Source organism: Bombus huntii, chromosome 8 (assembly GCF_024542735.1).
Source record: "Bombus huntii isolate Logan2020A chromosome 8, iyBomHunt1.1, whole genome shotgun sequence".
Lineage (NCBI taxonomy): Eukaryota > Metazoa > Arthropoda > Insecta > Hymenoptera > Apidae > Bombus > Bombus huntii.
The window spans coordinates 3126077-3270255 of NC_066245.1; the positions used below are offsets into that span (position 1 = coordinate 3126077).

The window sequence follows — 144179 nt, forward strand, 5'->3', positions numbered from 1 at the left end:
ACGCGTCTGCCTTTCCTAGCAGTCGTCCCTGAAATGCGGAACACACGCGTACAAACAGACAGGCCGAGCAAGAGTTTGAACGCGAGGCGCTTCAACTATGTTAAAGCATCTCGTGATTCGTTGCAGACCCTTTTACGATCTTCGCGAATTTCCACGAGTACCAAAGAGGCGAGGTCGACGCAATGGCGTCAAGGTTAAACGTTCTCGCACAAATATATTACTAATTTCGCGGAGAACACTGTTTGCGTGTTCTGCCACACGCGTATTTCCAACTATTTTCGTCTCCAGAAGACTTTACTCGCGCGGAAGCTCGTTTAAGAGTTGGCTCGACGACCGATTTCGAGTCAAAGTGGAGGCAACGTGGCGCGTTTGAATTTCACGAGAAAATCGCGTACTTCGAATCGGTTACTTTCGCGCTTGCATTTTCCAGTGGATCTTGGCCGGGTTAATGGTGCTCGGCGCTGAAGGAAAACAACTCGCCGAGACAAGGGAGAAGGAGCGCAGAAGAGATCGTTACTCTTACACTTATACCCTCTTACTCTTTACACGAGATTCGCCATGGTTTTGTATTAGAACTCGATTCACGAGCGAAATCGTTGACCCGGTGCCAAGTAGTTTCTTCGGCGAGAGATTAAGTTTTGCAGCGGTGTCCTGCGCGTCGTATCTTGGACGTTTTTCTTGCCTCGCGAAGCATCGTAAAACCGCGCGCCGTTTCGCTTCGCAGTGAAACAAGCGGCTAAAAGTCGGACAGCATTTCCTGGGATATTATTCTTGGTCGAAGCAATGGGAAATTCGATTGTTCGCCGTGAAGCGGCTCTTCGAACCGACTTCTCCCTTCGACCTTACGCCCTTCGTTCAATGTCCACAACGATACAGAGAAAGCTTCTAGAGATCCTCGCACCAAAGATAATTCGCGCCATCGAAAACGACCGACGTGTACGAATTGTCTCGTCAGATCGTGTTTTCTGCAGCTACAGAAAAACGCAAAAAGCGGAGCGAAGCGCCAGATCCGTCTTCTAATCGCACGCGCTTCGCCACGCTTCGTCTAGCGAGATTTCTGCTGAAACGAACAGATCCGACTGCTTCTTCGACTGCGTGCGAAGACGCGAGCGCAGCAAAGCAAATGTAAATTCACTTATGCATTTATTCATCTCGCTACTCGAGTATTTTCTAAGCCATTTAGAGCCTCCTTCTGCGTTTCGCTGCTCAAGGAGGATATATACGTTTCGAAGGGACACTCGTGCACGGCATGTTGACGTCAAAATTATTCATCGACTGCTTTTTCCGGCCGTTCCTCGTGTCGGCTTAACAACGAGTCGCTTCGAGAAGAACGTCTCGGACCTAGCGCAGCTCCGCTAATTTCACGAACAATTTGCTCCAATTTCGCCCTGTACTTTCCATTCATTCATACACCGAATGGGTACACTGGAACGTCGATTAAAACTGGCTTCGAGATAAATCCAGAGCTACAGTTAATCACGCAACGTTAGCTGAAACTTGTAACTCGTTGCTGTCTGGTGTACATTCTGCGTGCAGGAGAAGTCGCGTCTTTTGTTTCTCGTGTTCGACGAGGGCGATTTTAGAATCCAAAATTGCCTTTTAGTTCGAGACACAGTTCGGTCGCCTTGAAAGATTTTTACAGGAAATGAATTTTGAAAATCTTAGCTCACCGTAGAAGAACCAAAGATATAAATGCTAGAAAAAAGGACGTTTTAATACCTTCGATATTTCTACACGTATATGTGGTAAAACAAGCAACGTATTTAAAATTACGAGGAGGATGGACAAGCACATGCTTGGCTTGGAAATCAAAGAGGAAAACAATGTTGATAACACGCAGTTGATTGGCAATATATTGAACTTTAAAGTTATTCCTTTGTAAAATATGGAAATACCGACGTATTTAACCTTAAAAAGCGAACAATTTTGTTAACGCGAAACTGTTCAACGTAATGGATTTTGAAATTTCCCCTATAAAACATGGAAAATGCGACTTATCCGGTTCTTTGTCCGTACTCTGTCGTACGTTCAAAAACTATCGCCAACGCTTCAGGAACTAACCAGGTGACTCAAAAGAGGATTGTATCGCGTATGGCATCTACGTCGGACGATCAAAGATCCGGATAACCGAGATCGGTGGAAACCGCGGATAATCGAACTTCGGTTGATCGAAGCCACGAACTGTACTTGGACACTTTCAGCCGAAAGGAACGCCGTAACGTTAATCTGTTGTAAGAACCGGCAAGAGAAATACGAGGTGGATACGATCGTTTCCGATGAAGTCTGTGTATCAGAGAAGAAAGAGAGGGAAAGGGTGCGGTTCACGCGGCAAGTTTGTACGGCAGCTCGGAAAATGCTTTATTACTTCACTTATTGCACGGTTCACAAAGCAATCTTTCTCGTAATTTTGTTCCGAAGCATCGGCGAGGCAAGTTGTACGCGTCTCGACTGTTTCTTCGCTGGGGCGAAAGAATTGCACGGGATATCCACGAACGGAATAATTGGCAGCAAAGAAGAAGGAGAAGATAGAAACTCGGCGAGAAATTCGAGAAACGGAGAGGGGAGACTCGCAGGAGCGTTAAAAGAGAAACGTCGACGCGAACGAGTTTTTCTGGAAAGTTCGACGAATCCGGGCCACAGGGAGCCTGCAAGAATATCCCTAGCTCCTTTCAAGAGCCAGTACTCGAGCCCAATTTGCGAAACAAGCGTCGTTCCTCCGTCCGTAGCCGAGTTAAGTGGAGTCGGTCTACGTCCCATTGGGACGCGATCGCGAGATCCCGGTGACGTCGCATGACCCTCTGACAAGGGGAGTTCGTTTGCAATCTAATTCAGTCGTCTTGAAAGGAGTCTGGCATTGGCCAGGTAACGCCCAACAATTCCTACGAGTTGCAAAGTTCCGGTACCTACAGTCAACCCGTGGCCTCGTCACCGACCCGAATCCCATTTCTCCCGTAACGAACCGTGCCTCGCGAGTTTTCATCCCTCTTTGGTCTTTGCGGGTTAGTTTGTCGGTTTTAGTACACTAACGCGTGACACAGTATCTCCGAGCAACATAGAAACTTTATGATTTAATCCATTTGACCCTGCAGAACATATATGTCCCAGCAAACATTTCTGATTTCTCTGTTTGCTTAATCCTTCCGAGTAGTTTTTATTATTTTTATGGCCAGCACACGCATCGACGCTTCAATCGATTACAGTAACTGCGCGTGGATGTTAATAAAATACGTGTAAATTAAGGAGAAACTAATGTCTTAAATCATCGAGTGACGGATGTGAATCGTTTCTTTAAAAATTGGCGATTTCGTCGACCTGTATATTTGGTGGTTTTTTATTTAAAAATGTTAGGACCATTTTTGCCTGACCTGTGTCTTAGACACTGACGCAGAACGACTTATCTCACTTTTGCAGATGCCAATATCTTCAGTTAATGAATATTTCATACGTAGAGTAGTCTCCTTAAAATCAATGACGCGTATGTTCGTGTAACTGTAACGTTTGCGTAATGTTTTACTTTTACCAGCATAACCGAACGTATAACCAACGAAATAGATTCTGGGTAGAAATTTGTTTCGTCCGTTACATGCTATCGCGATAAATGTTGCACGATTCATTAGACAAGATGTAATAAAATTACACGACACGGAGCGCTCGCATCAAACATTCCATCCACGCTGCATTTACATTTCTTTCGACCGAATAAATTCCATCGTTCGAGTAGGAATCTGGTGCACTTGTTGAACTCGTTTGTTGTCAACCCATCCACACGGTTCGTTACATCTCGTAATCACGTTGCCCGGGAACAGCATTTTCCTCCCACGCGTAACGTCGCCGCTAAACAATTTCGTGCAAAATCTGTAATTCGCCAATTTCGGAGCTCATCGGTATGCTAATGCACCGCTGGCACACGTATCCCCCGGCTTTTGGCTTTCGGTCCAGCCAAGACTCTCAATTGAAAATACTTGCTTGAGAATTCAGCATCGACTGCAGCAACCATCTTCCCTCGTCCAGATTAATCTTCCAAAGGAAGAGATCGGTTTTATTCGCAAATTTTCATCGAGCAAATTTACGTGTTCCGTTTACTATGCATCTCAAGGCTGCAGGAGTATTACCGCTACGAACTATGTACGAGGAATAACGTTAAACGAAAGCAAATTGCCGCTGTTTTTCGCTAGACAATTTGACAGACACGTGGAAGGCTGCCGGTGAGAGACGAAAGCTCGCGCGTGTCGAATAAAGAAAGCAACGAACAGAAAACTGTCAAACTTCGAATAAATAAAAATGACTTGGAAAAGTGGACTTGTCGCGTTTATCTCTAGCGAGTTTTATTCGCTAAGCGTTTCACGGTAAGAATTATTATTATCTAACACCGATGAATGCGGTTTTGACGAAGCTTTCTCGCCAGAGAATCGTCCGACTCGTGTCAGTTCGTCGAAATTTATATCGACTGGCATATAATTGCATCGCACTTCGTTATACCGGCAGAATCAACAGCTAATGAAGAGAATTAGCGAACCGTTTACCGTAGAAGGGACGGGCCGAGGTTAACGAGGTTCGACGGGAAGTCTTGAATTTCGCGTTTCCAAGTTTCGTCGTTTCGTTTGGCGCGCCCGAGTCGGAAAGCGGAAAGTTGCTCGCTATTTAACAGCGACGTAATATCGAGAAAGTTTCGGTCGCGTTACACGTGTAATCCCCGCCTCCATCCGTATCCGCGTTTATCGTATTTGTTCAAAAGGGCAAATAACGTAATAATTTAATCGCTATCGCAACTTTGCCAAAGCGATCGTTGCCAACACGCTGTATTTGCCTGGTACGTTCGATTTATCCAACTGTTTTTCAACATCATACGATGGACAAACACTCGGAACGCGCGCGTAAATCGGATCAAACGCGTGTCTCCAAATAAACGTAAACGCGATTAAACGAATATTCAAAGAATAAGATCGTTTAATTACATTGATCCTAAACGTTCGATGTACCCGGCTACTATTTGCACCACACGAAGCCCAGTCGGTCGCGACGAACAATCGAAAACTGTTCGCGTCGAAAACTGTCACAACTTTTTAGTAGACCATCTGATGGACAAGTCGAGGACCGTTAATGCGCGACGAAAGCTCGCGTGTCTAACTCGAGAACACCACAGAGCAGCGAAGAGAAAAGTTGCGAACCTACTACGGTTTCTTTGGATCTTTGTTTTCCGAGCAACGTCTTCGCATCCCCGGAGACATTAATATGGCTTGTCGCTAGCGATAGAGTTCCCAAGCAAGTTGGACGGGTAGTTCGACGTGTCGCGTGCTGCAGGTTTCGCAGCTCGAAATTGTCAAAGCTACGCGGCAATTTAATGCCCCCACGATCGACAGAATGATTTTCGTTTCCTAACTTCCACCGGTTACGTCTTCTGAGCCGTTCGGCGTACTTTCTCGTACGTGAAAACACGCGACTAATCCTTCTCTGATGTATTTGTGATTGTTCGGCTTACCGATCAGGTTTCGAGGTATTCGTAGAGCGACGATATCGCGCGAAAGCAAGACACGAGACTCGAAAGCTACGTCCCTCGCGCGTGTCTGAGATTCGCTCATTTCTTGGCTATTCGTATCTTTTACGTTATCAACCGATTCACAAGCAGACTTTCTTCGGTAAAATGATTGGAATTAAAAAAACAACACGCGAAAATTAAAAATGCGAAAAGTCATTTCCGCAGCGGCTCGTAACGAGGATTACGCGTTGAGATTTCAACGTTAAAGGTGAATATCTTCACCACGGTAAGACTAGGCTTGTCAAACATTGAATGGCGTAAAGATAACACAGCAAACAACGTATCGTGAAAATAGTAAACAAACTGTGAGAAAGTCAACCTACGCTACGAGTACTTCAACGGTACGTTGCAGTGTTCGCGAGAAGAAAGCGCAACGTACTATCGAAAACAGGATGAAGAGAAGCCGAAGAACCACAAATATGTCATCCAACGTCCGGCATCGTGGAACATTAAAATCTAACGTTCTCTTTCTCTGTTCGTTGAGACGCGTTCGTTGAGACGCGTTCGTCGTTGAACAAAAACGACGTTGTACGCTTTCGTGACTATGTAGCAAAGCTAACGGTCCGATGAAAGCTCGATAGTATCAAAGAACATCGGCAAACGTCGACGTCTTTTTAACGACTTCTTTCACCAGAGACAGAAAGCTCGTATCCTCCGCCCAGGTGCTTTAAATAGGCGTTCTTCTTCTTTTTTCCAGGCGGCGTTCTTCGCACACCGCCTGCTACCAACCGACAGAGAGAAAAAACGAGCAAGACGACAGGATGCGGCGGACGTCCTTCCTGCAACTGTTTTCGACGATCAACCGTGAGGAACGATAACAATAATAAATATAAACGCGATGTTTACAAGTAGGTACATATTTATTTACCGTCACCCGTTAGAGTCTCGGTGATGGAATTCGACGAGGGTTTTATTCTAAGTCGTCTACGTGTACGATGTTTAACAAGTACTTATTCGTCAAGAGTTGTCACCTTCCGGATCATGGAATTCGATGTAACGCTGGAGAAATTTCTATCAAGATTTATTCTATGTCGATAACGAGGCAGAGTGTCGCGGTTCTTACTATAAAATATCGGGGCAAGTGATTCATTCGCGTCTCCAATAAATAGTTACAATCGCGTTGCGTCGTATCACGACGAACCGACACCTAACGAAACCGTGGGTCGTCGAAAACCCAAGTTTATCAACATCGGATTATAGAGATGCGTGTGAAAACGAAGCTGGTTGCTCGATAACTGGCGACGCAACGTTATGAATCGGAATTACGCTCGTTTCACTTTGCGCTCGGCGGGACAATCTACCGGGCCGGTATTTATTAATTCAACGACGATGTTTAATTTACGAAACCCGTTGTCAGCGATACGAATCGATCGATGTCGAACGCAACTGATATCTCGCCGACTCGATAACCTATCAGAGACAAAATCATAACCGATCCTCTGGTCGTTCTTTCGCTCGACGCTGCAATTACGTGTTTATTTGCTTCGGACGATCGCGACGACGTTCAATCGACGATCGCGTAAATCTCGCAACGGCTGAGAAAGAAGAATTTGGAACGTTGACTTGCAGCATTGACGGACACTGTTCGGCTCTTAGCTGGTGAGTTACGAGGCGACGAAACGATTCCGTGGACTCGGTTCGTTCCGAGAGGCGATAAATTTGCGAAAATGATCGATCCGTCATCGCGTTACGAGTCGTTGGCCACCTCGTAGCCGGTCTGTCGCCGTAGCGAGCAGTAAGACGCGAATCGCGAGGGAATGGAACCGCGAGAAGCCTATTTGGAATATTAATTTGTAAAAATATCCGCGATCCAACCGTCGCAGAGCTGGAAGAAAGGAGATTATCGTCGACTCTTTTCAGTGCTACGACACGGAACAAAGAGCTAAAAGTGGATCTTTCTGTAAGCGTAAGTCCGAACAAACGTATAGATTTGCTGTCGTTGTGAGACGCTTACGTTATAATACATGGAACGAGCATACGCGTAAACGATCTTCAACTAGCGCATTTGCATCAGACGTACTTACGCGTCTGACGCTTATAGGAAATTCTACATTAACGGCTCTGCGAATTTATAACTGCGACGAAAAAGACATTCGTCCTTTGTAGGATCGTAAAAACGAGCAAACGTCCAAAGCATACATCGCGACATCTCGTAAATAAAATGAACAGCTATGTGCATTAGGTAAGAAATAAACGACTGTTCGTTTCTAATTAATCAGAGGCATGCTTTCTTTCGTTTCTACGATTATTTATCATCTGTCCATCGACAATTTGTTATTCTCTTCTCGATAAAAGTCTCATCGTTACGACTTTAAACTCAACTGTCAGACAAACCGCGTTACGTATGGAACGACTCGACATATTTCACGAGATTTTACGAAACTAATTTCAAACTTGAACTAACTTCAGTTCGTAAATTGACATGAACAAACATTTCGCAAGTTATAACGTTGTAATTCTTTGCGTTGACACGCGTTCGTCTATCACGCGAACTATATGAACAGAGAACTATATGAATCTCGTTAAGCGAGATTGGCGATTGAAACACAGTTAGGTTTTTCCTCGCGACTCGTGGAAAACTCTCAAAGACGGAGGTGGAAAAGGCGTCGACTCACCTGAATCCAGTAAGGCAGGTAAAATCCGGAGCAGGCGAGAATCGATGCCACGGTGGACAGAGTCGCCCACAACACGCACAGCACTGTCATCTCATCAGTTTAAAAGCGTCTCTCCTCTGTCTTCGCCGCTGGTTCCTCGCTGTCTCTCTCCGTCTCTCGGCCGCTCTCTTCTCCTCTATCCTACTCGCGCATCGCCAACGAAACTGCTATTCGAAACGTGGCAGCCGTCGCGATCCGGGAGAGGATTCCGCTTCACACACCGACGTCTTCGAAGCTCGTTCTTTCTCGACACTCGCGAAATCCACTTGTCACGGTTGTTCGAAACCTCGCCAGTTCTTCCAGCTGCGCTCTTTCCTGGCGTACACTGGCAACGGAATTGTCGAGCCTGATCGCAGAAAGGCTGGGCGAAGATCTTCCCGATGCCGCGCGAACTCACTTTTTACACTGAGAGACGCGAACGCGGAGAAACGTCGCGTTTGGAAGGCGGTCGCGCGTCGAGTACGCCGCCAGAGATGAGAATAGATCGGTTAATAGGTCGGTCGTTCCACGGAAAGACCTGAACAGAGACTCACGGTCAAGGTTCGCGGTGGCCGTGTTTGCTCGCGTTCGCGTGCCCTGGACACAGTCTCGCCTCTCTTCCCAGCTTCTAACGACGATCCATCTGTTCGGCTACTGTCTCTCACCACCTACGATACACTGTTGATCGATTTGTCGTCGAATCGGTGGAAAGTAAAAACGATTAAAGCACAGGTTCGTCGGGAGGCGGCATGATCGCGAGCGTCAGCACGTTACAAGGGAACAGTTTCTCTCGGCAGTACGAGAGCGGTTTTGTTAATTATAGCCGGAGCGAGGCGCGGCGAAGCGCATGCAGCCACGCCGTGCGTTCGTCGGCTCTCGAGAGAAATTCATCGCGTCGTTAGGTCGCGCGCGCGCGCGCGAGATCCGCCTTCGGGTATCAGGATGAAAGAAGAACGGGACGTGACGAGAGAAAAATAGGAAAAAGAGGATCGACGGAGAGGTAAAAAGGGAGTAACGTTTCTTGCGGACACTTTGGTCGATGCAATCGTTTAATTATAAACACGCGACAGGCTCTTGGTGTTTTTTTTTTCCTCCACGTTGGAGAAATTATCGAGGGAAGCCGACACGAAACAGAGAGAAAGAGAGACAGGAAAGAGGCGGATAGCGAGGGACGACTGGCCAACCGAGTGGAGGTGCTCGGCGCCGCTTCGTGACTGCGACTGAGCCTCGACTCGCTTCAGCCGAGCTCCGCTTTCCACCGCTTCTGTCGGTCTGTCGCGGTGCGCGCCGCCTCGCCGAGTGCCAAGGCGCGCGCTCCGCTCTCCCACTCGTCCACCCTCTGCCCCCATGCCGACTGGCGAACATGTGTGCGCGTGCTGTGACCGCAGCGGCTCCTCCGACCCCCGCCAAACCCTACCGATACCCGTTCTTCGCCGTACTTTCGTCTTCCTTTCGGCTTTCGCCTTTCCTTAACACTTTCCAAAGTAGAAAAAAAAAAAAAAAAAAAGAAGAAATTTGTAATTAAGGTGGCCAACTAGTTCCATCTAGCCTTCTGCTTCTGGCTACCTGTTGATGGCTTTCTTGCATTATCACCGCGACAAACTTTTCGTTTGTTATCCATCGGTTCATTTGCACCAGCCTGAAATCCCGTGAGACCACCGGCGGATTTTGTTCGTTCGACTTCCTCAGGGCAGTGTCGCTCGGTGCTTGCGAACGTCGATCTTCGCTCTAATTACGTTGTTAGGAAAGTTTAATTTATTTGTGAGGTTGGAGGGTTCAGTTTCTCGCGATCCATACGTCGTAGGTCTAAATTCGTACGAGTAAAGTCAGGGAGAGCGTGTGGTTCGAAACAGGGGGAGAATGAAAAATAAGGAAATTGAGTCGGAGATTTCATTTCTGAGAAAAAGTTAGCCAGTGTGTTTAAGTTTAATTGCGAACTTGACGAAAGAAAAGGATCGATAGCGAGTTATTCTCGTCCGCGTTTCTTTTTAGAAAAGAACTATTTATAATCAATGATGTGTACGCGTTATTTTGTTCTATTCTTCTGTGGAAACGAATCAAGCAATTTTTACGTCGTTCCAAAGGCTGTGATCATCTTGTCAGAAAATTTCAATTTGTGTACTTGACTTTCTCTCATATTCTTTGCACGATGTTTAGTAACCGATGTTTCGATATCGATGGTGCAGATAATATTCCAATAATCTTCAATGTCGTAAACTCGAATGAAATTGCAATAATTTCTGGCCTGTTACGAAAGAAATCTGCAAGTTAATTTATTGGGTACCGAAGGACGATTCTTTTATGAAATACTCGCGATATTCGCTCCGCTTGTCGTCAAATTATTCAATTGCAAACGATATTTTCCGTAACAGAATATTTCTATAATACTTTCAGAACGTAACGCCGAGATGAACGAACTTATTACACGACGCAGTGGATTCGAAAGCAAGTCCAAAACGTATAATAAAATCTTGCAGTTTAAAACTTCATTTTGAAGAAACTAGAGGTTAAATATGTTTAATCGAGAATTAGGTCGGTGATACACGTATACATGACGAACTTTGAAAGTGGATTTTCTGAAAAAACGGGACTCGAAAGGAGAAAATGTTATATTACGTTTCACGACTTATTTTCACGTGTGAAGTTCACAGGAAGATGACAAAAGCGCGTCTTTGTTGAATCTTTTATTTTAATCGTACTTTATGACTAAAAGGGAATATTTAAACACAAAGAATATAAAACTGCTAAAAGTAGCAAAGACATAGCCAACCAAGCTTAACCCGACATTTTAATATTTTTTAATACTTTCGTGTTACGAGAAGCAACGTTATGTTTTTCACGTTTCGCAGAATTTTTCCCCAAAATCGAATAAACGGACATGGGATTAATTAACAACGTGCTGAATTTTAAATATATTTTCTTGTAAAAAGGAAACACGAAATGCGAGTTATCATGTTTTTCCTTTATATATTCGTACATAATAACGTATCGATTGTCCGTTATTCAATGGAGAATTAATCAAATCCACGGCCATATATTCCATCACTGTACAAATTTTTAGACTGCGTTTCCTTAAAAAACGAGAAACCTTCGATGTAGTTTCGTTATACTTTATTTTCGACTTGCATCGAACCGTAGAATCTCGCCGATTTTACTCGCACGATAAATTTAGATGAATTTACAACGGTGTATGGTCAAAAGGCTAGCAACGGCTATTAACAAAATTCGGTGAAACAACTCGTTAACGTTGATTCGCAGTCGTTCGTTCGCTACATAATTTGCAATCGTTCATGCGAGAGGGGTGCAGAGTGCAGCGGTGTAATCTAAACAGCCACTCGGAGCGTACTTTCGGCACATTCGTTGCACCAGGTTGGATGAAAAAGCCGAAATTGTGGCGAATAATTAGCGTCAACGTTACAGTTGCTAATGACTGTATTGTTTAACGATGGTGGGATGCGCTACGTTAAACGCGACACGTCACGCCCTCGCTATTTCCGACCAGGCGAATGTCACGCATCGTTCAGATTCAGAAATAATACGGTTAACTGAATTTCCCGCGTCTGTGCGTGATGTGCTAAAAATGTAATAGATGCGTTTACGGCTGAAACATTGACGAACTAACTTCTTTACTGGGAAAAACGTGCAAATTTTATCAGCGATACAGGAAATAAGTTACAAGTGGCAGAATAATTTATCCCAGTTTTTAGTATTCGGTTGTCCGTAAAGTGTCTTTCTTTCACAAACGTGTTTTTTACAACAGTGCAACAAACGTGAAACCAAGTCTGTGAAAAGTCGCGGTATTTATCTCAACAGAACAAAATGGATCGTACACGTAATTCGACGAAATAATATAAAACAAAGAACGTTGCGCGTTTATTATTTCTTCATAAAACGAAAGACTCTTTTCGGGCAACCTAATACTATTGCGGTATAGAGCTGTGATCGTAAGATAAATATCAACTTAACTGTGGTTCAAGAAGATTTTTTTTTTTTATTTAGTTGTTTACATTCATAATTTGTCCGATTTGGACATTTGGTAGAATTTTTCAAGAAGAAACTATAACGTGTAAACGTTAAGCTGAAACATACGAAACGGTAGCGTCGTTCTTTTCCGGATGAATTTTTAACTGCGCGTAGTTTGTTGGAAAGGTATATTTGATAAAATACGTTTCGCGCGGTGTATGTAATTTTACAATTATCAAACAACTTTGTTGTTCCAGACTCGTAACGATTATTTCGTTTTAATTCGTGTAGATTTTAGAATTAAAAAATTCTTGGAGCTAAGTTAGTACAGTCGTGTTTCATTTGCAGACTCTTTTGAAATAGCTTGCGCATTGAGAAATTACCTAAGGCGACAGAGAATATGTTAATCTCCTGCAAACGTTAAATATTCGCAACAATTTTCACGACACTTCTCCGATATTCGTCAATAGACTAATTGTCGGTGACGATCAGTAACGAAATGTCGATACCTTCGTCATGAATCTCCTTAAAAATGTAGACGCGACGAATGCAATGTACAGCTTCATTCCTCTTCAGTGTAATTGATAATCGAGTGACAGGATTTTAACAGTTGGCAACGTCCCGTAAAATCAAACCTTCCGAGAAATATTTCATACGTATAAACCGATTAATTCGGCACGTTTCTATCGGTTTGTCCGAATCTGTTGTCAAGCTGTTAAGACTTAAATTGCACAAAGGTGACAAAATTAAATTACACAAAAGAGACGCATTTGCTTTGACAATTCACAACAACAATTTCGTAACAGAAGTTCGGTTAAAAAGCTGAAATACGTTAACGCGAGTCTAAAATACGTTAAGTTTCCACAAACGTCTCGATCCCATATAGCATTCGTATTTGTATTTGTTGGCTGTATACGTATAACGTCTGAACTTCTAAACTGTTTGCGTAGAAGTAAAGGGCACGAGGATGGAACAAATGGAGCAGCATCTTATTTTCCTACTATCCCCTGGCAATATCCTTGTTCCCAACACTCGGAGACTACGATAATATTTATCAACAAGCAGACGTGCATTTTTCTCTCCCGCTGTGTTCGCCTCGAGTCATCTGGAAGGCACGTGCGCCAAAAACTTTCTTTTTAACGACAAAGACCGAACGCGTTGGTTTCACGATCAGAAATCGGCTTCCAACAAACGCTCCGTCGTCCTCTGTCGGAGTTAAAAATTTCGTACGATGTCGACCTGCTTGCTGCACGCGCAACGTGTCCTTGAAGATGTGTAAAATGAAGCGGTGGCCCAACGGAGAAGTATATTCGTCGAGCATACAGGGAAGATGAAATTGAATTTTCTCGGTGTACGTCGTCGGTGCGATGCAGCGAGACGACACACGCTCCACTAGACCGGGTCATGTGAAACGTTGCGACGTGGCTCGAGGAATTGAGAGCAATTCGGAGCAATCACGCTATACGCCGGAATGAATAAGAAATAAGTAAATAAACAGGGCAAACGCAAACAGTCTCGTATTCGCGAGATGGAGAATCGCGTAACTAGCATCGTGAATGAACATTTTTTATAAACAAATACTTCATCTCTGTGTAACGTGACACGTGAAACGTTTTACCTAACATTCGTAAACGTTTTTGTGAACAAACATCTCTTCTGTTCTATCGTGTAAAAAGTAAAGTGGCGTTCTTTCTACGCTCGTTGAAATTCGCCAAAATTCATTTACGGTTCGCATTGGTAAATATTATCGCTCGCGTAAAGTGTTACGAATTTTGCGCAAACTTCTTTGTTCCGCGACGAAATTCCACGCGACTAGCGACCAAAGGCAAAGTAACGAGGAAAATATTCCGTGCAATTCGATCCGCTAGAATCGGAAAATCACAAGGCACGTGGACGATGGTTCGTGTAGACAAAACAGAAATACGAAGTGCCCCTACGCCCCTTGACGATGAACTGAAGTTTTCGTGGAACACCGATTCCTACCAGAGGCGCAACCTATTCTGCGAGTCCAAGTTGGTCGGCTGTGTATTTTTTTTCTTCTCTTTTACGCGGGATTTTCGAAACACAGGGGGTTCGAGTTCCACGCGCGGCCAACAGCGTCACAGCTTTTTCGCCTCGCGATTGGAGTGTCGAAATTCGGCGTGGAAACGGTGTCGACGTAATTGGTAGAGAACTGGCTGCTGTGCAGGTGCTGATGAAAAACCAAACAAGAAAGCGCGAAACGAAACGTTTTCAGAGAGCAAGTGAAAAAAGAGGAGGGGAAGAGAGTAGACGAAAGCAGAAAGAGAGAGAGAGAGAAAGAAAGAAAAAAGCGAAACGTTTAACGATACATGTGTGCGAGATACGTTAGCGATAATGGTCAACAAAGTTCGATAGTTGAGATCGATTAATCAGAGAATTTTTACAGTTTATACTTTTTGGTGACAAATTTCGATAAAAGGGAGAGAGAGAGAGAGACAAATTTCACGAGACTTGCGAGGGATTATTTACGAGCGACGCGGTAGCTGGCTGGTTCGCGGTGAGCTAAATGTTTCCGAAACAAAAGGAAACGTGAGTTACGATCCAACGAACGACGCATTATTTTCAGAGTCGCGGCACGCCACCGATGTTTCGACAAAGCGACTTGTCCGAAACAATATTTTGACGTTGTAACGCGCCAGCGAACAACGTGACCGATTGAAAAGCTGACAAGCTCCGAATTTTTTTCCGCCAAATCCGTAGACGTATATTTTCCGTTTCTCTCTCTCTCTCTCTCTCTCTCTCTCTCCTCCCTCGCACCGACCGCTCTCCGTTTTTTTCCTATTTTCCCTTTCTCTTTTTTCGACACCGTTGCCCGGTACATCTAACTCGCTGAAAGGGACATAGTCACCGTTATCGCCGTCCGGTGCACACTTTCCACGCAACGGTTTCCGCCTTTATACCGTATACTTCTCCATTACTGCAAATTAAATCTCGTTCCAGATGAAGCATCCGGCGGGTTTTGAGCTCGCTACCGCGGAAACTTTTACTCGGTGAACAGGAAATAATGCTTTCGCCGGCGAAATATCCCGAACTAATACGATACGATGTAAATTCTTTTTCTCCAGGAAAAAGACCTGCATAACCTATACTAGACGCTATACTAAACTATATGAATAATATTCCTAGGTTCTTTGTTTTGTTTTTCATTACGTACACAGCTGGTCCTCGAACAGCGCACGATTTTACTCACTATACGTATTCTATTCTATGTACGTATTATTATTAACGTATTATTACATAATACTCTGTTGGCAATTAGTTTCGTATTATTAATCAACTATTACGATTAATTATTGCATCAATTTTTTTTTTACGCAAAAAGAACGTTGTACGTTGTTCGATTAGCTACTCGATATTTTATTTTTTTAGGAAGAACATGCATTTAACATTGTATCTGGAAACAAACATCTGATACATGTTGTTTTATATCGATAGAGAAGGAAATGAACAAAATTCTCGATATTTCACCGTTACACGAACCATGAGAATTGAGGGTTTAAATTCGCATTGTTCAACAGCCAACAGCGTACGTGTACGGTGCATATCCAAAACGTATTATCCAGTAGAAGAACCGTGGTCCGTCGACGATACGTTATCGCGCTATGCAACGTAGAGAAAGTATGTACGTCATGATAGCGCTATCGCGTCGAAGCGATAACGTTACTCGAATCCAGTTCTCAGTGGGAAGTTTTCGCGCGGACGTGAAGATGGGATGAGGTGGACGCAGAAGAAGATCAAAGCTCGAAGGAGAGGGAAGAGAAGGCCGAGAAGAGATTAAAATTGAAAGAGGAGAAAAAGAGAAGCTGGATCAAAGCGTGGAAAAGCGTGGAACCGGCAGAACTCGACAAACGGGAAGGGAGCATAGGAAGAGGAAAGTTTGGAGACCGCGAGAGAAGGTCAGGAAGCGGACGTAGGCGGAAGAAAATAGGCCCGGGGGTGGTCCAGTGGGAGAACCGGATGAGAAGAGAGACGACGAAGAAGCGACGCGACGTTACGTTCCATTTCTTAGCACCGAATAAAACTTTCCATTCTGTCGGCTGGTTTACGAATGCGAGAACCGTGAGCGCTCTTTTCTCCTGCACCTTTTCCTCTCTTTTCCGAGCTGTCGTAGGCGAGGTTTGACCGCGACGCTGTACGAGCGTCGGGCTACTGGTCCAACCAAAGGAAACACTCTCGTTTCTCTCTGTAAATTCCATCGTGTTTTATTGTCTCTGGATACAGTGCAGGAGTGGCCACCGTTGGGTCAGAACCTCGTTTTTCGTAAGCGCATTTTTACGCGAACGCGACTCTACGTCCGATGCATAAATTAGTCCAGGGACATAAAGAAAGACACTAACTGTGACGCGGCGTGTATTATTATACTTCGACCCATCGGCGGTGGCGATTAACCTTGACAGACTGCGAGAGATCTTCTTACAAATGCGTTTAAACAGGCAGATGATAAGGTTTGAAAAAGATGAGTAAAGAACGTAGAAATTATCGACCAAATCGTAATATTACGCGTCTTTCGCGTTATTCGCGTTCGTCTAGTTTGTATCTAAAAATTCGCGTACGAGATAAAATACTAGCTTCTCTGTTCTTACGATTTCCTGTATTTCTGGGAAAGATACGTGCTTTCTACTTTTCGTAAAAAATAAAAATTGACGATAACATTTAAGATGCAAAATATATATAAAACATTGCATTTTACCTACGTTTTCTCTCTCTCTCTCTCTCTCTCTTTTCAAGCTACAGAATATCGAACTACGAGACAAAGATCTCATCCAACATATCCGGAGAAAATATAAAAATGGGAAATATAAAAATGGAAAATTTTTGAAATAGCCTGTTCTTGTTAACTCGTTGTGGAAAATTTGCAACGGTCGATACTCTCCTCGCTCGTCGGTGAGAAACGCGAGTGTACCTTTCCTCCCTTCGTTCCTTTTTCCTGTCCCGGCCGACTGAAATAGACTCCCGCAAAGTCGGCTGCTTTATCGCGTGCCAAGGTGCCGCCAGGAATCGCCATCTTCCGAAACAGATTACAGCCGGCGGATTTACTTTTACGACCGGTCGAATATCTAGGGTTGGCTCGCGACCGCTTTCTCCGCGGGAGGTGAACCGATAACGTTCTTCCATCGTTCGTTCGATAGCCGCGATTATCTCGACAAAGAAACACTTTATTGCACGCGATTCCTCGCCGTGAGCATCGAGGATAAGAATAACCATCTCGTATCCAACAGGCAATTGCAAATGGCAGAGTTACAGCGATTTCAAGACGTCGGATTGTAAAGACGTATTTTTTTTTTCTTCTAGAAAGGATGACTTGTTCGTAACGCGTTCGACAATTTCTTTCGCTCGATACAACAACGAGGTTATCGGATAAGTAGAAATTATATGTTGAGGTTATTAGATGTATGAACAGAGGAACGCGTGGATAAATTGTAAAGCAGAAAATATATTTTAATACAGAAGTGTAAGTACAAGTAGGAATATAATTTGAACTGGTCCAGATCCACACGCTAGCAGTGTTACCCTATAACCGAAAACCCCAAAGCCATCGTCGCCTGTCTACTGTCTATGGTCTGCCATCGTCGCCTGTCTACTGTCTATGGTCTGCCTTCGTCCCAGTCTATGGCTTCGGTGCTTGAGAAAACTAAAAAGACCAGATGTAGAGTTTTCTTAGAAGCGGTGCCCATTTCAACGTTATACAACCAAACTTATTTATTTACAACACGATGTACAGGAAATGCGATCGACGCCATTCCTTTCCTTACGTTTAATGTTCGTTTCATCGAAAATCGATACATCTTTGACAAATTTTAAGTAATATTTACTTATTTATAATACTTACGTACAAATTATACTTATCTATAATAAGTAATAACTTATTATAAATAATTAGCCATGTTACTGCGCCGCGCCAGAAAAATTACTGAAAATTCTCAACGCGAGAATTGATTGTAATTTTAATAAATATTAAAAAAAGAAAATCTTTGACATATTGGCATCTTGAAATCGCTATCATTTCCTCACTTTATCCAATTCAGATATACAAATTTAGAAACATATTTCCAACATATAATTAATAATTAACCAACGTGAAAAATACGACAGAAATGAAAAATCGATATTACTAATGTCATATACGATAACAATGCAATGAGAATACTTAAAGATCGAGTGACCACGATATCAGAACATCCATCGGAAGGATCCGGGTCACGAAAGTTGCCAGTACTAAAAGAAGAACCTGGTCGAGATAAGGGACGACTCGGTTTCGACTCCGACAAGGAGTTGGGCAGAGGATCGCGTCGACTCTGTTGGCCATCCATTATTCATAATTCGGAGGGTTGGAGAAAGGCGACGTCAACAAGTAGCGGTCGTTCCTCTTCCGGTTAAATGAGCCAGATCGAAGCTCGCGATCGGCAACATCTGCTCGACTGCCTGTAAACGTCGGTACTCGTTATCCTCGGGATGAAACGCGTCGACCTAGAATATCAGTTTTTCGATCGGTTGGCCGAACGAGTCGACCGGCCGCTACCCAGCCGAATAAAAAGAAATTTTATTGCTCGTAGGTCCAACTACCGGCCAGTCTGGCCATCGATGGACTCAACATCGACTGGTAATCGATTAGAAAGCACGGTTAATGCCTTTGAAATTCGTGTTTCGTCCATTCCATGGCGGGACTAGATGGTCTTATCGACTACTTTGGATTTCTTTTACGTGTTACTTTTCTCGCCAACTCGAGCGCGGCTCTCTGACCTGAGAAACGATCTCAGCTCACGTTTGCTCTTCGACTGTATCTATCGGGGTGTCTTGAAAAGGCTATGCCTCGAAACAGACAAAAGAATACGCCAGCTCTTTATCGATAAAGCGTTGAATGCAGTTGAAGGCAAACTTTCTTTTGATTAAAAGTTTCAGAACGTTAGGGACAGCGAATATATAAATATACTTGTTCGGAATTTTTACCGTGTTACGAACTCGGTACCTTCGAACGATAATTTAGAACTTGCACGTAGGACGCGATGCAGATTATTAGAAAAACGACCGGTCGGTGGAAATCTTGTATTCGCGTAAGATGGAAAAGTGCAGGTCAAGTAAGAATTGTACGAAAGGAAAACGATAGAAATAGAATGTACGATGATGTTGATCTACACGCGGAAGAAATTCGCGATGAATTAAATTAAAAGATGCGAGAAACTCGTCTAACGAAATAACAGATACAAGAGAAAATGTAAATGATCAGGTGGTGACGACAATATACGTGAAAGGTGGTTTTGCTTGCACGCGTTTTATGGCCAGCGTATAAATTGAAAAGCCGGCTTGGCGTATGTATATGCGAATTTTCTCTATGGAAATGCGTATTTCGTTGAAAAACGCGTTTCCTCTTTATTCCGTTGAATCGTTTTGTCCGTCGTAGGGCGAAAAATAGAAGCTCGACAGAGTGTCGCTTTCGGACATTCGTCGCATCCCGTTTGTGGTTAGACGTCGCATGGTCGGAAATGACAAGCTGGCAACGGTTTCCCCCGTGTTTCCGGATATTTGCGAAGCTTTTAGCTTTACCGTGACGAAACGATTCCGCCGAGCAAAAGCAAGGGGATACGAGGGCTAACTTTCAGCGGATGCGTTTTTGTAAACTGTGCAAACTGAAAGCGATCAAGAATCAAGAGTTCGATTGCGAGTAGATGGCAAACTATTCCAGTTACCTCTGTAATTCTTTCGGTGGATACGGACCAACCATGTGTTTATTTTTCAGGATTCCAGTATTTCATTTATTTTAAACTAGCTCGGTACCTTTATACTATTTTTTTATACCACTAGTAAATGGTAGTTTCGTCCTATCCCGGTTATAAATTTCCTTGCTCTATCGTGCATGGACAGTTAACAGAATTTTTTAATCGGTTATCTACGCTATACGATACCAAACGTTATTGCAAGAAAAGACGAACGTTCTATAGCGGCATATGCGTCTTAGGACGTTTCGATACGAAGATGCCTCACATAGTTGTTTTGCCACGGAGGATTAACACTGTACGACGCACATAATGTAATAAACAAACTCTGGATAAAGCAATTTCGCTGCTACGTGCAACCTACAACCGGAGAGACAATTTCAAACCTTTTGGTACCCCCCTCGACCAGTATCGATAGACGATCATGTCCTCCAGACACAGTCAGTCGCACGAATCAATATCAGTCAGTCAGTCAATCGAGCGAATAAGTATAACGAATCTGTTTAACGATTCAGCATAATAATTAGTGTAGTATCTTGGACAAAAGGCCTAAGAGATATCGAGTAAACTATAGACAATGTCGTGAGAGAATGGCAAAAATGGTCCATCAACGTGTCGTCGCTCCTTCAATTGAATAATTGCGTAGAAAAGGCCTGGCCACATATCTATACTGAATATCTATTACTGAATTTGGATATTTCTTCTTTAATTGTAGGTATCTTAAGATCGCGATGTATTGTTTCGTTGGTAACATTCCAAGGTGCATCTATCAAGGATCTTAGAGTTTTTGATTGGAATCGTTGAAGAATTTCTATGTTGGAATTATTCGCAGTTCCCCATAGTTGGATCCCATAGGTCCAAACAGGTTTTAATATGACTTTATATGGCATTATTTTACTCTGCACGCTTAAGTTGGAAGCTGGAAAGACGACGTTAAGTTGTCAAGGACAGGTGGAAAAATCATCGAATCTCAGACGTTCGACTCCCCAAGACAGAAAGACAGACCATCGCTTCCGATTCATAGAATCCAAATGTATGTCGATTAATCTATACGTCAGGTATCAGAGTCTGTTTTTCCCTTAATGTCGTCGACTTAACCCACATTTCCACTAGCTATTTCGGATCCTAAGCAGCGTGGCATTGTCGAGGCGAAGAATGGCCAGGAAAGTCTAGTTTTATTGCCGGTTTCTCGGGACCTCGAGACGGAACTAGCGGGCCGAACCGCTCCAGATAAGAAGGAGTTTATTAGAAGAGAGAAAACGGACTAAGGATACAGCCAGCTCTCGTCTGCCAACCGGTGCGCTCGGTGAACCAGCAAAAGACCCTTATCACGGGACGAAAAGCCGGTGAATAAATACAGTCTCACCGAGTTCCTGGCACCGTTGAACTTTCCGATTCTCCGGAGCATCGGGAGAAGCATCATCAGGAGGAAAAGCGGCTTTCTCGGAAGGAGAAGCAAGGAAAGAACGTTTAACTCGACTGTAACGTGCAGTTTCACCTTTTTCTTCTCCCTCGATGTTGGTCTTTTTTCTCTCAACTCGCAACCTTCCGTACAGGTTTTCAACTTCTGCGAACGACTGGCCCGATTCAACGATTTGGTAAATCGAACCTCTTTTTCACCTTTACCTTGGCTGGATTTCGATACCCGGCCGCGGTGTTGGTAACGCGAGCAAAAGGAACCAAGATACTATCGTTGCTGGCAATACAGGATGTCTGAGACAGTTGGTAGCAAAGTTGAGAAGCACGTAGTACTTGTTAAACTGAGTGAAAATGTCTTGGTAAACACGCGGACATGTAAATATTATTAGTTTTGCAATTACGAGATGTTAACGAAGTTTTGAACGATAAGATGCTCAGCAGTGACACACGCCTAACGACACACGAGACTTTGTTGCGTCAACTGTCTATAAGTTATCGACCGCTGTGTACACGACACCTGTAAACGTGAACGTATCACGCGAAGCAATTTGCAATTTCATTAGCGCTGCTGTTACGATTATATTGCCAAAGTTCAATTCGATTCGATAAATTCGCGAAAGCTGCAAGAAGATCTTCTGCGAGTATCCGGAAAGATCGGGACAAAACTTATACCACGCGTTAGTGAGGTCGAGTAAAGTAAAAAGAACGGTCGTACAAACTCGTGTCTGAAAATGCTCTATTGAAAAGTTATAAGCGTTCAAAGATTTCCGGTAGAGTTGTCCTTAAGACTCGTACAGAATCGCAGACAGATGCAAATGCACTCGATACTATGCATTTCTACGACAGCAGGAATATTCGAAAGAGTTCGACAATCGTTAGTTGGACGAATAGAAGCCTGGATTTTCGCAGAAGGAAGGAATTTCGAACGTTTATTACGATCGCCAAACCGATACAAGTTTTTCAACGATTTTACAACTTGTCGATACAACGTTTTCGGATGTAAGCTTGTGCGAACTTCCCTCTACCTACTTGACCTCGTTAACACGCAGTACAACTTTTGTCGCGACCTTTTCTGACACCCTGTATATTCGGCAATACAGCTAGCACAGTAACTTGTACATACATTTTCGGATCAGTTACAAATTTTGCAAATATCGTAAATAACGCGTTCATAGAAGCTTGACAAGCTTTTCGGTGTTTTTAATTTTCCAATTATAAGACGGACGAAGAAGCGTCTTCTAAATTGCTAGATACTTAAATAGTAGACAGTAAAGTGTATTGTTGTAGTATCGGCGGAAAACCCCGAGTAATTAACGCTAGAATTACCGATAGTTAACACGAAACTATTTCTACCAAAACCAGTGAAAATGACGGGTCTTTAAAAAATACGTAATAATAGAATATTGTTATATTTATTGATTTATTACTTTCTCACAGAAGCAATTCCATGTTATGTAGTACATTGTTGGTATTATTAATCCATCCGGGACTATATGATCCGTAAAAGAGGGTTGACACATTTATAAAATTGTAGAACCAGTCATTTTGACTGCTGTGATATTTCTAGTATTAGCATCTAGCGATCTAGCGATCGATCCGGAATTTGATATCGTCATATTGAATGATACGCGGTAAAAATGTTAAAAACGTGTGGAAAGTTGTACAAAACGAGGAAATTGGTTAATTGGGGTTCGATAAACAGATTCCAGGATCCTTTTACACTTTGACAAGCACCAGTCGTTTTGACTGGTATTGGTATAAGTAGCCTTGATACAAAATTACTTTGAGTTTGAATACATAAAAAACAAAATAAAATTCATTATATTGTAGTATCATGGACGAGGGGCCTGGAACGGTTGGGGTTAGGTTACGACAAAAGGGGTTGCTAAGTGATAAACGAATTAACAGCAGTATGAGTTGAGAAGCCAGATTGCGTTGTCGAGATAGTGTTGTTGGCGTTGTTGAGAGAGAGTTGAATCTGTGGTGACGAGACTTGTTAACTAATTATCTAGATGTTTTAATTATAATACGTTGTTGCGATTAGTTCATGTTAAATAACCATCGTTTTCTGTTTAATTAACATCTGTTTAATCCATTTATTATTAATAGACTAATTATAATAATTTACGATACTACAATATTATTCTTTTAGTTATCGTTGCGAAAGTCATTACATCATTGCGGAAAAAGATATAACATGAAGTAAGAATCTTAAAATAAAATTGTAAAACCAGTCAATTTGACTGGTCTCGGCTAAAAAATTCTACCAAATGTCCAAACTGGACAAATTGTGAATGTAAAGAATTAAATAAAAAGAAAAATTTGACTGGTGATAGTTCCAGTGTTAAGAAGGTTTATTTTAAGTAATATTTACTTATTTACAACACTTGCTTATAAATTATACTTATCTATAATAAGTATTAACTTATTATAAATATTTAGCCATGTCACTGCGCCACGCCAGAAAAAATTACTGAAAATTCTCAATGCGAGAATTGATTGTAAATAATAATAAATAAAAAAAAAAAAAAGAATGAAGGTTTATTTGACCATGGGACATGTACCTGCCAGGTATACAGCGTAGTATCGGGGAAATACCCTGGCTAATTAGGAACTTGATCATGGGCGGGCCAGGTATACCGGAGCCAGGGTATAAAAGGTAGCCGTGAGTGAGTTCGATGGCTTTAGTGTTGCCAGTGCCACCCTCTCAGAAACAGTAATAGGATAAGCTACACATCCTGCATACCACAGCCATCGAAACAATAAGCAAATAGTAACGGAATAGGCGCCTCTGAGATACGTCAGACGACAATCCTTCCAGAGGGACTAAAACCTCAGTATAAAAACCCTCGAAAATAAGCGCTCGCCCTAGTCTCTTGTAACACTTTGAATCATTCTGTTGAATTTGCATAATAAATTCTATTATCATATACAAAGTTCAATTTCTTCACCTTATTCGTGAAACGTTCGAACTGCGACGCGAGATCACCGGCGATCTATCGGTTTCGTGATTTCTTGTGTCTTCTGCGTGGCACCAGCGTGGTCGGAGTGTGATGTTCGCGTTGGGGGTGGTGTTGTCAGCGTTGCGAAGAAGTGTGATCGATGTGAAACAGAGCCGTTGTGACGAGACGAGTTAGTGACGAATGATGACTGCGTGCATATAGACTGACGGAGCATCATGCTTGATTTTGTGTTGGCGTAAACGATATTGAAATAAATCATATCGTTACCAAACTTACTAGCCCACTTAGTATCTTATTATTTCCTATATTATCGTCGCGTTTCTTGATAGATTCCTTCGATCTACAGTCTAGTAATTCCATAAAACATTAGCTAACAGTAGCTTCTAATTACCAACGTATCATTAATTTAAATAATTTGGTAAGATTCGTACGTCTTATTAGAAATTGCTATAAATCGACCGAAGCGACCAGATTCTTCCAACTTATGTTTGGTAGATAATACTATACCGGGGCTAATTCTATTTGAAGCTACGTTAATCAAGAGTCCCGGCGAGTATTACGTGACGCTATAGCTTGCCACCAACTTTCTAAGATTCTCTTGTACGTAGAAGCGGAATCAGAGTCGAGATGCGAAAAATGTGGGCGATTCGAGAGGAAAGGACGATAAACAAGATACAGGTAAACGAATAATCCCGTCGTAATGGTCGTTAACGTGAAAAGCACGGTAGACGTTAGGGTAGCATATTGTCGATAAAAATACAACTACTCGTTGGGTGACGTCGATTCCAGCTTTTTGTTCCTCGCGACTAATTGGTCCAGACGGAAGAGTTCATTCCCGCCGGACGTTTAATTACCTACTTTTTCCTCGTGTGTCTCGGCCAGCTAGCTGCCCACGGGGAAGAAGGGAACACGTGTTTCCGAAAGCTAACAAACGATCACCGGATTAGACACGAAACGAGTCGATCGTATTGGGAACGCTGGTGCTTGGCAGCTGCTCGAGACGACAGTTACCGAAGAAGATGAAAAGAACAAAAATTGTGTGTTACGCAGCTGTATAGAAATAAAGACGCGCTAGCGTGAAAAAGCATGCGGAAGGCAACGACGAGATAATTAAAATCGTGCAGCCAGCGAGAACATCGAAGAGACGAAGGAAACAAATGGACGCGCGTCCAGCGCAGAACATCGCCAGAAAGACTTTTCCAATGAAATGAAAATTCTATTCGCCGAGGAATCCTGCAGTGCAGGCGATTGATAGGATCACGGAGAAGCGAGGAAAATCGATAGGTAACGGAGGATAGGTTTATTTGAGTCAGCCAAGGTTCCATATCTTGCAATTCGAATTTCAACTTTCCATAGAACGATCGAATTTACGTATCGTGAGACGCTATTAGCGTTTCAGATGTAATAACCAGCGACCCAGAAATATACCAGTTGTCATACGCGTGTATAAGAAATAATAACATAAATGGCAATCAGCGAGAGAGAATTCAACGAGAAAGTATCGATTGATTTGAAATATCTAATATTTCGTGTCATCCTTTTTTAGAAGATTTCCATCATTAAGGATGATTAATCGTTATCCTTATCGTTCGGGTTTTGCGCGCATCCAGATGCCAAGAAAATTACGCGAAAAGAGAAGAAACGAAACGAAAGGAGAAGCTCGAAATTGAGGATCTAACGTCGTTAGAAAATATTTAGGGAATTTAATCGGTTGCGATTACCGAGGATGAATCTTGTAGCAGGGATAGGTTCGCGTTACAACGATCAGGCGGCAGGCGGCGACGAAGATTAGATGGGTGGCGTGGAACGACGTCGGCGACTGTTCTCCGACGCCGGACCAGGCATGCTAATCAACCCTTCGCCCACGCAGTTTACCCTACACGCTTTAATCAAACGACAACTAGCAATTACAATTATCTGGAGGATTTGTTGCGATTTCTCAGACGTGAGCCACCCTCTGAGACGAACAAACGAACCAACATAGACGTCAATCGTTCTCGTTAAATTTTTATTCGCAAGGCTTTCCACCTCGTTTGCTGGAATCACCCTCGTTACTTTCCGCACTTTTACGCAGAAGCAATCTTCAAAGTGTTCTCTCCTCTATTTCGCAAAGTCTTTAGTTTGCGCTGAATTTTTCCGAATAATTACTTTTCGAGAAAAAAAAGAAAAAAGAAAAGACAAAGAAGAAACTTTCGCGCTCATAGTCGACGACGATCGGTTAAAATTTTAGACAAATAACCAGACTGCAGGATCGAGTCGGCGCGTGACGTTCTATCGCACAGTGTTTTGACCTTTTCGTGACGAGCTTCTCTTTTCGTTCATCTTGAACCCCTTGAGCTGTTTACTAAGCTGTTTATTATACCAAAAACCACTAGATTCTTTCATTTTTTATTTGTAGATGTAAAATGTAAGGAATAAGAAGCAAAATGTAACCGAAAGCCACGCTCAAGCCGTAAAGCAAGAGGATTATGATTTATTATATGTGCAACATGTGTAAATTGCTATCAGAGTATTTAGCAGATTCGTGGGACGATGCAAAGTAATTTCTGCCTTTCGTGTTAGCTGGACGAGTAATTCTCCAGCGAGTAACTACCGGGTAGACCGTTAGTTTAAGAGTACACATTACCCTATTTAAATAATTTTTATAAGTAAGTTTAATTAAAGATCCGGCAGGTCGTTCGCGTCATGGAAGACGTTTCGCAAGTAAATCGTCCAACAGGAGGTTTTTTTCACTGAAACGTTTTCTCAGCGTGTTTGCGCGTCCCCTCGCTTTTCTCTCCGGCTTCGCGATGAAAAATAAGAACACACGAAAACGGTAGAGAGGAATGCAACGAGTTGGATTTCATTATTAAAGAATTGCTCAGGTCGAGGCACGTTCTCAGAAGATACTTTCTCTCAACGATGGAAGAGAACCTCCTTTGATATAACTCGCTGGCAGGCGCTTTACTTTGAAAAAAGTCTTATATCGCGGCGTCGGGTCTCGCGCAGACTGAGAATTTCACCAGCAGTTCCAGTGACACTCTACCCTTTACTGCCCTCTAAACTCTATGTGCCGTTGAATCACGCTACTACTGACATCGCAAGGCCAGGATGGATCCCAGTCATTCCACGACTGCGTCCTTTTTTCCATCCTTGCTTCTTCGTAAACTAGATTCTCTTTACAACGAATCGAATCTTCTCTATCGTACACTAAACTCTACCCGTCAACGAAGCGATCGCCCATTATCGATACGAAAAAACGAAAATGACTTTGGTTGAGTCAACGACAGTATCGAAGAAATAGAAAGAAAGAGAGTGTTATTATTAATAATAATTTAGAAATTATACAATTTCAGAAGATTTACTTTCGTAGCTAAGTTACTTTTATAATTAGAACACAGGGTACGTGATAAATGATAAGTTGTCTCTGGCTGCTCAAATTATTGTTAAACGTGTAAACGATAACGAAACGGCGGATATTTGTAACTGCGTACCTATATCGTGTATCTGTCAATCGTAAGCACCAACTAGCCAGATATTTATGGAAATTCATATTTTTATGGTATATATTTTTATATATTATGCGCATTCTGTGTAACATTTTTCATAAATGCAGGTATCCGCGGATTCGTAGTACAGAGAAAGATATTGGAATGTTTTTCTCACCGGCAACCGCTCACATTTAAGCGATGAAAACAACCTTTGAAGCGGATAGTCAAAAACATGTTTTTTGAAAAATCTCGGATATTACTAGACATGGAAGAATTGTATCAATCGACGAATTTCATGTTTTCCAGTACCAATGAAATTCCAAAGTTATTTCTAAAAAGTTCTTTCACGAGTGCTCCAATACTTTCGCGAACCACTGTAATCTCGAAAGTCGAGCAGATTGTTAAGCAGGAAATTTTAACTAAGAAGAGCAGAATTGACCAGCTGCGGGTGATCCGACGCAAAGACTAAACAGTTTTCCAACCATTCGAATATATCCAACTAATCGAGCAAGCGTCGGGACGAACCGGGCTACGCTGTATCCACGTCATCCGCGTCGATTGTGGTCGATTCCCGATAACTAGCTCCAACTTGCCTGGGATACGTGAGCGAAATTTCTCGATGCAACGAGCCAAACTTTCTCAGAGATTGACGCTTGAACGTCGCCACCGATGCTGCCGCGTCTATTTCGGCCCCGGTACAAGATGCAACCCTATAAACTGCAGCCCTTGTATCCGACACCGTTTCAGCCAGCATTAAACTTGGTCCCTGGCACACAGCAATGCGCGCCGCAACGCCATGTATTTATCGGCCGGATACCAAGTTTCCGATTAAGCGACTGCTCTATCCACGTGAATTACCATCTTTCAGGATAGATAGCTCTCGTCGCCAAGAATCTCAGCTCAGCGGGTTTTCGCAACGATATCCATCAAAATGGACATTGAACCACGCTATCCAATCGCCGTAAGGACATACGATAACTGGTCGTGCGGATACCCAAGTGGAAAGAATAAAAAGAAAAATGAAAACGTTTCCCTGAGAACGAAAACTCCTTGTTGTCCGCAGAGCGCAAGCAATGGGAATCGAATTATTATTCGTTCAACTACTGTCTATGACATATGTATATGGCTATTGTGTGTCGTAGAGGTATATTTTACACAAATGTTATTGAACGAATGTGCGATCAGAGGCCGAAGAAACTATAATTCGTGGCTATATTTATGGCAATTTCGTTTTTCGTCTATAAACCATCGAGTTATTCCGCGTCAAGATTGATCTCTCTCATAGGAAGAAGACTAAAAAGTAAACACCCCACTGATTTCGCTAAAGAAATAAAATAGTCAAACTGGAAGATGGTATCCCGCTGGGGATAGCCATCAACATTTTATTTAACGATTAAGTTAGAAAAATTTGGTAAATGTCCAGCTGGACCAATTGCAAAGTACAAATTAAATAATAATAATAAAAAAAGATTGATCTCGAATTGTTGTAATTACGCGGGATTCCAAACGTGCCTATGCTAGAAAATGATTTTAATTCGAAATACAGGGAGGTTGGTAACTGATGGTACAAGCAGAAAGGGGGTGATTCTACGCGAAAAAAGAAGTCGAAAATATAGAATAAAAATTTTTCGTTTGAGGCTTTGTTTTCGAGAAAATCGACTTTGAATTTTCGCTCGGTACGCGTGCATTTTATCACGTCTCGTTATAACGGATCTCACTGTAGATCGTTGTCTCGATGGAAAAATTTAAAAAAGAAAAAAAAAATTTTATTCTATATTTTCGACTTCTTTTTTCGCATAGAATCACCCCCTTTCCGTTTTTACCACCAGTTACCAACCACCCTGTATATCGGACGAGAATACTCGCAAGACACCGTGGAAACGCATGCGCGAATATGCAAGCAATTACACGCGGGAACATAGGAGGAAATTTGAAATAAACGAGGTAAGAGCATTTACGTGCAACAATACATGGAAATATCCTATGGGAAAACGTGTAAGATATAACATTCGGAAACTCGTAAATTAGCTTAGCAGCTAATTTATTATCGAATTTTATTAAAATTTATTACGAATGCGTAAAGAATAGCGTGCAAGAATTCACGTATCATGCATCGTAACGTAGTAACTGTCACTCGCGGAAGCAATTGCGTATCCTATGAGCAAAAGCATACGACTAACATCGCGATACCTGCGGGAATACTGTGTGCAATCAAACGCGAAATCATGCAAATACACGCGAACACATACGATAATCCATGCTTAAATACTCGCGAACACACGCGCTAATACTCTACAGCAGCAACCACACGAGGCCAATCCTTGGACACACAAGGAAGTATACTAGTGACTATCCACGCAAATCCACGATCGTACATCGTAACGTGTGCTAACAAGCGAGTATTCGCTTACAACCATTCAAATCCGCGAATATGTATACGACCGAAGTACGAAAGTACGTTTAGCAATAATTCGATAGTTTCATATGTTTCGTATGGTTCGAAACGAACTGGACTATCTGTGTTGAAGTGATTCTCACTTTTAGAAAAATTCTACATCTTCCCCAGTTCAAACAGACGATAATCACCTATTATAGGTGATATAGTACCACGCCAGAATAATTTACTTATAATTCTCAATGAGAATTGATTGTAAAATTCTTCCAAATAATAAAAAAAAAAAAAAAAAAATATCTTCTCTAGTCTTTAGTTTTCTTAGTCCTCGAAGCTATCGAGTATCGTTTAGCTGTAAATCAATTTGAAGGGTCTCTCAGCCTCATAATCTTCTCCAGGAACGTGTCATGCACAGATGGCGCAGCGGAGTATAGACGGACCAATTTTCGTAATTATATAAATAGAAATTCTACTGTAAAGTAATCTGGAATGGCATACACTGTACTTATACTTATACTTACTTAAATATATTTCCATTATACATTCATCCTGTCTATTCTATACCGAGATAAAACGTCAACAGTGTGTCACGAGGTACGCGAATTTCAAGGTAAGAGAAATACATCGTACCGCGTTTGTTAAACGCAAGTAAGAATTTCAGACGATCCAAATGAGCTGACGGTAGAACTATACGTATAATACTCGTACCATGGCGAGGCTAAGTATAAAACACCTGCTACCTTATCGTCGCGACGACGATCTGAGATAAATCTAACTTTGGTAATCCATTGTTCATTAATGTGTTCGAGTTTATTAACATTGACTAAGACGCATTTACCTTTAACGAGAACGAGTAGAGACAAGGACGAATATGAATGTAAATTTCGTTGCTACGAGTTGCAGCGTTCCCATCTCGATCCTATTTCTATTTCATCAAATGCAAATACGAAACAAGTTTGGTAAAGTAATTTCTTCTCGATAAAAAGGCTTACTCGCGTATAATACGTTAACGATCGAACGAACGACAAGCGGAATTGCGTTAATAGTTCCGTTCATTTTGCACGAAATACACGTAGAAATGGCAGAGAATGCCGGTGTAATTTGGCTAGCACGTAATTTAACCAGGTCGTAGAGAAGGTTATTTTAGTGGACATGGAATATGATAATTCAAGCTTCACGATTTGCATAGAAACCAGAAACAGTAATGTTTGCTCATACCTAAGCAACCGCTTCGTTAAGATGAAAAGAACGTATCTTTGTACGATACAAAGACCGCGTTAAAAGGATTTCCTCGAATAAAGTAGATTTAAGATTCATAAAACTGAAGCTGCCGAGCTACGACTTAATTTCCGCCATTTATATTCACATCGTTCTTCGTTTTTCTTCTAAAGGGTCACGTCATTTTTGATAGTGTGTCAGTAAAATTGCCAGTCACGAGGATGATGCACGCGTGACTGATCTCCAGGCGAACCAGCCGAACTAGGAATTAACTTACCTCGTTTATTGATCAATTTACATCGATCCACACAGACTTTTCATTGTTCGCGCCGATGACCGATGACCGACGGATTTGTTAACGCGCTGATCATCGTTCAATATTTACGGCTCTGCATGCTGGTTGAAACTCGTAAGGTAGTATCAATTTAAACTTCATCCTTTCAGAAAAATCGTCCGTCTACTCGCTTCCCATTGATTTATAGCCGGAAAAATATAAAACTTTTAAGAGCAGCAAACGTTAGCCAAGCAAAAATAAATCTTCTCTCGACACTGTATTCTTTATTCTGTGACATACAGTGCTACTTTTAAGTTAAAAAAATGTACCAAATGTCCAGCTGGACAAATTGTAAATTACAAATTAAATAGTAATAAAAAAAATACGGCGCTACTCACAAGCTGCGCGAGCCGATTCGTAACAATAGCGTACGAATGTTACCAAAGTACAAAATCGGTAAGAAATTAATAACGTTGCTTGGTACGACTCGATGAAGAAAGAAGGATGATACCTGTGTTATCAACAAAATTTCATTTTATTAATTATAGTAATCGTTTTATTTCGGAGTCGTATCCTTTGAAAAATTAGAAAAAGGAATTAGCCTACGAGATTAATCCGACGTCGCGATACGCGTTTCAGTTTCGATGCGAGCATACACTGCCGGTAACAAGTGGCACCAATAATTCACAGACAACGTTATGGATTTACGACTAACGTATGGGACCGGTACGATGATAAAAGTGCGGCGAGTTCCCGCGGTACCTCGAAAACGCTAAAGGGCTATGAATATTTAATGAAACGCGGATACTCGCGGGAAAACGTGGACCAGCGGTTCTCGTCTATTGCTTATTTCACGACAAAACTTCCGACTTTCCCGGATACATTAATATCGCGCCTCTATCAAATACGTCGGGGGAACAGCAGTCCGGATATGACTGTCCGTTTTTACGCCGGATACCCGGCCATCGTCCACGAAATCCCGTTGAAAACGCGATCACGCGACTGCCTGTGACTGCAGCGCGTAATACTAGCTTTGTCCAGGACACGCTATCCATCCGTTGCTACCACCTTTTGTTCCAACGCGTTTCTTTTCTCCTTTTGTGTTCGCCAATAGAAACTTAATATTCTTCGCGGATAGAAAGGCCGAGCATTTTATCGCTCGAAGATTAATTTCGACAGACAAGACGACAAATCGTTGATCGTCTTTTCTCGTTCGATGAGAATTTAGTAGTCGACAACGTTCGAAATACCTACGCTGTTCAAAATAATTCGAAGATCGTGTGATTCTGATTTCTACACTCTTTATATCTGCACAGTTTCCTTCAACGATCATCTTAGTATCGATCGCCATCACGCTACCGAATAACGTATTAATTTATATTTAGAGCTTAGGATCCTTTTCCTTTGCTCTAACTAACTATTCACAGTGATTCGCGATCGTCTAATTATTTAACAGACATTTAAACCGTCATTTTTCGACATTCGCATTACGGTGATACGTATGGGTACACCGTGGATTTTCTAAAATATTTGAAGATGCGAAAATTCATAGAACGCGCAAAAATATGAATTTCCATAAATATCCGCGATCTATCTACGATAAAGGTCGTAGCAGCGATCCGGCAATTGTCTCGAGCAGCGTAGCGAAGAAGGTCCGCGACCACCTTTCAAGCCACGGAATAGAATGTATATGGACCACGGCTCTATTTATGACAAGTATCGATCAATTTTTTACCATAAATATCGATAAATTTTCCTTTTAGTAAGCTGGACAACTTTGGTAGTCTAGACCGTCTGAAGATATATAGGCGTTAAAATGACTTCTAAAGCTTCTTGATGTACGATGGTCCAGCATTGAAATACCACAGCGGCGGGTGAAAACGTCGGCCCTGCAAAAACTTGGAGACACGAAGCTTTATGAATGTTTAATGAAATTGGAATATTCACGGACACCCGGTTCGGTCCGTGGGCTTTCCACAATACTTATTTCGCAATAAAACTTTGCTAGTCCGTGGCCGAATCCCCAGGCACCGGTGTCGCGGCACCAGAAACCACCAACTTTTCCAGGTACATTCGTCTCGCGCTTTCCTCGGTTACTCGGCCGAAAATTACAATGCGCTTTTAACGCGTCCTATCATCGTAGGATGATGCCAATAAAAGTAATACCTAGCCGTTGACGTAGCACGGAAAAAGGAGACTTCTTGCGCGCAGGTTTACGACTGATTCGCGGATTTCGTCAACTATAGGGCCACGTTTGCGAGCTTTTAATTTCGAGAGAAATACGCTCGCATGAAAAAAAGCTAGATAAAGTAAACTGTAAAGTTTTTTTGATGCTCTGCTCGATTACAATTGATTTTTTGATGAATATTTGCACGGAGAGCAGGCGGATAGAATGCAGGCTTTTCCTTTATGGATGTTATTCTTGCTCTTTAAAGAACTGGGATCGTTTGGATTCCATTATAAAGGTCGCCGACTGTTGAGGAATTTGAAATTTCCTGAAGCGAGTGCTTTCCACGGGACATTAAAATTCTAGCCCTTGCAGCATTTTTTCATCCTACGTTGTACGATACCTTTGGAAATTCACATAAATTTGAATATTATGCCTGGACGCTCGATGTCGATTAAACGACCACATAAGTCGTATTAATGATACCTCGAAATCCTCGATTTGTCGTCTCTCGACGATCCATCAAAGGGTCTAAAAGCCTGGAAATCCGTAGAATTAATCCTTTAAAAGGACGCGTCCGACGAAAGTGTATTTTTTTACGGAACAATTTTTACTACTCGGACGATGAATCCGATTTCAGAAGAAAGTACCGAGGGAATGTGGTGATTCCATCGACCGATCGGAAATGTTAACGAATCGGGTCGCTCTGAATGCCGTTTCGCCAGCACCTACGTAAAAGCCCTTCCGTAAGACGTATGATTCCTGTGGAGTGTCTTTCCTTGCTAGAAGTCGTCGTTCAGTTCGGATGAAATCGACCGAACGATGGGAAATGATCAGATATTGACGCGTTCAATTCGAAACCTTCGATCCTCATAGTATTACGACTCGTGTAAAGATTATTGCGTATTTTTCCTTCGTATTATTTATGACATTTCGCAGTTCATTATTAACGATGTACTCGACAAAATTCCAGGTGAAAAATAGATGTAACCGGATAAAGCTGGAGATGAAAAATTGTACTACATTCGTTAGTTGACGTACTTAGAGTTATATCGCGCATGAATAATGATAATTTTATAGAAATTAATTTGCTTCTGCTGGTCGAACGATATATTTTAATATACAAACTCGCGCGTTAAATTAAACGATTCCTAGCGTAAATGAAAAGCATGTAAATGAGAAATGTGCACGAAATGGTTTGTTAAAAAAAGGACTCTGCTCGTAATTATTTTAGTTTATAATCCATTTGCTGTCAGAATCTTTTGTTTTCAAGCCATCGATCTCGGACAGAATGTCTTTTGCAAGCTGTGATATTCCTGACGCTAATTGTAATATCTTTTTCCTTCTTGTTGAGGTTATTAGATGTATAAAGAGAGAACCGCGTGGATAAATTGTAAAGCAGAAAATATATTTTAATACAGAAGTGTAAGTACAAGTAGGAATATAATTTGAACTGGTCCAGATCCACAAGCTAGCAGTGTTACCCTATAACCGAAAACCCCAAAGCCATCGTCGCCTGTCTACTGTCTATGGTCTGCCATCGTCGCCTGTCTACTGTCTATGGCTTCAGTGCTTGAGAAAACTGAAAAGACCGGATGTAGAGTTTTCTTAGAAGTGGTGACCACTTCAACACCCTCCCTAAAATTCTACATCCCTACAAACAAGTATCTCTTAATATTTTTCTAACTCTTGTCGTAAATATCTGAAAATTAATTTGTCAATTCCTTCACAAATACATTTGCCAGCCGCCTTTTTCTTTTCCATTCAAATTAATTTATTAAAAAAAAAAAAAAAACTACGAGAAGACTAAACAGATCATGTATTTTTCTTTTTTTTTTTTTTTTTTTTTTTATAGAAGTGGTAACCACTTCAACACTTCTAATTCTTTTTTCTATACTGTCCGATCGTTAGCTTCGAACCATCGTTAGATCCTCGCAAGATTTTCTGGTACTAATTTTCCGAAATTCTCCAAAATTATCCGATACACGAAAGTGCAGAATTTATAATCTCTGTACAATGTAGCGATGATTCACGGAACGAAAATGCGCACAAAGAGTGAAAAATAATACTTGGTAAACTCATTTGCATTTCGTAATTACATTTCATATTCGTAATTTTCTATTGTGGTGTGATATTCTATGGAATTATTTATAACTGCATAGTAGAATCGCTGAGTTGGCATTACAAGATTATAAAAGTTTTATCACATGCCGCGAACGAGTAGCGTTAGGCAAAAGATGAAAAATGAAAAAATGAAATATTTCGACCTACGCCACCTTTCGGCACCTATTTATCACGTTTTGCAGGCAATGAATCATTCAATACATTGCTGTAAGATAAAACACCATCCGCATGTTAGATCACGCGGCACATTTACATAAAGTTGGAATACTTCAACATCATTCGCAAATCCTTCCTGCAAATATAAGTTACTGTAAAACATATTTGTTACGAAATAACTGAATACCTTTTTAATAAACTCTGAAATATTGAATACTTTTCGACAAATTACACGAAACAATACTACGAAACGCGCTATTTTTTTTACAATGCTAAAGTGAAACAGATCCACGGAAACGTTGTTACGTTTGTTACGTTGTTACGTTGTTGTGAATTAGGATGTTCTAAAACAGCGTCTCTTTGCGATTTTTTTTAGAAGGGAAAGAAAGAAATGAAGTTATCGAATTTTGAGGTATGGTTTTATATATATTTAACGAATACAAAAAAATTTTTTTTTGAAGTAAAAAAAGTTATAACAGATTTCTAAGCCTATTTCATGGTCTGCAGTTTTCAGTCGGCGTGAAAGATTTACCTCGTAATTCTTGACTGAAATAAAAAACCAAAAAAGGATTAAATTATTATATATTTTTCTTCTGGGTGAACTAAAAAAGTTCGTCAAAAAGTTTATTCAAATAATTGTTGTTATAGCACCTTAAAGTTTTTTTTTTAAATACATTTTTTTTAAACCCGCCAAAATTTTTAATTTCACATTTTTCTCTGCCGTTGTTTAGTTCACCCAGAAGAAAAATATATAATAATTTAATCCTTTTTTGGTTTTTTATTTCAGTCAAGAATTACGAGATGGATCTTTTACGTTGATTGGAAACTGCAGCCCATAAAATAGACTTGGAAATCTGTTATAATCTTTCTTTTACTTTGAAAAAAATTTTTTTGCATTCGTTAAATATATATAAAATCATACCTCAAAATTCAATAACTTCATTTCTTTCTTTCCCTTGTAAAAAAAATCACAAAAGGACGCTGTTTTAGAACATCCTAATTCAGGACACGCCCTTAAACAATCTTCGTAAAGTAGATAACGTTTTAGTTGAAGATCGTCGAACATTGGATCGCTCGAAGAAACTAAATTATTAAACGACAAATGAGTGAAAATTATAATTTCTTGGCGATCAGACAGCCATATTAAAGCACCGTGACTCGTCGATGTCGCATCGATGACCATTTTGTTGGCTGGAGATTTCTCGCATTGTACGACAACGGAATACCATTTGATCCGTCTATCCGTTAGATTTTGCGTCCCATAAATTATGGATCATGGCAAATTCGCGGAGGCACGATACGCGTTAGAATTAATTGAAAAGTTCGTGAAGTTGGAACGAAAAAGGTTTTATTGCCAGACGGCCGACGTTTTTCCCTACCGTTTCGGCAAGCTGAAGCGAACATAATTTACGATTATCGTACGCGACCGAGCTTAATGTTCTTCGCGAAATATCGAGGAAGCTCTGGCTTTTCCGCGCCGAGAAGCGACGATGGCTGAAAGTTTCGTAGATAGATGTTCGATCCTCCCTTTGAATGCGAAACAAACGGAACGATAAAATTATCGATCAAATATTCATCCGGTAAGGGAATCCTGATGGCAGTTTACCAACAACGGCGCGTCAAAGGGACGAATTTAAATTTTAAAGCGGCTTCTTTCCAAACAGTTTTCGTTCTTTGATATATACTCGCTTTATAAGCCTTTACGTTTGTTCCTTGTTTCGTACATTCCCATAAACCGATACCGCGAAACTTCGTTCCGTCTGTAGCATCGTAATAAATTGACTTAGAGCGAAGACTTTACCTAAACTGACAATTCGTACAAAATCGTTCTTTATTGTCGTTAAACTTTTCATGACAAAACTTTCTTTTAGCCCCTGAGGAAATTCCCTTTTTTCTTTCATTTAATTATTAACGATGGAGGCACATTTTTTTGGATAATTTCATAAAGGAGGTAGAATACGTTAAAATTTAAAATCGTTTCAGTTTCAATCGTTGCTGTTGTATTTATTTTGCCCGGCGAATTCGTTAGTTTACGTTGTAACGTTAACTTCGTGTAATCGTGTCGTCAAATCCCAACTAGAAATTCTATTAAACGCCAACTACTGTTGTCTAAATCTCATCGTTAGAACCAAATCACACGACCTCCTACAAAATCGTGCAATTCTCTCTCTTCTCGTGATTCCAAAAAGTTACCAATTAACGCCTCTTCTTTCGTTCTCTCTGCCACTTTTATTTCTTTTCGTCCTAGATCCTTCAGGATAAAACCGATTGGACGATCTCCACAGTGATACGTCTCCACACTCTTCATTTCTCTCGCGGATACGAAGCGTCTAACTCACCTAAAGGCGCATACATATCGGCCACTCGAAGATGGTATCCCAAATGCTATTTAACAATTAAGTTAGAAAAAATTACCAAATGTCCAATTGGACAAATTGTAAAGTACAAATTAAATAATCAGAACAAAAAAGATATCAGCCAACGTGTTCTTTGCTTGTAGCAAGCTCGCGAACGCTACTTGAAATCTACATGACTATTATTGCGATATGTGTAATTTTGTGTGCTACACTAAATTAACTGCGTAGTAGTGACACACGTATATGAGTAGCAGTGTGTAGGAGTATGTGCGTGTACAGCGTCTCGTAAAACAGATGAATGCAACTGGTCCATTGGTAGTTTGGTATAGAAGATGGCGAGACAAAGAGAGTGCTGAGACGCGTGCAAATGTATATCGACGAATATCTTGTACATCGCATATTAAATAAATCTGAAACTATTTTTATATCGATTCTAAGTGTAATCTAAGTGCCCCTATACATTTATTTCCGCAATTAAGGGAGTGTCCTGAATTAGAATGTTCTAAAACAATGTCTTTTTATGATTTTTTTAAGAAGAGAAAGAAAGAAACGAAGTTACTGAATTTTGAGGTATGGTTTTATATATATTTAACGAAAACAAAAGAAATTTTTTTTAAAGTAAAAAAAGAAATTATTACAGATTTCTAAGCCTATTTCATGGGCTGCAGTTTTCAATCGGCGTGAAAGATCCACCTTGTAATTCTTGACTGAAACAGAAAACCAAAAAAGGATTAAATTATTATGTATTTTTCTTCTCGATGGACTAAAAAAGTTCGTCAAAAAGTTTATTTAAATAATTGTTATAACACCTTTGAGTTTATTTTTTCTTTTTAAAAAACACATTTTTTCTTGAAACCCGCCAAAATTTTTAATTTCACACTATTCTCTTAAGATTCGCAATTCTCAACAAATATAAGTCTGTTCTTCGCTTTCTTACAACGATCGCGCATACTCGTCTTAGGAGCCGCGATCGATGCCGTAATTGTCTTTAACCGTAGAAAATTATGTTCCATTAAAAAAATTAAAACAAAGAACCTCGTTCTTTTTACAAGTTCACACAATGTGCTAGAATGAAAGTTGGTCCGTGTCGATGCTCTAGTCAATGTGAACTAGAACGAAACGAAGCGATGCGACAACGAACAACGTACAATCGATTAGGTGGCAAGATTATGTTTGACAAACGTGTTATCGAGCGGTATGCGAACGAATGTCAAAGGAACTGTCCGCCAACACCAGTGAGGACGCACCTTTACTTCCAACTTGAAGACTGTCGAGGAAGACGATCCAGAGTGGTGAATGGCACACGCTCGTCAAAGTCGTCGTCGTGGATTTTCAAGTGGTTGGCCGATCGACTTCTCGGGCACAAAGGAACGAACGAGAGTCGAGGTTCGAGGTGTATAGCGACAATAACTGTCGAGTGGAGCGTTGTTCGAAGCACAGAGGGATCGGCGTTCGATTATTCGAGGAGTTCGCGAGACGAAGAAATGCAGGAACGCGGATAAATAGAGCGCGACAGGTTTTAACGACCATATCTTCTCCGCAACTCGATTCGTTAACGGCCGGCGAAAATAAGAGCCGATAATTAATACGGCGAATCCTTGATGCGAAAAGTTTACGAAACGAGCAGGAAAGCTGCGTGTTCTCCGGCCTCGTGCGCGGTCGGGAGGGGCAGTCGCCGGCAAGAACGAAACAACGCGAAGAAATTGGGTGAAACTTCGAGCAACTTGCGGCGAACTTTACGAAAGAAGTTACCAGGCACCGTTGTATCTTTTTCTCGGTTGAATATTATCGTCGAGCTACGATCCGGCTTTCTTGTGCTTAAACGCGTTCTAAATTCCTTTTCCAACGATCGTCATACCGTACGTACACAGAGCGCCAAGGAACGAACGTTAAATAAACTTTATTCCCGAGGAAGATTTATTAGCCGATTAATCTCGAGGGGCGACGTCCAAATCTTTCGAGCATTCGCCGATGTTGGACGAGAGAAATTTTCATCGGTGTCGTACCCGTGGCCGTTTGCCGCCGTGGAATTGATCAATACTTCGAAAAGCAGCCCAACCGTGTCCTGGAGGCTGCACTGGCAGAAAAAAAGCCATCCAACCGCGGTAGAGGCGGTGGGTGGCGAAAAAGAGCAGAAAGGAGCGGGTTGCCGGTGGCGTCGCGGCAAGCAAGCCTGGAATGGGAAAAAAATGAATTATGCGACGAATCGAAAATGCTGGTCACGATGGAACTCAAGGGTATTGTCCCATCTTGTCTCTTGCTCTCGTTCTTTCCTTCTCTTTCCATTTTTCACTCTCTTCCGCGTTCTCCGGACTCTGGTTCCGTTCCCGAGCACCGAGTCCACCCGGGAGAAGACAGAAAACGCCAACGACGAAAAGTAGAAGAACGAACGAACCCGGCCGAGCTATGATTTGTAGCGGTGCCGTCATATCGTTCCTTCTTCTGATGGATCGCCTATCCCTCCGGCTTACTTTCGTCGCTGAGACGCACCATGTTTTCAGCAACGCGCCATGTTTTCAACAACGCACCATGGCCATCGGTTTAGTCGACGAAACGAGCCGCTTTCGCCAGCGAAATTCCCTTTAACGAGACACAACGAGTCGACCCAGCCGACGTAGCCAATAAGGCGAGAAACTGTTCACCGAGCAATTTAATATTCTCTGGCGGGCACAGTGCGCGTAGACGATGCAAGAGAAAAAGAATAATCGCGACGAGGAATATTATTATTCGGTATTGTACGCAGATACCGGTAGCAGGTTATGCATAAAAGAGGAGCTAGTTGTTTCGGCTAGAATTACCTTCACGGGAATTTAATAAATGGAAACCGGCTACATACGTACAAAGGGTCGATTAATGGATGATAATTCGTCCCTTCGTACGAATAGTCGCGATGTATCAGTTTTCTCTTTATCTTGTTTCGTTACATCGAATATACCTGTGGATTTTACGTTTTATTTAAACATAATATTCAGATATGTATAATTTTACGTGCTAGACTAGGTTAGCTGCGTAGTGGTAATACTTGTATGCGAATATCAGCGTGTGGAAGTATGTGTGTGCGCGGCGTCTCGAAAACAAAGGAATGTAAATTGTTCAGTCGGTCAACAGTCGGGTATGGAAGAAAATGCTGAGACGCGCGCAAGTGTGTATCGATGAATATCTTTGAAATCGTTTATCAAATAAATATATAATTATTCTAATATAAATTCTAAGTGTAGATTTAATGTTCCTATACCATTATTTTGGCTATTAAGATCCAAAATTCTCAACAAATAAATTACATTTGCGGCCTCTTGCACGGTGATTTACGGACTAATAATGTTACGATTAAATCGATAAGTCAGGACTTTTACGATTTTGCAATTCTTCGTCAAATTGGATGATCAGCGTTCAACGGGACAATCGATTTACAACTTGCAAATTCACGATATTAGTAGCCGTTGTCTTATTCGTTCGAAAAGGGTCCGGATAACCTGCAATTTGTATAATTTTATTTCTTATCAGTCAAACTCGTATCTTCTGACATAAAATTTCGCAAATAATATTCAACTGCGCTAGTTCTTCTAATATTCTTCTACTGTCGTACGCAAAGTTTATATCCGACAAATGCGCAGCAGAACCTTCCAGCTCGATACAATGTTACACCGACGTTGTATCGACGATTCACACGATTGACAAATTTAATAGCAACTACGATACTAGTTGGTTGAGCGTAGCGTGTGGCGGACTATTTAAAAGGAGTAAAAATCCCGAGCTTGTGAATAATCTACGGGGTGATTCTTCCGTCTGCAGTTGAACGAGCTTGAAAACTTTCGACCGAACTCTGGCCGTTTTTATTCGAAACTCTTCTGGTCTTAGTCGCTTTAACAGGATACCGATGACCCGACAACTTTGTTTCAAACGTTCGAAGATCGATGAGCCGGTGAAACGTGGCTATTCGTTAATAGAGAGGGAAGTGGAATCCTCTGGAATCTATGGTAGCCGCGATTCATTAAAAAAATATAACGCGAGCCATTATTTCTAAAAACAATGGCAAATTCAGCGGAATATCCTCGCGGAACGACGAGTTTCATCCCGAAAAGTTGTTCGTCAAACAATAGCCGGCTCGCGTTACGCCCGCGACACTGATCGCTTTGATTTACCACCAACTTTAAATGCTGTACCGTGACGTTCCATCGAAATCGTTCTGTTGTGCAATATGCAGCAAAAACGCTTAATCACTTTCCCACGGTGATATTAAGCGGGGCTAGTTAACGCTTGTATCTGTCGATTCGTGTTCGACAAAAACTACGTTCGATGACTAAGTATAATAGCTTTTTGCTCATCGATCGGGCAGGTCAAAATCGAAATTAAAGCAGCTGCTACTTGATTCAATGATACGCGAACGTTTCGGTAAATCTCGAGATCGGTGATCGACTACGTCGTAGACGATACAGTCACGTAACGAGCGATGTGCAGAGTCTGGCTGAAAAATGTCGAGATTCATTGATAGAAGAACGAGTGGATGAATTTGTAATAGAAAAATATATTAAAATAAATAAAAGTATAGGTATAACGTATGCTGAACCAGATCATCACTCTTACAATGTCACAATACAGTAGAAGCGATAGGGAGCACGTCCATATACAGGGTGGTTGGTAATTGATGGTACAAGCGAAAAGGGGGTGATTCTACGCGAAAAAAGAAGTCGAAAATATAGAATAAAAATTTTTCGTTTGAGGCTTTGTTTTCGAGAAAATCGACTTTGAATTTTCGCTCGGTACGCGCGCGGAACGTTATAACGGATCTCACTGTAGATCGTTGTCTCGATGGAAAAATTAAAAAAAAAAATTTTTATTCTATATCTTCGACTTCTTTTTTCGCGTAGAATCACCCCCTTTCCGCTTGTACCACCAGTTACCAATCACCCTGTATTTCTAGCAAAGGACATTACCAAAAAGGTTAACCTTGTAGCTCTAGCTGAAGCTTTAGCTACAAGAAACAGCAATAGAAATCAACTTATAGGTCTTTTGTTTCTTTGTAACCCCAAACATAATTTATATTCAATGGCACAATGATATGGACCTCTCCTTGTTTCCAATTTTTATTTCACTAAATTCTATTCTCTTCGTAACAGCGATCTCCAGATCACTCCAGGTATACGAAGGAAAAGGTGTAGTAATTACTTCAATAAAAAATAACAAAGTTATCGATATATTAATTCAAACGCTCGTCTCCTCTACCTTCGCGAGAGCCGTAAATTCGACGATCCCTCCAATCTTGGTAAACGCGAATCGTTGCTGGGATCCCGCTTAATTCGATGAACGATTTCCCGACGGTTCTCGCAAAGGAGCAAAAGGGAGAGATCGGGTGACCGACTACCGCCGAGAAGACAATTAACCGAGAGAAAAGGGATTAATAGAAAAGGCTGATTAAGGGAAGAAAGACGGCGAGGCGTCTCCAAGTTCCTTCGTGTTTTCATTTGGTCGAATCGCTCGTCATTCCGCAGTTAATCTTGGCGAAGGGACGAACAGAGGATGAACTAGAGGGCGCAACGGGATCGTTAGTTTTAATCGTTTGACTGCTATTAGATCGTGTCGGTCTTTTCCTTTGCTTCGTCCCTTGCTTCCTTCTTTTTCCTCTTCCGCTTCCTTTGCTCTTCTTTCCTCCATGGGATTGTCCTTTTGCTTCGTGTTCGCTTGCACCAGCTTCCTAGAGCTCCCTTAAGAGCCTACTCCCTGGTGGTCAGGCTCAGACGGTATTATCGATGGCAAGCATTAAACGTCTTTCGTTCCGTAACAGCTCGTGCTCGTATCGAGCGCCAGGAGCCTCAATGACACCCTGTGGTATCGCGTTTCGTAGCAACGCGAAAAACCAGCGTATCGCGTTGATTTAGATCGCGTAACTGTAGAACAAACGAGCGTCGTTCAATTTTCATTCGTTACGCGTAGTTCGAATCTAATCGGTCACTATCCGATCCTGTTAGCTGCAGCCTGTCGCTATTGGTTAGTGTAGTAATACCGACAATAAAAATCACTCGAAGCATTCGGCGATGGCGTCTCGCAAAATGCCCTAAAACGCGATATCTGATCATCAGTCGGTGGTCTCTTTTTTCCCCTAGTCTTGTTTCCTGTCGAAAAGTCAATTTCGCTTGCTATCGATGAAATAGCTCGGAATAACCTAGATATGAATGCGACGCTGATGGGAAAACGCTATCAATACATTGCAATGAACGAACGACGCTGACCGGCAACAATAGCAGTAAAACGTACGGATCGTTTGTTGCTCTCGTTCTCGTTTTCCACTCTTCCCCTATTTCTCTTTCTCTGTCTCTGATGAAAATTCCGCGCGCGACCAGACAAGGGTAGACAGACAACGCTGAAATAGTTGTGTTCCGAGTATATACGGAAATCGAGAAAATATAGCGACGGTGAAAGCTGCGTCGCGGATCGCTGCGAAATTGCCAGCTTAACAATTTCCATCGATCAACCAACCGTTTGGAGGTAGAACGTCAGAAAGCGCGTCTCTCCGCCTCTCTCCTTCGCGTCTGAACGAGAACAAAATCAAGATTTCCAAAGTCAACCGAGGCAAGAAACACTTGTGGTAGTTTTATTCGCCCGCGAGCCACGGAAGCTGTAGCCCTTGGCACTCGAGAAGCGACGAGAAATTGGAAAGCAAACTGTTATTTCTGTCAAAGATCTTCTAAGTACGAATATCGAGAACTTTATTGTATGGTACTTCGCTCGAGCCAACAATCTTACTCAGATTTATGCAAACGTTTCGAGTCAGCTAGTAACCCGCTGATGTCGCAAAAAGATTTGAATTTACCCTGCAATTCTCATGGACCAGATCACGATGCAGCTTGAGAAATTTTGTCATTTCCATCGATACGAAACGATAGGTTTCGGGAATTTCATGTCAACTACATGTAGAATATGTTCTTTTTTCGTCCTATTTTTATTATGTATCAAAGATCGCCACCTGAAAAGTGGAAAAACGTGTAGAAAGAAATATACTATGTCAGTCGGCGGTTTGACCTGACCACTCCGGTTGAGGATCGATAATCGCGGCTCTCAAAGATGTAGGATTTCTCAACGGGAAAAACTAGGTTGAACCTTAGAGTCTCAATTTAATCGTTCCACCTCGTTTACTATTAAATCGTATTAAGGTCAGCCACGGAAAGAAGGAGAGGAACCACTGTTAATTACATAATCTACGTTTTAGAATTGCACGATAGCGTTGCTAGCTACCATTTATACGGATCTAAGTGAATCCGTTCCCACGATGCTCTTTACTGTTCACTTTCATCCCGACTGCAACAGAATATTCGCGTATTAAATTAAACGATTATTTTCCCAATTTGTGGAAACAACAACGCCGCGCCGTTAAAAAGTGTTGCCAGTATCCCGACTATCCCAGAGGGAGAGAACGCGCAAGTGAATAAAAAACATCTCGCGAGAAGGAAATAGTCGAGGCGAGAAACTTCCGCTAAATAGCTTTTTCGTCTTTTATTCAGACAGAGACCAGTCGTTTTGTAAGAGCAACGAATTCCGTGTGAACGCAGAAGGCAATAGTATCCGACGAGTCTTTTTCGAAACTCTGATGAAAATTATACACGTGGAGAGGGTCGTATCAGTCGTCTAAGCCGCTCTAAGCTTCGACGTGTCGCGTATGAAACACCATTAGTCTTGATATAACAACGAAATGGCGAGGAAATATCGTGTAATTTACAAGCAGCGAGAGAAAATATAAAAACCGGGGAAACGATTCGAATAATCCTACGGTAGAATTATTTGAGTCAGCGAGGGTGTATCACGTAAGAACTGATGAGACAAACGATAAAATAGCTTTGAGAATTAAGAAATATGCTACATTTTACCATTTCTCGGGCTATCAAAGACAGTTTAAGTGATCTGGTGTCAAACGTAGATCGGTTTAAAATTGTTCATACTCGGATTACGTTAAGAAATTACTCAGCTTATATTCGAATATTCTCCCGAGCCAAATAACCCTATTAAATTGATCTTTGAAAGCAAACACGCAATAACGAGGTATTTCCAATGGTTAAATCTCGTGGAAGAAGGATATTGGATGCGAGAAAGTAACGCGTACGCGGAAAATGGTGAACACGAGACGCTTCCGCTAAATATCATCTTTGTTTCTTAGTCGCGCAGAGTCCAGCCGTTTTACAAGATCACCGAATCCTGTGCAAACGCGGGAACGAGAATCCGGTGAGACCATTGAAAGAAGGTACCTGGTTCAGCAGTTAGAAGCATTTTAATGCAAATGCATGAACATCTGGATTCTCGTTCCGCCGCCGCGACTGAATCACGCGCAAACGGAAGATAACATTCTCGAGGTAAGTCCTTCCTGTAGCTACAGTTTCACGCAAATGCGACTCGCTGAAATTCCGCTAGGAGCCAACCACACGACCGAAACGTTTCGTCCTCCCGAGGATGAAACGTTTAACGGACTGCATGAAAAATTCATGCACCTTCATCTAGCCCGGGATTACGCCTCTGACCACTGTCTTGCTCCCTGAAAACCTACACGGCGACGTTTTTAACCTCGTCTAGAGCTGTCTTTCGAAATTGAAACGTTTAATTAAATGTAGCCGACGGCCGTACGGTGCCAACGAAAACTGGTCCAATGACCGTTTAACCGTCTGAGCACCGCGGAAGCTCGTACCGGGTCAATATTGACCTATACGTATCTTCTCGTTTCTATCACATAGAAAATTTTATATATACATGTTTCAAACACTTTGAAACTTGGTTAGTACTATTTTATTTCTTTTTAAAAATGCGAAATCAATTTGGAATTGTATAAAGAAGTCGCAAGATGTTCAGTAGGAGTCTGTGTATGTACTTGGGAAAAAGTTGACAGCTTCGTTGAATATTGGGGCTTGTTAGTAATTAGTTATTAACGCTTAGTTAGTAACGAGTAATTAATTGTACTTTATCATCTGCGTTTAAATTCTTAATGAACTTGAAAACTCGAGGAATCGATCTTCAACAGAAAGGGATCAAAGATGATCAAGTGAAAATCTTCTCTCGAAATTAACTTTGTCCTACGATCTTTTCGGCGCAAGTTTCTGGCGAATCTAAACTAAACGAAACGCTCTATACATCGACCAAAGAATTCGCGTATTTAACAACTGGATCGTTTTGCCCGCGCTAACATGAACGATCACTAGACCTAGGGCCGTCGTCGTGAAATGAAATATCCAAGGTGGGTCAAAACTAACGCAACACGACCCACGGTTGATCCCTCAATTTATTCGAGCTGGGAAAGTAACACGACGATATTTCTAGCTAATGTACGATGGCATCCTCGAGATTTCTCGACCAACACCCTCGTTGAACGTCTTCTAGCCCCGGTACCTGGGAGAAATTAAGCCAGCGTTAACGCGAAAACTATGAGGCTGTTCGCTTGAAAATTTAATCATAATCTCAAAGTAAGAATATTGGCGAGCTAATAACGTGGCCAGACAGCTCGAACAGAAAAAGCAGAGTCAAGAGCTGCTGGCTAATGTACGGTAAGAGAATCTTAATCACTGGTCGGGTCGAGAAAAGACGTTCGCGAGATGTTTCGATTCAAAGTAAAATATAAGGGAGAGAGAGAGAGAGAGAAAGAGAAAGAGAAAATGACAAGACGATGGAATGAAAAAACGTAAAAGTTGAAGAATCAATTTGACTCGTAGATTTTTTAGTTTAATCACTGGGAATATTCCAGCTTGGGTATAATTTTAGTAATTAATCCGTCGGCTTTTAATGGGAGAGGCCGACCACGAGCAAGAGGCTAAATAGGCAGGAATGCAAAGAAGCAGGAAGAGAACTTGACCGTGATTTATTGCTCTTTGGCGAGGGAATTTCGTCGATGGTATGAAGTCGAGGTGAACGGGCGTTTCTGAACAAACCGAAACGCGTCATTGTAATCACCAGAAGGGAATGCGAGGCTGCTTTTCCTTTCCAAGTATTTACTTCTATCCACGCTAAATTCTATTATAATTTTGAATGGCGCCTGAGCGTATTTAACGGTCGCGCGGCATCGCCAATGAGAGAGAATTCCATTAATTATTTCTTCTCTTGTGTTCGTTCCGGGAAAGAACGAACATACGTGGAACGCGTGTCGTCGAGTTATAAATTACTTCGCTGCAAATAAGTATAACAAGCCGACGGACGGATTGTCGGTTTTATTCTCGTGCAACGATCCGTCAACCTTAACGATCGTGGAAAAGAACAGTAGCCGCCCTGCCGGATTTCGTTAATGACTTCGAGTTGCCACCGGTAATTCTCACCTCGCGGCGAAAGAATGGCCGCGAAATATAATCAATGGGAATCCGTATATTAAGGAAGTATCCTTTTTCCATTGCTACTTCTCGACTTAATGAAGCTTTCGATATAACTGTGCTATTTTTCCCTCGTCCTTTCAATCTTCCAGCGTTCGCTGACATTCGGACTCGTGAAACTGTTGGGAAATTGGGCGAGAGAATTCAAAGGCTCGTAACAAAAATCAACCACGTACGTGTTTCTCTGTCTCCTTCGAGAATAAAAGAATACACCAACGACTGTCTTCGATTCCCATTCGATGAATTGCAATCTATTTTAATAAAATATCGACCGTATCGTCGTACGTTGCGTATACGCATTTAGCGTACGCGTGTTTGTAATTACCTCGCAGGACACTCGTGTCCAATTAAATCACCAAGTTTTTGTAGAACGACTAACGAGCGGACGATAGCATCAAGTAGCAGGGAATAGCAGGTTGTTGGATTTCTAGCGCTTGACGGTACGTGAATTTTACCAAAGTGTTTCAATTAACGACGAACCTTTTACGGAATAGCCAGACTATAAAATACGAATTACCTATTAAAAGCACATGTCGTGTCATAAACCGTGCCATGCGCCGTGCAGACCGAGTGCTTAACGCGGTCGAAAGAAGAAACGTTGAATCTTGATATCGCGCCGATGCGACGCGGCGCGTTATTCGAATTTCGCGTTATTGCGAAATGCCAGGTAATTCGTACTGATAATCTGCGTTAGAAATCAAAAAGAACAGGGAATATTTCTTTATTCCACGGTAGCCAGCGGCGATAGTCGCGGGCAGAGACCCATGCAGAGACAGGAAGCGCCACGCGTGTTGGTTAATCCGGTTTTCTCCGATTTACTGCTCTCGCATGCGGCACACAGGAAACGGCGTTGTTGGGACAATACGTGCAGAGCTTACTATCAAAGCATGACCACGAAGGTTCACCGTTCGGACGGGATTAGCCTACTGGCGACGCGCCCGTGCTAATTATCTCGTCCGGTAGACCTCACTATGAAATACCCTCGCAGGTTTTTCCGCTTTTTATTTAACAAGAAATTCAGTTGGTTACCTGTACACGGTAGATTATCGTCGGCGAGTCGACCGAATTAACGAAACAGAGAAAAAACGTGAAAATTGTAACGCGTAGCATTCGGCCAACGTTTAGATTTCGACGAGAATTTAATCGAAGTTGGATAACGAGTGAAGCAACGCTATTACCGGGGAATTATTAAGTGGACTTTTTGCACGGCATACGGTTTGCAGAAAAACAAGTTTCGGTCACCGTGTTCTGTCTGTAATACCCACCCTGTAATCCACGTTCTCGAACTTCAAATCCTTCTAAATACGACCTCTGCGCAACTTTTCAAACTCGAATTTTCTAGAAACAAGGCATTTATATTAGCTCCATGATATTACGTGCATCATGAGCATTTTTCACGAAAGTTCATAGATTCGAACTTGATGCATCTAATCTGATTTCCATTATTTCATATTAAAATAGAATTTTTACTGACGAGCGACGTGAAAGCCAGAAGACCAACAAAAACAGACTTATCGTGTCGTTCGTACCTCGTATCATGTTGTTTTTTCACGGTCTTCGTATAGAATAACTTTCTATTCAGTCTGCCACTCGTCCCGCTACACCCTGCATATCGTAACTCAATAACTATCGACAAATATTCACTCGCGAGCTCGTATCATGATAGAGGAAATAACAGACACGACATAATAACAGTTCAACAACAACGCTGTACGATAACTGAATTTCATTTAACTATAATTTAATCTTGTTTGCACGTAAAATACTGCACAATGTGAAATAAAATTGGTTCGAAACCAGAGTAATATTAGGTAGCGTTATACAAAGTTCAAACAAGTGTACGCAAAGAGACAAATAAACATAATTAACCAGTATATGCAGAGGTTTATTTATTTATTTATATTTATTATTCACAGCACTACGTATTCTGACCGATTCTTGAGTTAAAAACCGGCACACGAAATAAGGGCACGTGTCTGTTAGAGCGGAAGAACAGATTAAAGTTAATAAAACCTGACAAACCGGGCTACTGATTTTATTATTTATAATACTGCAACGTAGGAAAAATTCACTAATAACTCTAATAACTGCTCCGAAGGTTTTCTGTTAAAAGCAATCGTAATTGGAACATAATTACGATCGTCGTTAGCAAGAGCCTCGAAAAAGCAACGTTGGACTCTCTAAAAGATTACAAAATTTCTTAGCGTTAGATGATCGGATATTTCAAGCGAGGTAGCATCGATGAGAGTGTACGAATTTTACAACCGTTGGCTAAATTCAAGGACAAAGCCGAGAGCCTCGTTTGCTGTTGCAGCAGCTTGCAAATAACGACCATTAAAGGAAAGTACGCTATCGTAGGATGCACCAAGGTCGCGATCAGTCCCCAAAGAGCAGAAACCCGTGTTACTGAATTGATAATTGAAAATCATATTGGTGCGGTAAACTTCCTCGAAGATCTGGTGACGCGACGCTTAATATCGTTTAATTACAGACAACAGCTGGCTGAGCACCAGTTCTCCTTTCGAGGTGAATCGCCTTGCAGTCAATCGACTTCTAAGATACACGTGAAAATTCTAAAGAACTCGAAGTCATCCGCATAGAGCAAGAATCTGCTACGAGTAAAAGTTGCATTCCCTACGTCGTTTATAAAGGTAGAAGCCCTAAATTAGAAGTCCGTGAAACTCGAGAACTGACAGGGAAGCACAAGGACGTCTACTGACGTAGTAGTCTCGGTCAATTGGAGCAAATTGCCTGATAAACCTAAGGCTACGAGCTTGGTAATCGATAGATTGGCAAGACGATCAACTCTATCAAATAATATCATCGATAGAAATTTTTGATCGTAAATGAAAACGGTGAACGATTAAATTTCGACGGAAACAAGTTGGCTAGGGGCGAAATTCTTGAGTGGATTTTTCGCGCGGGTTACGGTTTGCGGGATACGACAAACGCGATCGGCGAACACGTTCGATGAACGCTTTCGGCAGAGACAAGCGTTTACGCTCGATGTTCCATGTCCTCTGGCATTAGCCCGCAACGATACAATCTTGCCGTTAGAATAATAACATCGAACGATACGAGACGAAGCGGAAGTGGCACATACTCGCCGAATATTGCGCTATTATCGCGAGCTGCCACGGGAATCGATCACGAATATCTACGGTGCTCGAGGTGCAGCTGCATAAATCGCATTCCAGCCGCGTTTGCGTTCAACGTGGCCCGTTGATTTCGCGTTCTGCAGCCGCAACTCGACAACGCGTTCACCGCTCTGTGGCTCGACCATTATTATTAAGCGACACAAACTGCAACGATGCCCGTAACTCGACGTTGTCACACGATCGAAACCTCTTTGTATGTAGAAACGCGCTGACGCGGCCAGACCATCCGACCGCTACCTCCACTTCTCGATCATCGACCAACCGACCGATACTTATCAATATTCACTTTCCGGAAACGACGATTAAACGATCGGGATTTCGTATTGCCTGCAACGTGTGTCAGAAAATAAGGATACTAGTTCTCTAAGAATATTTTATAAGTATCGCGATTATAAATAAATTTTGCCGCCTTCGAACCAGCGTCCTTGTTCTCATCGCTTGCAGATTTGCACACTTGTAGACTCGCACTTGTAGATTTCAATAGCGGAATTCTACAAGTGAAACTTCTTTCGCTTGGTCTGCCACGATCTGTCTGATATCGCCTGTATCACCCTCCTTACTTTAATAATTCGTAATTTATAAAAATGCGAAATATAGTTCAAGTAACGCTGGTAGCGAAATTGTTCTTTGTCCCGACAAAGAAAAAAGGAAAGGAAAGAAACACGGTTTATGAGGGTGAAACTACTGCCACTACTTTTCGTTTCGCGATTTCACATACGTCTATCGATCTTTCTTCAACGAAACTTTGGCATACTTCGGTGTGCAACTTCGCAGAAGAATAAACAGAAACATTGCACTTGATTAGCAGCAACACAGTCCACAAACGGGAACCAAACCATCTGTCAATTATTCGATATTTCACGCACGGCAAAAGCGTAAAATCTGGATGATATGGACATTGGGTACATTTTCAAGCGGACCGTAATAAGCTAAAAATCATGAGAATTTAATTATCATTGTATAAAATATGACAGAGAATTGCAGATATCCAATATTTATCGAAGTAATTTGTTGCTACGCCCGATGTTTTATGCTGTCCGTTTAATTTCATTCGGCTTCCTGTTATTATTGCTAAATAAATCGAATAGCTAATTAAATATTTGTATAATATAATTCAGTCGTACGTACACGTACACGCTGCGACGATGTTGCACGTACGAACGAGTGCAGATCGATATTGACAATACGTTCAATCTCTGAATCGGTCGTGCTATTACCATGCGTAGACTGCCTTTTATTGCCTTCGAAAACAGAATCACGATCCAATTCACGATTCTATTACATCTGTCGACAGTTTGATTAACAAAGTAACCGAATAATTTCAATATTGTCTCGTCAAAGGCCGATCAGACTGGCTCATTTTTACGAATTATTCGACGGAAACGCGTACGAACGACTAGCGAAATTTTTAAAACCGATCCAAAATGTTCAAACCGAGAGCTGGAGCGTTGGGACGCTAATTTTCTCTCGACTAATCTCGGTACACGATACGTGTAGGATACGATACACGGCCGTGTATAAAGCGAATACGCAGCATGCGGCTATCAGGTACATCCTGGCCGGGAGAGATCCTCGGCAGCCAGCACGTAGCGGCCATTAGACGAGATCGGGAGACACAGTGAATGCTCGACGAGCTGTAAACGTTTAGTAGAATGGTCAGTCGGCCAATATTATCTTGAATCATCCTTAACGAGCTGCGAGTCCTCCTGCCCGATAATGGTATCAGACCGGTCCCTTTCGACCTGTACCACGTGCGATACTTCGCTAGTCGATCGAGTATTCGCCTGGACCACACATGCATTACTACGGATTTCGCTCGAACGACGACGGTTAGGAACCGATAGGCCAATCTAGCCTTTGAATTTGCTTTCAATTTGATTACCGTGAGGATCTCCATGGAATAACCATTTCTCAGGATGAAAGTTTTCTTTCTAACGCGTTGAATGTCGGGAAAATTTCGTATAGCTTCGCTTATTTCAACAGGGAACATTGTTACACGTAGTTATAAACTTTCGTTCGGAAGTTTCAACACTCTTCTCATCTTTAATAAAGCTTCGGTGTTTAACGTGGATTATGAATCTTTAATTAGATCCACTCATTAGGGAACTTATTTTAATGTTGACAAGTTAGTTTCAGCTGCATCTTCTGCCTCGTAAACTACCACGCTCGATGATATTCTTTCGTCCCTTTCACGGAACATTGTTTAATTCGTATTTATAAATTAAAACTGGATACACACGGTGTATCTCATGCTGTTTGTTCCAATTTTTCATTTCTATTTACTTTACGTCCTTTACTTCGACTACTGTGTTAACATTGATTACCGGACACGCGTGATTCATTTGCTCAACAAGCGTTTCGAGGTAGTTACCTCGACAAACAAGCAGATTGTGATACCGCGCGAGCAATGAGCCGCGATCACATGACGACCGAAACACGTCCACGTTTTGGCCAGCCGCGTACCTCAGATCTGGTTATGTAATTCCCAAATGACGCACCAACTTCGATATTCTCCGCGCGACGTTAATATGAATGCAAATTCTACTGTTTGTTTGCACGTTTTCTTTTTCCAGGATCCGAGCGTCGATTCGCACGACGGCTCTTCAGAAGCTGAACGTCGAGCATCGGTAAATTTTTCGACAGCTTCCATCGAGATCTTGTCGCCGCGAAGATTCGATTTAGCTGCGATAAAATTTCCGAGAGTTTCGTTCTTCTCTTCTCTTCTCTTCTCTTCTCTTCTCTTCTCTTCTCTTCTCTTCTCTTCTCTTCCACTGAAATATATCTCGCAGACGCGTTTCTTATTGTTAGCAATAATATCCTCCGAACACGCTACCTTTCGCATGTCCGGCGGTTTCTCTTCGTAAAACACGGAGACATTTTCATTCGTTTCGGACCGTCCAGCAGCGAAACCGAGTCACTGTCAGAATACCATTGTTACGAAGAAAACGTGAATAGAAAGCAAGGAAAAATGGAGCGAAAAAATAAAAAACGATTATATGAAAATATATGTGTACTAAATTTCCTTCAAAATTGATAAAATATTTGCATGAATATATAATTTTCTTTAAAACGTATAATATAACATATGGTAGATACGCGTTTCATTCCGAGAAATGCGAAAGATTACATACGGTGTGTAACAAAATTGCGAATGCGCGTGTGTTTATAATAAATTCAGACTTTTTAAAATAAAACTAGCGGAATGGAATTTAAACAGAACCTGTTACTGATAACTTCCAGCTCCGAACTTCCTGTACCACACACCGTTCCTTTGAAAATTTACCTTTTTCAGTTGTGTCACCCTTTCAACGAACTAACAGTTTTTAAATTACCCTTCAGAAATACGCGTTTAAAACACGTTTTTGTTCGCGCCTGTTCTATCGAGAATTAGCCAACTTCGCGTGCATTTGACAAGTTCTGAAATATATATTTTTTTTTTGTTTTGTTTTTTTCTAAAAACTACACTTGAAATGAAAGAGGTTTATTATATTTTTTCGATTTATTTTTGTAAGTAATATGGCTCGTTGCTCGGTGATACGTCGTGGTTGAGTAACCAGCGAAAAATATACAGTCGTGACACGGTAGTACGAGACGTAGTAGTAGCACGATATGCGATATATCGTACAATAACACGATTAAGACGAAACGAATGGGTTAAACCTAGAATTGCATATCTTTCGTATCGTCAAAAATATGAAGTTACCTTATAACTGTGTTATAAAGGTAAGGTAAAAGTTTCACGCAGCACTGTACGTGTCTAGACGAAGATATATAAACGTGGTACAAGAAAGCCAAGATAGAGACAGAATATAGGAGGGTTAACAACGTGATCACGGTTCAACTACTCCCACAGGATCGCCACATCAGCTAGTCCGTGCTCTTTCACCCCTTCCCTTGCAGCACACAACCATTCGACAAACACAACCATACACCAACATGCTTCGTAAATAGACACTCTCGTCTATATACACATACACGGACACACAAATACAAACGAGGATATAACGTGTATAGAGATTTTCATGCTGCGCCAGTATGAGTAAGTCTCGTGTGCTTTAAATACGAGTCAAGATTAGTATAGGTAGATAAATACTTACCTTTATGAAGCGTACATTGAACACGATTTAATTTCGCTAGATAAAAATGCACCATAGCTGATAGAGGTTATAGCTGGTCGTAAGAACTGATTCAACACTTACGAGTATAGAATAGATATTTTTTAACAGTGCGTTGTGAAAAGTTCGTATCGTTTGTATTATCAAGTGATGAAATGTCCCAGCTATGAAATTTCAACAAGTTTCGTATAACGCGCATAACGTATTCATAAAAATTCTCTGCGGTAAGCGTTCGAGTACTTTCGCGAGCCATGCATGCACGAGCGATCGTTTGAAAGCAAACCAGGCTCATCCGCGCTGCTTTTAAAATCCCCAGAAATAGGGAAAAGCCGGCATTATCCAGTGTTTAATTTATCGCAATTACGGGTAGGTAAACGCAACGGTTCGACGACTCATTAATTTTCAATGCTTTTCAACGCAGCGTTAAACTTCTTTTAAGCCTACCTGTTGCGTCTTCGATTCTCCGCGACCCACCCCTCGCAACGTATTCCGCTGATAAACACATTCCATATCTATTACCTTATCGCCGAGTGCGTTTATCCGAAAAGCGATTCTCCAGCGAAAATTCAGCAGCCATATTCTCGCGTACGAAAGTTGTACCACGATAAGTGGAATTCATTTAATACAAATAATAAGGCTGACGTGGGGCTACAGATACCCTTGTAACCGCACCAACCTCGCCCCATTCTAGCTTGGTTACATAACAGCGGATTTAGTAGGCCACAAAGTTTACGCAGTCAAGCACGGGGGGGTTTAAAGAATCACCGTCGTACGAGCCACCCTAACTCCTGCTCGTTTCCTTCTCCCGTAACACCTAGTTATCCTCAGGATTTACTCTCGCACAAACGACGCTACACAGGCGAACGGTTGCAAACACCGGCATAGGTATACAACGGACTAGGTGATTCCGTAGCTTACGTCGTCGTCGAGAGTCGTCAGTCACCGATCACCGATCCCAGGGTAGCCGGTGTACACTGCCGGGTACTTTGCTCCGGAGGATTTACACTGCTTCTTGGCTTTTCGTCCCTTCCAATCGATGCCACGTCAACGCGCACACGTGTACAGTACGGTACAGTATCGTACGGTATAGAATGGCTACGCAAAGTATTCGCGCATACTCCCATTTTCCAGTGAAGAATTCTTTTCTCTTTTTTATTAGCAGACTGCAAATTTGTATGCATTGGTGTGCGATTCAAATGAAATGCAAGAATATCCGGAAAAATATAATATTCCAAGTAAAGTTCTCGATATGACCCGTTGCGACACGACCTCTCTACACGTATTTGGCCTGCACTATGCACATACAAACGAGCACAGGAGCGAACGTAGATCGCGCTGGCATTAAATGAATGTTTCCTGTTTGGTCACAGTTTTGCATAGTTCGATCCACTCGGACTTCGCTTGATTCTATCGGTCGCGAATTTAATGCACCGTAGCTAAGCGTAATAATCGGAGAAACAACGATTCTCGCTACGATGATCGTGTTCACAGAGTACAAGAAACATACCTAATTTTCGGTTTATTGCGAGCATTATCATTAACGAACGCAGTAGCTCGCGCCATTCGTCTAAGCGCGACGCGAACATCGCTTGAAGCGATTGCGCGAGTACAACTTAGTCCGCTGTTGCGTATGACGTTCGAACGAGATTAACGTAGCTCGAGTAATTTCACCGATCTGGCCAAAATCTAGTAATCGCTAGATCCGATCGCTTCCAGCAGGTTTCCGCTTTCTCTGGAAAAGGGTGCAAGCGAAAAATTGCTCATCACTGCGCGCTCCATTTCGGATCGATAGATTACGTTCGAAACTTTTGACCTGTCGCGTGACAGGTGACAGAGAGCAACATATTGAAATATTAAATCCGGACAAATATCGATGTTGATTGGAAAGAGAAATCGGAATCGACAAATTCGAAAGGTCTCGTTTTAGAACGAGACAACGTTAGATTAGCTGGAATGTTGCGTTCCACGAAGATTCGACATTCTATGTTATTCGAGAAGATGTTAGTCGCATGAAAATTCATTGATTTGAAACTTCCCTTAAATTTTTGTCAAACAACGACTGATAGCTTCTACGTTCCTTTGGTCAGTTTAATTAGAACAGTTGCGTCTCGTTGCAGTGCGAATGAAATTTCCAAATGTTCCACGTAACACGCACGATATAAACGTGAAAGTTTTCTATAATAAATATCGAAATACTATAACGAGCTACTGTATGTCTCTCAAGACGCCTCGAAATGATTCGTTTCAGCTCATGAAACTTGTAAACTTCCATTACTGACCAACTTTGCGACCTCGCTATATCGCTTCCACTTGTCGTAGATCGACAGACAACAGTAGAGCTGTTAGTTGTTCCGCGTCAGAAAATTCACTTCGACATCGAGTAAATACGGGAAACGCTAACCATCTTCGTTCTCTTAGACCTCGTCTCTCGACGGTGCTCCCAAACGAGAATAATTCCGTTGTCCTTTATTAGCGGCGAATCAAAATGTTTCCCCGCGGGGCGTCGAATAAATTACTCCGTAACGAGAGACCCAGAATTTCATGGAATAATAAGATACAGGCAAAGCGAGTTCTGGATTGCATTGTGGAACATTGAAGCGAATGAAACGGCAGGGATCGCGGAAGCAGTGGGTGGGAGCCTTACGAACGTCGCCAAAGCGTGACCTCGACGTGCTACAATAATCACTGGTATTGTACTTGTACACAAAAATAATTTCCACGAAATCGCTTTGAATGGACGCGTGTCCTCTGTCGAACATATTCGTCGTATTTTTAGTACTAAAGTTAGTATTTTAATATCTTAACAATTAATCTTTGCTGAATGTAGATGAATTGAATTTTCTTTTCTTCTCTAATCGCGGGTTCGCTATATGTAAATGAAACTATATATCGTTTCGCTAAAAAATAATTATATTTCACACAGCCAAAAATCTAGTCCACCACCTCGACTCGATCTACAAAATTCTTGCGCATCTCCATTGAAATCGAATTACCATGATCGTTGCTACCATCTTACTGCGAAATATTTCTACTACATTTGTTTCTTATATACGTCAATAAGAATGATAGTAAAAAGTGATTTGTACGATTATCGCGTTATTTACGCTTTACTAATGTATTGTTGTACCGACGATCCTTCAGTTGATAACTCGCCACTTGCCGTTTCCATTTCAACGATTAAATTATTATCAGCACGCGATTAGTTCTCGTTACGTCGTGGAGCTTACGGTGCAACAATTCCAACGCAGTCGATTGCATTTCCATGAAACGATGCGATGCTTTCAAGTAGCGCGCTCGCTGTTTCACTTACAACCTAGCCCAAAGGGTAGTGTGTCCACGACACGAGAAGCATCTATTAAACATCGACAATTGCCACCGCAACTTCGATGTTTGCACCATTCGAACTTGCAACGTGGAATCCGCGCAGCAGGATGCAATCTACGATCGATTTATTATTTATTGCTTCAGAACGTAGGTATCGAATAATCGAAATACTTCCGATTACAGGTCCGCGATTCGTGTGTCAAACGATGTCGTCGCTGTCGAGATGCAAAAAGATTATCGATTCGCGAGACTTTCTGTTCGAACTTGTGCGGAATACGCACGAATCGTTCTACAGAAACAACAGGCACGTTCGATGTACTTGCGTTCTTCAATTCCATTAAAAAAATAATAGGACGTTTCTAATGAAATTTCAAGATACGAATATAACTTCTGTAATTAGAGAATTTAATCTTCCCATGGATTTTGGTACAAATTTCCAAATGAAAAATTACGTATTGATATTAGAAATTATCGATGAATCACCCAATCGGCTTTGCGTAATTTTTGAAGCAAAGTACGCAGCTTCGCTTGCCCGAGAACGGCTACTCAGCTTCGCAAGTCCGACCCAAGGCAAACGCAATCCAAGGTATGCACGTGTCACAAGAATTTTTCAAAACTCTTCAAAAAAAGATTTCTACATAGATAATGCCCGACTCTTTCACTTCGAACATTTACCTCCTTCCCCTCTGACTGTCAGATAAAAACACTAATACACCTCTGTCTCTTCTACTGTCAGATAAAAACACCAATACACCTCTGTCTCTTCTACTGTCAGATAAAAACACCAATACACCTCTGTCCCTTTTGACCGTCGGATAAAAACACCAATACACCTCTGGCCGCTCTGACTGTCAGATAAAAACACCAATACACCTCTGTCCCTTCTGACCGTCAGATAAAAACACCAATACACCTCTGGCCGCTCTGACTGTCAGATAAAAACACCAATACACCTCTGTCCCTTCTGACTGTCAGATAAAAACACCAATATACCTCTGTCCCTTCTGACCGTCAGATAAGAACACCAATGCACCTCTGTCCCTTTTGACCGTCAGATAAAAACACCAATACACTTCTGTCCCTTTTGACTGTCAGATAAAAACACCAATACACCTCTGTCCCTTCTGACCGTCAGATAAAAACACCAATACACCTCTGGCCGCTCTGACTGTCAGATAAAAACACCAATACACCTATTTCCCCTCTGACTGTCAGATAAAAACACCAATATACCTCTGTCTGTTAATTAATAAATACTAGGCATACATAAATTTCTCGTTGTGCGGCAAAATTTTAATGATTAGTTTACACGTGTCGTGAGATAAGGTAGGTGGAAAATCACTGGAATTAGAGAGCGAAGAGATCGGAGAACTGCTCTGAGCCGTCTCATTACGTGAAAAGAAATAACGAAGCACGTACGTCACGAAATCGCAAACTCGAATGGTCGGCCTAATAACAACGTTGAATTTCCACGCCAACAGATTGGAAGGTGATAACCAGAGCACGCGATCAATTACAGGTATCGAGCCAGTGTTAATTAACTCGCGGAGAATTCCGTGGCGAGCTAGATGCCACTCGTAAAGGTAACTAGAGAGGAGAGCAGTGTCTAGGAGAGGAAGAGGCATTTGTCAGGAAGGGAAAGGCGATAGATCTTGCAATGGATCGCGCGTGCAGCTTGGAACCGATGAATCGTGTGTTCCTCTCTTGCCACCTAACATAGGATAATGTTGATCCGTCGTTTCTGCGCTTGCCACGTTATACGACTAATATCCATGATCGCGTCGAGTAAATACGGTATTATCTCGTGTAATCTAGAGGCGCAGCTTCTTAGTCATTAGGAGCAGCATCCGCTTACGGGTATATCCGGTGGCTGATTATTATTAATGGGTCGAAGGCGTCGAGCCGCCGGATGTTAATGTTTGCGGAACGTATACGCAATTTTAGGCTGTATATGACATGCCATCGAGTAAAAATCTGCAACATTGTTTTTTTTTTCTTTTTTTCTCCGTTTTGAGAAATAGCTCTTTTTACGAATTTATTTTCGTTCGTGAATATTTATTAATCCTGCCATTCTTCTCGTTTCTTCTTAACGTCTGTTTATCTTCCGATATCTTCTTTCCTTCTTTTTTTTTCTTTGGTATATTTTATAGTATTTTATCGTAAAAGGCGTGGAATACACGGAAGAATATCGAAGCCAAATATTATGAAACTATCTATATTTTAATAATATCCATCGAACTGATAGAAAATCTCTACGCGTGATGCTGTGTCCGATAGAAAGTCGCGTGAATGCGTCCGACGCCAACAAGAAATTCCAACTTTGGATAGACGTGGAGACCGATGCAGTTGCCAACAAGCGCGTGACGTATTGGTATCGAATGATTCTTCAAAAAACCAGTAGTCGAATTGAAAATCAAACTGGGAATACAGGGAATGTAGCTACCTCTAGCTTTGCAAGTAATCGAATATTCTGCGATGGTAACGTGCGTGTATCGCGCTGTTTTTTTAATTCGCTTACTCCCCGGCCGTATTTTACACGGAAAGGGGAAATGGTGAACTATATGAATATATGATAACGCTAATTAGCACCGGTCCGTCTGATACGGGAACATGAAACCGGCTGTTTGTTTCGATCGGGGATGATCGGTGGGAATATTTCCGAACGTGGTCCGGTGTTACATCAAAAAGCATCTGGCACGTCAATCGATTCGCGCGCTGCCCGTTCGCATCCCCAGAGGACGACGGTATGGTTTCGTTTCGGCTAACGAGTTTTTAATTTTAGTTTCTAATTGAAACGAGAAAAAAAGCCCGACGCGGTCCCTCGTACTGGCGTGTATCATAAAAAGTTATCGTTGCCCGGCATCGAATAAAAAATAGCTCGATAAATTCGAACAACGCCGACCGAGCCCCGTAAATTAAACCGTATAAAAGTGGAAGGAAATTCCATCGCTGCTCGCCGACGAATAAATTGCTAGCGAAATGGCCATCGAATGAACGTGCCGTGACCAGTTGACTGTAATCGCTAACGTTAGATCCTGACGATTCTATTTAAATAATTTCGCGCGAAAATCATCTTACCATCCGGGTGTTGCTAATAATATACAGGGTAGTACCGAACCAGAGGATCGATTACACGCGAGAAGATAAGTGGTCGAAAATGTAGAACAACGTGTTTTCATGGGAAATTTCGCAAAAATCGTCAAGTACGTACGTATACGTCGTAAATATTAGAGCACAGGCTGCTTTTATACAAAACGTCATACCTGATCCAGATTACCGAGAAAATAAATATCGCAGGGCGAGAAAGTAAACGTACAAGACAACGATGATTATGGAAGTTGCGTTTCAACAATCGTTATTCTTAGAAACGATGGTTTATGAATATTCCAATTTTATATGCCGCGTCCTGCTTCAGTCTGTCGGCAACGTTATTAACAACGGCCGAGTACAAACAATTTGTTCCTTATCGATCGAACACCGGTAAACGTACATCTTACGGGGAAGCTTCTCGTTTCATTTGAAATAAGCAGTTCGGCTATTCCACTTTAACGATTTTACGGTTGAATCGCATCGTGATAATAATTATTATTAACCGTGGCAATTTTCCGATTCGCCCGCAAATGGCAGGAAATAAAATTTCGTCGCAACATGCAAATTGGCGGGATAGCGTCGTTTCCTGATGTTATGATCAAACAATTGCCACTTTGTTACTGCGTCGATGATTTTGCCGCACCAGAAACCACGCGAATTGCGTGATCGACGTTAAAACGCGCAACATCAACGAAGTAGCACCTAACCAGTTTCATTGACCGTTTGATCGCGCCAATGAGTAGCATCCATCAGTCGTAACCTCAATTGTAATTTTTCACCATGTTTCGTACAAATCGACTGTGACGCCTTGTAGCTTCTATGTATGTACATTTTCGAATTTGCAAATTTTACCGATGTACACACCGATAGTCGTGTCCTTACGATACGGATGAAATTTCAAAAACTTTTCTGTGATGTATACGATATATCCGTTGTTGAGGTTGACCGATAGAAGAACAAGTGGATGAATTTGTAATAAAAAAATATATTTAAATAAATAAAGGTACAAGTATAATGTATAGGTTTATGCTGATCCAGATCCTCAGTCTCATAGTGTTGCAATACAATACAATCGATAGGGAGCACGTTCATATATTTCTAGCAAAAGGACATTACCAAAAAGGTTAACCTTGTAGCTCTAGCTGAAGGCTACAAGAAACAACAATAGAAATCAACTTATAGCTCTTTTGTTTCTTTGTGACCCCAAACATAATTTATATTCAAGAGCACAATAATACGGACCTCTCCTTATTTCGAATATTTTTTGTTAGAATTTAATCTTGGGATTAAGATTAATAATCTGTGGAAAACACAATGTTTGTGTTTGAAATAATATAATGTGATATTTATTAAACAATTGTTACGCGAATTGTAAATGTGCGTTCTGGAATGTAGACAGTTGGCTAGTTATTCACAGACTAACTGGCTTAGTGACCCATGGCCCTTGAAAAGGTTTAGAGCCCCACTCTCTATGCAGTAATGAGTGTGACCTGTGTGGGTGTCTGTGTGGCGTTACATGTGACACAGAACCTTCTAGTAGCTTCTCGACGTGCCCATCTAGAATGTTCCATCCATATCCTCACGTTTCTTCCGGCGTTTTTTGAAAAAGCATGCACGTGCTAACTGCCGTGGTGTATCTCACGAACGCACGCTAGTGGGGATGGCGCTGGGCAACGAACGGAAGAATCCGTACGATCAATCACCTTATCTGCATGCGATTGATATCGTTGTATTCCAACATTTTTGTTTCACAAAATTCTATTTTCCGCGTAATAGCGGTCTCCAGGATATACATAAATAAAGTAGAGAGTGTAGAGTTTTTCTTGAACTAATTACTTCAACATCCGTAAAAATTGTCTATGACACGATGCAGGAAAATATGAGACCAGTTTTACCGAGAATAGATCATTTATCGTTTAATTAGTTGACAATCTGTTGGTATTACTAGTTAACAATGTTGCGCGTATTGAATTGAAGCACGAAAAGGTTGATTAAAGCTTAAATTAAGCTCAGTGAGGATTCTGAATAACTTTTGTTGAAGTACACCGACACATCGTCGAGGACAGATGTATAATAGCAGATGTGCGTTTCTATTCGAAAGAATAGCCTCTAGCTGCTTTATATAGTCAAAGCGATAGATAAAACTTTTATACGACCATTTATTGCCACTTTTCTTTTTTTATCTATAGCTGGTGAAAATCGTTGAATTTCTGGCTGATAGTCAGAATGATTGGAGAAGAAACGAGTCACGTTTGTTGCCGTGTTCGGATTTAGATCAAAAGAAAAAGCGTCCCTGCAAAGCTGGAGCACAGTTTCATTAGTCTAATGGGCCTCGACGCTCGAAACTCGAATTCTCGCGGTATAACGCCCGGACAAGCAATCAAAGCGATCGAAAGAAAAACCGCGGGACGTTTGAAAGCAGTTTCGCCCGGGCAGGCACGTAGCGAGGGAAAAAAAGAAGGAGAAGAAAACGAGGTGGAGGGAAGAACCTCGTTTTTAAAGCGTTGCCGGAGTAAACTCGTGCGCAATTATTTAATTGCGAAGCTTGTCTTCCCAAGACCGGGATCCGGAGCGAAAAAGAGCAGGACACTTTTTACCAACTCTGTCGCCGCTTTCGTGCCGCATCGCTCGTGACCAGATTTTTCCCTCTGCTCGCAGTAATTTGGGAAATTCACGCAACACTTCGACGCGATGTTCTCTGCTCGAGAACGCCTTCAAACTTCATTCTCTCTTACGAGGGTGACGTTTTTAATTAATTTGACGGCTCTTTTGCTAATTAGAGAAAATGAAAGAAATGAAAGTGCGACGCGCAAAATGGTTAACTCTGATGCCCGTGCAAAATTGTAACTCTTCTCCGCGTAGCACGCGCAGCTATTTCTACTTTTCGGGCTACAATTCGCTGTAATGTCGCTGTACTTTCACGTAGTTTCAAGTAATTTTCTCATACTATTGTAATCATATGGGCCGTTTATTCGGAAAGTGGTACGACTCCATTTTCCTTTGCTTTCAAATATTCAAAACGTTTACGTTCCCATCGATCGAAAAATCCTGATCAGGTCCGCTTGGTTTGTGCATGTCTCTGTGTGTTTAAGCAGATGCAAATTCGTTATACGAACAATATTTTTTCAGAATTAACTCGACCAATACGTATCTTTTTTTTTTTTTTTTGGCACGCGAATGGACTTGCATCACGTTCAAAATTAGCGAATTGTACAATTCATTAAATTTTAATTATTTAAAGTTCACGTTCTATGCTTCGAACCACCTTTGCTATTATTTGAAAATAAGTAAAATAAAACTAAATAAATAAAAATTCTTATACTATTATTACGTTAGACTGCAGTAAACATAACTGTATCGCTATCAGATTCTACTGTTAATTCATTGAGAAAAGAAAGCAATATAACAACAAGATAGCTTCTTCGATATTAGACTCGAGCATCGATACGGTTAATAAAGTAATAATACTTTAAATGTAATAATAATAATTCAATTGAAATCTAACGATTTAATGGCGATAACATTCGATAAATGTAATTGCAATTTACGAGTATATTATCGATTCGCATTTAAACAACGTGTTCATATGCATGGAATATTATGTCAGATACAGAGATTAGAATTTCATTCGCCATTATTTATTTTTGTTTATTGATGTATCGGTTATTTAAACAGGATAATAGACTACAAGAAATGGACTTGTACCACCTTCGAAATAAATGGTTGCGTAATCCCACGTATTAACGAAATTAACGAAATTTCAATCGATTGAAACAAAAGAACATTTTGTTTATCGTTTATTATTTAAACTATAAATCTTTTATCAATAAAAAGTTCACGTTAAAGTAAACGTCAGTTTTTCGAAAAATGGACCTACGTCACTTTCAAAGTGAACGGTCCATATAAAATAACACGCGATGGATTACAAAAAGCTGGAATGTTCCGATAAATGTGGAAGCGAAACATCTAATCCAGCGAAAAGGGAAAATTCAGGAAATCTCAGGCATCTCGGTTTCGCAAACGAGCCTGCATATTGCGGTTGCCAAAATAATGGTTAAACAGGCTGCTTTCGATTTCCCATTATTCTCGATTACGCTGTGTATTCTAGTCGTTCAAAGAAAGCTCGTCCGGAACGCGTTAACCTCTCGTTTCCGGAGCCGAGATTCCTCCCGATCGGAGAATTAAAGCGCAGATTGCCTGTGCGGCTCTCATTCTCTGGAAAATTCTCAAATTTCACTCCGTCCGCCGCGATAAACGCTCAATTACGAGAATAAAGCACGCAACCCCAATGTCGACCTGACGAAACTCAACGTTAAATCGATTTCACGGATTCTTCTCGTGGAATCATTCGGTGTCGCGACCAGCTGAGGAATCTTAATTACCGAGACACTGAAATATTCACAGGACCCAGGTTGATCGAATCGTAACCGTAAATCAGAGGATTAAGCTACCTTTGTGCGATTGACTTAATATTATTAGTGTGTAGAAAGAGGGCTAATAAATCTTTTGAAAAAAAATGAGTCTCGTTCATTTACTCAGGATATACGCAAAGGCTTGAAGCCACGCAGAAAAATACAAGGAAAGAACGGCAACACATCGAAACCAGCTGGCTGCTGAAGCGAGCAAAACTCTCATAGAAAGAAGACCGAAAGGAAAACACCCCACTGACCTCGCTAAAGAGATAAAATAGTCAAATTTGGTAACCCGCTGGGGGGTAGCCATCCACGTGTTATTTAGCAATTAAGCTAGAAAAATTTATGTCCAGCTGGACAAATTGTAAAGTACAAATTAAATAATAAAAAAAGAAGTTCATTTACTCAAGTGTTTTATGCGACGAAGACGGCCGAAATTTCGGATCTGAATCTCTTGGTGTGTTCTCGGCGACTGACTAAAACCAATCATCGGCGGTTCGATGACAGGGAATGTTCAGATTACCGACGCTCGGTCCGCTGCAAACACCGATGCCCGACGCGGCTCCTGAACAGAGATTTCCGCGTCTATTGCCTACAAGTGATATTTCACGAGTCGGAAATTACGGCTACTAGTCAATTTCCCCGCACAACGATGACGAATTTGGCAGAGAGGAAGATGAGATTCGACAAAAGAATTTTCTAAAGTACAGCAGAGCCCTGCTCATTTGAGCGGAACTTTAATTAGCGCCAGATCAATCGTTCACAGTCGGCTTCATTTCCAAGGAAATAGAGTTTGAACGTGTTTAGTCAAGAATTGGCCCAGTAAACGAATACGATAAATACTCTAATTTATTTTGCCCGTAAACAAAGCGTCCTGAGCAAAAGATTTCTTCCGCGTTTCTCGAAAACGAAGCGTCGTATGAAGCAATTTTAATCTATAGCTTCTTCTAACCTTTTCGCAAGGAATCGTCTCATGTCCACTTGTACGTACATCGTGCGTGTTATTCGGCCGATCTCTGCATAAATGGAGTTCGATTTCCGGTAGATTCGGTCAGCAGAAGTACGTTCGATCGATCGTTAACTGAAATTTCCTCCTAACAAATGGAACCTTTGCCTACCGTATCGAAAAACGTTCGTCTCGGTCGACGTTCTCGATGACGAATCCCAGAAGGCTCGTCTTCTTTGGACGGTCGCCATACCGCGAAATGCTGCGTTTCGTCGATCCGCACACTGTGCAATTACTCATTATGTATATAAACAACGAACGTGTTCTTTCATGGCATGACGACCGGTTAATTTGGTAGAGGTTTGCGGTCGACGCGTGTGGCAGCGGCCAAGCGATCGAACGCTCTTACTATTTCTACTTGGAATCGAGCCTTCGTTCATCCAATCTGCCAGCTTCTCGCCAGACTTCTCGCGGCGCTTTAGTAATCGAATCGCCTTCACCGTGCACGGATTCTCGCGTATTCTTCGACACCGGTGTTAAAACCGATGGGTTTCGAATTGACAGGTAAAGCAGAACCTCGAAGAAATTCGATGCAGCGATTGGCTGATCGCTGCGGGAACAACTAAAGAGTGGAAAGTGTATCGGAAACGTTGCAGCGAGTTTTCTCGGAGTCGGAGAAGCAAAGTCTGTCCGACCGAGTGGTTTCGCTCAGTTTGTGCTTCAAAGAGACGGACAGTGAAAGGAAAGAAAGAAAGAAAAGGAAAGGAAAGGAAAGCAAAGGGCGGATAAAGAGAGGCGGTTGAGTCCTTCGCGGCATGGTACACTACGGATGCGCGAAAACCGACAGCGGTGGAGTCGAGTGCTTCGTTGAGTTCAGTGAGACACCACGTTGCTCCATAGTATCAGATCGTTCCATAAGTAATTTTCGTATTTACGTGTGTAACTTTGAAAAATCTCGCGTCTTTGTCGCTCCTTTTGTTACAATTTTCGCAGTTTATAATGCGAAATCATTTCCAACTCTATTTACAATGGCGCCGGTGACTTTACGAGTTACGCCGATGCTTTCGGAACAATAATGGCCAAATTCTTTGCAAAATTTAACGCGAATTCTTTGCTCAACGATACCGGTCATCGTGAAATGCGGCGCTCACGATTTTCGTCTTGTACGGAACGACGTACTCATAAAAGCGCTCATAAAAATCTCCCATAAATGGTAAAACCCTATTTTTCACAACAGCACACCCAAGTGGAAAGATATATCCACAAGTTGGTTGCTTTCAGGACAGAGTCCGTATAAAAACAGGAAATGTGATTTATGTTTTTCACCTGTGCCCTTCGATTATGCTCTTTTATTTTTCTCAACGTCGCTTCTACAGAAAATGAGCTTCGTCACGATGAAACAGGTTTACTCTTTTTGTCCAGCGATATTTATCGTTTCTTCCGTATCAATGTCATTTTTAATCTTACTAACTGTTGATTATAAATTTCTACGGAATCAACGTTCGATCTTTCCTTGAAAAATTCAACATGCAAAGTAAAATAGGACGTTACTTATGGAATGACCCGATACTTTCTCATTGTCATTGTAAAGTCGTGGCGAAATAAAAGAAATGAAGGAAAGGGGACGAAAGTTGTAACAATGAAACAAATGTCGCGTAGTTTCCGCTGTACTTTCTCTCTTTGCGACGGCAGGAACGATAATGCGGCGTAGCCATGCATCTAGTAAATGCGATTCGTTTCAAAGTATCGATACTCGAACCGAGCTATTATTCGTCAACCGAACAGAGAAACAAAAAGAAAGATACTCTCTGCTCGTAACGCCGCGATAGATTCACGGTATAAATAATTTCAAGCGAGTAACGCTCGCGTTGCGCATCGCATGATCTAAAATAGACGCCATTTGCAGCTCTGTACGCGTCTGATTTGATAAACATTAAATCATCGACAATCGTACTTTTAACGCCGGATGTTTTGTATTACACCGTCGTCAGCTTTCGTCCCTTTAACGAACTCCCAGCTTATTAATGCGTATTTTAATCCAGAAATAAACCGCCTGCCGAATCGTCCTCTTTTAAAATTCCGCTCGTGATTCCGTTGATTTCGTTGCCTTGGACCGTTTCCACACGGACGTGTACCCTATGACGAAGTATCGAAACAAATAGTAACATTCACGTTTATCGACGATGCGTGTATTTCCGTGTGAAACCGGCCTTAGGCTATCGATACACCGGAACACATTCGAATACAGAATGTTGCAATAACGACGATGCAATGGACAAGGCGGAGATTCTACGTGAAAAAATAATTCATTCACCGTAATCGTAGTCTTTAATGTCAACGCGAACGAGACTCGAACGGGTTAAATGATAAACTCAGCGATATTCGATGCCAAGATTCTCGTGATTTCGCGACAATGGGACGGTGAGACGGGGCGAAATCGCGTCCGGTGGATTTTGAAGAGCTTTCAAGAAAAGCAGAGAAACGCAGAGTGGTGCGATGAAATTAATGAGAAAGCCCGTGGATGGGTGGGGGGCGAATTACTTTTCTGGCAGCCGTTCCATTTCACGCGCAATTTACCGAGGACGATCCGTGCGCGCGAGAGAGGCCTTTGCATGATTGCTTTTGCACGCGGTATCACCGAAAAGGGACACGCGCTCGCCGAACGGAAGGAAATCGTCGACCGTATAACCAGTGACAAATCACCCCCATCGAACATCCATTAATTACTCGACCGAAACTCCAAACGTTTTCCATCCCTTTCGGAAAGAGATTGCGCTTGCGATACGTTCCACGTTCCATCTCGCCAGCCGATTCGATGGACGTTGAGATGAGCGTCGTGACTTCCGTTGCGTCGTGGCGTAACGTTATAGCGTGTTTAAAACTAAGCGAACGAATGCTCGTATTTCACTTTAGCAAAATTTTGTAACGACGAAAGTGTGGACGAACGTTCCGACGAAATTCTCGTACGTTACAGCAACCGGTTCGATGATTAAACGAATGAAATTTTGGGAAGTAAAGTTTTCGAATTACAAGTTATCCGATTATACAGGGCGGTTGGTAACTGGTGGTACAAGCGGAAAGGGGGTGATTCTACGCGAAAAAAGAAGTCGAAAATATAGGATAAAAATTTTTCGTTCGAGGCTTTGTTTTCGAGAAAATCGACTTTGAATTTTCGCTCATCACGTCTCGTTATAACGGATCTCACTGTAGATCGTTGTCTCGATGAAAAAATTAAAAAAAAAATAAAAAAAAAATTTTTTATTCTATATTTTCGACTTCTTTTTCACCCCCTTTCCGCTTGTAGCACCAGTTACCAATCACCCTGTATTATTTGACATAAAATTCTACAGTTAAAGAAAGAACGTATAACTTGTAACTCGCAGATACCCTGATATTATTAGTCGATAAATTATTTTGCGAAATGATACTCTAAACGCTTGATAATCGCACGTTTATTTACATATTTTTTATATATAGTTAGTCGAAACAACGTTCGCGAAATTGGACGTTTGTTGTGCAACGTTCGTAGGTAGCTTCGACCCTCTTATGACCGGGTTGTAATTCCTCCTGTAACCCTGCCAACGCCCGTCATTTTCCTTTTCTCTGGTTTATTTGTTGGGAAAATAGAGGACTCCTCGGTGGCACGCGTGGAAATGATGGACGACAACAAGGTCGGCGCAATGACGAGATTCGTGGAAGTGATCGCGACCATAGGGTCGTTTTTACTAGTGCTCGTTACGTTTCCTTTCTCGCTGTGCTTCACGTTCAAGGTTGTGCAGGAGTACGAAAGAGCCGTTGTATTCAGAATGGGAAGGTTGAAGAGCGGCGCTTACGGCCCAGGTAAATAGGCAACGCAATTTCACTTTTCTTCATTCCGAAACAAGCTGTTTGAATAATAAGCTCGTGATCGTGCTTTGAACGCGAGGAAACCTTCGACATGATTGAAATTCCGAACAGAGGGAAGCAGAAAATGGTTTAAATAATAGGGCAGAGATGTATGAAATTTTATATTTAATTCACGTTCGTTTGCTTTAGCTTTTTCCTCCGTTGACCGCTATATTTTAACTGTGGTCAAAAAGAAAAATCGAAGAGCAATTTACGAACACCGTGGGTTCGTGATACAATTTTCTCGATACTAATTTTAGCCAGACCACTGCTTACGTTTCGATATAGAAGCCGAAAATGATTGACAATGATTTTCGAAATACAACGTAAATAAATACTTGGGACATATCCCATCGTGTAACTTATCTAGCGAGTCGTGAAACGCTATCGTACATTTTTGACAATAATCGAAAATAAGAACGGAACATTTGTGAAAAAGAAAATTCGATAATTCACTGGCGCATAAATATTTTGGAATAAATCTTTATTTATTGGCAGATACCTCGATATGGCAATAAATGCTTACCGAATATGACCACCGAATTTTTCAATTAAAAATTTTTGCTCTGCTATATGATTTTCTACAGATTTCCCGAATATATCAAATTAAGTACAACTTCCTCTTGTTCTCGATTATTGAATAAAAATTAATTCATTTGGCGCTCGATACTCGTTTATATATCGGAACAAGGTACGATATTTATTTATCTGCGCATTTAACAAACACCGTGTAAACGTCATAAGTGCAACGTATAAATCAATATTTGCTATATAAATTTAAGTACTTGTATTTACTTGTTCAATTGGAAAATTTCACGAAAATATATTTACCTTCTCGTAAGTCGAACGCTGCAACAATTGCGTTCGATTTTGTGAAAAACGACAAGGCGAATATTTGTTAACCAAGCGATGCCATGGTTTAACAGGGACGTTTTTCGTGATGCCATGCGTGGACAACTGTGTGCGCGTCGACCTGAGGACGGTGTCGTTCGATGTTCCACCGCAGGAAGTTCTCACCAAAGATTCCGTCACGGTGAGTGTCGACGCGGTCATCTACTACCGCATAAAGGAGCCACTGAATGCCGTAATCAAGATAGCCAATTACAGGTACGTGAAGTTCGATCCCATCGATTCGTTGGTTTGAGCGAATCAAAGCAGAAAATATCGAAAGCATAGAATTACACTTTAATTAAGCAAATGAAATACACGACAGCATTGATCTCGTACAAATGTATCGCTAATTGCAAGAAGCCAAACTAATCTCTACTTGCATCTTCGTAAATTTTCAACATTTGATTAAGTAGAAATACAGTAGGATTCCATTACAATGTAAATTTGAAACCAGTAGAATTCTATTTCTCTGAACTCGTACAAGTTCATCAATTTCCCCCACTGCCTGTTACCTTTCGTTCAAATAAATCAATTCAATATGCGAAAAATCCTTCTATTGTAGATCGTTGGACACAGTTACGTTTAGCTGCGGTTCTAGCGATGCTAGTATAACAAGATATACAGCATAACGTGAACAGCGCGTCGTTTTGCCTACGTTTGTTACGATTAATGATATTTCGAAGTAAAATTAACATCGAACGTTTTTCGAGATTTTATAAGAACGCCACGCGTTAGTTTGGTTAATTTATAAATGGCTGAAATCAAAACTGACGTACATACACGTCGATCTCATCGATTATTCTACTCGAATAACCAGTTGTATATGACAGTGATAAAATTATAAGGTCAACCAAGCACCTGATCTTGTATAATATCAGAATGAACACGAGGTTCTCGCTTGTGACCACATAAACCACATAAAATTTTTAATTGCGGTAATACCGTAACCGTGTTTTTCCCTTCTAACCTGGCAAAATGGACGCGGCACGCAGAAAGCGTGCTAATGCGTCGCGAGGGAGACGGAAGTGGAACCGTCCGAGGAAATGTACGCTATCGTAAAAGAGATTTCATCCGCGTAATGCAAATGGCTGGCGAAAGGACCAGCGACAGCTCGTTGAAAGACTCGTAACATTTAGTTTTCTGTTCCCCTCGCGCCACCTTCTCTTTTTCTATTTCTTCTCGCCCGCGTATCACCAAATACAAACAACGAAATGAAAACGCAGGAACGCGACCGTGTTATAGTACGATCCAACGAGGGAAAAAATGACGAGGAGTCGAGGTGGGAAAAAGAAAGGACGAGAGAAGGAATGAAAATTACCAGTCACGATTTTCTCTTGGTTTGAACGAAGCAACGAAAAAAAATAATACACTGGATGTGACGCGACATCATCGCGCAATTTCCTCGGTGGCGTCGTCACACCGAATTGAAAGTTCGTTTGTCGACCATTTGCACGTGAATTTCACCGAAATTCCACGCGAAAATTGCTTATTAATTTATTCTTCGACGTAACGATCGATCTCCCCTATTCTCGCGTTATTAACTTTTTCGTGTGACGAAACGTTAATCGAAAACGACGTTTGATGGAAGAAAAACAGAATCAAAAAATTAGAGAAATACAACGATTCAGAAAAGTCTTGGAGACAATTTTTACAAATATAATATACGCGTTATATGAAACATCTTGAAACTTCATTAACGTTGCAATTTATGCCGGCTCGTATATTTGCGATTATTATTAAAGAAAATTGTTTTGTCTATTAAATATTGTAAAAATTAACAATTTATATGAATATATTTCATCGTTTCATAATAAAAACGCTACGAACTTCTCGAATAACCAAATATCTTCAAATTTTCAAATTCATTGCGCCATTTTATCAATATAATCGTGATATTTTATCAATATGAGGACGTATCGTGTCTTATTACATAATGGAGCGCGATATAATGCAGCGTATTATCATAATAGAATAACGACGTCGTTAAAAATCGCGTTTTCTTACAACGCCGACGAAATTTCAAAATATTTTGTGCCACGGGCATGATATATTCATAAAAAATTCATAAAAAATTTCTCTGAGAGATCAAATACTCGGATGAGCCACTACGAAAAGAAATAACAGTGACTCTCTCTCTTTTTCTCTGTCTCTCTCTCTCTCTCTCTCTGTTCGTCATATTTGCGGTTTGAATTAAGACGAAATGGGACATAGGTGACGAAATTTTTGAGACACGGCGAATTAATTAGAACTCCTTGAACGACTGGGTTAATTAACGCGGACACTATTTTCTGAAATTTTAATTAGCATCAGGGGAGCCGTACAGTTCCGAGAGAACGGAGCAGAACCATCCGGAGAGGGAATCACCGATGCTGGAGAAAAATGCGAGAGACAGCTCCTCGAGGAATTACGAGAGCGTGACAAAATTACTTGGATAATTTGCGCCATGCAGAGAAAGAGCCTGATTAATTGCGTAAAAGTTGCGCCGGCACGATCGACCTGGAAATCTCGGCAATTGAGTCCGCTGTCGACTCGCGTAGTGTTCCTGTCTAGTGTTCAATAATTCGAGGCAAGAGTTTCCGTTGTTTCGATGATGCAACGCGTTTCTAACAAACTTCATCAACCAGTCGTGTTTTTATTCCTTTTTTAAAAAGGAAAAACATCAATCCATATTGTTAGTTTAATTACTAATAAGGAATCGATGTCAGACGGAAGCTAAAAATTAGTAGAAAGATAAGGTTTATCGTGGCTCCGAGTAAGCGAGAATTTTCGCTGCTTGCGACGATGCAACGCGTTTCTAGGAAATTCAACGAACGTGTTCCTCTTCCTTCTTTCATCGAGAATAGTATATGAAAAAAGTGCGGTTAGTTTAGTTGCTAATAGGAGGCAGGGGACATCAGAAGGAAGGTAGAAATTGATAAAAAGATAGGATTTAATGCTCCGCTGAGTGAGAACGGGCTGGCCAATGTCCTGTCCTCGTACGCACGTTTTTAAACCACACACGTGACAGCCTCCGCGAAGCGGCCGACGTTTAATTAACTAGAGCACGCCAGACTGATGTTCAATTATGGAAAAGACGTCGGCGTAATTGTACGAGTATTCATGCTGGCATGACACGAAATTTGACAAAATTCCCCGCAGTACTAATTACGACGTTAACATACTGCTTTTTCCTATGTTCGTTTCTATAAGATGAAATTACTTCCGCTTTAGTCAATGTCCCTATTACTTTTCAGAAGTAAATTCTCCACATTGATACTTATATTTCGCATAGCTGAACGTTAGAACTAGGACACAAATAAATAGAATCGATACATACTTTTATTCGTTTTACCAATTTTTTGGATTTTGGAGAAATCAATACGAAGGTTGCTGTTCAAATCGTCCTGGCTATTATTTGGTGGTTTTAGCGTTAATAAAAGAAAATTCATGATGTTACAGTCACTCTACTCGATTACTGGCGGCTAGTACACTGAGAACGGTACTCGGTACGAGGAACTTAGCGGAGATCCTCTCGGAACGTGAAACCATTTCCCACACCATGCAGACGTCTCTGGACGAAGCTACGGATCCTTGGGGTGTCAAGGTCGAACGCGTGGAGATGTAAGTACACTCGATACAATGGCTAATCGAAACCTGACGCGGCGAATTTCTTCCTGCTGGTTGAAAGCTTCGTTCTTTAAAGCATCCCAACAACCCTTAAAAGCTGGAACATCCGCTTTAAACGCGGCAAACAACGAGCCCACGATTCGTAACGAGTAAAGCAGGCGTCAACCATGGTTGTTCGCCGAGGTAAAATCGAAAAGTTGGTTAAAAGGAAAGCCGAGACGAGTTCTCGAAGAGATACTATGTCGTTCGTCACCGAATTAACGTCCGATTGATCAATCATCGTGCACGGAATCCCTATTTACGTTCGAAGAAATGTTCTCTGCTGCTTTTCACAGACCGCCGATAGTCGATTGGAAATCAGCTTGGCTAAATACAATAAAAAATCAGTCGCCGTGAAGAAGAATGGTTCGTGGCGTCGTATCGATCATGGCGAAACGAATGAATGCTTGATGTATAAGCCAACGATAAATACCATCTCACGCGGAAGAGAGTTCAATCGACGCGGTTACTCTACGATGCGAGTATATCTCGTTCCATTGAACTTGCTGGAAAGAACATACGATGAAAAATGTGTGTCATCGAGATGTATCGACAACCTCGATGAAATCATTCGACTTCTACGGTGGACGCGATATCGGGGGAATTTTCGATTTCGTGTCAATTTACAGCGAGAATGCGAGTTCTACTTTATTGTAATAACTATCTGAGAAAACGAAAATGATATCTATGTTTGTTTAAAAGTGTTCTTATTTCAGTTAGATTGAACTTTCGGAATATAGCACAATAGTAACGTGATGCATGTTGGAAGGTAGGAACAGGTGGGGTATAATTTCAGTTATGCTTGCGCGCGGTCGCGTTTCTTTGATGCAACGAGCTTAAGAACGTCGAGACGTTGAAGAATACGTCCCACGGGAAACGAGAACCACTCTGGTAGACCGTGATAACTCGATGGCACTCGAGGCTGTGCATGCACGTAGTTAAATACTCGTATGTCCCGGAATCGTCACAAAGCTGAAACCGTGCTATCTTTTAAGAAGCTAGCTCAAGAACTATCCTGAGATACCAGTCGCGACGTGAAAAGCTGCTGCGTTAAAATACCTAGACTATAGCAGAACGAATATATCAGACACGAAATATTTTATTTTCCTTTCATTTATTTCAATTTAGTTGAACCGATATCTCGATCTTTTATTATTCTTCGTTATTCGTATTACGCTTGATCCGATCGTAACGTTTCCTCTCGTTTCTATTTTCGATCGATAACTTTGATATCGCTCATGAGAAATCTAAATCATTTCAATAGTGTCAAATAATATACAAGTATATTAATATACAAGTATGGGGTCTAAGAGTTCACTTGCAACTTCAATAGCTTTTCTCAAATCCTATAACAAAATCAAATTGTTATTTTCGAGCCTTTTCGAGCCTATGAGAAAGTGAAGTGTCAAAGGGAAGTTGGTCTACGCGATACACGGTGAACGTAACATGTTGAGAAGGGTGCGTGCGCTACGTGAACGCACATAAACGCCAGTATTCGAGGGTGGCTGCGATCCCTCGACGAGATGTACGAAAAAGAAGAGCCCTAGTCTCGACGTTCATAACGTCGCGCGCCCCAATAGGAAGAAGACACTGATGCCGTCTATTTCTAAAGATGAAAAAGGTTCGAGTACCTTTCTAAAGAGGCCCTTTGCGAGGACGTGAAAGACCTGCGAGGATCACTGTACGAGTGGCATTCATATCTGCTACTTCCTGTCGGGAGAATGATATTTCTTGCGATGTTAAGGTGGAAGATCAAATTCGAATACTCTAGATTTTGACGCAGCTGATTTTATGACCACGCTATATCCTTTCCACCTAATACACGTCCTAATAGAATTCCGTCGCATGAAATTTGTCGAGATGCAAACAGATGCATACGGATCGTTGCGGATAGTTGGAGACTTTTAATGATTAAGTGGAAGAAAGCAAAGTCGGAAGTCTATTTATACCGCTGTCAACTGTACCGGATGGCAAAGTGCATTTTGGCAACGTATGTATTACATAAAATATCGTCGCACTCGTATATTTGGATTAACGTTCGCAACGTATCTTGTTGTTTTAAAAATGACCATCGTCTGGCGAATGGAGAAACGTAAAAGGCAGACGGAGTGCATTTTTATTTCCGTCGAGTGTAACTAGCCAAAGAAAGCCGTGCTTTTTTACCTCGACCTAAAGCCACTCTTAAATGTATAAGCCGCCACGTATAGCGTGCGAGCGTATACGAGGCGTAACTCCGCTTGTCGACGGACAAACAGATACGATAATCGCGGAATTTTTGAACCGTCTGCGACACCTGCCACCTCGCCGCGTCCTCGCGAAAATACGAGATACAAAGTTGAAATTATTCCAACCAACGAACTCCGATTAACTTCCTGCATTAGGCAATGTTAACTTTCAGAGTATGGAACGTGGTGTCCGGCGACCGGCGATTTAAATAAAAATTATAATATATAGGATGTTTGGCTACAGGTGTCCAGGAAATCTCAGGAGTGATTCTTGAAGCCAAAATAACACGGAAAAATTGCAATATCGATTGCTTTGTTTTTTAGTTATCGACAATTAAAAATCAACCAAAATATCCCTGCACACGGGCAAACCTCCTTACACGAACGAAAGCAGGTCAGCCTAAGCAGCGGGACGCACAGTGATCCTCAAATCGAACGACACATGACCATGATATTTAGAGACGTTTTGCAAAAGAAATGATAGATCGAACGTTAAATGTTTATCGATGGAAATCCGTAAGGTCATATCGAAAATCACCCTATGAAATTTCCAAGTAGAAGGGATTAACATTTCCTCTAACCCTATGACTCCATAATTTATAAATAAAAAAGCGTATTGCGAATGTTCCTAAAAGGTATACATAGATGAATTGATACGAACACCTAGTCAGGATCGCAGCCAATTAGCTCGTATTACTTGCCATATAACTAATAATTATATCAGTTATACAGTTAATTGCTTTGCTATATAGTGATACAATTAGTAATTATATATCAAATAATACTGATTGCCCGGGTCTCACCACGTGGAGGTGCTGCGAATGGAGACCCACCCTATCCGCGACCCATCCATCCTCCTTTTACGTAAAAAAATCTAAAATTTATCTATCATCAAATAAATGCTCCTTTTGGTATTCGTTTGCACAATGTTCGAAGCACACAGCAAAAGGAGCTTTAAGAAGAAAAACCGACGCAAAAGCTAGAAACCTGACTAGGATTCATGAAAACGTGAAATCTACAAATTAATCTAATTGTAATTCCATATGGGACACTGCTTCATATATATTCACATATATATATATGTACATTAAAATTTTCGATTTTTATTGTCGTGTGAGGGATGAAAATTAATTGATTTTAATTTACAATTATAATAATTAATTATGATTAAGAGTTAAACAAAAGGGACAAGAGAATAAGATGAAATATGTGCCATATAGAATTAACTACTATACAACATATAGATACATTCTATAATGCTATGCTTTTACTACCACACCATGCTTTCACTACGATGCCATACTTCTTACTGCTATATCAACCTATTTACTACCTACACCTTATCTACTTACTTAGATTACAACCTCAAAGTAGCCTACCTAACCGTAAATCACACGTACGTAATAATCTAAATGTAACAAAGGAAAAGGAAAGGGACATCGTATGGGGTATGACTCCTCATGCCTTGATATCACAAAACACCCTCAAACAAGTTCTATCCGCGAAAGATTAGTAAAATTCTATAAAATATGTATAATTATTGCCTGATTGGTAAGGCTCAAACATTATTTCGTAATATTAGCTTCTTTCTTTAGTTCACTTCCTTTATTTCTCTCATTGTTTTGAGCCTTAAGCATGCTACATATTTCAGATGCTATGAAATATTCAAATATGTAATTGAAATGTATTTTTTGTAAATTGATAAATCAGAAACAAACTCATTTACTGGGTTAGTATATAAAAGAAACAGGAATCTCTAAAACGAAAACATTTTATACATAAAACTAAAGTACTAATGATCAATTAGATGAAATTAGTCTTGATTAAATTTTAGCAAAAATAGAGAATCATTTGTATCTTTTTAATCGAAAATGGGAAGATTGAGAACAAGAATTTTAAGTAATTAAATTTGAAATGAATTAGAAATTGAAAATTTCATTTGAATACTAAGATGACAAAAAAATCGATTATTATAAAATCACATGCTTTGTCTTTTAACTTTTATTAGCTGTTATTTCCTACAATATAGTGATTTTCCTGTCACTAAGACAGAGATGTTCTTGGGGCGACTTACAAATCCAAAGAGTTGTATAGTGCTCGCTGACCCGCACGCACAGTTGGAATACGTGCGAGCGAGTACGACACGCGACAGTTTGAAAGAACTCAGTGATCTCGAACCGATAAATCGCGAGTATAATTTCTCCAGTGGGATTAGCGAGGGAAGAGAGACGAGATTTCTCATTTTTCGTTCCAAGATGGATAAGTATCGCAGTACAGAATGGGCTAACAATACACTTAACGCAGGTATCTAGCTTCCGATTAATTAAGGCTGAAACCCACACATCGCACGATGTCCAAAGGTGTCCAATGATGTTCAACTGTGTACAACCGTGTCCTATGGCGTCCCACGGTATCCCACGCTGCAGTCTAGTCTAGATAATCCAAAATTCTGTTGGAGGCTTTTGGAGATCCAAACTGGACCTACGGTATCCCACGGTGTCCCACGGTGCAGTCCAGTCTGGATCATCCAAAATTCTTTTGGCGGCATTTGGAGATCCAAACTAGACTGGTGCGTAGTTCTTAGCTTGGCATCGTTTTCCAAAGATTAATCAACTGATTAATTTTTGGAAAAGGATGCCAATTACCAGGTCTCACCACGAGGAGGTGACTACGCACGAGACCCGCCCATGGGTTATGTAACACTACACATTCGATCTCGACATTCAACCTGTTGGCAGAATGTCGAGTTTTGACTCTACTTAACCATGGGCCTGCGTATGGAAATAGTTGTTTCGTAGCCTAACTGCGAAACACATATCTCCAACGCAGCGCTTACATGAATCTTTACAAACGTAGAACAAAGCCTACGTAACGCAACATCCATCTCCCACACAACGATTACATCGATCAGTACAAATATCATACAATAATTCGCATCCCTACTGGCAGCATTCGGTATCAAACACACATTTATCTAACTTGAAACGAAAAGAAGAAAATGTAGCTACTGACACTGTATATACCATTTCGTGTCTTGCAGAAGGGACACACGAGTCGCTGTACTAAACTGCTTAACGTTCTACTTTTGCGACACTATAAGATATTGAAGATATTGAAAAGTTATAAGCTCTAACGTGATCTCAATAAGTTTCCCTTAAAAATGGGAAAGCAAGAAGATGCCGGATGAATCAGATGATAAAGGAAAAATCGCAGCGCGCCCGAAACGAACGAGATCGCGATCTCTCGAAAGAACTAACAAACCTACGCGACGTACCCTCGTACACGAGATAACCCCGAGGTTCAGCGGAAAGCCCAAGAATTGACCGTAACTCGATTCCTGTTTCGCCGTTCGAAACTTACACGAGTCGCAGTCGATGGCGCCGACCAATGATGCCAGTGATCCACTGGTAATTCAGCCGTGGATCCAGCGCATAGGCCAGCAACTTAACACACTCCAACTGAACATGTGGAACCCGGGGATGGACCGCTGAACAGGATTACGAAGGCAAGAGGCCTCAACTGAACAGTGGGGTCCACTCACGGGGAGGGACCGCTGAACAGGATTACGAAGGCATTGACCTCAACTGAACAGTGGGGTCCACTCCCGCGGGCCCGAACAGAATTACGGAGGACGTGAAATTGCAGGTCTCTGACCGAGTACCAAAGTACCAATCGGACAGGACTGCAGATCCACGACTGAATCCCCAACAGATTCGCTAGCATCACCGGCGCGACGACAACTCCCGCGATCCGATGCGAACGTCGAGCAGTCGTCGAGCAGTCACCAAGACAGAGGTGTCCTTGGGACGACTTACGAATCTGAAGAGTTGTCTAGTGCACGTTGACCCGCACGTACGCGGAATACGCGCGAGCGAGTACGCCACGCTACGGTTTGAAAGAACTGAGTGATCGCGAACCAATAAATCGCGAGTACAATAAGTACTGTGTGGTAAGCGAGTGAAGGGAGACGAGATTTTTCTTTTTTTCGTTCTAAGGTGGATAAATATCGTTGTACAGAATGAGCTCACAATGCACTTAACATAGGTATCTACCTTACGATTAATTAAGACTAAAACGTACGCATCCCACGGTGTCCCACGGTGTGCAGCGATGTCCCGCGGTGTCCCACGGTGTGCAGCGATGTCCCGCGGTGTCCCTCGGTGTCCAACGGTGTCCAACGGTGTCCAACGTTGTCCAACGGTGTCCAACGTTGTCCAACGTTGTCCAACGTTGTCCAACGTTGTCCAACGACGTCCAACGACGTCCAACGACGTCCAACGACGTCCAACGACGTCCAACGACGTCCAACGACGTCCAACGACGTCCAACGATGTCCAACGACGTCCAACGGCGTCCCACGGTGTCCAACGGCGTCCAACGGCGTCCAACGGCGTCCAACGATGTCCAACGGCGTCCCACGGTGTCCAACGGCGTCCAACGTTGCAGTCCAGTGTGGATCATCCAAAATTCTTTTCACGGCATTTGGTGACCCACACTGGACCGACGATGTCCCACGTTGCAGTCCAGTGTAGATCATCCAAAATTCTTTTCGCGGCATTTGGTGACCCACACTGGACCGACGATGTCCCACGTTGCAGTCCAGTGTAGATCATTCAAAATTCTTTTCGCGGCATTTGGTGACCCACACTGGACCGACGATGTCCCACGTTGCAGTCCAGTGTAGATCATCCAAAATTCTTTTCGCGGCATTTGGTGACCCACACTGGACCGACGATGTCCCACGTTGCAGTCCAGTGTAGATCATCCAAAATTCTTTTCGCGGCATTTGGTGACCCACACTGGACCAACGATGTCCCACGTTGCAGTCCAGTGTAGATCATCCAAAATTCTTTTCGCGGCATTTGGTGACCCACACTGGACCGACGATGTCCCACGTTGCAGTCCAGTCTAGATCAACCAAAATTCTTTTCGCGGCATTTGGTGACCCACACTGGACTGACGACGTCCCACGGTGTCCAACGATGTCCCACGTTGCAGTCCAGTGTAGATCATCCAAAATTCTTTTCGCGGCATTTGGTGACCCACACTGGACCGACGATGTCCCACGGTGCAGTCCAGTCTAGATCATCCAAAATTCTCTTAGAGGCTTTTGGAGACCCAAACTGGACCGACGGTATCCCACGGTGTCCCACGGTGCAGTCCAGTCTAGATCATCCAAAATTCTTTTGGCGGCATTTGGAGACCCAAGCTGGACCGACGGTATCCCACGGTGTCCCACGGTGCAGTCCAGTCTAGATCATCCAAAATTCTTTTCGCGGCATTTGGTGACCCACACTGGACTGACGACGTCCCACGGTGTCCAACGATGTCCCACGTTGCAGTCCAGTCTAGATCATCCAAAATTCTTTTCGCGGCATTTGGTGACCCACACTGGACTGACGTCGTCCCACGGTGTCCAACGATGTCCCACGTTGCAGTCCAGTTTAGATTATCCAAAATTCTCTTCGTGGCTTTTCGTAATCCAAACTGGACTGTATTAGAGTGGTTCTTAGCTTGGTATTGAATTTTTGTGCAATGTTTGTACTTATGGATGTTGAGGTTTTCCAAAAGTTAATCAACTGATTAATCTGCGAAAACGATTACATCTATCAGCACAAACATTGTACAATAATTCGGTACCGTACTGGCATCATTCTGTATCAAAGATACATTTGTCTAACTTGGAACGAAAGAATGGAAATGAAACTATTGACACTGCATATACAATTTAGAGTCTTGCAGAAGAGACATACGACTCGTTGTACTAAACTTATGAAAATATCGAAAAGTTATATACTCCAACGTTACCGCAATATGCTTCTTTTAAAAATGGGGAAACGGGAAGAAGCCTGAACAATCAGACAATGGAAGAAAAATCATTTGGGTATCTAGCATACATATTTAATATGCTATGAAATGTTCATATATGTAATTGAAATCTACTTTCTGCTAATTGATAAATTTGAAACAAACTCATTTACTTGATGTGGTATATGAAAGAAACAGGTATTTTTAAAACGAGAACATTTTATACATGAAAAATAAACTACTAATAATGGTTAATTATAGATCAAATTACTATTGATTAAATTTTAGCAAATATAGAGAATCATTTGTATCTTTTTAATCGAAACTAGGGTTACGTTGAAAACAAGAATTTTAAGTAATTGAATTTAATCTGAATTAAAAATTCACTATGAAATTCGAATATTTATAAAATTCTACATTACTGTTAAAAGATTGAAAATATCGCGGTCGAAGAAATGTTAAAAGTTATGGTTCTAAGAATGAACAATCACCAGCGCTAATTCCAATTGCAATGAATTAAATTTTAAAAAATATTTTAAGCTTTCATAGCAACATTAAGATATTTCATTATAATACTTTGTTGCGCATGAAATCGCTCACAGTTTCAAATATGTAAATCTATATATAATATACATTCGTAATAAATTTCTGTATCTTAGCAGTTATGGTAACGTTAACGCTGACAAAGAAATATGTCTTATAGCAGTATTTTCAGTAATAAACGTGGTAATAAGGGGCGCTGAAAAGGAAACAAAGCAGTAGCCAGAAGGGCTACTAAAACTCAATCGTATTCCACTCTATATAAACCCGATCAACACGCCGAGAGTGGAACTGAATATTCTTATTTCGCAACACTAATTTACTACTAATATTTATGAAGCAGAAAATTCTCAAAAACAAACGCGATGAGTGCTTCGTTATATCTGCAATATCAATTAATCTACCATTAAAAAAAAAAAAAAGAAAAGTCTGAACATACCCGATATTTGATACGCAACGCTAATAAGTATAAATCTACGCACTCGTATTTAAGCAATACGCAACACTAATAGCGAGAGATAGAAGTGCAACCATTTAAGAGGTTGCTAATGAACGATCACACTTGTACAGCTCTTGCAGCTGTATGTGTGATCCAGGAACAGTGTCCGACAATTGCAGTCGGAGGGTTTGGGCATTTTGTAAACGCAACTCTAGTAAACAAAACGCGATCATTCATTATCGCAACGCTAAAGGGAAAAATTAATAGAACTCGCGATGGAACATTATCGCAACGCTAACTCTTATAGTGAATTTAATAAAAATTACTATTTACTATGTGAAAAAGCTACTTTGAATATTCTCGTATTGCTACTTGCAATACTATAAAATTAATTAAAAATTAACATATTTATAATCTAATTTTAAACAATAGAAAACAAGATAAATTCTGATACGTATAGTTCTATAAGAAATTATAAAAATTCATAATAAAAATTGCAAAAGACAATCGCGATATCGTAATTCGCAACTCTAAAGTAAACGCGATTATCATTTTATCGCAACTCTAATTCAAACCGTAACCATTCTCTCGCGACACTAATAGAAAGCCGCGATGTAATTTCGCAACTCTAATTCAACCCGTAATTAATCTGTCGCGACACTAATAAGAAAAATCGCGAGTGGAGGGCCGATATATCGCAGTGCAACCATTTAGGAGGTTGCCGATGAATGATCACACTTGTACAGCTCTTGCAGCTGTACGTGTGATCCAGGAACAGTGTCCGACAATTGCAGTCGGAGGGTTTGGGCATTTTGTAAACGCAACTCTAGTAAACAAAACGCGATCATTCATTATCGCAACGCTAAAGGGAAAAATTAATAGAACTCGCGATGGAACATTATCGCAACGCTAACTCTTATAGTGAATTTAATAAAAATTACTATTTACTATATAAAAAAGCTACTTTGAATATTCTGGTATTGCTACTTGCAATACTATAAAATTAATTGAAAACTAACACTTTTATAATCTAATTTTAAACAATAGAAAACAGGAAAAATTCTAAAAATTGCAAAAGACAATCGCGATATCGTAATTCGCAACTCTAAAGCAAACGCGATTATTCATTTTGTCGCAACTCTAATTCAAACCGTAATCATTTTCTCGCCACACTAATGAAAAGCCGCGATGTTATTTCGCAACTCTAATACAATCCGCAATTAATTTGTCGCAACACTAATAAGAAAAATCGCGATTTGCCCAATGGGACGATGGACCGATATATACATCGGCCAAAAAAGCAAACTACTACTACTACTACTACTACTACAAGTACTAAAATCGAGCATAGTGACAAAGTAGTAACAAGAATGACTTCCCATGCTCTGGATGACCCAGAGGATGGGGAGCCATTAGTAGTTGCCCTCTTGAGTGGCAGTTTGCCGGGCCTCTTCGGCTTATAGCCTCTTCTTTCTTCGGGCGCAATGCCCGCTGAAACTTAAATCTAAGCTCGAGACTTCTAAATCGCAAACAAAAAAAAAAACTTACCAAGGTAAAATAAAAATATAAACCGCGGAAGCTGATTGAAGTGCACATGGACTGACCAACGATCACAGCAGTGATCGTTGCTCACTCGCATGTGCGTGCTCGAGCAATAAACGTTCGTTTCGACCCATTCGCGACCGCGACCGCGAAATTCGAAAAATCGAAAGGTAAAACCAGAGACGAGTGCATGCTCTACTCGTGCCAGTTTCACCGTCGATTTTTCAAATTAGATTTCCAGAAACAGGTTGGTCACACGAAAACGCGCCTACCCGACCAGAGACTGTGCCAACCTGCCCGGCCCTACCTACTTATAATTAACAGACATACCAGAAAGTATACTACCTATCCTACCTAGCGCTATATTTAAAAATAGCAAAACAGGCACACCAACACACTCGCTCCACGGTTCTCACACAAACGCTCGGGCACAAAGGTCCTACACTAGAGAGGACGTCCCGGGACGCCTCCGACACCCGAGCTTAACACACACCATGCACACTCTAAGGTACGTACCGTTTTCCTGATATCGACTGACGAAGGCTAGTGACCATTGCGTAAAACGTGATAAAACACGTCCGAGGAAATGATATCGTTAAAATAAATGTAAGTAAACTTGGAATTATAATTGTAATTTACGGCAATATTTAAAGCGTGGTTACACTTAATCGCGTGGGCGATATTATCATAAATTGTGATTGTATCGAGACGTAAATTCAATAGATATAATCTCGATATTTTTAATATTTGATGTTTTAACGAATGAAAAAAAGCGACGCAGTTCCACGGCCTAACAACACACATACATAACGTGGAAAATACGTCGTGCACGATACACTAACACATCGTCAGTCGCTGACAAATTATTACATTAAATATGATCATCGTGCCCAATGTCTTTCTCCCATTCAAGTAGCACCTGGGCACGTGAATGAGATCCTGACAATGGGCACGGAAAGGGTTAAATCTGAAAATCCTGATCTAAAAATATGATTAGTTTGTGTAATTTTTATTTAACGGACTAACGTTCTTTGATTTTATATTTTATTACTTCGTATCTGATTAAATCTACTTTATTAATTTAATAGTAACTAAGTAACTCTACTTTATTAATTTAATAAATCAGAACAAAACTTTAATATTGCAAAAAAGGTAGCGTTAATTGAAAAAGACTGAGACTCGATCAAATGGAATAATTGACTCTAAATATATTACTAAGAAAGAAATATTCTCAGGCGATCTCTTTATCAAAGCACATACTCGAAAGTGCAGAAGCAGTGTTCAAAATTATTGCTTTGATTAAAAAATCTGCCTGTCACGAAGTGTCTTCTTGCACGTAAAATTTCACACATTCTTGTACGGGAAAAAATGAATTTTGACTCATATTTTAAATTCTAAGCGAAATGAAATAAACGAACGTGACTTGATATTGTCACGATTAATTCATTACTTAAAATCAAGTATGTTTATGTTACACAGGTATATTCGTGTACATATTTGCCATTTGCAAATATTTATACAGAATGTTAACATGCATATTTATAAATAACACGAATATATTCTCAAGTGTATGTATTTAAACTAATTATTATAATCGCGCTGTGCAAGAAGACCTATCCTAAACTAATAAATTTAAAAAAAGAATGTTACTACTCACGGGTATAAAAATACCCGCGGTCACTATGCTCGCAAAAAATTCTACGTAATACAACCGGTCACCCGTGCCGATTCGGACCTTTCATCCTACGACATGATTGAGTGACCGGAGGAACAAAAATGCATGCGACTCACCGTTCGATGCGGAGAAACAGAGGACGTACCATGGATGCTGCGCCACCCCAGCGAATATCGTCAGGGATACTAACATCAGGCAGGAACCGCGTAAAGTCCAATGGTGGAAATGGTGGTTGTTTAAGGGCGGATGGGGGGGGGGGTGAGAAAGAAGCGAAACGTCGTTTCGACAATTTTCTTCTTTTTCCTATCGAACGTTTATTTAGAAAATACTGCTATTTTTTTACGCTTAAAAATTATTATTAAGAAATTAGAACAAGTTTGAAAAATATTATTTAGTTGAAAATTGTGAGATATTTTTCGATAGCAAACAAATGCTCATGAATAACGTGAATGTAATGCAATCGTTTGCAAGAATTATATTGTTCGCAATTAGAATATATACTGTGAATTTCCGTTATTAGAATATGAAATATACATTCCAATAATACACTACAGTCGCGTGTTTTAAATAATGGAAAATATTTGCAAGAGTTCAAAAGTTAGCCACTAAATATATTTAAAGAATACTGTGCAAACGCGCGCGAAACCTTCTTTCGAGGTATTTGAATCTACCTGTTACTAATTTGCAAGTTTATAACGTTATAACTCAATTTGAAACAATAAGATAATTCGTTAAAAATTGGTTTGAAATAAGAGAATGATTTCATACATCGGGATCTTTCAGAAGAATCAATGGACTCACGCGACGCACTCCTGTGCACAAAATAACCGCAAGATTCAGTGGAAAAAAGAATAGATTTTTATATCTCGTTCCAAGTCAGATAAGTATCATTGTACAGAATGGGCTCAGAATGGATTCGACATAGCCAAGACATATCCCACGGTGTCCAACGGTGTCCAACGGTGTCCCACGATGTCCCACGGTGTCCAACGGTGTCCCACGGTGTCCAACGTTGCCCCACGGCGTCCAACGTTGCAGTCCAGTGTAGATCATCCAAAATTCTTTTCACGGCATTTGGTGACCCACACTGGACCGACGATGTCCCACGTTGCAGTCCAGTGTAGATCATCCAAAATTCTTTTCGCGGCATTTGGTGACTCACACTGGACCGACGATGTCCCACGTTGCAGTCCAGTGTAGATCATCCAAAATTCTTTTTGCGGCATTTGGTGACCCACACTGGACCGACGATGTCCCACGTTGCAGTCCAGTGTAGATCATCCAAAATTCTTTTCGCGGCATTTGGTGACCCACACTGGACCGACGATGTCCCACGTTGCAATCCAGTGTAGATCATCCAAAATTCTTTTCGCGGCATTTGGTGACCCACACTGGACCGACGATGTCCCACGTTGCAGTCCAGTGTAGATCATCCAAAATTCTTTTCGCGGCATTTGGTGACTCACACTGGACCGACGATGTCCCACGTTGCAGTCCAGTGTAGATCATCCAAAATTCTTTTCGCGGCATTTGGTGACCCACACTGGACCGACGATGTCCCACGTTGCAGTCCAGTCTAGATCATCCAAAATTCTTTTCGCGGCATTTGGTGACCCACACTGGACTGACGACGTCCCACGGTGTCCAACGATGTCCCACGTTGCAGTCCAGTGTAGATCATCCAAAATTCTTTTCGCGGCATTTGGTGACCCACACTGGACCGACGATGTCCCACGGTGCAGTCCAGTCTAGATCATCCAAAATTCTCTTAGAGGCTTTTGGAGACCCAAACTGGACCGACGGTATCCCACGGTGTCCCACGGTGTCCCACGGTGCAGTCCAGTCTAGATCATCCAAAATTCTTTTGGCGGCATTTGGAGATCCAAACTGGACTGGTGCGTAGTTCTTAGCTTGGCATCGTTTTCCAAAGATTAATCAACTGATTAATTTTTGGAAAAGGATGCCAATTACCAGGTCTCACCACGAGGAGGTGACTACGCACGAGACCCGCCCATGAATTATTTAACATTATGCATCGGTCTCGACATTCAACCTATTGGCAAGAATGTCGAGTTCTGACTCTACTTCATGGGCCTGCGTAAAGAGATAGTTATTTCGTGTCCTAACCGCGAAACACCTATCTCGAACGCAGCGCTTACATAAATCCTTACAAATGTAAAACAACATACATAACACACCATCTATCTCCCACACAACGATTACATCGATCAGTACAATAATTCGCAACCCTACTGGCCGCATTCGGTATCAAAGACACATTTGTCTAACTTGGAACGAAAGAAACAATATGAGGCTACTACGGAAAGGAAGCCCCAACAATCAGACGATGAAAGAAAAACCGCGGCGCGCCCGGAACGAACGAAATCACGATCTCTCGAAAGAACTAACAAACCTACATAACGTACCCCCGTGCACCAGATAACCCTAAGGTTCAGCGGAAAGCCCAAACATTGACCTTCGCCCGATTCCTGTCACGTCGTCTGGATCTTATCACGGTCGATGGCACCAACCGATGATACTAGCGATCCAGCAAATAGGCCTGCGATTTAACACACTCCAACTGAACAAATGAAGGCCCGGGGGGGACCGCTGAACAGGATTACGAAGGCAAGAGGCCTCAACTGAACAGTGGGGTCCACTCACGGGGAGGGACCGCTGAACAGGATTACGAAGGCATTGACCTCAACTGAACAGTGGGGTCCACTCCCGCGGGCCCGAACAGAATTACGGAGGACGTGAAATGCAGGTCTCTGCCCGAGTACCGAAGTACCAATCGGACAGTATTGCGGATCGCAGGTATCACCAGTGCGATGACAACTCCCGTGATTCGAGGCAAACGACGAGCAGTCGTCGAGTAGTCATCATGACAGAGGTGTGCTTGGGGCGACTTACGAATCCAAAGAGTTGCCCAGTGCACGTTGACCCGCACGTACCCGGAATACGCGCGAGCGAGTACGTCACGCTACGGTTTGAAAGAACTGAGCGACCGTGAACCGATAAATCGTGGGAACAATTTTTCCAATGTGGTAAGCGAGGGCATCACGAGAGACGAGATTTTTATTTTTCGTTCCAAGATAGATAAGTATCTTTGTACAGAATGAGCTTACAATGCACATAACATAGGTATCTATCTTAAGATTAATTAAGGCTAAAACGCTCGCATCCCACGGTGTCCCGCGATGTCCCACGGTGTCCCGCGATGTCCCACGATGTCCCACGGCGCCCCCGCGGGGGGGTCTTAGTCCGGTCTAGATCACCAAAACTATTTTGGATGATCAAGACCAGACTATATTGAAGTAGTTTTTAGCTTGATATCGTTTCTCAAATAATAATACTAATATTCAAAATAGTACTTGGTGTATTATTATTTGGGAAACGATACCAATTACCGGGACCCACCACGAGGAGGTAACTACGCTCGGGTCCCATTTACATAAACAGTTTTTAAACATTGGAAGCAGAGATGTAAAATTATTTTTTAATAAAGCGACATTGTAGCGGCGATATTGTTTTGCCCGGAGCTTATTTGTTCTTACATTACTTGTAATCTAACGGTCTTGATACTCCGAGGCAAAACAACAACATGATTTGAAATGTCCTCTGACTCATGTCCAGCTACAGATAAGATGTGGTTGCCTTCGGTTAAATTGCACTCGCTTCCTTGTTTCCATGAATATGGTGTTGTTTCCTTAGTTTTGGGCAGACATGGAAAATTACATCTTAAGATTACACTCTGTGTTACCACAGGTTTTATACGAAATAGTGAAATGAGAAATTAAATACTGTATTTAAAATTAAAAAATAATGCTATATAGAAATAAAATAGTACATGAAAGACTTGATAGATTTCGTTAATAAAATGAAACAAAATAAATCATTAATTCACTCACTACGAATTGATGGTATTGATTTAAATCAATGAATGTAGAGTTACTTCCGATTAACGGTACAACTGTTATAAATTAAGAGCATCATTCCTTTGAATTAATGGGAGAATGTGGTTATAAATTACTGGTATAACTGTTAAGAATTAACGGAGTAATTGTTTTAGATTAATGGCTCAAATGTTATAAATTAATGGCTCAGATGATATAAATTAATGGTTTAAATGTTATAAATTAATGGCTAAATGTATAAAATAATAATTTAAAAATTACAAATTAATGGCTTAGACGTTAAAAATTAATAGCTTAAATGTTATAAATTAATAGCATAAATGTTATAAATTAATAGTTTTGGCGTTATAAATTAATTCCTTAAATGTTATAAATTAATGGTTTAAATGTTATAAATTAATAACTTAAGTGTTGTAAATTAATGGTTTAGACGTTGTAAATTGCTAGTTGCAATGTTGTCATTTGATATTTTTTTTTTATTTACCTTATATTTAAATTCCTCTTCGATGTTCACTCTCCGGAATTTCAGGCACAAAAGAGCTCGCGCGCGACTTCCGTGTTCCTTATATACCTTGACAAGATGGCGGTTTGTTAATCAAACGGTAACGGTTTTTTGACACAGCAGGAGACGGTTTTTCCATTATAACAAAATCGAATTGAACGATTTCTTAATTTTTATCGTAAATTAGCATCTTTAACGATTTAATACGATATCCATTTTTATCATTTTAATAGTTTCTACAAGCTAAGACTAAATTCACACTACTTTAATACTAGTTTTCGACTATCAATTAGTTTGAACAAAAAGTGGAAAAAAGCCTAACAGCAGTCGACAACGTTACTGTGAAATCAGTTAAGGTATTAAATAAGCAGACAGATAACATTCATATCAATTATTATATTATATTATCGATATTGGTTCATTTATTCGTGCTAATTAAAAAATAAAATGTTCTTTTTTCTTGAATATCACCTACATTACTGTTTGCGATATTTAAAATTCTTATTTAATGCTTATTTAAAAGTCAGGTACCTTTTTAATGCTTCACAAGTGAAACGAGTAAATTTACCTGCTATAGTTGTAACATAAAATGGCTTTATTTTTTTCAATACCGCCTGTATGTGATACAGTTATTAATTATGTAGCGAATAATGTGATCTAATAGGCTGTAATCACGGTTAGGTATTTCTTCGTTAAATCTGTCGATCTATTAGGCTATTAGCCAGAGACGTATTAATTCCTTGAAGAATGGTTTAATTCTTATAAATGGACCGATATATACATCGGCCAAAAAAGCAAACTACTACTACTACTACCAATACTAAAATCGAGCATAGTGACAAAGTAGTAACAAGAATGACTTCCCATGCTCTGGATGACCCAGAGGATGGGGAGCCATTAGTAGTTGCCCTCTTGAGTGGCAGTTTGCCGGGCCTCTTCGGCTTATAGCCTCTTCTTTCTTCGGGCGCAATGCCCGCTGAAACTTAAATCTAAGCTCGAGTCTTCTAAATCGCAAACAAAAAAAAAACTTGAAAATAAAAATATAAACCGCGGAAGCTGATTGAAGTGCACATGGACTGGATCACAGCAGTGATCGTTGCCCACTCGCATGTTCGTGATCGAGCGATAAACGTTCGTTTCGAGCCCACTCGCGACCGCGACCGCGAAATTCGAAAAATCGAAAGGCAAAACCAGAGACGAGTGCATACTCTACTCGTGCCAGTTTCACCGCCGATTTTTCAAATTAGATTTCCAGAAACAGGTTGGTCACACGAAAACGCGCCTACCCGACCAGAGACTGTGCCAACCTGCCCGGCCCTACCTACTTATAATTAACAGACACACCAGAAAGTATACTACCTATCCTACCTAATGCTATATTTAAAAAATGGCAAAGCAGGCACACCAACTCACTCACTCCACGGTTCTCACACAAACGCCCGGGCGCAAAGGTCCTACACTAGAGAGGACGTCCCGGAACGCCTCCGACACCCGAGCATAACACATCATGCACACTCTAAGGTACGTACCTTTTTCCTGAAATCGACTGACGAAGGCTAGTGACCATTGCGTAAAACGTGATAAAACACGTCTGAGGAAATGATATCGTTAAAATAAATGTAAGTAAACTTGGAATTATAATTGTAATTTACGGCAATATTTAAAGCGTGGTTACACTTAATCGCGTGGGCGATATTATCATAAATTGTGATTGTATCGAGACGTAAATTCAATCGATATATGTTTCGACATTTTTAATATTTGATGTTTTAACGAATGAAAAAAGGCGACGCAGTTCCACGGCCTAACAACACACACACATAATGTGGAAAATACGTCGCCAACGATACACTAACACATCGTCAGTCGCTGACAAATTATTACATTAAATATGATCATCGTGCCCAATGTCTTTCTCCCATTCAAGTAGCACCTGGGCACGTGAATGAGATCCTGACAATGGGCACGGAAAGGGTTAAATCTGAAAATCCTGATCTAAAAATATGATTAGTTTGTGTAATTTTTATTTAACGGACTAACGTTCTTTGATTTTATATTTTACTACTTCGTATCTGATTAAATCTACTTTATTAATTTAATAGTAACTAAGTAACTCTACTTTATTAATTTAATAAATCAGAACAAAACTTTAATATTGCAAAAAAGGTAGCGTTAATTGAAAAAGACTGAGACTCGATCAAATGGAATAATTGACTCTAAATATATTACTAAGAAAGAAATATTCTCAGGCGATCTCTTTATCAAAGCACATACTCGAAAGTGCAGAAGCAGTGTTCAAAATTATTGCTTTGATTAAAAAATCTGCCTGTCACGAAGTGTCTTCTTGCACGTAAAATTTCACACATTCTTGTACGGGAAAAAATGAATTTTGACTCATATTTTAAATTCTAAGCGAAATGAAATAAACGAACGTGACTTGATATTGTCACGATTAATTCATTGCTTAAAATCAAGTATGTTTATGTTACACAGGTATATTCGTGTACATATTTGCCATTTGCAAATATTTATACAGAATGTTAACATGCATATTTATAAATAACACGAATATATTCTCAAGTGTATGTATTTAAACTAATTATTATAATCGCGCTGTGCAAGAAGACCTATCCTAAACTAATAAATTTAAAAAAAGAATGTTACTACTCACGGGTATAAAAATACCCGCGGTCACTATGCTCGCAAAAAATTCTACGTAATACAACCGGTCACCCGTGCCGATTCGGACCTTTCATCCTACGACATGATTGAGTGACCGGAGGAACAAAAATGCATGCGACTCACCGTTCGATGCGGAGAAACAGAGGAGGTACCATGGATGCTGCGCCACCCCAGCGAATATCGTCAGGGATATTAACATCAGGCAGGAACCGCGTAAAGTCCAATGGTGGAAATGGTGGTTGTTTAAGGGCGGGTGGGGGGGGGGGGGTGAGAAAGAAGCGAAACGTCGTTTCGACAATTTTCTTCTTTTTCCTATCGAACGTTTATTTAGAAAATACTGCTATTTTTTTACGCTTAAAAATTATTATTAAGAAATTAGAACAAGTTTGAAAAATATTATTTAGTTGAAAATTGTGAGATATTTTTCGATAGCAAACAAATGCTCATGAATAACGTGAATGTAATGCAATCGTTTGCAAGAATTATATTGTTCGCAATTAGAATATATACGGTGAATTTTCGTTATTAGAATATGAAATATACATTCCAATAATACACTACAGTCGCGTGTTTTAAATAATGGAAAATATTTGCAAGAATTCAAAAGTTAGCCACTAAATATATTTAAAGAATACTGTGCAAACGCGCGCGAAACCTTCTTTCGAGGTATTTGAATCTACCTGTTACTAATTTGCAAGTTTATAACGTTATAACTCAATTTAAAACAATAAGATAATTCGTTAAAAATTGGTTTGAAATAAGAGAATGATTTCATACATCGGGATCTTTCAGAAGAATCAATGGACTCACGCGACGCACTCCTGTGCACAAAATAACCGCAAGATTCAGTGGAAAAAAAGAATAGATTTTTATATCTCGTTCCAAGTCAGATAAGTATCATTGTACAGAATGGGCTCAGAATGGATTCGACATAGCCAAGACATATCCCACGGTGTCCAACGGTGTCCAACGGTGTCCCACGATGTCCCACGGTGTCCAACGGTGTCCCACGGTGTCCAACGTTGCCCCACGGCGTCCAACGTTGCAGTCCAGTGTAGATCATCCAAAATTCTTTTCACGGCATTTGGTGACCCACACTGGACCGACGATGTCCCACGTTGCAGTCCAGTGTAGATCATCCAAAATTCTTTTCGCGGCATTTGGTGACTCACACTGGACCGACGATGTCCCACGTTGCAGTCCAGTGTAGATCATCCAAAATTCTTTTCGCGGCATTTGGAGATCCAAACTGGACTGGTGCGTAGTTCTTAGCTTGGCATCGTTTTCCAAAGATTAATCAACTGATTAATTTTTGGAAAAGGATGCCAATTACCAGGTCTCACCACGAGGAGGTGACTACGCACGAGACCCGCCCATGAATTATTTAACATTATACATCGGTCTCGACATTCAACCTATTGGCAAGAATGTCGAGTTCTGACTCTACTTCATGGGCCTGCGTAAAGAGATAGTTATTTCGTGTCCCAACCGCGAAACACCTATCTCGAACGCAGCGCTTACATAAATCCTTACAAATGTAAAACAACATACATAACACACCATCTATCTCCCACACAACGATTACATCGATCAGTACAATAATTCGCAACCCTACTGGCCGCATTCGGTATCAAAGACACATTTGTCTAACTTGGAACGAAAGAAACAATATGAGGCTACTACGGAAAGGAAGCCCCAACAATCAGACGATGAAAGAAAAACCGCGGCGCGCCCGGAACGAACGAAATCACGATCTCTCGAAAGAACTAACAAACCTACATAACGTACCCCCGTGCACCAGATAACCCTAAGGTTCAGCGGAAAGCCCAAACATTGACCTTCGCCCGATTCCTGTCACGTCGTCTGGATCTTATCACGGTCGATGACACCAACCGATGATACTAGCGATCCAGCAAATAGGCCTGCGATTTAACACACTCCAACTGAACAAATGAAGGCCCGGGGAGGGACCGCTGAACAGGATTACGAAGGCAAGAGGCCTCAACTGAACAGTGGGGTCCACTCACGGGGAGGGACCGCTGAACAGGATTACGAAGGCATTGACCTCAACTGAACAGTGGGGTCCACTCCCGCGGGCCCGAACAGAATTACGGAGGACGTGAAATGCAGGTCTCTGCCCGAGTACCGAAGTACCAATCGGACAGTATTGCGGATCGCAGGTATCACCAGTGCGATGACAACTCCCGTGATTCGAGGCAAACGACGAGCAGTCGTCGAGTAGTCATCATGACAGAGGTGTGCTTGGGGCGACTTACGAATCCAAAGAGTTGCCCAGTGCACGTTGACCCGTACGTACCCGGAATACGCGCGAGCGAGTACGTCACGCTACGGTTTGAAAGAACTGAGCGACCGTGAACCGATAAATCGTGGGAACAATTTTTCCAATGTGGTAAGCGAGGGCATCACGAGAGACGAGATTTTTATTTTTCGTTCCAAGATAGATAAGTATCTTTGTACAGAATGAGCTTACAATGCACATAACATAGGTATCTATCTTAAGATTAATTAAGGCTAAAACGCTCGCATCCCACGGTGTCCCGCGATGTCCCACCGTGTCCCGCGATGTCCCACGATGTCCCACGGCGCCCCCGCGGGGGGGTCTTAGTCCGGTCTAGATCACCAAAACTATTTTGGATGATCAAGACCAGACTATATTGAAGTAGTTTTTAGCTTGATATCGTTTCTCAAATAATAATACTAATATTCAAAATAGTACTTGGTGTATTATTATTTGGGAAACGATACCAATTACCGGGACCCACCACGAGGAGGTAACTACGCTCGGGTCCCATTTACATAAACAGTTTTTAAACATTGGAAGCAGAGATGTAAAATTATTTTTTAATAAAGCGACATTGTAGCGGCGATATTGTTTTGCCCGGAGCTTATTTGTTCTTACATTACTTGTAATCTAACGGTCTTAATACTCCGAGGCAAAACAACAACATGATTTGAAATGTCCTCTGACTCATGTCCAGCTACAGATAAGATGTGGTTGCCTTCGGTTAAATTGCACTCGCTTCCTTGTTTCCATGAATATGGTATTGTTTCCTTAGTTTTGGGCAGACATGGAAAATTACATCTTAAGATTACACTCTGTGTTACCACAGGTTTTATACGAAATAGTGAAATGAGAAATTAAATACTGTATTTAAAATTAAAAAATAATGCTATATAGAAATAAAATAGTACATCAAAGACTTGATAGATTTCGTTAATAAAATGAAACAAAATAAATCATTAATTCACGCACTACGAATTGATGGTATTGATTTAAATCAATGAATGTAGAGTTACTTCCGATTAACGGTACAACTGTTATAAATTAAGAGCATCATTCCTTTGAATTAATGGGAGAATGTGGTTATAAATTACTGGTATAACTGTTAAGAATTAACGGAGTAATTGTTTTAGATTAATGGCTCAAATGTTATAAATTAATGGCTCAGATGATATAAATTAATGGTTTAAATGTTATAAATTAATGGCTAAATGTATAAAATAATAATTTAAAAATTACAAATTAATGGCTTAGACGTTAAAAATTAATAGCTTAAATGTTATAAATTAATAGCATAAATGTATACAATAACAGTTTAAATGTTGTAAATTAATGACCTAGACGTCACAAATTAATAGCTTAAATGTTATAAATTAATAGTTTAAATGTTGTAAATTAATAGCTTAAGTGTTATAAATTAATAGTTTAAAAGTTACAAATTAATGGCTTAAATGTTATAAATTAATAGCTTCAATGTTATAAATTAATAGCATAAATGTATAAAATAACAGTTTAAATGTTGTAAATTAATGGCTTAGATGCTGTAAATTAATAGCTTAAATGTTATAAATTAATAGTTTAAATATTGTAAATTAGTAGCTTGGATGTTGTGAATTAGCAGCTTAAATGTTATAAATTAATAGCATAAATGTTATAAATTAATAGTTTTGGCGTTATAAATTAATTCCTTAAATGTTATAAATTAATGGTTTAAATGTTATAAATTAATAACTTAAGTGTTGTAAATTAATGGTTTAGATGCTGTAAATTAGCAGCTTAAATGTTATAAATTAATAGCATAAATGTTATAAATTAATAGTTTTGGCGTTATAAATTAATTCCTTAAATGTTATAAATTAATGGTTTAAATGTTATAAATTAATAACTTAAGTGTTGTAAATTAATGGTTTAGATGCTGTAAATTAGCAGCTTAAATGTTATAAATTAATAGCATAAATGTTATAAATTAATAGTTTTGGCGTTATAAATTAATTCCTTAAATGTTATAAATTAATGGTTTAAATGTTATAAATTAATAACTTAAGTGTTGTAAATTAATGGTTTAGACGTTGTAAATTGCTAGTTGCAATGTTGTCATTTGATATTTTTTTTTTATTTACCTTATATTTAAATTCCTCTTCGATGTTCACTCTCCGGAATTTCAGGCACAAAAGAGCTCGCGCGCGACTTCCGTGTTCCTTATATACCTTGACAAGATGGCGGTTTGTTAATCAAACGGTAACGGTTTTTTGACACAGCAGGAGACGGTTTTTCCATTATAACAAAATCGAATTGAACGATTTCTTAATTTTTATCGTAAATTAGCATCTTTAACGATTTAATACGATATCCATTTTTATCATTTTAATAGTTTCTACAAGCTAAGACTAAATTCACACTACTTTAATACTAGTTTTCGACTATCAATTAGTTTGAACAAAAAGTGGAAAAAAGCCTAACAGCAGTCGACAACGTTACTGTGAAATCAGTTAAGGTATTAAATAAGCAGACAGATAACATTCATATCAATTATTATATTATATTATCGATATTGGTTCATTTACTCGTGCTAATTAAAAAATAAAATGTTCTTTTTTCTTGAATATCACCTACATTACTGTTTGCGATATTTAAAATTCTTATTTAATGCTTATTTAAAAGTCAGGTACATTTTTAATTCTTCACAAGTTAAACGAGTAAATTTACCTGCTATAGTTGTAACATAAAATGGCTTTATTTTTTCAATACCGCCTGTATGTGATACAGTTATTAATTATGTAGCGAATAATGTGATCTAATAGGCTGTAATCACGGTTAGGTATTTCTTCGTTAAATCTGTCGATCTATTAGGCTATTAGCCAGAGACGTATTAATTCCTTGAAGAATGGTTTGATTCTTATAAATGGACCGATATATACATCGGCCAAAAAAGCAAACTACTACTACTACTACCAATACTAAAATCGAGCATAGTGACAAAGTAGTAACAAGAATGACTTCCCATGCTCTGGATGACCCAGAGGATGGGGAGCCATTAGTAGTTGCCCTCTTGAGTGGCAGTTTGCCGGGCCTCTTCGGCTTATAGCCTCTTCTTTCTTCGGGCGCAATGCCCGCTGAAACTTAAATCTAAGCTCGAGTCTTCTAAATCGCAAACAAAAAAAAAACTTGAAAATAAAAATATAAACCGCGGAAGCTGATTGAAGTGCACATGGACTGGATCACAGCAGTGATCGTTGCCCACTCGCATGTGCGTGATCGAGCGATAAACGTTCGTTTCGAGCCCACTCGCGACCGCGACCGCGAAATTCGAAAAATCGAAAGGCAAAACCAGAGACGAGTGCATGCTCTACTCGTGCCAGTTTTACCGTCGATTTTTCAAATTAGATTTCCAGAAACAGGTTGGTCACACGAAAACGCGCCTACCCGACCAGAGACTGTGCCAACCTGCCCGGCCCTACCTACTTATAATTAACAGACACACCAGAAAGTATACTACCTATCCTACCTAATGCTATATTTAAAAAATGGCAAAGCAGGCACACCAACACACTCACTCCACGGTTCTCACACAAACGCCCGGGCGCAAAGGTCCTACACTAGAGAGGACGTCCCGGAACGCCTCCGACACCCGAGCATAACACATCATGCACACTCTAAGGTACGTACCTTTTTCCTGAAATCGACTGACGAAGGCTAGTGACCATTGCGTAAAACGCGATAAAACACGTCTGAGGAAATGATATCGTTAAAATAAATGTAAGTAAACTTGGAATTATAATTGTAATTTACGGCAATATTTAAAGCGTGGTTACACTTAATCGCGTGGGCGATATTATCATAAATTGTGATTGTATCGAGACGTAAATTCAATCGATATATGTCTCGACATTTTTAATATTTGATGTTTTAACGAATGAAAAAAAGCGACGCAGTTCCACGGCCTAACAACACACATACATAACGTGGAAAATACGTCGTGCACGATACACTAACACATCGTCAGTCGCTGACAAATTATTACATTAAATATGATCATCGTGCCCAATGTCTTTCTCCCATTCAAGTAGCACCTGGGCACGTGAATGAGGTCCTGACAATGGACACGGAAAGGGTTAAATCTGAAAATCCTGATCTAAAAATATGATTAGTTTGTGTAATTTTTATTTAACGGACTAACGTTCTTTGATTTTATATTTTACTACTTCGTTTCTGATTAACTCTACTTTATTAATTTAATATTAACTAAGTAATTTTACTTTATTAATTTAATATTAACTAATTAACTCTACTTTATTAATTTAATAGTAACAAAGTAACTCTACTACATTAATTTAATAAATCAGAACAAAATTTTAATATTGCAAAAAAGGTAGCGTTAACTGAAGAAGATTGAAACTCAATCAAATGGAATAATTGACTCTAAATATATTAGTAAGAAAGAAATAATCTCAGGCGATCTCTTTATCAAAGCACATGCTCGGAAGTACAGAAGCAGTGTTTAAAATTATTGCTTTGATTAAAAAATCTGCCTGTCGCGAAGTGTCTTCCTGCACATAAAATTTCACACATTCTTGTACGGAAAAAATGAATTTTAACTCATGTTTTAAATTCTAGCCGAAGTGAAATAAACGAACGTGACTTAATAGTGTCACGATCAATTCATTGCTTAAGATCAAGTATATTTATGTCATACAGATATATTCGTGTAGATATTTGCCATTTGCAAATATTCATACGAAATATTAACATGCATATTTATAAATAACACGAATATATTCTCAGGTGTATACGTTTAACCTAATTATTTAAAAAACTAATTATTATAATCGCGCTGTGCAAGAAGACCTATCCTAAACTAATAAATTTAAAAAAAGAATGTTACTACTCACGGGTATAAAAATACCCGCGGTCACTATGCTCGCAAAAAATTCTACGTAATACAACCGGTCACCCGTGCCGATTCGGACCTTTCATCCTACGACATGATTGAGTGACCGGAGGAACAGAAATGCATGCGACTCACCGTTCGAAGTGGAGAAACAGAGGACGTACCATGGATGCTACGCCACCCCAGCGAATATCAGGAAGACTAACATCAGGCAGGAACCGTTGAAGGTTCAATGGTGAAAGTGGAGGTTGCGAAAAATCTATTACAGAACAAAACAAGATGAGTGATCGTTTGAAAAATTGGAGATAATGAAAAATGGAAGTTGATTAAATTTGTATCTTTAGTAATGATAGAGATTGAAATTCCAAAATCCGTAATAAGTATGTAGTAAAATGAAACTCTGATATAAAAGTTTGAAATGAAGAAATTGAGAATTCAGTAATTTTCGATGCATATCAGAGACAATGTTATTTTAATCGAATGTTGACACTCTAACAGTTCATACCAATTAAAAAAAAACATTTATAGCTGTTTAAATTATCGATAATTTTTATTTTCTAATTAACAATAATTCAAACGAACTACAAAGAAGCAAACAAATTGAAATACATTGTATAAAACTACTTACATTCTTCAGCCAATGGAGAGGCTTTATCCTCTTGAGAGATGCACTGACTCTAATACCGAAAACGAATGTTCAAAAATATATCAAGTAAGACTGCGTTTCCGCGACTTTAACAAAAACTATCGTGATTTTGAAATATTGAAAAGAAACTATCGCGTTGCAAACACTGACTCTACAAACCGCATTGCGCGCGGTCACAAATATTTCCTGAAAATAAAGCTTTTTAATAAAGGGGTGGGTAGGGAGAGTGGAAAAGATGTTAAATATCGTTTTTACGATTTTCTTCTTTTCCTTATCAAACGTTCATTTAGAAGATGCTGCTATTTCTTCAAACTTAAAGAATTATTATTAAGAAACTGGAACAAGTATGAAAAATATTGGGTGAAAATTGTGAGATATTTCTCAATACCTTGAATGCATTGCAATCGTTTGCAAGAATTATACCGTTCGTTATTACAATATATACTGTGAATGTTCGTTATTAGAATACGAAAATGTTATAAATTAATAGCCTAAATGTTGTAAATTAATTGCTTAAATGTCGTAAATTAATAGCTTAAATGTTATAAATTAATAGCTTAAATGTTGTAAATTAATAGTTTAAATGTTGTAAATTAATAGTTTAAATGTTGTAAATTAATAGCCTAAATGTTATAAATTAATAGTTTAAATCTTGTAAATTAATAGTTTAAATGTTGTAAATTAATTGCTTAAATATTGTAAATTAATAATTTAAATTTTATAAATTAATAGCTCAAATGTTATAAATTAACGGCTTAAATGTTGTAAATTAATAGTTTAAATGTTGTAAATTAATAGTTTAAATTGCTTAAATGTTATAAAGTAATAGTTCAAATGTTGTTGATTATTAGCGCAAACGTTATAAACTGATAACTTAATTAGTAACAGTGTTTCTACGACTTTCACAGTACGAGAGTTCGAAAAGAAAGAAACTCGAGCTCAAGTCGCGTGTGCCTTATATACCTAATAACATACACTTGACAAAGTGACAAAAGGTAAACAGCACGTTAACGGTTTGCTGATGTAAAAACTGGTTTTTCCATTAGAATACAATCAAATTTAATAATTTTTTAACTTTTATTGCAAATTGACGCCTTCAGCAATTTATTACAATAACCATTTTTAAAATTTTAATAATTTTTACAATATAAAACTAAATTCATACTTTTGTAGTACTAGTTTTTGATTTAGAACTGTGTTAATTTATATCAAATGCCTCTTTATGCAGAAAATAACTATACTATTGCATAATAGTCAAACGGTATAACTATTATAAATTAAGAACATAATTATTTTTAATTAATGAGAGCATATTGTTATAAATTAATAGTGTAATTGTTAAAAATTAATGAACCAGTTTACTTAGATTAATAATAAATCGTTTTTAAATGAATAGCGTAACTGGGACTACAAAAAGTACTAGCGCATTGCCTTATTTTTTGATAAAGCATTTTTATCAACTTCTATACATTTCATTTTCATAGTATTACATTTTTATAGTTACGTGAAAATTATATGTTTGTGATTCTTCGGCTTTTAGTCGTGTTTGTAATAGCACATTGTGCTTTGTTCCAACGTTTCGAGAACATTCCAGTTCGCTTTTCCGGGACAGACCTGTTTCACGCAGAACTTCACTTCCAGTGCAATAACGTGTCCAGAAACATATATTTCAATCGATGTAGGACCACGATATTAAACACATTCATACAACTAAATTCATTTAATTCAGACGTCTTTTTCAAAACTCAAGCGAATCTTTTCAAGATAAATCGATATTAATTATTGATCTATCGCTCTCTGTTCTTCTATCGTATCTTCTGACGATATATAATCGCCTGAGATAATATCACTAAAACTTTGAAACTTCTCGGCTCAAGCTTCATAGAAAAATAAAAATTGTCTTTGGAAAACTCTGTAAAACAGCGTAGAAATACGACTTCGAAATAACCAAAGCTACGTACATAGTAAGATACATAGCTGTGGGTTAAAGATGAAGTTGTTTTATCATCCATATTCTTAAAAGAGATCTCACGCGCAATGGGTCATTCTGTAGGAGCGCGCAAGAGCGGACACATTTGCGAATAGTTTCGAGTTACGATGAAGAGGGTAAGTTGCTTGGCGTAGTTCCATGGACACGGCCGGAATAAAGGAGGTTTCTTTGCTTTATGTGACCTCTGTGTCGACACTACTTTCGTAACAGACCGTATTGTCCCTTGCACTCAACGAACAGTCGTTTTGAACTTGAAGTGGAAACGAGCACTATCAAACGAATTGCTGTTCAAATACTTATCGAATTCTCTTTGTGCCGATGTAAGCCACATGCAGAGGAACGTTTAAATTTATAAGAGATGGGATCGACCGAATCATCCAGCATTCAGAGATCAATGGGTTTATTTGATTTCGTTAACTTTACCGTTTTTACGGCCGATAGTGATAAATCCGATCGATACTGATAAAGATAATATCGGAGGTGGTATGTTGGCGAAGGTGTTCGCAAGAAATACTCTTGATGTTCAACAAAAAAGTTTATTAAACTATTAACAATCAACAGTCAACAATTTACGGTCAACAATTAACGATTAACTATCAACAACAAATAACGATTAACGATTAACTATCAACAACAATTAACGATTAACGATTAACTATCAAGAGTTAATAATCACGTACCTCTAATAGCGTTTGCTTCGCTATGACGCTAACCTTTCGCACCTCACAGCTCGGGGCAGAATGAATCTTTGGTTTGAAAACAAACGGATTCTATTCTTTGTTGTCCCTCGATATCCCCACTACGCACGCGTTTATCAGATGTCTGCGACGGTTGTCGCGCATGCAATCTTCCGAATATTCGGCGAGAAAACCGTAGAAATATCGATGGTACATTAGGTATGTTGACCTTACGCTTTGAAGGTATAGCGCTTTGTGTCGCGAAGCCGTTGGAAAATTCCGTGGTCGAGTGCCGCCACATATCAAATAACGAGCTTGCATTCGTTTGATTGAAATTAAAACAAAATTCTACTAATATTAATAAATTTGATAGATCTTTAGTTCAGTTGAATTGTATCTTTAACTTAGGATATTCATTCAAGAAATTAGTTTTACCCTTTGCGAGTAAATTTTATTCGTGATCATCAAAGCATATACAGATAGATGTAGATCGAACGAAACGTAACGGATATTCGTGATTTAGAAAGGACGTTCGACTTCCGGTGCAGCTGCAACGAGCCATGGCCACGGAGGCGGAAGCCGCAAGGGAGGCACGGGCCAAAGTGATCGCAGCGGAAGGAGAGATGCTGGCTTCCCGTGCTCTGAAAGAGGCCAGTGATGTCATCTCCATGAGTCCAGCTGCTCTTCAGGTACGTTCCAGACTGTCTCCTCGAGGAACGTCAAAGATATCTTTGTAATTCCACTGCGTTGCTTCTCTCGCTGCTCTGTGTGTGGTTGAGAATCTACCGTTAATTACGCTGTACCACTAAATTAAGCCTTCGTCCAACAAATTATTTTGGTTTCTCTAGAACGTTACTATGGCGACCTTTCTACAGTCGTCGGTAACGGAATCAACGCAGGTCTCTTGAAAGTCTTCGTTTAATCATTCTATCCATCCAAATAGGACCGAAACCTGACCAGAACCTAATCTCAACTTAACTCGCCAATTTCCATAGACACTTGCACATGGCACGTTCTACTTATTTTACGACATAATGTCATGACATAATTTAGAACGAAAGCGATAGCTTTTAGGCTCTGACGTGTTCTGGTACTCAGTTTAGTATCTATTTCAACGCGTTCAACGTCAACGCAATATTTTTTTCGCAACGTTTCTTGCAGTAGATATATGTTTACTAATAACATTTAAACGGTTTCACACTCTAACAACAGACGCATTTGTTTACCATAACGTAATTGCGTGCATCGAAGAGACTTGCTTGTATTAAAATGTTGAAATTTTATTCAGAAAATTTTTGTACCATTTCTCCATAAAACAGAGTATAGAATAAAAAATCAACCAACAGACTGTAATTAAATTCCATGGAGAACGTACAGCGAAATTAGAATGGTAAATTCGAGGGAAAAAACCGCGGAAAATATTAACGCTTCGAAAATATCAATCCAAATGGCCATTGCAAGTGCGCGGAAAGAATCCAAATTTTTCAACACCGACTAACTAAATTATAATACAATAGAATCGTTAAACAATTTCGTGTAAAAACACAGTTGCATGTGTGTTATGTTCCATAAGTGGGCTCTCTCGTACGATCATTCGATCGAATTAATATCGTAGCGAAATTTTACGAGTTCCAAGCTACGATACAACTTAACTTTATCATAATTATTCGTTTAAGGTGATTTTTCGAAGAAATTTAGTTTGGAAGGGTTCGAAACAAACTTAATATCTAACGCGAATGATTGGAAAACAAGCGAATGTCGCGTTACTTTTAAACAACAGCGTGCCCTTCGACTACTCCGCGATAGAAAAGGCTAAAAGACAAATTCAACGTTCGCTGAATTTTTCACTGTATGTTCAACAGCTACGATATCTACAAACACTGAGCAACATATCTGCGGAGAAGAATTCGACCATCATCTTTCCCTTACCGGTCGAGTTTTTGGCTCCGTTCTTTACTAACAATTTCCATCCAAGCGCAATTCAAGAAGCTGTTCGAACATCGTCGGAGCAGTTATGCTCGAAGCAGCTCAAGGTTCAGCCCGACATCCACTCAAACGCAGACAATATCGACGTGTCAAAGTGAAGAGGTGTGTCAAACTTCGATTATCCTTAGCAAATTTCGCCAACTTCGAACGGTATGTCGGATTAATTGGGGTGACCTTTGATCCAATTCACTGGTAAGCAGATACGCTCGATTGGAAACCGATACGAGCATACACGAGACTCGACGCGTTTGTTGGTCGTCAAAGCACCGCGTCACCCTTTAGCTAAAATCTCTGTTTCATTTCGCGCGATTTTGGTGTGTAGGAACGACAGACGCGCGACCAGAAACGCGACAAACTCGACAAATAAATAGGTAAACTTGTAATTCGTCACCGGGCTCCCCGTTTGATCTCCGAGCCTTTACGCGACGAAAAGAAAATATACGCGTAGACGAATGTCGCGAGCTCGACTTTTTCAACGAACGATTGCGACGAGAAGATACGTTGACGAAAACACGTTCGCATTAGAGTTCTTCTTTTGCGCGAGGAAGAGAAAACGCACGTAAGTTGAAAATTTCGAGTTTGCTGTTCGTAACGACCGATTGCGATAGAAAGACGCGTTGGTACATATAAGTTTTATGGTTTTGGAATGATTGCAGCTTACAATGACAGTGCTTAGAAAAGGGTTTCCACGTACCTTGATTTCCCAATGAAGCGTTTTTTTTCCATCAGGTTCCACTTCGTTTTAGTACCAAATTTTTGTAGTCGCGCGAAGTTACGAAATTTGATATGTTTGATCTGATCGATTGTTATTGGATTGGCAACTAAGTGATTGCGGATTTTGTTAATACCACCTAATGACAAAATCCGCAATCACTTAGTTGCCAACTCAATATTATAATTTGTACGCGAATTTACCGCTTACTAGCAGATATTTTCCGTGCATTAATTCTTTCAGAGTTATGAATCTACGAATATCTATATGAGCTTTGAAAAATTGTTGATCGCATGATACGAATCTATCTATGCGTCTGCGAGCAGCAGTATGCGTGTCGAATATAATTTTTACGTCTGGCTTTACAAATTAAAAATAAAAGCAGCAATAACGAATTCTGCCTTTAAAATCTACGCTTACAGGTATTCAGTTTATCGGACTTTTTCTCTCGTGAATGTAGAGTTCATTACAAGTGATTTAACACACGTTCAAGTTTTAGCATTTTGGCTTTCGCATAATTTCAAGCGTGCTCGATATCATTTCTATCAAAAGCGAGAAATTATTCCATCATTGTGAAAAATAAGCGGCGTATAATAAACTCGTGTCATCAGATATCTTGGGACTTGGAACAGTTAACAGGAGCAAACAAAAACATATTATTAATTGATCAAAGGGATAACATTTCCATCGAATAAAAGATGTGTTACATTGAATTTATATTTAACGTCTCCGTGAAGTATATTTAATGTTAAGTGGTTACTGAAGTGCGAGTAGATAAGCTACCTCTGCCATTTTCGTATTAATTATGGACGCGATGTACGGCGTAGAATTAAATTTTACACAGTTTCAAGCGTGTTTTAAACATTTTTCAAAATGAGCATCTCGAGCCCCTTTCACAAATATAAATCCAAATTTTCGATAATTATAAGATAATTTTTACCAACACGATAATTCTTACCAAACATGAAGTATATACGATTTGTTAATGCATATATTTTTAATTAAAAAATTGTAAGCAGTATATTAATCTAGAAATGACAGGGGCTTGATTAATTAATGTTTATCTTTTCAAACAAGATATTAATTTACAAGTAGCCTCTGCAGCCCAAGATTAAATTGTATCCATAAAATACATATGGTTTTGTACACATCAACGAACGTCGCTATCTAAAAGTTTAATTTGCGCTACCTAACGCACACACGTCTATCTGAAAAGTAGCAAGATCATCGATATATTAATCAAGCACTGGTCATATTTGTTAAAACCATTCATACGATTCGAAATGTCGTATTTTCCCTCATCGTCGATACAACGCCAGGAATGGCTATCGATAAATAGCAAATAGATTTCTGGGTTTGTCTCTTTCATTTCGCTTGTATGCAAGTAGCGTTTACTTGTATGGGTGAAACGTCTTCACTACGAATCTTCTATTGCAATTCTATTTGGGATTTTAACGATAAGGAGAAGTAACGATGATATTAAAGTAGTTCCTCCGAGCTAGCAGATGGTATAAAGATCGGAAAGCAAAAATGGCCTTTTATTTTCCTCGCGTGGTTTTCTCGCGAGCAAACGTAACTTCGAAACGACAGTAAAAATGAAGACACGATAAGATGAAATTATGTTCCCGGCAGACTGCTGGCAATCGGGTAAACTGTAGAAACAAATACTCGCAAGCGCGCGATCAACGACTTGCGTGGAATCGCTTGTTAAGCTTCAAAATGAACGACACGGAGAAGCAACGTCGATTTCAGTCAATTTCCAGAAAATCGAAGCTCGATGTGGAGTTATGGTAGACGAGAATATGGTCGCGTCTCGTCACGATGCGTAAATAAATATTGTTCGCATGAATTCGAATTTAAAGGTGCGTGTGGAGGATTGAACGAGCCCCTGGAGAGAGTTTCCGCGTCACGTTCCAGGCGTTACAGCGTGCCGTGAAAGCGTGTGCCCTCCGTCGCTCGCGTGTTCCTCGTTGCAGAAGGTTGAACACGGGCTAAAGTGGAACGTACGTGCCGCGTCGGCCTGCTCTTTATGAAACGGTGTAAAACGGAAATTGCGCGAACCCGTACATTGAAATTTACGTATCGAATGATAACGTGGCCATTTGTAATTTCAGCTTGGCGCGTCGCGAAACGCGCCATAGAACAGCGAGGCGTCCACGAGCGAAATAAGAGCGTACGTCTGGTGGAAATGAAATAGGCTTTTGCCGGTATTCGGGACGAAGCAAGCTGCACAAGACCGGCAGACCACTTAAATTGCCTGGTCGCGATAAAAATAATTAAATTCGTTTGGCCGATGTCAAAACCAACCGCCACCGCCGGCTGGAACGTTAAACGGTGCGCGAGCAAGAAACGAACAGAAAGTATAAATTTCAATTTTATTACAGCGACCTCGTACGGCCACCGAGGATATGTTTCCTTCCCGTTTTTTAACAGACGGGTAAAAAAAAATATTATCCCCGCGCGCGTAATGTATATAGAATGTTTTATAAACAACGGAGGAGCTTTAACGCGGACTATTATTTACGCGGAAAATTCTTCCGTGAATTATGACGCTTGTTAACCGTGCCACGACACACGAGTCCGGCCAGGATTAAAGAGCGCCCGTAGTTGCATGGAAACTCGCAGGAAGCAGTACGTTAAAAAAGCAATTCATTGCGAACGCGAGGATTATCGCGTGAGCTAGGAACTCGATAAACGACTGCTTACAAAGATGTGGCTCGTGAACTGAACAATTAGAATAGCTGCTGTTAAGGTACGATATCAGTTATACACAGGTATCGGCTTGTAGTTACGAGAAAACCAATGATTAATCATGCCGATAGGTTACGTCGCGGTAATTACCAAGATCAGGCTACTTTTACGGTGCGCGTTTCATATTTGGCAGGAACTAATATTGAAGATCGTACTTAATAAACAGACCGGTCCGCGAGATATTAATTCCTTCGACTCAAATATTTGCCAGTGAAATTAATTCGTACGCTCCACAGAGAAATGTCACACGGACACGCGTAATCCAGCCAGAGAGATAACCATCCAAATACACAGCAATTACGCTTATAACCGACCGAGATGGCCAGCGCGTTGTATTTTGTCCTTGAGCGTTTGAGTTCGAATGAAACGCGCGAATCGCTCTATACTTCTGCAACGAGAACAAATCCGGTAAACGCGACAGGTGGCATACTCGAGCTGTAACACCAAGTGAAATCGCTTCAAAAGTTGCTGTCCGAGAAACACTTCGCTAATTTCATTAAGAGATTGCTTCGTTTAATGAAATTTTTAAAGAATTTCCGTTGGCGTGTTTTCGCGAAAATTGCCTGTTAGCCGTAATGGCCGCGACGCTCGGGATTCACGGTTAATTAATGTGGACGAACATTGCCATTGAAAAGTGGGTTGACACTGTAACTCTTTCAGACGTAGACTCGTCCCATCTCGCGAAAATAGCCACGATACATGAACGTTCGCGATGTAAAGCGGAAATGAATTTTCTCGTAAAATACGAGATCCATTTACAAGCAAACGTCCTATCTGTGTCGGTGGAAACAGGCGACGCGAGCTTAGCGCAGGAATTTCCCAGTGGAGATTCGATGCCGATCGCTACAATCCTGGAAACCAAACATTTCGGCGTGTACATACATAAGGAAACCCACGATTTGCCAATTTGGATATCGTTCGTTTATCGTTGCCGCATTCGCCAGAGCATTGCCGGGAAATTAGGAAATCCGCGAAACTACCCGTTGAATCTACAGTTTGCTTGTTATATTCCGGCTAATAACGAGGACTCCTTTGCTCGACCAACGAGTCTGCCACGTTCTTCCCAACATTTTTCTACATTGCATAAGACCTAATTATATTCTTTCGGAGTTAAAAAAAATATCGGCTTGAAGCTCGTGTTTTAAAACTTTACGTTAAACATCTTCGCTAAAGAATTCTCTTAGGTAACTAACGTGGGAGGTGAAATATAAAAATTCGAGCATCCTGGCAGCATCGAGCTTCGTTCGTATTAATCAAATTAACAAGATTCTCGTTAGCGAATTCTTTCGCGCGTAGTGTTTTCCAAGTTTTCATAATTATACGAACGAAGTTACAAAATACAAAGTCGTTTGTCTTAATTTCTCTTGACTCGGGTTGCTTCAACTCGAGTAATTCGATTAGTCCGAAAGAATTTTACACGAAGAGATCCATAGAGAGATTCGTAGCTTGGGAAACGTTTGCGCGGAGTGGCGCGAGAAGCTGCGATCGTCGCGTCCCAAAATACAGAAAATAATCGGCTTTTCACTGCGAATTAATCGCTGCAACCACTTCTCGCTATTTGTGGACAGACGAAAAACGAGTGATACAAACATTGACATTTTGACAACGACGATTCGAACGCGATAGTACGAACAGAGGAACGAGAAGATAGCTATCCGATGACAAAAGAGGAAGAAATTAACGAGGCCGGTATGCAAAAAGACAACATTATCATACATTAAAGAGAAATTCCGCGAAGCTGAACCCAGGCTTTTGAGAGAATAAGTGGACATTGAACGTGAAAGCGGAGGGGTAGAGCCTGGAATGCCGCTTTCAACGTAAATCAACTAGAGTATGGGTTCAACGAATCCGATAACTTTCATCGCGGCTATCGCTGACTCGATTCTCGGTACCGAAGAGAACGAGGAGCAGCTTGTTTTTCGCGTTACTTTCGGAGACGAGGAATCTCCGGTGATTCAACGGACGAACAATAAAGGCAGCCAGCGCTGGAAGCATTGTCGTCGACCCCAGAGACGGGATTCACTACTCGTCTCTTTAATGCTCCGTAATTTCTTGGGCGATAATTAGCAACCACTTGCACCTCGTCCGGCGTCGACGGCGGCTTACGGTTGCAATTAAAAAATTTTTAATTCCACGGCACCTCGGTCTGTCCTGTGTTCCACCCTCGTCGAAATCCCACGTGCTCGGAACACACGCAAGTTACCACCCCCAGTTTTCGCCGTAATATGCCGGCTCGTTCGTCGCACTAACTTTTCACACCGTTCTTCACCCGCGCTTATTTCGCTTGAACTCGGGGCAAACTTTCACACCCCGTCTCAACGTCCACGTCCCTTTGAGACCAGGACTAATTTTTGCGCGACGAGATTAACCGTCACGTTCTACGGAAGACGTGGAAATGCGATGTCATTTTTGCCTCTCGTTGGTCTTAGTCTGCTAGCCTTCTATTTTTAACCTGTTAGCCGTTTTCAATAAGTATACTCGTCTTGAAGAAATGACAATGTTTCGCGTTACGTCGAGTATACTCGTCGCGCGTAAAAGATAGTTGCAGTTTGCTGTTTAAATTGCGATCTTAGTAATTGCAGTGATAAAATTAGAAAATAAAACGGTCGTTTCGTTAAGCCTTAATTCTACGTTGTAACAACCATGCATACTCTGTGTCCGACGAGTATACTCGTCAGAGTCTCGCCACGCGTTTTACCTACATGTTTTTCAAAGAGGTGGCAACAGCTGGCTGGTTAAGATTCGACTCGACGGTACGACTCGATCGAGATGGACTGCTGTTATTATCGAGTATTCTCGTCATTTAAACCACACAACCTGTTAATACTTGCAATGCAAAAGAATACTTTGATAAAAGTCGAACGTGCTGTATACGAAGCGTTTACCAAGACCTAGCAATTTCATTACTACGGTGAACTGTACGTTTAAACGTCGTTATAATGCCCGTTTTGTTTTCTCTTCAATTTTATACAGTCCGCTGAAAGGGAAACAAAGGAATAGGAAACTTCCGCGAATAATTATCCCATCCTTCCTAAGCTTCGGTATGTATCCTCCAAAAATTAAGATACCGTCCAACCGGAGAATAATACCGTCGCACGAAATTAAGGGATGATCACGTTCATCCTCGCTTATCCCCGAGGAAGACGTGACTGGCTAAATAATAGGAGGCTGTTACCGGGTTAGGACGCAACAAGCTCGTCTATTCGATCGTTAATCAGATTATTCGCTACGATCTAACCGCTGCTTTCCCCGTCGTGACCATGGAAACTCTACGCGTGGAAACTCACCAATCGTTTACTAGCGTAGTCTTCGATCGGTTCTGGTCGCTGTGTTCTACAAGACGCGCTCTTACGAAACTTTCGCGCCGAAAGCGCAAAGTTACCGACGCGACCCACATCTTGGCAATTCGGATGTTCGCGATCATCTTTCGAACAAGCTCGTTCAGATGTTCTCGGAACATGTGTAGCCTATGCCGTGGTATAGTCCGAGGCTCCGAGATCCGACGACCAAATTACTTGCAATATTCCGTTCAGTGCTTGTTCTCGAGCTTGGAAAAAGAGGAGCGTAGACGAGGTCGGAAGTAAGGAGACACAGCGAACAGCGTAACCGAGCCAATGACCAGCCAATAACCGCAGTTTCGTATCGTCGATTTCTTTTACTGTTAATATCGTTAATATCAAGATATCGAAAGACACGCGTAACAGAAACATCTCGCGTAATTGAACTTGCCGTTACTTCAAATAATTTCTTCGCGTTGCGAGTGTTTTTTTCTTCCATTATATCGTAACGAGGTATATTCGTCGATTCGTTTTTATCCCACCTTGTACAAACGAGATTGGTCTATGGGTATTTCTATAGAAACAGTCGGTATAACGAGGCGGTATATGTATAAACATATCTTACGGGAAATTTAATAAACGCCGTTGAAGATATTTTCTTCCGCGAAGAGAAGATTTTATTTGAACGAATTCTCTCGCACTGCGTTTCGTAAACTCGACTTTTCCCGACTGCCAGTTTCTACGAAATCGTATTCCAAAGTCAAATCGTTGTCTTCAACGTCGATCTACGTCCATCCACCGTGCACGATCGTTACCAATTTGCTGGAGTACCTGCTCCAAAAATGATTCCATCGCGGACAAACAGATTGTAATTGTAAGTAGGTAGGAAAATCCTCGATATCGTAGATCGTCGATAACGAAACTCTTTCGCTTATTCGACAGACGCGAAGGGTTGCAAGGCTGACGAAGGGCTGGAAGGAAACAAGCGTATCAGCGGTGCGGCGATCAACGACAAACGCCGGTTCGTTCGAGCTGCCTAAGCGAAACCGGAGAACAAATAAACGGACGTTGGCAATTTATCCGTGGAAAGGCACGATTAATGTTTCATCGGACAAAGACTCAGCTTCTCTGGGATTTTTCGCGCATACTAGCAGACACGAGCTCGCACGACCGAACGATCTTTCTCTCGCGGGTCCGTCCACGTGCCGAGAAATACTTCTTTATCCAGAGCCGGCGTATTCTCCACCTATAAAATAATTTCTCGAAGGGATAGTCTGGAAATGGGTGAGTTATGTTGTCTGGAGTTTTATGTTCCCAGTTCCGAGCCTCTCTAGTTCTCCAACTTCACGGATGGCATCGAACGAGCGAGGAAACGTGACCGGAGGTCCGTGCACAGCCCGCGAACACAACGAACGACAGAAAACGAATCGCGTTGCGCGTGTGTTTACCAGGACGTTCGAGCGGAACAACAACGATCGAGCCAATTAGAAGCTAGCAGCGAACCGTTGGTCGCTAAACACTGGCAGTTCTCCCGTGTTAGGATCGTTCGTTACGCTCTGGTCCGGTTGCTCGCCAACCGGATAATCGACGCGGTGGTTCTCCGTCGCGAGTCTCGACGCGATAAATATCGTCTTTTTATTAAAATCGTAGGTGGTCCCTGGACTACAAGAAAGCCAGTCTTTTCAGAATAAAATTATCCCAGCTCCGCTAATGCCGCTTGCGAAGAGGATTAAATGGGACCTACGGTTGAAACGGCAGGGTTCAATGAACCAGAAAGGGTTTGCAGCTACGCGAAAAGTGCGACGTAATCGTGTTTTATGTAATGGAACTGAACGCTAGTTTACTCCCACTTTGCCCGCAGAAAGAGAACTTTTTTTATTTTTATTTCGCCGAAAGTTTACTGCTCCCGCTGGTTCCATTAAAAGCGCGGAACGATCCGGAACGTAGAAAAATCCTCGGGCTTTCGAACGCGTTACCTATAAATCTCCCATATAAATAGTTTCGCCTGTCTAAACAACCGCCGATAGAAACACCAAAGATCTAGAATTTCGTCGAACATCGAGAAAAGGAAGCCGTAAACGAAGCCGTCGTCCCCTTAAAGGTACCGAGGAACCTGACCAGCGGAGATTCCGCGACGGACGTATTTTCCCCGCGGAATCGAAATTCTCGGCACGAACGCGTTCCAAGGGGGTGGAGAATCAAGCGAGCTGCGAGTTCGGAAACGCAAGAATCGAACGGACTCGATTCCCTATCGATAAAGAAACGGAGAGAAGCAACGATAGAAACAATGGCATACAACGATGGAAGGAAGCGAGAGAAAGACCGGACGATGCCACATCGGAGGCAAATTGCGGTTGTTTGGAAACAGAAACCCGGCCCATAAATAAGGGGAAGGAAATCGCACGCGTGATAGGTAACGCATAGCCCCGGGAGCTTTGCTGCTCTTGAAATATCGTCCTGAGCGGTACGTCTGAACGAGGGTGTGGATATTAGGGAAATCGCGTGACGCAGAACGGAAACCGGGCGAAGGGGACGAAAAACGCAGCGGTGTTTCATAAAAATGAAACTAAGGGGTTAAGGAAAAACCAGAATGGGACGGTGTTACCGCCACCGGCTTTCATTATACAGCCTCTTATAGTTGGCGTAACTCCCATTGGTCGTAAATATGAATTACGGCTGGCCGAAATAGCTTGGCGCACCTTACTGTATCCGCGTGCGAAAAAGGAAACCCTTTTCCCCGCAGCCGAACCACGATAATTTATTCCGGCGAGGACCGTCCGATGAATGAAAATGGCCGTCAACCTTTACCGAGCAGCCTTTTTCTCTGGCCAATAACTGCCAACGGCAAGTTTCAGCAGTGACGAGGCAGAAATTAAACGGGACACGAAGGCGAAACGGCTACAACGATTTGAACCAACTCCAAATCCTTCCTCCACGGTTCCCGGCGAACCTCGAACTTGTCTATTTTCTTGATCCGTCGTCGAAACTTGCCCCACGACCGGCTATCCCTGCTATTGGCCAGCTTTCACTGGCTTTCCCTCTTTACGAGCTATATCTGTCCCCCTCCCCGATTTTCTCGTGTCCGTTATTGAAAAAGCTGCAGCACGCTCTGATTAAATGAAATTAATCGAACGCTGTTAGCTTGTGAGAAATAGAAAACTGACGAGTAAGTACGTTTCGTCGTGTTCACTGCGGCGGAAAATATCATTGTGTCGATAAAAAGAACACAGAGTATCGTTTCGAAATATCGTAACGCGATGTATGATGGCGTGTAATATTCAATTTTTTTTTCTTTTGCGGACATTGTTTATGACAACTTTGATATTTATGTGTAATAAAAATTATTGGATTTCTGAGAACAGAGGGAATAAAATGGTTACATGGAAATAATTTCGATCGTATTTGCCCGATTATAATACTTTCGATACAACGAAAGATAAAAACCTGTCGTTTAATAGCAGATTTTTAAACGTTTGTACGTTTAATCGAACTCTTCGTCGTATATTAATGAAGGAGGAAAACGAGGAGAGGGAAGTTCACCGGTGTACCTGCTTGTACAGCTGCAAGACCATAAAGAAGGACTTTATGCTCGCCATTTACAGCCGCTCTTTTGTAGATTTCCTATTCCTTCTATTGAATTAAATTCCTTCGTCGCTCTCTCCTTTTGTCGCTGAGGCCCCAGATTCGAATAACATCGTAGGAGAAAGGGTATTCTCGCGAATACAAACGGAAATGCACGCGAATTATGCTGTCTCGATATTGGTCAGTACGTACAAATAAAGCTGGAAGCAAAGGGAAAGATGTCGTGAACGAACGAAATAGATTGCATTCCGAGGGAATTGAACATTTCCAAGAATTGCCAGGCTGAAATCAATTTACAAAAGGACGTTGCTGTAAATAAACTCGATTAACGATCGATTGTCCGGTAGAAAACAGTCCGGGACAATCAAACGATATTACCTAAAATTAATTTCAACTGGAACGTTCTATCAGAATTCTACGATGCGCTTTGATCGATATTGGCGTGCATCAATAAATAAATCGTCCTTTGTCGGGCCGTTTAATTCAATTTCACCGATTAATACGCTCGACAAAGGACCAGGGAGACGTCTAGAGAGCCGGACCACCGGCGAGCAAAAATTAGTTTAATATTATTCACGAGAATTTGAAAGATCACGCATCGCCATTACTATCGAATCTCGATATCTCGAGACTCAAAGAGACTACAGTTTCCTTCCTTTCCTACCGGTCCTTCCCTTTCGAAATTTTTTGTGTCCGAGTCAAAAGAATCGACAAAAACGGCCTCGTCGTATCTTTTCTTCGGTTTAAAGCGATAGATCGAGAGACGAAGAGAAAGATCGAGAAGCTGGACGTCGACTCGCGTAGTCTATCCGATCGATAAAATTGACGCGGCGTTTCGATAAGTCTGATTATCGATATTTTGAGATATTCGATGCCACGAACTCGTCCCACGTGGTCGATGAAACAGCCACCGCCTGATTATGGTTTACAGGGAGGGAGGGGGAAGAGAGAGAGAGAGAGAGCGTGCAAACGGTGAATATGATAGTGCCTGCAGGAATGTTGCGTATCGATTTTGAAAATTATCATGCAAGCAGGCGCGGCCTACGATAGGTTAATTACCAAACCCGAACTCTCGTTAACTTCAGTTAATGCAAATTATTTTCAACTCTGCTGACTTTGTAGTCAACGTTCGCTTATAAATCGCATACGAACTAATTGCATATTCTTTGTTCCGGCTGCCTGCCAATTACGAGCCCCATCCGATTGTTACGGCTAATTTTGTAATTATTTGCTCAACGAACCGTTCTAATTACTCATCCTCAATTTCAATAGAACGCGTTCCGATACATTTTTAGACTATCGATTCTATTGATATTCGTTATCCGTGCATAGAGGTCGTTGTGTACTTAGGGACTGTACTGTCATCTCTCAGAGACTGAAGAAAGTATTCAGGACTTCAAACGAACAACAAAATTCGATAGCAACAAGTCTGTTCGTTATGAAATACCGACGTGGCAAAAATCGTTTCTTACGCCCTCTGTGATTTGCTACTGCCAATCTAACGATCTCTCTTATTTTTATTTTATCTCCGTACGTAGTTACATTTCGCCTACTCGACATTAAAAAACTATTTGTGCTCTTAAGATGCACTCGTACAATCTTACTCACTCCTGACTTCTATTCGTACGCAATCACAACGAACATAACGTGGGAAGTATATTTACATATTGCAATTATAATTACATACGCAACTCGATCGTCGCATACGATAAAATCGATAAATAGAAAACTCCCGAATGTGAAACTGGGATATTTTAATTACCCAACACTGATAAATATTATTCTGTACACCCGTATTTAAATATCGCAACGATAATAACGAAAGATCCATCGCTGCTATATTAGAGATTGCTGAATTACCTCTGTACAGCTCCTTTAGCTGTATCAGGTAATTCAGGAATATATTTTTCCGATCTCGGTCGAAGAAGTTGAGCATTTTATAAACGCAACATTACTATTAATTATAAAGTAATTGAAACAAACACGATAGAAAAATATAACAGTACTACTTCTTAAAATGAGTTCGATAAAAATTATTACTTTTATGTTAAAGAAACGCTACTGCAATTATTCGCGATGAGTGAAATCGCGACACTACAATATTCATTAAAAGTTAATATCTTTCCAATTCAACTTTAAACGGAATAAAAACTAAAGAATTGCACGATCATAAGAATATAAAGGCATGCGACTCACGGTTAGATGCGGAGCTGTTGCCATCGATGCTGCAGCAGTTCAGTAAAAGTCATCACCAAGGCAGTCGTCAAGAAGGAATCATCGAATTCTTAAACGAACCTGCTAATAGTCGATAGGAGACAATAAAATAGTAACAAAAGCACTGCTTAGTTGAAATAAATCACTTCAAAGGACGATACATCTCGATACCGCATTTTGTAACGATACAATGATGGTTGGCGCGCCTAAACTTCACTTAGCTGATTCCTGATTGGTTGGAGCGAAACGACTTCTCATTCATCCAGAGTCGCGCGCAAATTTGAAACATTGTATCCCGGAAAACTGTTTCGATCAATGAAGTGTAACAATTTCAAAGCACATAATAATAAGGAAATTTTTTAATTCGTTATCCATTTCAGTTTTACGCCGATAATATAATTTAATTTAGTTCGTCGCTAATTTTATTTAACCATTATTGCCATTATTAAATGGAATGAATAATTAAATTAATAAATGAATTGAAGTAATATTTTAGCATAAACTTACAATAGAAACTAAATCTAATCGCTAAACGACGATATATGCTTAGAAGTAAATAAAAATGAAAAATTTTGTAAAAGAATTTCGAAAAACCTGTAATTATTACAAATTATTACAAATATTGCAAAAATTCTTTTTTCTTTGGCACGTGCGATCATTTTTAACCAATGATTCAACCACTGACTCTCAAGTGTGGTTGCTTACGGTCGGCAACTAAACGCGAACGAGATCATGAGATTCAGTATCTTCGACAGATATTTCAGTTTGCGATCTGTTTAAGGATAAATCATGCAACTTTCCTTTATTTCCTACTAACAGTAATCAAAATTCAGCTCTGATGCTTTATCCGTAATCAATAATTCGGTCAATTTAAAACGTTTATTATACCGACGCGGATATCCTTCTCAGCTTTTAAGAATGATCAGAGAATCATGAGCGAGTGGGTGTCGTTTACGTCACGGGCAAATAATTTATAGCTCCAACGGAGAAACACCTTTTTAACGGGTTTCCAAATGAATTACGACAATTGAAGTTTCTCCGGCGAAACGTACCAACTTCATTAAGAACTACTCGTTCGTTTTACTTGTTAACTGTGAATTTTTGCCAGTTAATTGCAAATTTCAGTAAGTAGTTGCTGTCTGATCTTATCTTGTAAATTCAAAGTGCAAAATAAGAGACTTATAAATAAAATAAAAATAAAAGTGGAACGAACTGATATTAGTTCGAAAGGTTCCAAATATCCCAATACTTATGGACGATAGTGTATATAGCAATATATATCCAGTGGAAAATAGACAATCGTGCTACGTATGCTACGTTCAACTTCCGACAGTCGGGTACTGCTTATTTTTTTATTTCTCCTGCTTCGGATGTTTCGTCGGAGTAGCGCCCGGGGCAAGACAGAACATCCAGCGCGCAGATACATTTCCGATCTATCGGAAGTTTAAGAAACGTAACGTCGAGCCCGACGAAGGGTATTAAGGTTCCCTGCGTGGCAACGTCAACAATAGTCCGATCCTTTCAGTCGGATAAACGCAACGAGATATGACCACTGATCTTTCGCGTTATGAGTTGCCACAGCGATATCTGGAGAGCAAAGTTTATTCCGAGTGGAACATGGCAAACACGACAGACCGAAAGAGATATTTGCACGGCAAACAGTGGTTCTCGAGTTGAGTTCCACGTGGAAATTTTTTGCTCGCTGGGAAACAAGGTTATGCAGGATGGTTTTCACGAGGCGCTATAATGAAGCGTTGCCGGAGATTAACGCGCGTGACAAAATTACGTTTCAGCGAAATCAAACATGGAACGGGTTGCGCGGTGAATTTCGTCCGGCCGATGGAACATGTTTATTTATCAATTCGGTAAACTGCAGGCCGATGCTAGCTTCCATCTTTATGACGTAACAGTAAAAAACTGTTTATAGAAAGTACCGTACATGGTATGGAGGCATTGTTGTTTTATACCACGGAGATCCGGCATAAAATAGCGACCGCAAAGTATCCGGCTGCGCGCACCATTTCAACGGTATTAAGCATGGAAAAAGATTGGCAGATACACGTGCCTGGTAAAATGTACTGGTTAAAAAACGTACCTTTTTATAGCCATAGTTTCCAGAACATGGAGTAAAACCGACGTTAGTAAATGTTACATCGTCCGGTACTTGATGTTTCGATAGAAAAGAAAAATGCTGAAACAGCTTCGACGTTGACTACTGCGGCGCATTTCGGCAGATTCAATTCTTTCTTTTTCAAATATATGTATATGTATAAATATATAATGTAATTACCGTACCATTAATAATTGGCAAATAAACAGCTTTTTTGTTAATAAACGTAACGTTATTTAATATTTAAGTAGTTGCGAAACAATTGCGCTTGTAACGTATTCTATAAATTGCTAACTTTCCCACGAGATGAGGTGCTGAGCAAAATGCAATAAAATGCAATATAAAGTACAGTACTATGCAAAAGACTTGCAATTAGGCCATTTACCATAATAATTTTCCAATGGTTTAATCATATTTTCTAGACATGTTTCTATATTGTGTCATGTATATAGGAACAAATGTTTAGATACTCTCTTCGTAGTAGCAATTGTTCGTAATTATCGATAAATGGAATATTAAATGAAATATTCTTGATACCTGTAGAAATATATTGGAACGATTGAAAATAAAATGCAAAGGGAAAGGAAGTTGAAAATAGAACGGCACATGGTACTAAAAAATTACTTAAAAAGTTTCCAATACAACGGTAAAACTCTGGCTATTGGAATAGTAAGACTTCTTCTTGCGCTTGACTGCGTCATTTTTATAAATTGGCACGTACCTTGTATTATGAATTTCGTTAAACCAAGCGATCCAATTTTAAAGAAATAGGTGCTGAATTATATATTGATATTATTACGAAAGAGAATGTATTTTGTAAAATAAATTTTCTGATAAATGTACATTTTTTAATAAAGAAAGCATATCGACACGACCTTTTATACATAGGACAACATCCAATGAAGTACGTTGCAGCGAGTTTGCTGGTCAATGACCGCAACAAAATATATACCATTTTTGTTTCATGAAATACTCATGAAAAATGTCCAAATCCTGCACTTGCCAAAAAAAAAAAAAAAAAGAAAAAATTGAGAAACGAAACACAGAAAATAACAGAATTGATTATTACGTTAATATCGATTGTATTAAAATATATTACAGAGAAATACAGAGAAGATATTTGGTGCTGTGAACTTTTGCGGTGCTTTCTATGAGATATACAACGGAAAGAGGAATATTTCAAATCTGCGAAAAGTGCAATATTTCACATCTCCGAAAAGCGCGATAGAAATGTGTATAAAAACCATTCAAAAATAATATATAACAATTGTTTGCAATAACGTACGATTGCATATCGTATCTATATTTCACATTGCCTGTGGTTCGTAAATATCTATCGTCTACCTCCGCGTTTGAATTGTCGATATGATCAGATATTTATACGTGAAAATATGATAATAATTTAATTACAAGATGTTCATTATTTTATAAAACACTCGTTATTTCAAAGGAAGCGATGCATACGGAATAATACAAAGAAGATATTACAACAAAAATACACGGAGAATCGCAATGGATCAGAGATACAACTGCTAAATTAAAATTGAAAATCCACTCGATAGTAAAACAAAGGCCAATTATTCCACTTTATCCAGCCTTTAGTCACAGTTACATATTCATTATACCTATGGTTTTTCTCACAAAGATACACAGACGCTGTAGATACCTTTGCACGAAGAATATTAAACTCCGCTGGAAACACCGTAATATCGCGTAACAAAACAGTTGCGCGAGTTGTCCCGTGGAATTATGCATACACTCGTTAAGATACGTTTGATCCATTCGATCCAAAATGCAAAAGAATCGGCAAAGCTCGGCTATTGGGACGGCTGCCGCTCCTATTTTCCCGTACCATGAACGCTTGGAAAAGCTGAAACATCGCATGAAGATCTCTCCCTCTTCTCTCTTTCTTGCTTCCGGATGCTCCGTTTCGATTTCGAAGTCGGTCAACTTCGAATTAAAGATTCTGCTCGCAGTTTCGCGTCGAAAGAGGCTCATCGAGACGATCCGTGTCCGAACGTGAAACGCGAAAAGTCTGGAACAGCGAGCGCAGTTTTCAATTTGAATTGTAGAAAGAGAAGGATCATGTGACCCGCATATGAAATTATAAAAGATTATTCTTGTTCAAACGCGCGTATATATCCAATGCCCGGCATTAATTTATCATCGAAAATCTTGGCTATTTTGTTGGCGGATGAAAGGGAATGCAAACACAAAGCGGACCGAGCGAACAAAGCTGCTAATTATACAAATTGCGAGGACCGTCCGCGCGCTTCATCGCTCGATTTTAATCGTCAAAATAATCACGTCCGTCGGCAGAAAGCAGTCACTGTCGAACCTTGTCAAACGATGCTATTAGTCTATCGAATTTCTCCGGAACCATGAAGTTTTGAGAAACGAGACGAGAAATCAGATATACCGACTATAAAATCCCCGATATTTGCAGCGTATCCAACAAGCAGTTTAGCTGAAATCTTTCACGATATGTTTCGATCTTGTCTTTCCACTAATAGCCGTGTTAATGGTTTAATTAACTACACGTATTAATTAATTCGTTAACTAAGGAAGACGAGCGAATTCGTCGTTCGAATATCTTTTCGAGTTAACTGCTTGGATGTAATAATTTTTTATTTAAAAACCTATAACTATTTGGAAATATAATCGTGCCATTCGCAGGGTCTCGTACATTTGTTTCAAACATTTCCTCTTATTCTTATTTTCGCATAAAGCGGCAATATTAGACGGTCAGGTGCGATAGGACCACCGCAAAATACAACGGTTGTAACTTACGTTCGTTCAGCGCTTCGCTCTCACGCTAAAAGATAAAACATCTTGCTCGTGACAACAGTAATTCAGTAACCGTTAAGCGAGGGTTCAATTATATTACAATTATGTTCACGAGTGCTTATCAAACTTATTTAACCAACAACCTCGATTCGTCTTTATCAACTTTTAATTCGACGATAATAAAAGTTTCCAATTAAGAACAATCCATTAACCGGTTATTTTATTTATCGCGATTTAATGGACAGTTGCGAAATGGAAGAAAATCGTTTGTATTTTGCAAGCTGAGCGTTCCAGAGATTATTTAGTTCTTTTGAAGATTTCGTGCGGGATGGAAGCGAACGGAACGAGTGCGGAATTGCGTCTGTAAGCTCCACCCACGACTGACGTTTCGAACTCGCATCAAACAGATGCGCTGGAAATTCGACAGCGTCGGAAATGCATGTAGAATGGTAACCAGACGAAGTCTCGCAGCAGAAAATTGGTAGCTCGCGGATGGACCGGTTCGAAGGATCGAAATGACCGGCGCCGAGCCGTTGGAAATTATTAAGAGGCGAATTGGTTCGTATGGAAACCGGTATACTGCGGCGTTATCTTTCCTGGCCTCGCTACACAGCGAGGAACAACAGGGGGTAGACTGGAAAATTTCGCGAAAACTTGCTCGAGAGTGCAGCTATCTCAGCTCGTTACCTCGCGTTTCCGGCGCCCGGCAAGTTTACGAAAGCTCGCGCCCTCCCCCCCGGCACTTCACTTCCGCGATATAATTTTCCTGGCTGTAAGAGAGCTCGCCTCTCCTCTTCCGTCGACAATTTTGTCAGATAAAGTCGTCGAGATAACCGTCTACGACGACCAGCAGACAGCTCGTCGCGACATTCCAGAACCTTGTCCCTTTTTTCGCCTTTTTCTTTTTTTTTTTCTTTTTCCCTCCACTCACCAATCCGTAAACAGCCACGCCAGAAGACATCTCCTCGTTGTTTTTCTCATTACTTTTGCGTGTCTTGACTAACTCACAAAGCAAAACCACCGCAGCTTCTTCCCAGGAATCACCGTAATAATCGTTCGACTAACGACGCCACTAAAAGTGGTGAACGCGCGTTCCTTCAATGAAAAAACGTCGACTCGCAGGACGCGGAGGTAGGTGATAGCCTTTCGCGTCGCGGTAGCGATATCTGTTAAATCGGCTACGTAGGTAACACGGACGAACGGTGTCGAGAGACAGTTCGATCCTTTAGGACAAGAGAGAGCGAACGCAAGAGGTAATAATCGTTAAACTTCTACGTGTCGCTTCCAGGAAATTGCCATTCTGACGCGGTTCTGCCGAGGGACGTCAAGCAAATCTCACGAAGCCATCTTCGACGCCAATTAACGGAACTCGCTTTCGAATTACAAGCAATTAGTCCCGAAAGAGGCAACGATGTAAGTTTCGATCGGTAGAGATTTCAGGTAAAAAAAACCGCCTCACTGTCGTATCTGTTGGTATCGTTCGTTCGCCTTCAACGGCAGTCGTTTGATCTTGAAACGAATTCAAACGTGTTTAGAACACGTAACGCGTGGCCAAGTATCGGCGACGTCAGAGACTAATCAGTCCTTTAGAATTCGCCGTTCGATATTTCATTTTTCCCAGACTCGGCGATATTCTCGCGACTCGCTGAAACGGAAAAGCTAGGAAAGAACCAGAGCGCCATGCAGTGTTTTAAAATGATCGTCCGACTACGAAAATGTCATCTGCAGACTAATGCAATGCAATGCAGACTAATATCGCTTGGCGTTCAACCATCGTAGTTATCGTATTTGATTTTTCATGTAGAATCAGCCGTAGGTTTGCTGCAGAGCAGAATGGCCGAACTTTCGATAAAACTTCCAACGTTCGTAACTTTCTTGAAACTGATATTATCGATCATATTCGTATTACACGATTCGTCAGGCTCGATACACGTCGACCATTGTCAAACAATGTTATAATTATTATATACGATGAAACTCTTTGATTGATCGTTGTTGATAATAGATTTTACGCGAACCAATTATTACACAATTTAATAATTCTCATAGGTAAATAATATTTTAGTTAAAGATCCTCGATAATGTCGAAACTTAAAAAAAAAACAAAAATTAAGCGATAGAAAATGATCAAAATTACGATATTTGCGGAGACAGCTATTCTGAAACACCGCGCGCCGATTCCACCCGCGAGTTCGCATCTACGAACTAACTTCTCTCCCGCAGGCGTTCGTTCTCGTTTAGACAGCCTTTTCTTTCTCCCTTCGTTCGAACGACGAATAGGATCGTCCAGCAAGTTTTTCCAGTTTTTCAAACCTTACCGGCAACTTACTGCCAAGAATAACGGGCTATTTTCACGTACGTTCTTACGAATTCTAAGTAGCCGATTTCGTTGCCGAACAGAGTTCGAAGTTGGAACATTCACACGTGAACAAGTGTGCATTCAGGTAATCGAGAATTTTCGTACGTTGTTCTTGTCACTGTCTGATTCTTATTACGTAAGCCATCGAACAAAAATGATGAGAAAGTAAGAAAAAAATGAAGAAAAGAAAGTAAAAAAAAAAGTTATCGGTTATCATTCATTGATAGACGATGTTTAAATGTATTTTTCATTCTTATACAACGTGTCGTCTCAATAATCGTGGTATCCAGCAAAATTCGGATAAACAATGGGAATTTTTCAATAAAATCAATATCGTAGAATTTATACTGTAAGAGAATTTTATTCGCGCAGATTAAAAGAGAAAGCATTGCTTCTAGTATATAACGCTGAAACGATTCCTCGATTAAGCTATATTCCAGATATTACAGCCATAACGTCACTTTACCCCCAAATTCCTTTACTCTGTAATTGCGTTGCTCTTGTCGCTTTGTGTTTCGCTTGCAATGATACTTACAAACTTAATTTACCACGTAATACTCGTATCGTCCAATTAATGGCAACGAGACGCAGAGTTTTATTACAAGAACCTTAAATACTCTCCATAGAAAACGGATAGCCATTATCAAAATTGACTCTATCTATTTTTTCTTCTTACTTTCTGCGCGACAATTCAATCGTCGATCGATTAATTCAATTAGGAAAACGTGGATCGAAATTGCAAAAAAATACAATGACTATGCGAACAGTCGCCGATTGACATGGTCGACGTCAAAAACAGAACATTACGGTCTAATTAGTTGTGTAAAGTAATTAGTTCCGTTCGATGCGGCTCGTCGACGCGCACTGGTACAACCCAATGTCCTCTGAAAGCTTCGATACAACTGCAAATGTTATTAAAATCGACGTGCACCAAAGTCGATATTTTTGCAGCGAAATCGTCGTCTTTCAAACGACTAACGTCTTTCCGGGAAAATTGCTTTCGCTGTTTTTTCCTCCTTTCCTCCTTTCCACTCATCCTGGCGACAACTCGTACGCGTGACGAATCGTTCTTCGTTCGATCGAATCGATACTTCGGAATCTTTATGATAACCTCTATTATTATACTAATTAATATATATATATAACAATTTATATCTATTATTTTTTCCACTTTGATATTAATAGAAATAAGATGAAACCTTTGAAATAATGTCGCTGTTAATGTCGGACAATGTATCCATCGTATCGACGTACGACTAATGAAATTAATGCCACTACAATTTATTTAATGCCGGTACAATTTATTAAAAAACTTTGAATAATATTCTGAGAACATTTATTAGCTGCGGATAATACCCGGTTGGCTGTGTCCTCCGACAACGTTAAACCTGCCTTCGTAATTCAAGTTTATTTAAGTTTCGTTAGATTCGCGAATAAAAGTTCAATATTTCACGGCTTAAGCTGAGATCAGTTAAGTAACCGTGAATCCTAAGCAAGAAAAAAAATCTTCCCTCTTTTTAACGTTGGTAAACCAAAAAAAAAAAAAAGGAACGAATATCTTTCTTCGTAAATGAACAAGCAACTCGCAAATAAATAAATCTTTGTACCAGCGTGAAAAGTTGATAAGATGATGAATACAGCGTCGAACGAAAGACACGCGGTTCAACGGATCATTAATGCGCGTCACGTTCTCCGATTTAAATTTCTTTCCGTAATCGATGAACCGAGCACAAGCGTTTTCACGCGTCGTCCACGACCAAGATGTTTGGCCTATTAATCAAGCAGAAGACTGGAGAATAGAATAGTAATAATAGGAGGATAAGGAGACACGTGTGCACGCGTAAATCGGGATGAAACTGTAGAGGATGGTTGGTCGTGTGGTTCAAATGACGAGATAACTCGATGTTGAAACCGTCAAATGTATTTAAAAATAATTAATAAATACAAAGAATGTTCGCTAAGACGCTCGGTACTAACTGATTCGCTAAAGACTGTGTATTGATCGCTAATGAAATCGCTCGAGAACGAGACTGAAAAACTGGTCGTCTTACGATCGTGTTCGTTTATTTATACTGGTCGGGGGAATACCGGAAAATTTAAATTTGACGGCGACATTGTTTTTCGCGAAGTTTATTTATTGTTACGTTATGTATGTCCTAACGATGTTGGTACTCCGAGGAAAACAACATGATTCGAATTGTCTTCTAGCTCATGTGCCGCTACAAAACTGTTCGAAAGGAAGCAGACATTGAGTTCAAAGAAAGTACAGGAATGAATATTATTCGTGCGAATCCGTTCAACGACAGATATAGTTTTTAGAGATATAGGTTTTAGAGATAGTATAGCTTTTAATACCGCTCGGTTGGCAGGGTTGCGGCTAGCCATAAGCCTTATGGGATTTCCCATAAACGCACTTCCATGTGCGTTATACAGAACACGCTGCTGCCTTTCCGCGTGCGATTCTCTGTTCGAACGACGTGTCTGTGTCAGATACATCGCAGAAAATGGAGTATAATGGAACACTTGAATGTGGATTTATAATAACAAAAGATCAAAAGCCAATAAGAGCACAGCATTTCGATAGGAGCTTTAAGTAGAGTTTAGTCGATAGAAAAATCCAACACTTGTTTAAGAAAAGTATTTGGCTAGGAAGGAGAATATAATTTTGTAGAAGTGTGGAAGATAACAAAGAACACTCTTTTAAAATCATTTAAAAGGACAAAATCTTTATTCTTATGAATTAAAAACTATTAATTTATGATGTGTGTTTTAGTATTGTTATTTTATGAACAAGAATCTCAGATGTATGTCATTTTATTCGTGCAAAGATAAGTAGAGATTATAGGATGTTAAGGTAAATAAGAAATTCAAATATGTATTCAATGGGCCCACCTTTCATATCCCATGCATAGTATGAATTTTCTGGTAAACTAGGACAGCAAGTGCAATTTTATCCTAAAATGTAATAAGTGCAAGAAAAAATAATAGTTACTAAGAGACACTTATATTCTTCCTGTAGGTACAATGGCGTTCCGTTTTTCTACGGATGAAGTAACAAATATTTAATGTTTACGTTTCAGCGTGAGACAAAGAACCAGATAAAACATGAAAATTCAGCTATGGAATTCAACGCTGTACTTATCGTCCTAAATCTTCAAAATACAAGTTTAAAAAAGATGCTGGTGGAAGCAACACGGAATCAAAACTTCGACACTGGAAATTTGTCCAATTCTATAGATGAAAAAATAATGCGTGCACTGGTCCATGTTCGATCAACAACGATTGTTATAAGGACTGTTTAGTCTATGCGTATGCCATACGACAGCAATACGTTCTCTTATCTATTTAAGAGAAACATCGATGTTCTGTCTTAACCAACTGTTGTGTTGTATCCTACTTTCAGCTACCCTCGTTCAGAAATATTAAGACACCTGTAAAGAGTGAGATAAATTACAGACGTAATTAAAAAATTATTAAAGATTTTAGGAATTATTATCTAGTTTAAAATTTATGTAAAGATAGATAGAGTTCACAGTATCTTAAACTAAATAAAGAATTCATATATTCAATATTATAGATATAACAAATAATTATTAACCTATTTTATAACTGATAAATTATATTTACAAAGGCTACAGCAAAAAGCAGAGAGTTCCAATATTTAAATTGTATTTTTATTGGAAGAGGGAAAAAGGTATAGGTTTTTTCTCATATTCAACAGTGCAAATGTTTATTACTGCGAATATTAGTTGACTATGAATGTGTAACTTGTTTAAAAAAGTTATTTGACTTTGATTGATTTCAAGTCGATTCTTGTTGCTTTGTTCAAATTATTGGAAAATCGAGCTGCCATTTCATCGCAGCAATCATTCTCTGCATTTCCCATTTTTTAGGCGACAGCAATTTTAAAATTCAATGCATTGCCAAACGATCTTACGTTGCCAAGATCGTCAGTTCATCTATTTAGATTTTGATATAGAAAATATTATTTGTCGGAATATTGAAATATTGTTTGTCTTAACAATTATACCTTCGACTGAAATTCCTAACAGATTCTTTTCATTTGTACTTACATTATAGAAATTATACGTTGAAAGGAGACGTATCTTATTGAAAATAGTGGAAGAATTTGTTTCATTTAAAAAATATATTTCACTTCCCTTCTGCTTTCTTTCCTCAATAACGATATATTAAATAACGAAGGAATAAACAAAGGAATGCGTGCATCATTCTCGTATTGTAAACGAACTGTATCTAACAGAAAAGCATAGTCCAGAAGATACTTATAGAAAATCCCACCTTAAGACGCTTCGAGTCGAATCGAATATAACCCAAGAATATCGTAAGTTGTTCAACTTTTGAAGGAGCCCGACTTCGACGGTAAAGTACATTGGTAAATGTTGAGATCGCCGGACGATTCAACGACATTGGAAAGTTATGATTTTCCAAGTAGAAGTTGAAACATTCGAATGGATAGTAGAAGTGGCATAATTATCGTAACTTTATACTCGCTGGAAATATCGCCAAGCATTTCTGCGATATTCGAGACACTTAAGAAATTTCGAGCATTTCGGGACAGTTACGGCTTCCGACATTCTGAAAACTGTGAAATTTTTGACAGTCGCGTAGCTTGTTAAGGCTTTCGCGGCATTCGAAGATTTCTTGGCTGGGGCAACGAGTTACGGTCACCGTAGCACGTGACTAGCGGACTGTTTGACAAGCTGGATCGAAAAATGTTGGATATTTCTATCGCTGCGGAATAATATTGGACGCGATCAAAAGCTTTGGAGGGCCAAATTGCTCGAAAACTCGCGACAGAAGGAGAATGAAATAGCCATAGCCAGGGAATGGAGCGAAGGGAAGCGCAGTCGAAGGCGGAGGCTTCCAAGGGAAAATCGAAGCGGCACGAACGAGCGAAAAAGATGGATAGATGGAATAAAAAACGAGCACGACTGTCGCTATGGATCATAAGCAATTACGAAGATAAGTTGATTGAACTCCGTTCTGTCGGTAGATTAAACGAAAAGTCGCACGTGCTCCCGAGAATTATTGCGTGGATCGATTCCGTAAACGCGTAATTACCAAGCGGTGTCGTACGCGAATTGTACTATCAAAATTACGACTCGTTGTTTCAATACGCACTACCTGCTGCTAATCCAGTTAAAGTGCGAAACTCTTAATGAAATTCATTAAGTTGCTGGAAATTTTCTATTCGATGTTTGATCACAACGACGTAGGTTTATTTGAATAGTCTCAGCTTCGACATTTTAAAATTTGCTCTTGAACTTCGTACAGGATAAATAATCTTTTCCTATATGACGAGATTAGTTTTTAATATGTGATTTAAATCCGGCCAGAGGAAACGAAAAAACTATTCGAACAACCCTATGACAGGATGCTTTGAGCGAGCAGATCGCATCTAAAAAGTTAGATACGCTTGGCTCGCGAAAGTATTTGGACACTTGGACTGTGTACAAAACTTTCATGTGCGCGCAGCGTGTAACCATTCGAATTTGACTTTTGATTTTTACCTTTGCATTCACGGATTGCCACTTTGTTCCACTGTATCAAACCGAAATTAAATATCGCCAAATGTACAAGCTCGACGCCGGATCGATAAACAGACAAAGGAAAACACAACCACTGTTCAAAGTCTCTATCAAAGCAACGATAACAGTTGGATTCGCGACAGCAACTTCATTTCTATCTTCAGCGTCGTTCAAAAGAGACCGTGAAGCAGCTTCGGAATATTAAATTTTTCGCAATATCCCGAATGCTACGGTCGATTGTAGTCCTTTTAATCTATACTTCGCGCGACTTCATCCAACAAGTGCAAACTGACGACGAAACGCAGCTGCCTTCTATTTTAATCGCTTATAGGCTTTAATCCGGCAACGCTCGTCTGAATTATCGAGTATCGGGCTAATCGAAACGTATGTACAACAGTAACCGACGGATATTAAAAATTGCGTGGAAAATACGAATAGAGACGATTAAAAGTACGAAGGAATATCCAGTACTCTCCGTACGACGTCTATCGCTAAATGGGACCTGGTTATTCTCCTCTGTGGATTTCTTCGAGTTTTAGTTGGGGAAAGATACGTGTGATCGTCTGTTTGTAGGATATCTTCACAGACTTTTTTTTTTTTTTTTAAACGAAGTGGCGATTTAATCCTTTTGCTATGACAGAGCTTATACCAATAGCTGCTATGTACACTTCTACTGATCAGACTATGTCTCATAATTTATTGCGTTTGATAATAAACAACTGTAACGATCAACTGTGATATCGCGACATTTAATTTTGTTTGCTTATTTATATCATTAATTATATTTATTATAGTGTTGTTAATCGACCGATTTGGTAATATCTAGATTATTCATATTTTATTAATAATCGCAACGGGATAGCTACACCAAATGTATTTACTGTTCGAATTAAAAGAAGTTCGATTAAAGGAAATAAAATACCATGTCGATAAATCGGTATATGAATTTTATGACTGCGAAAAGATTTTTGATTTCAATGAGATTTTATTGTCACACAGCATATGAAATATTTGATTGCTACTCGTTCAGGTAAACTACGCGTTCACTCTTTGTTGAAATAAAATTAATCTACTACTAGCATTATTAAATTTGTTAAATCCGTTACTATGGTCGGAAAATATCGTTGCCTCGAATCTTACGATATTTTCGCGTGTCGACAATATTCCTAATTTTCCAAACTGATATCGCCAGGAAAAAGATTTTAGAAAATCAACGTTTACTAATGGCATCCTCTTTGAAAAGCATACCAACATCAATTATTTGTACGGAAGAACAAAGTTTAAGCTCATAAAGGAACATGATTCGGATTTCGCGTGTATGCGTATGCGTTGTACCATTGCAAATAGAATATCGGAGAACTGACAACATCGTTTCAAAGAAAAGATACACAGAACAAAGAAGCATAAAGTGATATGTAATTTTATATACGTTAAAATCGCAGGCAAATGATATAAGTTCTCGATATAATCTATTTAATTAAAGGATCCGACTAGAACATCCGAACTAATATTTCATACGTTACAATATCACAACGCGATACATCTAACAAGCGAAATCAATTTTTTATTCTGCAATTAAAGGCTATATGTATTTTTATAGTTCTATCTTTAACGTTTCATTAATCAAATCCTCCCGTGTTTGACGTTTTCCTATTAATAAGTACTAAATAAACAATAGATAACAAACGAGAAGGATCGTCTTTGTTAAAGACGCCTTTCAATCGCCAACGCGATTTCAAACAAAAGACATACGAAGCAAAGGAGCGAAAATCGATATACTATTTTATATAAACGATATTGCGTACAAGAAATATATTAGTTTCGTGTCATCCAGCCTAACTACGATTAAAAATTAAAATAAATTTATGAATAGTGGAAAATGAAAATTTCTCATTTCATAGAAATTTCACGAATGTAGGTTACATCCGACGCTGATATCGGCTTCCAACGTTTCACGGATACCGGATATCTGGCATTAGGAGGAAAATGATTAAAGAAATGGCAATAACGAACAGATTCAACGGAGTAACGTAGTTGTTTCATTTGGTATTCGGTGCACTTACGTTTTAAAGTTGGTCTTCGTCTTAGGAATTGCGATCGATCCTCGTTGCTTCTAATTGTAAGCTGCTGAAAGCTTAAGAGTATCGGTCCAATATACATTTACAGACAATTGAAACGGTACATCTACCAATCTCAATAGAAGGAGATAAGCGCATAGTGGTCTGACGTGATAACACTTCACGCCGCCCCGTACCAGAGTACTTGTGCACCTTCCAGGTTGCGTTTACGTTACAGATGCGCAAACCTTCTCCCTAGCCCTACAACCTATTCTTGACCCAGAATTGGATTAGCTCGACGATCTCGAAATATCGCCAACCGGCCAATAATAACGCAACCTCCTTATCTAATTGCAATTCAGCGCCAAGACTGTGAATTTACTTTTGCATATGAAATAATAATTGTTATACCTCTGTTCATTTTCTCGTTGTATCGTTATCACTGCATCTACAATTTCTAACATCTTCGCTATTATAAGTATAATATTTATTGTATCGAATAGAATTTCACATGAATTTCTTCTCGACACCTTATTCAAATTTGACAATTTAACACACCCTATAAACATTCGACGAATACGCTGAATAATTTTGTTATTTATACATCTTATTAAATATATACTTGTAATGGAATTTATCAAGAAATTAATAGTGATAATTTAAATAATTTCAAAATCATATATGCTCGAAGATAATAAAAAAGATCACGTTGAACACGATGAAAAGCGTTCTCATCCTTTTGAACGAGGTTTTCATCTACTTCGTTATATATATATATATATATATGTATGTATATAATAGCTCAAAGTACGGATGTACTATACACCCGAGAAAAATTAAAATATCTCGGCTTACACAGGAGATCGTATTAGATTTAACGATTGACAAAAGACACCTTCCCTTTCCCAGAATAGTTACAACCAATCTCCCCGTGAAATGAACTACGGTACAGGAATGGGTTACAGCTACTTGCAGGTATACACGCGAGAAACAATGATTTCCGGAAGAGTGGACGCTAATAACGAGACTTCCTTTAACCGGAGCCAATAACGCCCTGTCCTGTGATCCGCAATTAAAATTTAATTAGAAACATCGGCTTATCCGGCCACACGCTACCGCATATCCGTGTGTGCAAACTGTTTTGATACAGGTTCAAGCATCTCGCTTTTCCAACATTCTTCGGTCGTCTGGCGCCGAAGCGTGGAAAATTAGTCGTATCGCGAACGAAATTAAATCAACGATGATCCGTTAAAACGGCTTCGATCCGGCCATTCTATCCACGTTCGTTCCTCTGTCGTTCTTTTTAAGTTCTTCCAGTTGGACTTAAGAAAAGGATGATCGCGTGACTATTTGACAGACACGGGATCTTGAAGATCGATTGATAGATCGTCAGTATTGGGTATTGTGTAAATAAATTATTATTTAAATAATTATTTAACCTATGGAGAAACGTTTCGTTTGCAGTTGTTTCTTTAATTTTCTTTAATTAATTTACTGAACTCTACCTTCTAACTGATAGCTTTTATACTTTTAATTATAAAGAGGAATTTCAAACATTCGCTTTTAATATATATATTTTTTTTCGCTATTTCATCTTTTACGTTTCCAATAAAGCATAATCAAGATATCAAAAAAATTTCCTATCCTATATTATACGTTATAGAATACACAATACAAAATATTTCTTCAAAATTGGACGCGTAGTTGTCAGGGTTTCGTGGCATTCGATATTTTCGGAAAATCAGTTTCGAGGAGAACGTAAAAGGAATTTTAAGATAGTCGTATTAATCGACCATGTATACGTCTCTGTTATCGTCGATTTCCTCGATAAATTCGATGTTTTAATAAATCATTGTGACACTGTTCTACGCGTGTAAAATCTTAAACAACTGAAGGAACGAGAAACTCGAAAGAATTGGGGTACTCGCTGAAATAAAAGAATAAAACAAATTTCGAGAGCGGAAGGGAAAGGAGTAAAAAGGACGAATCGGATGAAAGGACAAAGAAATATAGCGATGCTGATGCGGAGGAAAGAAAGAAGAAATTTTTATTAACGCCACCGCTCGCAGCCCTGCTTCTGGCTTTTCGCCGAGTCACAATACCAGCGACGTTTTTGCTGCTGAAATTCCGACACGGTCGCGGTGAGCATAACTCACTGCCGAATATGATATATTTCCCACGGTATCGTCGTGTATCGTGTCCCCGTTAAACCCGCAAGGATAGTTACCCGCGATAGTGATGGTCCGGAGGGGTGAAGAAGCGGCTGATGAAGGCTGGGGAAGGGTAAAGTCGGAGTAAAATCTTATCATCGATATCCACCGGGATTCCAAGTGCCAGGTAAACAGACTCGTATTTGAGATTTCCCATGCGGGGTTGACAGAGTAAGGGAACGTGGCTAGAGAGAGTTAGAGAACGGAAGGAGAAGGAGGGAAATGGTGGGAAGGATAAGTGAAACGCGAAAGAGGAAGAGGAAGAGGAAACTGGTTGTACCTAGGGATGGAGAAGAAGAGAGAGAACGAGGAAAAAGGAGAAAAAGAGGGGAGCGGTTCCGTGAGTGGCCCATGTTCGTGGACGGATGAAAACGAATAAAACCGACCGGATGTCCCTTAAGAGATCTTCATCGAGAGAGCTTTTGTACGTAATGCTGCAAGTCCGAATCGAGCACGAAATTACATTCTATCGCTGTTCTTTCATATTTCTTGTATCCCGAAATACCGATTCTCAAGCGATGGAATCACCGATGTAATCTACTCGATCGAAAAATTTGATTTCGCGATTGTGCCGAACTAGCATGTACTTCGATCTTCGCCGAACGATCAAAGTTTTCTACGGTAGCGTCTTCCTGTTTCTTCCTGTTATATCGGTTTATTCTTTTCCTTTGCCTGTGTTCACGGTACGCGACACATTCTCCAGGAAGGATATTCGCATTGATCGAACAAAGTAATGGCGAATTGATGGCGACCAATTATCGAACCGGGACGCATTTCTTCGTTTCCATGAATTTTTTTATGAAAATGATCGATGATGCGAAATACAAACTGCGAACGAAGCGGTGGCCGCTCTATGTCGAATAATAGGGGACACGTTCGCGTCGGGGGAATACCTACCGTATTTATTCCGTGTGTCGGTGTTATTAATTGAAAATCCCCTATGCTTCCTGACACGGCCAGTGTTCCATATTTTCGTGAATTGCTGGGAATAATCTGACGCCGGGGTAATTCTCCCGTGGAAACAGTATTTCCTTTCACCGGGGAACCGCGGCCGCGTTTTTCCACTTCGAGCCCAACTATTCGCCAACTGTTGCCAGCACATCGGCCGAAACAACGTCCTCGTTGCCGAATACTCGTCGAAATTCGAACAAGGACAAAGTACGGGACCCGTAAAGGAGCTACCATTAATGTCAATGTCCATTAAGGCGTGTCGCTCAATACGCGTTGTCTCCTATCTTTTTCCGATTCCCTCGCACAATGAAGATTCTATGGTACTCTTGCTTCGCGAACCTTTAAACGGAATTCGAGATACGGTTTATTATAATTGAATTTTCTTACTTAGATTTTAACCAGAAACCGTACAGGAAAAATATGATAAATTTTTTTTTTTTTTTTTTGAGATTTTCGACGCGACTCTATTTTCCTATCGTTAACAAACTTCTCAAGTTGCAGCTGAAAATTGTAAAATGTCTGTTTCTAAAATCTGTAGTTACGATAATACGATGACTTTACGACACAAGGATGGAACGAAACGCTACAAATTCACAGGGTTTGCGATTAATCGAGAATTTCGAGGTATTCGTTGAAACGCGGCCGAATTACGTGCTATTTTTCATTTGTCCTGGACGCATGATGTTCTTGCATTTCGAAGGCGATTCTCAGACGGACATGTCGCGTCCAAATTAAGGGTTAGACACGGAAGAAAGTTCCGCGCTGGTAAATTACATCAGTGGCCCAATTCCTCGAGCTTCCTCTTTCCTTCTTCTCCTTCGTTTTCAAATCCATACATCGCACGGATCGTTGGATTAATTAAACCTGAATTTAATTAAACAACCTACAACGCGCCGCTGAGAGTCAAGCGTTAAATAAATAAAGGTCGGGGTGCAAGGATTCGAAAGAGGCAGTGGGAAAGAAAATCGTAATCGAGGCCAACCGCGTGTTCCTGACTAAGGAAATTGATAGTGAACCAGGGAACGAAGTTGGAAGATCGCAAACATGCTGACCGACAGGATCAAATACGCCATGGACCATTTGTCCCACAAACAACACATTTCTCTATTGGCACGACCTAATTGGAGAAGAACGCAAACAAGGAACGCGCATATTTTGGTGAGTATCGCTCTGCATTTTCTCCATCGAGGCGATCAGTGTCGAGAAGAACTCAAACAAAGAACTCGCATACTCCGGTGAGTATATCTGCTGGCTTTTTCCTACGATCGGGTAACGTCGTATTTTTATCAGGCGAATCCTTACGGCATTCGACGAACAGCGTTGAAAGGACGAGCGTCGAAACGAATCAAAGCGATGGCGCGGCCGAAACACGTTATCAAAAAATACGATCCAACGTGAGTAATTATGCGTTCACGCGATACGTATCCACGAGGATCGATACGGTCCGCTCGACTCTTTCAAAGCTAGCAGAGACGTAGTTGCAAACTGGTTTCTCGTCTATCCATAGAAGAGTACCACCACCGTATCCGCGAATCCATCCGAAAACGCTCGCGGCTAAACCCACGAAACGCATCCACGACTTGGCGTTGCCTACAAAGAGGTGATCTTCTTTCCGCGAGACAGGCCGGAACCTCGAAGAGAATTAACGAATTGCTCGTTCCCCGATCAGATTGCTGTTGGCGAACATGAGATTTCCCACTAGCAGCGGCAACATAGCCGAGACGCTATGGAAGGTTCAGAAATCGCGCTACCGGAAATATCGATTCTTCTGCAACGCCAGACAGCAGCGCGAGATGAAGAAGAAGTGAGTTAGACAGGCACATTTATCTAAACGTTGACTGCGTACTTGAAAGTGATATACAGTGGCTCGCGAGACTATTCGGACACGTATCTACAACGGAATATTTTGCAGAATGTATTGCGCGTATCGTACGAAACTTTTTGAAATTTCGTTAACACTGCAACGAGACAACGAACATCTTCCGTATACGTTTGCGAATTGATTTCAAATTTTTCCGATACACTCGTGAATTTTACCCGAGCAGTCGTGCCCCGTTACAGCGCTAACGAAATTTCGAAAAGTTTCGTAATACGCGCATAATACGTTCGTAAAAATTTCCTGTAACAAGCGTTGGAATACTTTTTTTTCGAAACGAGGTTCCAGGAATCTCACGATCTTCGGTGTATCCTATCGTAGATCGTTTCTAACTGTCGCGAAAAATTGCGAATTTGAATCATCGATCAATTTTACGATCTCGCTGCGATATCGCTTCGATCAAGTATACGTATTTTGCATCACGAGGAGGAAGCAGCTGCACGACTGTTCGTCGCGAAACGAAAGAATGACATGGCCTTGCAGATGACATCGAGAGAACGTCGACTGCAAGCGTCACAGGGAATGACGGGTAATCGGATTGTCCTTCGAACGTTTCACTCTCGCAAATGCGATCTCGTAAAGTCGGATTTGGATATCGAGCAAGGTCGTTTCCTTTCTCGCGGCCAACGAAGACAGGATCCTCGTTTGTCTGCTAACGCCGTACTCCACCGTAATTCGCGTCTCGCGTAACGTAGCAAGTTCACGAATGCAATTATCTACTTTCGAGGTGGTCTACTCTTTGATCAACTTTTCCCTTCTTGGGATTAAAGCGGTAAATTGAAGGTTGCGGGAAACGGAAAAAGTTGGCGAACGATTCGGTATCGCTGTTGGAACGATGGGAAATCATCGACGTGCCACGAGAATTTATCTTCCCTCTTTTTTTTCCCCTGGACATCGCACGAGGTTTAACGAGAAACCAGATATTGGCTTTCCACTTTCCATGTCGACTTTCCTGGGATACCTAACGTTACCATTAAACTTGGCGCGCAACTCGTGAACAGTTAGCAGACACGAGTACCCTAGATGTAATTATTAATAGTGCCCAAGGGTGTGCCGAAATTCACCAAACAAGTAGAAGCGCATGTTGCTTGCTCCTCCTCTCGGTTCCTTCACACCCTGCTCTTTCATTTTCCCGTTATTCCCGATACCGAGCGAAAACTATCCGCACGATGCGATAATTGCGCAACAGAGAGGAACCTGTTCCTCGTTGCTCGTTCCTGGGAATAGCCTAAATTTCATCCTAGTTTTCAATTTCACTTTTTACCTGGTCTCAATTTACCGGATCGCAGGCAAAAAATAATGGCGAAATTGCGCCGAGTGATCAAGCCGGAAGAATGGGATCAGCACATGGAGTTGTTGGAGATACTGGCTGCTCCTAAAGTTCCGCCCAGGCCTAGATTGCCTGTAAGAGCGTTACCAAGTTAGCGTAATTTAAAAGGAAATCACCGAGTCGAGAGACGAAGTTTTCCAAGTTATATGCCGGTGGAACGAGGCGGAAACGAAAATGGTCGTCGATCGACGTACGCAGATCCTTCGACGCGGTGTGCCTTGTCGTTTGATAAACGACAGATTCCACCGGTGTTGCCGGTGAAAACGTCGATGAAACGTAACGGGGACACGAAAGGGACGGGGAGAAAAACGAGCGTTCGTCGTTGCGCTCGTCATACAGTAGAAACCGAGTAGAAACCAAGTAGAAAGAGACGCGGTAACAAAGGTTCGTTTCGACGACAGAGATCGATACACAGAGTAACGGTGAATTGCAGGGTAAAAAGAAAAAATGGAGGCCGGTCAACATGCGGAGGATCGAAGAATTGTCGACGCCGCCAGTGAGAGAGATACCGCCGCCCAAGGACCCGTCCGAAGTGCCAAGAAGCGCTCTCACCTACAGGATCACCAAACGTCTCCAGAAGATTGCATACCCGAAGACAGTACCGGAGATTATACCGCCACGGATCCTCGGCAAGGTTTCCCCGGGCGCGTTGAGGGCCGTAGGTACGCGCTAGAATAGCTCGGCTTTCCTTTCTTCTCTCGGATTTTTCTTTCGCCGAACTTACCACTCAGCGGACTCGTCGGTGGTTCTACCAAGGGATTTTCCAGCGTCAGAAATCGTTCGCGTGCTTACTTAAGGAAGTTAGCGCGGAAAATGGGCAAGTTGAAAATTCCGTTGTACGTATAAGCGGAGGAGCGCGGCGAATCGAAACGCACGCTGAAGGTCGGTAAGTTTGCGAGAAATTTAACCGATCCTGGTCCGAGATTCCGTTTAATTTCTCTCTCGTATTTCGAGTCAGCGCGGTTTCGCGAACCGTGAAACGGCGAAGAGTAATTAAAACGATGTTTTCCACGATTAAACGGCCGAACGAATACGCGATGTTTCACCAGCCAAGTCGTCCGCTTTCGAATAAAGAGAGATCACTTCCCCTCGACGAGGCACGAGCCACGGCCGTTTGCCTGGCAAATGTAAATTTCCTTCGAAATTTCCTCATTAGCAGGCGACCACGTTTCCGCGAGATAAGTTTGCGGACCTAATTCTTTGCGTTAGCCAATTAGCCGGTGCGTCCGACTAAACGGCCTTTTCTCCACTGCCAGCGTTCCGCCGTCACTGCTGAATTAATTCTCTTCCGTGCCATTTGTTCGCCTTAAGTGCGAACGTTAGAAGCGACAGGATGCATGGTGTTTAATTTTGCAGCTACCCCGAGGACGATAATCCTGGCGAAGCCGGTTGAACGGCCGGCAGGGATGGAGACGGATCTTCGAGAAGACGCTTTCACGGTCTCGCCGATGGCCTTAAAAGCCAAATGCTCGAGGCGGCTAAAATTTTTAGCCCGTCCCAAGAGAAGGAGATGAACTCTGAATTAACACAGGTCGCAATCGTGGAACAATAGCGCGTAACTTTCGTCCCCTACTATAACGTCACTTGTCACCGTACATTGTCCTTTATGCCGAATATAGAAAACGTTAGAAGTTTACAATTCTCTTGTACGTGTGTAACGTGTACTCTTGTTTCGAGTACTGTTCGCTTCCTTCGAATATGTTCGTGAGCCATAGGACGTAAAATTATCTAAGTATTCGAACATTTTCGTCGGCCACCGTATGACCTTAACCCTTTGCACTCTGAATTTTATTTCAATTTCGTTAGCAGCAGCTTCCGACCATTTTAAGTGTTTTATTTGAAATTTACTTTAACTAAAAGATAAGACAATTTAACTGAATAAAGGAAGAATGAAATTCACTTAAATACCAGTTTTATTCACACTATCGTTGTATTTTATAACTTTTAAGTGTATGATATATCTTGAAACAATTTCCAGCATGCAATCCTGGTTTTCTTTCACGTTTCACAAAAAAAGGTGGACATGAAAGAACGTATGAAGTGAGCTGGACAAAAGAGCTCCTGAGATAAAAACTGATGTCGAGTCACACTCGACATAGGAGTGCAAAAGGTTAATGGACCACGCATCGACTGAACCACGTATCAACGTATCCCATCGGTAGTCAGCGTTTCGAGAAACAATGGTCCTACCCCGGATAACTACAACGGCACGAGTGTCTAATTTATGTTTGGAAATTATTTGACGTTTCACGCACCATCGATTCGAGGAGCTTCTTCGCGAGCAACGTTCGCCATAGAGACCCGTAGGGAACTCGTTATCCCTTCGAATTGAACCGAAACGAGAGAGGGAAACCGTGTTGCCAATCTCAGCCTCTGATTGCCATCGCGAAGT

General features: G+C 40.6%; 3 protein-coding genes and 2 long non-coding RNA genes across 7 annotated transcripts in view; 4 read left to right on the forward strand and 1 right to left on the reverse strand.

The window, feature by feature from the left end:
* Positions 1-8141, forward strand: part of LOC126868274 (uncharacterized) — a 180192-nt gene extending 172051 nt beyond the window's left edge. The window contains exon 4 of the long non-coding RNA XR_007690568.1: positions 6234-8141. This is a non-coding gene — a long non-coding RNA (uncharacterized LOC126868274). The remainder of the gene's footprint in view (positions 1-6233) is intronic.
* The window catches only part of LOC126868263 (LHFPL tetraspan subfamily member 6 protein-like), a 37067-nt gene extending 26757 nt beyond the window's left edge, over positions 1-10310 (reverse strand). For both annotated transcript variants that reach the window (XR_007690561.1, XM_050623549.1), the window contains exons 1-2: positions 8152-10310; positions 1-28 (exon numbers count right to left, since the gene is read on the reverse strand). The exon at positions 1-28 is cut by the window's left edge and continues 91 nt beyond it. Coding sequence is in view for 1 of the 2 variants with exons in the window: in XM_050623549.1 (XP_050479506.1) it covers positions 1-28; positions 8152-8241 (118 nt within the window). In the remaining variant the exon portion in view is untranslated. The remainder of the gene's footprint in view (positions 29-8151) is intronic.
* An 8797-nt stretch (positions 10311-19107) lies between these two features.
* On the forward strand, positions 19108-23818 carry LOC126868275 (uncharacterized). The gene is made up of 3 exons (XR_007690569.1): positions 19108-20898; positions 20979-21346; positions 21422-23818. It is a non-coding gene; the product is annotated as an uncharacterized LOC126868275 (long non-coding RNA).
* A 44462-nt stretch (positions 23819-68280) lies between these two features.
* On the forward strand, positions 68281-118120 carry LOC126868256 (band 7 protein AGAP004871-like). Of its 2 annotated transcripts, none has more exons than XM_050623541.1 (6): positions 68281-68657; positions 71409-71621; positions 72593-72773; positions 75996-76157; positions 106559-106724; positions 107898-109760. In XM_050623541.1, the coding sequence occupies exons 1-6, from the start codon at positions 68597-68599 to the stop codon at positions 108117-108119; spliced, it is 1005 nt and encodes a 334-aa protein (XP_050479498.1). In that variant the 5' UTR covers positions 68281-68596; the 3' UTR covers positions 108120-109760. The 2 variants fall into 2 exon arrangements, with proteins under 2 accessions (XP_050479498.1, XP_050479497.1); XM_050623540.1 differs by lacking the exon at positions 68281-68657 and adding an exon at positions 115705-118120 and having other exon boundaries at positions 71339-71621; positions 107898-108123.
* A 21505-nt stretch (positions 118121-139625) lies between these two features.
* LOC126868358 (uncharacterized) lies at positions 139626-143301 on the forward strand. Its single transcript, XM_050623690.1, has 7 exons — positions 139626-139739; positions 139872-139975; positions 140089-140181; positions 140251-140385; positions 141747-141861; positions 142221-142449; positions 143144-143301. Exons 1-7 carry the CDS (start codon positions 139626-139628, stop codon positions 143299-143301), a joined length of 948 nt encoding a protein of 315 aa, XP_050479647.1.
* The last annotated feature ends 878 nt before the right edge of the window (positions 143302-144179 follow it).

What these genes read in the sequence shown, in the direction of transcription:
- LOC126868256 (XM_050623541.1), top strand. Translation starts at nt 68,597, where the DNA reads ATGGTACACTACGGATGCGCGAAAACCGACAGCGGTGGAGTCGAGTGC. An exon ending in CGAGTGCTTCGTTGAGTTCA is followed by an intron (nt 68,658 to 71,408) that starts GTGAGACACCAC and finishes TTGGGAAAATAG; the next exon opens with AGGACTCCTCGGTGGCACGC. An exon ending in TGAGTCCAGCTGCTCTTCAG is followed by an intron (nt 106,725 to 107,897) that starts GTACGTTCCAGA and finishes TATGTTCAACAG; the next exon opens with CTACGATATCTACAAACACT.
- LOC126868358 (XM_050623690.1), top strand. Translation starts at nt 139,626, where the DNA reads ATGCTGACCGACAGGATCAAATACGCCATGGACCATTTGTCCCACAAA. An exon ending in CAGCGCGAGATGAAGAAGAA is followed by an intron (nt 140,386 to 141,746) that starts GTGAGTTAGACA and finishes ACCGGATCGCAG; the next exon opens with GCAAAAAATAATGGCGAAAT. An exon ending in CGCCCAGGCCTAGATTGCCT is followed by an intron (nt 141,862 to 142,220) that starts GTAAGAGCGTTA and finishes GGTGAATTGCAG; the next exon opens with GGTAAAAAGAAAAAATGGAG.